Source organism: Salmo salar, chromosome 18 (genome assembly GCF_965601325.2).
Source record: "Salmo salar chromosome 18, fSalSal1, whole genome shotgun sequence".
In the NCBI taxonomy this organism is placed as follows: Eukaryota; Metazoa; Chordata; class Actinopteri; order Salmoniformes; family Salmonidae; genus Salmo; species Salmo salar.
In genome coordinates, this window is record NC_138308.1 from 64,323,009 (window position 1) to 64,467,187 (window position 144,179).

General features: G+C 38.3%; 2 protein-coding genes across 3 annotated transcripts; both read right to left on the reverse strand.

The window, feature by feature from the left end:
• Positions 1-8,553: 8,553 nt before the first annotated feature.
• Positions 8,554-43,886, reverse strand: LOC106577443 (uncharacterized). 2 transcript variants are annotated; one of them, XM_014155421.3, is made up of 3 exons: positions 43,145-43,886; positions 24,844-24,896; positions 8,554-14,894 (listed from the first exon to the last, which is right to left on the reverse strand). In XM_014155421.3, exons 2-3 carry the CDS (start codon positions 24,873-24,875, stop codon positions 14,105-14,107), a joined length of 822 nt encoding a protein of 273 aa, XP_014010896.1. In that variant the 5' UTR covers positions 24,876-24,896; positions 43,145-43,886; the 3' UTR covers positions 8,554-14,104. The 2 variants fall into 2 exon arrangements, with proteins under 2 accessions (XP_014010896.1, XP_014010890.1); XM_014155415.3 differs by having other exon boundaries at positions 8,554-14,900; positions 43,145-43,884.
• An 18,850-nt stretch (positions 43,887-62,736) lies between these two features.
• LOC106577465 (NACHT and WD repeat domain-containing protein 2-like) lies at positions 62,737-86,145 on the reverse strand. The gene is made up of 5 exons (XM_014155477.3): positions 86,125-86,145; positions 85,647-85,850; positions 83,092-83,242; positions 74,268-74,857; positions 62,737-66,886 (listed from the first exon to the last, which is right to left on the reverse strand). Exons 1-5 carry the CDS (start codon positions 86,143-86,145, stop codon positions 62,987-62,989), a joined length of 4,866 nt encoding a protein of 1,621 aa, XP_014010952.3. The 3' UTR covers positions 62,737-62,986.
• Positions 86,146-144,179: the final 58,034 nt, after the last annotated feature.

Consider the following 144,179-nt stretch of genomic DNA (forward strand, 5'->3'; position numbering starts at 1 on the left):
TACGGAAATTGCATTGTCAGTGGATCTGTTGCAGCGGTAGGTAAATTAAAGTGGGTCCAGTGTGCCTGGCATGCTGGCGTTGATGTGGGCCATGAGCAGCCTCCGTGAGCACTTCATGATGACCAAGGTGAGTGTGACGGGGTGATAGTCATTTTGGCATGTCACCTTGTTTTTCTTGGGCACTGGTACGATGGTGGTCTCTTTAAATCTTTGCCTAAAATGACATACCCAAATCTAACTGCCTGTAGCTCAGGACCTGAAGCAAGGATATGCATGTTCTTGATACCATTTGAAAGGTAACACTTTGAAATTTGTGGAAATATGAAAGTATTGTAGGAAATGATAACACATTAGATCTGGTGAAATATAATAAAAAGAAAAAAACATGTTTTTTATATTTTTTAGCATCTTTGAAATGCAAGAGATAGGCCACAATGTATTATTCCAGTTTAGGCGCAATTTAGATTTTGGAAACTACACAGCAGCAGTGTATGTGCAATGTTTTAGACTGATGCCTAATCAAATCAAATCAAAGTTTATTTGTCATGTGCGCCGAATACAACAGGTGTACACCTTACAGTGAATTGCTTACTTACAGGCTCTAACCAATAGTGCGAGAAAAAAAAGGTGTGTGTGTGTGTGTGTGTGTGTGTGTGTGTGTGTGTGTGTGTGTGTGTGTGTGTGTGTGTGTGTGTGTGTGTGTGTGTGTGTGTAGGTAAGTAAAGAAACAAAACAACAGTAAAAAGACATTTGAAAATAAGCAGACACCGGTTAGTCAGGCTTATTGAGGTAGTATGTACATGTGGGTATGGTTAAAGTGACTATGCATATATGATGAACAGAGAGTAGCAGTAGCGTAAAAAGAAGGGTTGGCGGGTGGTGGGACACAATGCAGATAGCCCGGTTAGCCAATGTGCGGGAGCACTGGTTGGTCGGGCCAATTAAGGTAGTATGTACATGAATGTATAGTTAAAGTGACTATGCATATAAGATAAACAGAGAGTAGCAGCAGCGTAAAAGAGGGGTTGGGGGGGCACACAATGCAAATAGTCTGGGGGGTAGAAACTGTTGAGAAGCCTTTTTGTCCTAGACTTGGCACTCCGGTACCGCTTGCCATGCGGTAATAGAGAGAACAGTCTATGACGGGGGTGGCTGGGGTCTTTGACAATTTTCAGGGCCTTCCTCTGACATCGCCTGGTGTAGAGGTCCTGAATGGCAGGCAGCATTGCTCCAGTGATGTACTGGGCCGTACGCACTACCCTCTGAAGTGCCTTGCGGTCGGAGGCCAAGCAATTGCCATACCAGGCAGTGATGCAACCGGTCAGGATGCTCTCGATGTTGCAGCTGTAGAACCTTTTGAGGATCTCAGGACCCATGCCAAATATTTTTAGTTTCCTGAGGGGGAATAGGCTTTGTCGTGCCCTCTTCACGACTGTCTTGGTGTGTTTGGAACATTCTAGTTTGTTGTTGATGTGGACACCAAGGAACTTGAAGCTCTCAACCTTCTCCACTACAGCCCCATCGATGAGAATGGGGGCGTGCTCGGTCCTTCTTTTCCTATAGTCCACAATCATCTCCTTAGTCTTGGTTACGTTGAGGGATAGGCTGTTATTCTGGCACCACCCAACCAGGTCTCTGACCACCTCCCTATAGGCTGTCTCATTGTTGTAGGTGATCTGGCACTGTTGTGTCATCAGCAAACTTAATGATGGTGTTGGAGTCGTGCCTGGCCATGCAGTCGTGGGTGAACAGGAGGGGACTGAGCACGCACCCCTGGGGAGCTCTAGTGTTGAGGATCAGCGTGGCAGTTGTGTTGCTACCTACCCTCACCACCTGGGGGCGGCCCATCAGGAAGTCCAGGATCCAGCTGCAGAGGGAGGTGTTTAGTCCCAGGTTCCTTAGCTTAGTGATGAGCTTTGAGGGTACTATGGTGTTGAACGCTGAGCTGTAGTCAATGAATAGCATTCTCACATAGGTGTTCCTTTTGTCCAGGTGGGAAAGGGCAGTGTGGAGTGCAATAGAGATTGCATCATCTGTGGATCTGTTTGGGCGGTATGCAAAATGGAGTGGGTCTAGGGTTTCTGGGATAATGGTGTTGATGTGAGTCATTACCAACCTTTCAAAGCACTTTATGGCTACGGACGTGAATGCTACGGGTCTGTAGTCATTTAGGCAGGTTGCCTTTGTGTTCTTGGGCACAGGGACTATGGTGGTCTGCTTGAAACATGTTGGTATTACAGACTCAATCAGGGACATGTTGAAAATGTCAGTGAAGACACCTGCCAGTTGGTCAGCACATGCCCGGAGCACACGTCCTGGTAATCCATCTGGCCCGCAGCCTTGTGAATGTTGACCTGTTTAAAGGTCTTACTCACGTCGGCTATGGAGAGCGTGATCACACAGTCGTCCAGAACAGCTGATGCTCTCATGCATGCCTCAGTGTTACTTGCCTCGAAGCGAGCATAGAAGTGATTTAGCTCGTCTGGTAGGCTCGTGTTACTGGGCAAATCGCGGCTGTGCTTCCCTTTGTAGTCTGTACTAGACGAGCGTCGGAGCCGGTGTAGTATGATTCAATCTTAGCCCTGTATTGACACTTTGCCTGTTTGATGGTTCGTCGCAGGGCATAGCGGGATTTCTTGTAAGCTTCCGGGTTAGATTCCCGCACCTTGAAAGCGGCAGCTCTACCCTTTAGCTCAGTGCAATGGTTGCCTGTAATCCATGGCTTCTGGTTGGGGACGACATCCTCAATGCACTTATTGATAAAGCCAGTGACTGATGTGATGTATTCCTCAATGTCATCGGAAGAATCCCGGAACATGTTCCAGTCTGTGATCGCAAAACAGTCCTGTAGTTTAGCATCTGCTTCATCTGACCACTTTTTTATAGACCGAGTCACTGGTGCTTCCTGCTTTAATTTTTGCTTGTAAGCAGGAATCAGGTGGGTAGAGTTGTGGTCGGATTTACCAAATGGAGGGCGAGGGAGAGCTTTGTGTGGAGTACCGTTGATCTATAATTTTTTTCCCTCTGGTTGCACATTTAACATGAACGAAATTTGGTATAACTGATTTAAGTTTCCCTGCATTAAAGTCTCCGGCCACTAGGAGTGCCGCCTCTGGGTGAGTGGTTTCCTGTTTGCTTATTTCCTTATACAGATGGCTGAGTGCGGTCTTAGTGCCGGCATCTGTCTGTGGTGGTAAATAAACAGCCACGAAAAGTATAGCTGAGAACTCTCTAGGCAAGTAGTGTGGCCTGCTATTTATCACAATATACTCTACTTCAGGCGAGCAAAATCTAGAGACTTCCTTAGATTTTGTGCACCAGCTGTTGTTTACAAATATGCACAGACCGCCCCCCCTCGTCTTACCGGAGTGTGCTGTTCTATCCTGCCGGTGCAGCGTGTATCCCGCTTGCTGAATATCCATGTCGTCATTCAGCCACCATTCCGTGAAACATAGGATATTACAGTTTTTGATGTCCCGTTGGTAGGATATTCGTGATTGTACCTCGTCTAGTTTATTGTTCAATAAATTGCACGTTGGCGAGTAATATTGACGGTAACGGCAGCTTTCCTAGTTGCCTTCTGCAGGTCCGGACGAGACATCCGGCTCTTCTTCCTCCGCGTCGCTTCCTTTTGCGAATAATTGGGATGTCTGCCCTGTGGGGTGTTCGGAGAATATCGTGTGAGTCCCGCTTGCTGCTGCTGTTGTTGTTGTTGTTGTTGAAAAAATCTTTGTCTAATCCGAGGTAAGTGATCGCTGTCCTGATATCTAGAAGCTCTTTTCTGCCGTAAGATACGGTTGCAGAAACATTATGTAAAAAATTATTTACAAATATTGCGAAAAAAACACATAATAGCACAATTGGTTAGGAGACCGTAAAACAGCGGCCCACTCCTCCTGCGCCATTTTTGATTGGTTTATTGATACATTTTCAAGTTCATAACTGTGCACTCTCCTCAAACAATAGCATGGTATTATTTCACTGTAATAGCTACTGTAAATTGGACAGTGCAGTTAGATTAACAAGAATTTAAGTTTTCTGCCCACATCAAATATGTCTATGTCCTGGGAAATGTTCTTGTTACTTACAACCACATTAACCACAATCACATTAGCTCACGTTAGCTCAACCGTCCTGCGGGGGGACACCGATCCTGTAGAGGTTAAAACCTCTTTGGGCTAGGGGGCGGTAAACACTCTAAAGTTCCTAAAACTGTTAAAATTATGTCTGTGAGTATAGCAGAACTGAAATGGCAGGCGAAACCCAGAGGACAAACCACCCAGGAAACCATCCTTTTTTTGAGGTGGTTTTCTATGTGAATCTAGATTTCTGAGGCATCTGGTTGCAGTACCTACGGATTCCACTAGATGTCAACAGTCTTTAGAAATTGGTTGATGTTTTTCTTTTGATTAATGAAGAAGTAACCCTTTCCTTTCTGGGTGTCAAGCCTAGTTTACTCTTTTGTCTGGGGCGCACGACCTGGGGCTCGCTCCACTTTCAGTTTATCCGCTATTGAACACAGTTTATTCCGTCTTAAATTTTATCGATTATTTACGTTTTAAAATACCTAAAGTTGGATTAGGAAAGTTGTTTGAAATGTTTGGACAAAGTTTACAGGTAACTTATTAGATCATTTCTAGTCATGTTGGGCGAGTTGGAACCGGTCTTTTTCTGAATGAAACGCGCCAAATAAATGGACATTTTGTAGATATAACGACGGAATTTATCGAACAAAAGGACCATTTGTGATGTTTATGGGACATTTTGGAGTGCCAACAGAAGAAGATCTTCAAAGGTAAGGCATGAATTATATGGTTATTTCTGAGTTTTGTGTCGCGCCTGGCAGGTTGAAATATAATTGTCATGTGTTTGTATGATGGGGTGCTGTCCTCAGATAATCGCATGGTTTGCTTTTGTCGTAAAGCCTTTTTGAAATCTGACACGGTTGCTGGATTAACGAGAAGTTAAGCTTTAATTTGGTGTATTGCACTTGTGACTGTATGAAAGTAAAATATTTCTAATCATTTTATTTGAATATCGCGCTCTGCAATTTCACCGGATGTTGTCGAAACGTTCTCCCTATTCTCTCTTCTCTCTCTTTTTCTTTCTGTTCAATGAACTAAGTTCACATGATATGTTATGGTACATAATTGCAATGGAAGTAGAAATAGGATACTATTAAAGGCCCAGTGCAGTCAAACGTGATTTCCTGTTTTTTATATTTCCACACTGAGGTTGGAATAATACTGTGAAAATGTGAAAATTATGATAATGTCCTTTCAGTGTAAAATCTGTTTGATCTAGAGTTCCAAACCTCTCTGCCAATACGTTTTCAGTTTTCCCCTCCCCACTCATATCTCTCCGAGGCAGTCCTAGCAAAATTCTTCCTGGAGAAATTGCTCTTTGCTGAGAAGCAATTTTTTGTTTGTTTTTGACCATTTTAATTGAAAATAATCCCATTAATTTACTTAACTGTTACCCGGAAATGATTTAATATTGACATAAATATGGCTGCATTAGACCTTTTAAATGAACAACATTGAAATAATGTTAGGAATAATGTCTTTCGTTCTCTCTCCAGTGCTGCCTGCTGTGTTACTACAGAACATGTGGTTCCTGTTGAGATGCCATGTTGTGTTACCCAAGGGGAAGAGGTTTTCATCCCCCGGGGGGGACTTTAAAGGTCCAATGCAGCAGTTTTTATCTTAATATCAAATCATTTCTGGGTAACCATTAAGTACCTTGTGCGTGGCCACCTAGTCGCACTCAACCGACCCCTGTGTTGAGGGTCAGCGTGGCAGATGTGTTGTTTCCTGTGCTCACCACCTGGAAGCATCCGGTCAGGAAGTCTAGGATCCAGTTGCAGAGGGAGGTGTTCAGTCCCAGGGTCCTTAGCCTAGTGATGAGCTTGAAGGGCACTATGGCGTTGAATGCTGAGCTGTAGTCAATGAACAGCATTGATGTTCCCTTCATCCATGTGAGAAAGGGCAGTGTGGAGTGCAATAAAGATAGCATCATCTGTGGATCTGTTTGGCGGTATGCAAATTGGAGTGATGTCACCAGGCAAGCCAACCCTCCATCCCACCAAAACTGGCTGAAATTTCTGGCAATCTTTTCAAACAGCTCTACACTAAATGGACATTATCATAATTGTCACAATTTCAAAGTATTATTCCAACAGTGTGGAAGTATATATAAAACACTGGGAAATCATGTTTTTGAATGCACTGGGCCTTTAAACTTTAGAAAAACTTGTCTTGTTTGATTAACACCTTGCTAAAAGTGTCACAACAGCAACCCTAATGACCTTGTAGTGCAACGGAGGTGGTTCAGTGAAGCACGCTCACTTGATGAAGGTAGTTTATCTGAGACCTGAATACTTGTGTTCCAGATACTGTACGTGCTTAACAAACTCCTATAGCCTACAACAAGGATAGGCAAAGAAGTTGGCACATGTGCAGATCTGGGACCAGGCTCACAACTCTACCATTTTGTTTGAATCCCAAACATAGACATTGTATGAAAAGTTAATCTCAAATCATACAGCCTCAGTGCATACATGGTTCATAGGACTGAAAGTTAATGACTCATAAGTTAAAATAACAAATGTATACTGTGTTTATTTCTCAGGCAGTATTAATAGTTCACTTCCTTAACTGATACCCTCCTCTAAGTGTTGTGTATTTAACTCTGGTGTGAAACATTAATCTGTAAATACAAAATAAATGCTTTTCCTGGTTCCTCGTGTGCTGTTCACACTATATCTCCCAGAGGGAAGTTTACCAGGGATGTCATGTAGGTCACATGACTAGGGAAGTGTAACTCATCCTTAGGCAGAGCTTCAATGGTTATAGTGGTTACTTTCTGTTGTTAAAAATTGATTTCAGATCAGCTCTCCTCTAAATAATATATTCTTAATATACAATGCCTTCGGAAAGTATTCAGACGCCTTTACTTTTTCAAAATGTTGTGAGGAGTTTCTCCCATTCTTCTCTGCAGATCCTCTCAAGCTCTCTCAGGTTGGATGGGGAGCGTTGCTGCACAGCTATTTTCAGGTTTCTCCAGATATGTTAGGTTGGGTCAAGTCCGGGCTCTGGCTGGGCCACTCAAGGACATTTAGAGATTTGTTCTGAAGCCACTCCTGCTTTGTCGTTGCTGTGTGCTTAGGGTTGTTGTCCTGTTGGAAGGTCAACCGTCGCACCAGTCTGAGGACCTGAGCGCTACGGAGCAGGTTTTCATCAAGGATCTCTCCGAACTTTGCTCCGTTCATCTTTGCCTAAATCCTGACTAGTCTCCCAGTCCCTGCCACTGAAAAACATCCCCACAACATGATGCTGCCACCACCATGCTTCATCGTAGGGGTAGTGCCAGGTTTCCTCCAGATGTGACGCTTGGCATTCAGGCCAAAGAATTCATCCTTGGTTTCATCAGACCAGAGAATCTTATTTCTCATGGTCTGAGGGTCTTTAGGTGCCTTTTAGCAAACTCCAAGCGGGCTCTCATATGCCTTTTACTGAGGAGTGGCTTCCATCTGACCACTCTACCTTAAATACCTGATTGGTGGAGTGCTGCAGAGATGGTTGTCCTTCTGGAGGGTTCTCATCTCCTTAGAGGAACTCTAGAGCTCTGTCAGAGTGACCATTGAGTTATTGGTCACCTCCCTGACCAAGGCCCTTCTCCCCCGATTGCTCAGTTTGGCCCGGAGGCCAGCTCTAAGAAGAGTCTTGGTGTTTCCAAACTTCTTCCATTTAATAATGATGGAGGCCACTGTGTTCTTGGGGACCTTCAATGCTGCAGACATTTTTTGGTACCCTTCCCCTGATCTGTGCCTCGACACAATGCTGTCTCGCAGCTCTACGGACAATTCCTTTGACCTCATGGCTTGATTTTTGCTCTGAAATGCACTGTCAACCTTATATAGACAGGTATGTGCCTTTCCAAATCATGTCCAATCATTTGAATTTACCACAGATGGACTCCAATGAAGTTGTAGAAACATCTCAAGGATGATCCATGGAAACAGAATGCCCCTGAGCTCAATTTCAAATCTCATAGCAAAGGGTCTGAATACTTATGTAAATAAGGTATTTCTTTTTTTTTTTTAATACATGTGCAAAAATTTCTAAAAACTTCTTTTCACTTTTTCATTATGGGATATTGTGTGTAGATTGCTGAGGATTTATTTATATTTAATCAATTTTATAAGTAGGCTGTAACGTAACAAAATGTGGAAAAAGTCAAAGGGTCTGAATACTTCCCGAAGGCAAATATCCCATTTGCAGACTCTTATTCAAAACAGTCATGCATGCATACATTTTAGGTATAGGTTGTGCAATGAATCAATCCTACTATCCTGGTGTAGACTACCAGGGTATTTAAGTTATGTGAGCTATCCCTTTAAGTAACCACACCATAATTATTGATGACACCACTCCAAACCCAACAGCCTTGAGAAAAACAAGCATTTTTAAATGTACACCCCACACCTCTCTAACCCAATGTACATAAGGAACTAAGAACTAATTAAAACACCATACATGGAAATCAACCATATACCACCAGTGCCAACAGTTATTTTCATGGCCATTTTATTTATGCAAATTTTACAGAGACCGTACAATGTACACACATTTGAAAGAAGAACCCTTTATTTATCCACTGAAATCTGTCTTTCTTCACAATGTGTGCTTCATCTCAAGGATACTGTTCTGTTTATAATGGGAAGTAGACAATCTGCTGTACAGGTTGGACAGAGAAAGCTCCATTCACTCTTCAACATACAGATTTCTGTCTGACCTTCAACCCCAGGTATCAGAGTTGAAACTGTACACCTCTGTCTACTGTTCATACACACACAAACATACACCTAAAGTAAGATCCCAAGATGGTTGAAGGGGTAGTAGCTAGTTTATTCCACTGTGTGTGACATTGCAGTCAATTATGAAGCCCATACTGTCTGTCATTCAGTAGTAAGATGAACTTTTTGGTTCTGTTGTGTGAGATGTGTAATAACAGCCTCCACATCATGTGATCTCTCTCTGGGAGGATTTAGTAGTTAAGTCACATTTCAGTTTTCCTTCTAATAAAACAAGCAACTTTACACTTCAATCACCAGATGAGATGATAACCTGTCTGTCTGAGCAGTCACTTTGAGCACTTTGAAAAAGGAGTTGATATTGTGAAGGAGTTGATATGAAGGCAATATTAAGGGCTTGATTCAATCCGTAGCACTGAAGATCTGCATTGTAGCGCGATTGAAATAAAATTGTAATTTCAATTGAGCCGACATATGCAACGTTTACCAGGAATGCAGTTGCCTTTAAATTACAATCACGCTATAGCGCAGATCTTCAGCGATACACATTGAATCAAGCCCTAAGAGGAAGGCCACTGGCAGAAGCAATCACTTTACACCTTAAAGACCTGGCAAAAAGCACATGACCCTGTAATGCCACAGAAACAAAGATAGGTTGGAGGGTAGATGCTCCATTTAAACTTACCTCCCCAACCCCCCAAAACAACGTCTAATGGTGAGAGAGATGGTGTGTGATTATACCAAGACAGAGACACAACTTGAGGAAGAAAATCAAAAAGGGATTGGCAAGATAAAGCAGCTAAAAAATAAACATTACAAGATCTACTAAAAAGCTCTCCTCGTCTACTGCAAGGGGACATTGGGAGAGACACACTAACAGCTATCATGTGGTCAGCCAAAGTTAGCATGTTATCCGCCTTAGCCGGGTGTTGTACTTAAGTGGGTGTTTGTGAGTCCCTGGCGTCTTCTTTTGGCCTGTTTAATGCTCTGTGGCCTTCGTTAAGCCTGGCCCTAAGGCTCTGCCTGCAAGGCACATCAGAGGATTGTCAGCGGAACATTTCAGCTACCATCACCTAAACACACACTCCACATTCAGACCTCAGAGAACAAATGAATGAGGGAAGGAATAAAAGAACACAGGCACACACGCACACATTTGCACATACTCACATACACTGTCTACACAGGTGTTACAAGCTGGGTTTTGTCTTTATTGGAAACTGGGATGGAAAGAGATGAAGAAAGAAAGCAAGCAAGCAAGAAAGACAGAATGGAAAAAAGAAAGAGTTTGAGAATAAGGAGAGGGGTGTGTACGAGCTGAATTTAGGGATTTTTGAGCAACAATATAAACATGACCAATTATTTTCCATTAAAATATTGTTCCCCTGAAAATGTCTGTGTTTTGATGAAAAATGAAAAAATTATTTAAGGCTACTTTGCAGTACATATCATCGAAAATTAAACATCTAAATATATTATGTATATATACACATTGGAATATAAATGATTTTGGCAAACAAACAATGACTTTAAAAGGATCGTCCTGATAAAAAAAAGAATGTTCCTTCATTGAAACAAAGACCCTTCACAAATGTATAATGTTTACAAACAATATGCACAGATGCTAAGTATATCAGTGATATAATTCCTTCTTTTCATAGGGTCTTATGTAATCATCTCCGCCCTCGGTCAACTCAGTATGCTTCACAATGGGAGGTTTTAAGCTGATCTAATGTCACTGGTCAGACAACAGACAGGAACAACAAACAACCCCTGTGGTTACCTCTCACTATGGTCTTTTTCTTCACATGTCTAATTATTTTCTCAACACTTTGGGCAATGCCTCTGAAAGGTCTGGGCCAACCAGTCAGGATATAAATAACATAGGAAAAACTGGTAAAAAAATAACAACAACATGGATACAATACAAAAATAGATAGCTGGAGATGACCAATCAATGTGTGTTCATAAAATGAAGCACAGCAAGCTCTCTGAAGACAAAGCCATGGCAATAACCTATCTAGAACCTAAAAGGGCTCTTTGGCTGTACCCATACGAGAACCCTTTGAAAAACATTTTTGGTTCCATGGAGAACCCTATCCACAGTGGGTTCAGCCAAAGAAACCTTTTTCTCTAAGAGTGTACTTAATGTACGTCCACTGAATAGAGCATGTAAAGAACAGAATATATAAATATAAATTATATAAGCACTGTAGAACTATGTTGGTGGAACATTGAAATGTAGAACCATACACTGAGTGTATAAAACATTAAGAACATCTGCCCTTTCCATTACATACTGAAAGGGCGATACCTAGTCAGTTGTACAACTGAATGCCTTCAACTGAAATGTGTCTTCCACATCTAACCCAATCCCTCTGAATCAGAGAGGTGCGGTGGCCTGCTTTAATCGACATCCACAGCGCCTGGGGAACATTGCTCAGGGGAAGAACAACAGATTTTTACCTTGTCAGCTCAGGGATTCGATCCAGCAACCTTTCAGTTACTGGCCCAACACTCTAACCAGTAGGCTACCTGCCGACTGCCCAGGTGTATCCAGGTGAAAGCTTCTGTAAGATCCCTTATTGATGTCACTTGTTAAATCCACTTCAATCAGTGTAGATGACGGGGATGAGACAGGTAAACAAATGCATTTTAAGCCTTGAGACACATGGATTGTGTATGTGTGCTATTCAGAGGGTGAATGGGCAAGACAAAGGATTTAAGTGCCTTTGAACGGTGTATAGTAGTAGGTGCCTGGTGCACCGGTTTGTGTCAAGAACTACAACCCTGCTGGGTTTTTCACACTCAGCAGTTTCCCGTGTGTTTCAAAAATGGTCCACAACCCAAAGAACATACAGCCAATTTGACACAACTGTGGGAAGCATTGGAGTCAACAAGGGCAGCATCCCTGTGGAACACTTTCGACACCTTGTAGAGTCCATGCCCTGACAAATTGAGGCTGTTCTAATGGGGGGGGGGGGGGGGTTACAACTCAATATTAGGAAGGTGTTCCTAATCTTATGTATACTCAGTGTAGACCAAAGAGTGTAAAACGTACTGTAGTTTAGGAATTAGGATTAAGACACTGGGAATATTCACATCGAGTGTCAAGAGTATTATTCTCTCTTGCTCCTGAGAGTACAACAAACATTGAGACAACAGACTACCATTATGTAACCCAATACTTGGCAAAATAGTCACACATACTGTACCAGTCAAAAGTTTGGACACACCTACTCATTCCAGGTTTTTCTTTATTTTTGCAATTTTCTACATTGTAGAATAATAGTGAAGACATCAAAACTATGAAATAACACATATGGAATCAGCTGGACACAGTCCATCTGTAAATAGCCCATCCAACTACGTACGTCATCCCCATATTTGTTTTTGTTTTTCTGCTCTTTTGCACACCTGTATTTCTACTTGCACATCCTCATCTGCACATCTATCACTCCAGTGTTAATTGCTAAATTGTAATTACTTCGCCACTATGGCCTATTTATTGCCTTACCTCCTTACTTCATTTGCACACACTGTATACAGATTTTTCTATTGTGTTATTGACTGTGCGTTTGTTTATCCCATGTGTAACTCTGTGTTGTTGTTTTTCTCGCATTGCTTTGCTTTATCTTGGCCAGGTCGCAGTTGTAAATGAGAACTTGTTCTCAACTGGCCTACCTGGTTAAATAAAGGTGAAATATATATATTTTTTAAAAGACAGCTTTGCACACTTTTGGCATTCTTTCAACGAGCATCATGAGGTGGTCACCTGGAATGCATTTCAATGAACAAGTTGTTAAAAGTACATTTGTGGAATTTCTTTCCTTAATGCGTTTGAGCCAAGCAGTTGTTTTGTGACAAGGTAGGGGTGATAAACAGAAGATCGCCCTATTTGGTAAAAGACCAAGTCTATATTATGGCAAGAACAGCTCAAATAAGCAAAGAGAAATGACAGTCCATCATTACTTTATGACATGAAGGTCAGTCAATCCAGAAAACGTCAGGAACTTTGAAAGTTTCTTAAACTGCAGTCTCAAAAACCAAGATGAAACTGGCTCTCATTAGGCCTGCCACAGGAAAGGAAGACCCAGAGTTACCTCTGCTGCAGAGGATAAGTTCATTAGAGCTCTCTGCACCTCAGATTGCAGCCCAAATAAATGCTTCACAGAGTTCAAGTAACAGACACATCTCAACATCAACTGTTCAGAGACTGCGTGAATCAGGCCTTCATGGTCAAATTGCTGCAAAGAAACCACAACTAAAGGACACCAATAAGAAGAAGAGACAAGCTTTGGCCAAGAAACACAATCAATGGACATTAGACAGATGGAAATCTGTCCTTTAGTCTGATGAGTCCAAATTTGAGATTTTTGGTTCCAACCGCCATGTCTTTGTGAGACGTGGAGTAGGTGAACGGATGATCTCCGCATGTATGGTTCCCACCGTGGAGGAGGAGGTGGGATGGTGTGGGTGTGCTTTGCTGGTGACACTGTCAGTGATTTATTTAGAATTCAAGGCACACTTAACCAGCATGGCTACCACTACATTCTGCAGCGATACGCCATCCCATCTGGCTTGCACTTAGTAGGACTATCATTTGTTTGGGACAATGACCCAAAACACACCTCCAGGCTGTGTAAGGGCTATTTGACCAAGGAGAGTGATGGAGTGCTGCATCAGATGACCTGAAATCCACAATCACCCAACCTCAACCCAATTGAGATAGTTTGGGATGAGTTGGACCATAGAGTGAAAGAAAAGTAGTCAACAAGTGCTCAGCATATGTGTGAATTCCTTCAAGAATGTTGGAAAAGCATTCTTAATTTTATCTTTTTAATTTAAACTTTATTTAACTAGGCAAGTCAATTAAGGACAAATTCTTATTTACAATGACGGCTGGTTGAGAGAATGCCAAGAGTGTGCAAAGCTGTCATCAAGGCAAAGAGGAATCTAAAATATATTTTGATTTGTTTAACACTTTTTTGGTTACTACATGATTCCATATGTGTTATTTCATAGTTTTGATGTCTACACTATTATTCTATAATTTAGAAAATAGTACAAATAAATACACTTTTGACTGGTACTGTATGCCCATGTGACTCACTAGACAAATATGCATGATCTACAGTATGTTAAAAAATAAATCCATATTGTAGTTAAAAAAAAAATCTCCTTCTTTTCACCCCAGCAGATATTGAAGCTGAATAGATATCGAAGTTAGATTGTGCTTTTTGGAAAAGCAAGAGGCCTTGTAGAAAATATTTAAGAGTTTTTAAAGAATTAGTCCTCATAATCCTCCCCGGCGGTTGCTGCATCTAGAGCCGCTAGAGCTTCCGCCACCATAGAGTCTGTGACGTGATGCATGTCATCTTCTTCCCGTCCCTCATCTTCGCTCTTCGTCACCGAGATCCCGATCCCACTCTCTATGGTAGTGGCGTCCGGCGCCTTCCTATCATCCTTCGTGTCTGCCGAGGACAGGCTAGTTGTACTAGTTGGAATATCCGCAGACAGGACGCTCTCCTCATCCCCTGTGTCGCACAGGTACTCAGGTGTGCCCCCCACCCCCTCATCCAGCTCATCCGTCAACGAGGTGTAGCACTGCACACTGGGCCAGGAGGGGTCCGAGCTATTTCGGAACATTCTAATCTTGTGGGAGTCATTGTCACCCAAATCTGTCAGATGGTGACTATGATCCAGGGAGAGTGTGTTAGGGTAGATTGGGACTTGGCTGGGGCCCTTAGATGGATCTCGCTTTGGAACCTGGCCCTCTGGATGGAGGATATACAGACCCTCACCACCACCACCACCACCCTCCCCTGCCCAAGGCTTGACTCCCTGCCCCCTCCCCTGCCCCCACTCTGGGTTGGCGGGCACGGCGTGAAGCCTGTTGATCTGGTTGTTGTCGATCTCCAGCTTGAGGCCTCGTCCTCCTCCATCTTCTCCATCATTGTACTTGTTGCTGTTGCTGAAGCCCAGGTTGTGGAAGTCCTGCTTCTGCTTGTTGTTGGACTGGTCCCCGTCGTCTGCTGGAAGGTGGTGGGGCTGGTAGAGAGAGCTCTCCGCTGGGTCCCTATTCCTGCCGTGGACGTCCACCGGAACAGTCGGATCATAGATGTAACACGGAGAAGGGAAGAAGAGAGGAAAACATTTTGAGCGATAGAGAAAGGGGAGAGAGAGACCATTAGATATAGACAAAGACAAACAAATAAATGGCATGTTTAGTTAATCCAGCAGTTCACATTTATTTACAAATGTGAATAAATGAAATAGCAATTAAATAACAATATTTATTATTCCCCATCTTGTCAGCGGTCCCTGTGTTCTATAGAAAAATGTAAACTTTCAATAACCAGTCACACATGACTTTCGTTGTTTCTCTAATACACAGAGAAGAAATACGACAGGCGGACTATTTAGGCGCATTGACACAGTAGTCTCAGGGTGTCAGCTTTGCCTGAGAATCGATTAAACACCCACACACACTCCCTTGCACACTGTCAAAACAAGGACAGCTCTCCTAGTAGCAGTCACAGAGTGAAATACACTACGAGGGAGACAGAGAATGACAAAGAGGGAGAGCGACAGAGAGAGTGACAGAAAGAGAGAGAGATCAACAGAGAGAGAGCAGAGAGTGAAAAAGGTAAACACTAACGCAGATAGTACAGGGGCAGAATAGATGGGGGCCTTTATTTGTGGACATTGTAACAGGCTGTCAGATACTTCCTGCTGTGAGCACCTTATGCTGATAACATACTTCCTCTTTCTTACACCATGCACTCCCTGAGCACTCCTCATACCCCACAAATCACACAACCCCCACACACCATCACACACCTCTAAAGGTGTCTCTTGCTTTACCTCTCCCCCTCGCTTCAACCTCACCCCTCTCTCCTCTCTGTGTTTGGGCACTCCTCCTCTCGCTGTATGATATTGACACCCACAACCTCTCCCTCTCTCCAGTCCTCTCCTCATTCCCTCACTAGAGTATCTTCCTTCAAGTTTTCCCCCACCTGCTCTCTCTCTCGCTTGCTCCCTCTTTCTTTTCCCTCCCTCCCTCCCTCCCTCCCTCCCTCCTCACATTTATGAGCTGAGAAAATAATGGTTAACCATTTTGTCTTTCCTCTAAGTTTAGTCTACAGCTGTGTCGTGTCTCTAGTATCCTTAATGTGATGACATGCTATTTTCAAATGAATTACCTAACGTTTCATTATTTGATTAAATTAATCAGGCAATAACTAACTCATTAGGAATCCGGGGCATCACGGAAGCATTAGTTTATATAGAGCGGCTATCTCCCGAATCCACTCTTAAAGATCTGAAGATCTTTTATATCAATAGCAGTCAATCATTAATTATTCTTTACCTTCTATCAGTCTCATCTGAACGTCGTAAAATTCTTGGTTATCTGCATGAACCCTAGCATAAATTATGAGTCTGCAATATACAAATTGGCTTAATTATTTATTTACTAACTAATCAAATCACAGAAATACATAACAAACAGTAGATATTATACATTGGGTTTCTACATGATACAAAGTAAAGTCCCTAGTGGATGAAACCAATATGGCGGCTTGGTAGACAAAAGAAAAGGGGTGTGCAGTTCAAGAGCGGGAAACTCATCGAGGATTACTACACTCATAGAAATTGCTAATACTTTACATGAACGACCGCTCATTCGAAAAGAAATTGCAATTTATATTTACGCTTATATGTCATTGTTGTCTTCTCTGTTGGAATTCGGTCCGTCTGCTGGAGAGAGTTGACAGAAAAGCCTCTGGTTGTGTTTCCCTGAAGATCAAAGTCTTTCGTGAATTGTTAGAATTGATACTTCAGAGTACCATTCGGAAATGTTCTCATAGAATAGATGTTTCGGCGGTTGTCTGTATTCTCGTCCTTGGTTTAAGTAATTTCTAACTGCAGACTAGTAATTCGTGTCGTCTAGAATTTCTCACTTATTCTGTAGTGAATCGACAGTCTCAAAGTTTAACCATTTCCAGCCATATAGCCAATGCTCCACGTGGTATAGTCTTGTTCTTTGGTAGAGTTGTAGTTTAAACCACTTCACACACCAGCGTCACCTGGCATGTTTTGGTCTCAGGAATTCAATCATTTGCAACCTTAGCTTACACCGGGGTTTGCGTGGTCTGGTGTGAATTTCATCAGGAGTGGGTTTTAAACGTTTCAGTAGAAAAGGGGGGTCCATGATGCCTAATGTGATGCCTGGGGTCACGGGGGTGTGGCCAGTGACTAGTTAATCTTTATGTGAAAATCCATACTCTCATTTAGAAGGTTAATATCACATTACATCTTTTCACAAATAGTTTCATGTTTAATCACATACCTTTCAAAATATTTAGATGTAAACCTGACAGCTGGGAAATGTACACTTTAAGAGATACTGTTATGTGTGTTTCCTGTCCTTCATGAAATCACCAACTTAAACACACTCGTCATAATTGTCCCTTAAGTGTCCACAGACCATTCCCACATTCTCAAAAGTAGAAATGGTTTAATTCTCCCATTTTGGGGATTTAGGAGTTTGGCCAAGTGAAGTCCTTTGTTCTCTCTCTGTGCTCTCTCCCTCTCTTTTTGCATGACCAGGGGGAGAGAGTCTCTGCCAGGAATTTATGACCTGAGATAACAAAACCTGGGTTTAGGAGAGAGAGTGAGGAGGGAGCCACGATCTACACCCAGAAAGGGCCACGTCATGACAGCAGTGTCTGCCAAGATGGAATTTCAGGCTTCTTTCAAAAAGTGAGACAGAAGCTGTTCACAAAAATTAACAATTATGGGGTGTTTGTTGGAAATACCAGGGGAAAAGAGCTTAGGTAGAAAGTAAGGTATGATCCCCCCCCAAAAAAACCACAACAACCCAAATACTATTTCTTCACAAAACAGACAAATTGCCAAGTGTATTGCATGAGTCTTCTGTGAGTAAATAGAAAAGGCAACCCCAGTGGTTCCTATTCCGATACATTGTGTATTTCCTTTCTAATAAGGGCTGGGGAATTGGGTCTCATGGTGATAGGGTAAGGGAAAGGGGGAAAGCTAGTCAGTTGTACAACTGAATGAATTCAACTGAAATGTGTCTTCCGCATTTAACCCAACCCCTCTGAATCAGATAGCCTAGGCAGGGGGGAGAGAGGATGTGGAATGTCTGTGATGTAAATTGGCTGATTGGGTTAACATGGTGGAGATAACTAAACTCAGCAAAAAAAGAAACCTCCCTTTTTCAGGACCCTGTCTTTCAAAGATAATTCGTAAAAATCCAAATACTTCACAGATCTTCATTGTAAAGGGTTTAAACACTGCTCCCCATGCTTGTTCAATGAACCATAAACAAATAATGAACATGCACCTCAGGAACGGTCGTTAAGACTCTAACAACAGTTTTGAAAACTTAGGACACTAAAGAGGCCTTTCTACTGACTCTGAAAAACACCAAAAGAAAGATGACCAGGGTCCCTGCTCATCTGCGTGAACATGCCTTAGGCATGCTGCAAGGAAGCATGAGGACTGCAGATGTGGCCAGGGCAAAAAATTGCAATGTCCGTACAGTGAGACGCCTAAGACAGCGCTACAGGGAGACAGGATGGACAGCTGATCGTCCTCGCAGCGGCAGACCACGTGTAACAACACCTGCACAGGATCGGTACATCCGAACATCACACCTGCGGTACAGGTACAGGATGGAAACAACAACTGCCCGAGTTACACCAGGAATGTACAATCCCTCCATCAGTGCTCAAACTGGCAAACTGACATCACTGGCAACAACGTCACCTATGGGCACAAACCAGACAGGACTGGCAAAAAGTGCTCTTCACAGCCGCGGTTTTGTCTCACCAGGGGTGATGGTTGGATTTGCATTTATCGTCGAAGGAATGAGCGTTACACCGAGGCCTGTACCCTAGAGCGGGATTGATTTGGAGGTGGAGCCTCCATTGTCTGGGGTGGTATGTCACAGCAGCATCGAACTGAGCTTGTGGTCATTGCAGGCAATCTCAACGCTGTGCGTTACATGGAAGACATCTTCCTCCCTCATGTGGTACCCTTCCTGCAGGCTCACCCTGACATGACCCTTCAGCATTATAATGCCACCAGCCACACTGCTTGTTATGTGCGTGATTTCCTGCAAGACAGGAATGTCCGTGTTCTGCCATGGCCAGCAAAGAGCCCGGATCTCAATCCCATTGAGCACGTCTGGGACCTGTTGGATCAGAGGGTAAGGGCTAGGAACTTGCATGTGTTAAGTTTACTGAAAATAAACGCAGTTGACAGTGAGAGGACGTTTATTTTAGGTTGGAGTCATTAAAACTAGTTTTTCAACCACTCCACAAATTTCTTGTTAACAAACTATAGTTTTGGCAAGTCGGTAAGGACATCTACTTTGTGCATGACACAAGTCATTTTTACAACAACATATTATTTCACTTATAATTCACTGCATCACAATTCCAGTGGGTCAAAAGTTTACATACACTAAGTTGACTGTGTATGTAAATTCCAGAAAATGATGTCATGGCTTTAGAAGCTTCTGATAGGCTAATTGACATCATTTGAGTCAATTGAAGCTGTACCTGTGGATGTATTTCAAGGCCTACCTTCAAACTTGACATCATGGGAATATCAAAAGAAATCATCCAAGACCTCAGAAAAAAATTGTAGACCTCCACAAGTCTGGTTCATCCTTGGGAGCAATTTCCAAATGCCTGAAGGTACCAAGTTCATCTGTACAAACAATAGTACGCAAGTATAAACACCATGGGACCACACAGCCGTCATACCGCTCAGGAAGGAGACGCGTTCTGTCTCCTAGAGATGAACATACTTTGGTGCGAAAAGTGCAAATCAATCCCAGAACAACAGCAAAGGACCTTGTGAAGATGCTGGAGGAAAGAAGTATAAAAGTATCTATATCCACAGTAAAAGGAGTCCTATATCGACATAACCTGAAAGGCCACTCAGCAAGGAAGAAGCCACTGCTCCAAAACCACCATAAAAAAGCCAGACTACGGTTTGCAATTGCACATGGGGACAAATATCGTACTTTTAGGAGAAATGTCCTCTGGTCTGATGAAACAAAAATAGAACTGTTTGGCCATAATGACCATTGTTATGTTTGGAGGAAAAAGGGGGAGGCTTGCAAGCTGAAGAACACCATCCCAACCGTGAAGTACGGTGGTGGCAGCATCATGTTGTGGGCGTGCTTTGCTGCAGGAGGGACTGGTGCACTTCACAAAATAGTCGGCACCATGAGGCAGGAAATGTATATGGATATATTGAAGCAACAGGGAATTTTTTATTGGATTAAATGTCAGGAATTGTGAAAAACTGAGTTTAAATGTATTTGGCTAAGGTGTATGTAAACTTCCGACTTCAACTGTAGATGAGATGCCACAACAATACACAAGACACCACTCCGGATGTGACTACAATACAAAGAAGTGCCAGTCTACTGCTAAATAGGAAAGGCAATCAAGTCCCTGAAAAAAGGAATGCAAAAAAAGGATAAGTCATACAGATGTCTACAAGTTTTTTTAAGCAAACCCAAAAGCTATCCATCTACTACTGCTAGCTACTATTCTAATCCATGTGGTTCTAGCCAAGTGTTATAGCAATAAAAGGTGGAGTAATTTATTTGGTCTTCTATAACAGCTTTGATAGATTTCACAGGAGTCCTGTGTGATTTGTGATCAGGCATGAGAAGGTCTGAGAGACTGGAGAGAGTTGGCATGCAGTCAAAGTGGGAACTGACCCAGTAACCTACAGGACAGTCCCACCCAGCCAATCTGTTTAATATGCTCAGGAAACAGCTAAGCCAAGAAATGTGACACAGAACAATTAAGGGGAGGTTTGTGTGTGTGTGTGTGTGTGCACATGCATTTTAAAGTGTGAGAAACAGAGAGGTTGTTTGTGTGTGTCTATCTACCTTCATGCACATGGGAAAGAGAGGTGTGTGTGTGTGTGGGAGGGATTACAGACTACGGTATGTGAATCGGTGTAAACCCTTTTATTTATATTCAATCAAAAAGTATTACTCCTTTCCCCTTTCCTCTTACATTCATACTTACAGCAAAGTAAGCTGAGAGGAGGGTGATGAGATAAGTATTGGCATATTGACTGGATGTTTATACGGAAAGCCAATGTTAGAGGTCACTGTGAGTGACACTACAAGGAATACTGTAGCTGTAGCTCGTGATAGTAAGAATAAGGACTGGATTTTGAAAACCATCTAACAAATTTTGTTTAGCAGTGTGACCTTCGCTTAGAGATGGAGAGCTGCTGTCAATATGTAAACCTTCTCCCTCCCCTCACACAAACATAAAAGCAATGGGTTCATACAAACAAACTTCAGAAGCCCTCATGCAAGCACACACACACCAGGGTTTCCGTTAGGAAAATGACCGGGAAGTTACCAGGAAGATTTTAATTTACCGGCCATTTGAGAATTATGGTAATTCTTCTAAACAGAACTCTAAACAGAACTCCTGTAATGAAACATTTGCCAAAATATAATTCTGAGAAAACGCCATTCTAAACAGCACACCTGATGTGAGTGGTTACATATGTGACAGATATGAACATTTCAGTTCGAAACTTAGAAAGAGGGGGAATCTAAAGATGCAACAACTAGCATTGTGCCTTTGGTTTCTGGACAAAAAACTAAATTGTATTCGAAAACCAATAGAACAGGAGAGAAATCCTGGTTTCAATGGCATATGAAGAAAGTCTTTATAAAATAATTGCCTCCAAGATTCTAATGGTTGGATTTTACCTAGGCTACATTGAAGCAAGGTAAGACATGCCTCATAACACGAAGTAAATCATTCAGGTTTCAAACAATTAAATAGATGTTTTGAAAATGCATTCTGCCTCCAGCTCACATTGCAAAGTGGTGGATGACGTGCTGAGTCTGCCTACCGTTGCCTATGCACTTGAATGGCGAATGACAGGAACGCTTCAATTACCAGTTGAGAAACAAAAATATTAGCTCTTTTTAATCGTGGCAATCAAAACTTTTTTTAACATGCGATTGCATTTACAATTGTTGGTTAAGTGAGCCTTGAATTCAAAATGAATCACAGACAGTGTCACCAGCAAAGCACCCCCACACCATCACACCACCTCCTCCATGCTTCACCGTGGGAACCACACATGTGATGATCATCCGTTCACCTACTCTGCGTCTCACAAAGACACGGCAGTTGGAACTAAAAATCTCAAATTTGGACTCAAAGGACAGATTTCCACCGGTCTAATGTCCATTGCTCGTATTTCTTGGCATCCTTTAGTAGTGGTTTCGTTGCAGCAATGTGACCATGAAGGCCTGATTCATGCAGTCTCTGAACAGTTGATGTTAAGATGTGTCTGTTACTTGAACTCTGTGAAGCATTTATTTGGGCTGCAATCTGAGATGCAGTTAAGTCTAATGAATGTATCATCTGCAGCAGAGGTAACTCTGGGTCTTCCTTTCCTGTAGTGGTCCTCATGAGAGCCAGTTTCATCATAGCGCTTGATGGGTTTTGTGACTGCACTTGAAGAAACGTTCTTGAAATTTTCCGCATTGACTGACCATGTCTTAAAGTAATGATGGACTGTCGTTTCTCTTTGCTTATTTGAGCTGTTCTTGCCATAATATGGACTTGGTATTTTACCAAATAAGGTTATCTTCTGTATACCACCCCTACCTTGTCACAACACAACTGATTGGCTGAAACGCATTAAGGAAAGAAATTCCACAAATGTACTTTTAACAAGGCACACCTGTTAATTGAAATGCATTCCAGGTGACTACTTCATGAAGCTGGTTGAGAGAATGCCAAGAGTGTGCAAAGCTGTCATCAAGGCAAAGGGTGACAACTTTGAAGAATCTCAAACATAAAAAATATTTTGATTTGTTTAACACTTTTTTGGTTACTATATGATTCCATATGTGTTATTTTATAGTTTTGACGTCTTCACTGCTATTCAACAATGTAGATAATAGTAAAGAATAAAGAAAAACCCTTGAATGAGTGGAACCACCACTTAGGGGTGGCAGGTAGCCTAGTGGTCAGAGCGTTGGGCCAGTAACCGAAAGGTTGCTGGATTGAGTCCCTGAGCTGACAATGTAAAAATCTGTCGTTCTACCACTGAACCCACTGTTCCCTGGTAGGCTGTCATTGTAAATAAGAATTTGTTCTTAACTGACTTGCCTAGTTAAATAAAGGTTAAGTAAAAAAAAAATAGTAGGTATGTCCAAACCTTTGACTGGTACTATACAGTACATGATGACTAATGAAAATACACATACCCCAATTTAATAAAAAAAAATGTTTTAATTAACCTATATACCAATAAGCATGCCGATCAAATGTATTTATGTCGACAGATATTTCTATCAATTAACCTGTTAGGGCTAGGGGGCAGTATTGACACGGCTGGATAAAAAACATACCCGATTTAATCTGGTTACCACTCCTACCCAGTAACTAGAATATGCATATACTTATTACATATGGATAGAAAACACCCTAAATTTTCTAAAACTGTTTGAATGGTGTCTGTGAGTATAACAGAACTCAAATGGCAGGTCAAAACCTGAGAGATTCCTTTACAGGAAGTGGCCTGTCTGACCATTTCTTGAACTTCTTTTCCATCTCTATCATTTACTAAGGATCTCTGCTCTAACGTGACACTTCCCACGTCGTCCATAGGCGCTCAGAGCCCGGGAAAAAACAGAATGTCGTCATTCCAGCCCCAGGCTGAAACACATTATCGCCTTTCTCAAGTGGCCGATCAAGGGACACTGGGCTTAGGCGCATGACCCGACCGCCCCCGCCTTTGGGATTTTTTCCTCTGTTTGCCGAAAAGGAGATTCCCTGTCGGAATATTATCGCTTTTCTACGAGAAAAATGTCGTAAAAATTGATTTTAAACAGCGGTTGACATGCTTCTAAGTACGGTAATGGAATATTTAGAATTTTATTGTCACGAATTGCGCCATGCGCGCGACACTTCTTTACTATTTCGGATAGTGTCTGGAACGCACGAACAAAACGCCGCTATTCGGATATAACGATGGATTATTTTGGACCAAACCAACATTTGTTATTGAAGTAGCAGTCCTGGGTGTGCATTCTGACGAAGACAACAAAAGGTAATCAAACTTTTATAATAGTAAATATGATTATGGTGAGTGCTAAACTTGCCGGGTGTCTAAATAGCGAGCCCGTGATGCCTGGGCTATGTACTTAGAATATTGCAAAATGTGCTTTCACCAAAAAGCTATTTTAAAATCGGACATATCGAGTGCATAGAGGAGGTTTGTATCTATAATTCTTAAAATAATTGTTATGCTTTTTGTGAACGTTTATCGTGAGTAATTTAGTAAAATGTTAGCGAATTCCCCGGAAGTTTGCGGGGGGGTATGCTAGTTCTGAACGTCACATGCTAATGTAAAAAGCTGGTTTTTGATATAAATATGAACTTGATTGAACAAAACATGCATGTATTGTATAACATAATGTCCTAGGGTTGTCATCTGATGAAGATCATCAAAGGTGAGTGCTGCATTTAGCTGTCTTCTGGGTTTTGGTGACATTATATGCTGGCTTGAAAAATGGGTGTCTGATTATTTCTGGCTTAGTACTCTGCTGACATAATCTAATGTTTTGCTTTCGTTGTAAAGCCTTTTTGAAATCGGACAGTGTGGTTAGATTAACGAGAGTCTTGTCTTTAAATAGCTGTAAAATAGTCATATGTTTGAGAAATTGAAGTAATAGGATTTTTAACGTTTTGAAAATCGCGCCACAGGCTGCCAGTGGCTGTTACGTAGGTGGGACGCAAGCGTCCCACCTAGCCCATAGAGGTTTTAATAAAAAGCATTATTTTGCGATGGGATTGTTTTTTTCTCCTGGTCAAATTGGCCAGCAACAATTTATCATCTTTCATCTTTTTTAATCTGCCAAAACCCGTCTACTGGAAACCCTGACCCACACAAACACACACACACACAAAAATGCTCCTACTCACATTTTAATCATCTTACAGCATTGGCATCCCATCTGGCCAGCTGGGCAGTGAAGCTGTGAAAGGACAAAAAGCATTTTGTTACTAAAATAGAAAACTTAAAATTATAAATAACCACTATAATGTAGAAAACACAGAGAAAGGTTACGGCTGCCACACATCAATAACTCTAATGACAAGCAAAGTCCCATCAAATTTGGTGACATTTTCAATCAGTGACATTTTCTTTAAGACCCAGATGATAGAAAGGTTGAGACTGACAGTCCAAGACTGTCTGAGCAACAAACGTTGTGACACACACTTTCAAGAAGTGTCAATTTATTTATCCAAGAGTTCTCTACTCACATGTCCTGTGACATAGAGGTAGCCTTGTTGAAGGCTTTTCTAAACTATCGGGAGGATTTGAACCTCTTAAGTCAGGGTTAGACTTGGCTTGCCCTCTGTGTCCATGGTGACGCCTGAGCGCTGTGTTCAGGGATGATGTAGTGTGTCTGTCTGAAGCGCTGATAAAGCTTTGGTATTCATCCATCCCAATTTATATGTGTGTGTGAAAGAAAGAGTCTAACAGCATGCTTACTGTAGGTATTATGTTTGTTTGTGTGTGTGTGTGTGTGTGTGTGTGTGTGTGTGTGTGTGTGTGTGTGTGTGTGTGTGTGTGTGTGTGTGTGTGTAGAGAATGGGGGTGATCTTTTCTCTCCTGGCTGTGTGTGTGTGTGTTTCCCTAAGCTTTGGCATTTCTTTGCCTGGATAAATAATTAACAAGAGATGCTCGAATGGGTCTGTCTGCTAGCAAGAGAGAGAGAGAAGCAAGGACACAGTATATTTCTCCCCCAGCTTTGGTCTTTACTGAGAAACAGAAAAAAGTGTAGCCGCAATGAAAAGCCAATGACCCCTTGCACATCTTAAAGGGACAAACGTTTTTTCTTTCACAGAGACAATGTGGTGCTTACGGACAGCATTATGACATAAATAAACATTACTGTGAAATAAGAAATGATTAAGATATAAAGACAGTGAATTTTCAGCATTCACTTTCAATGTAACAGTAAATGTCACATTGACATTCACTGCAACTCTGAAACAAGTAACAATATCTGTTACAGAGTTATGTTTACCTATCCAATAACACAGAAATCCATTTTTCCCCTGTTGCATCATGTTTTCCTACAATATTTCCTACTGAACATGACCCAGGACTGATAGGTCAGGGGCACAGCAGGTTTAAATTGGCTTTGGACCGTTTGATAGAGAGATCCGGTAAAATGCCAGGGATGGACGTGTCTATCACTTAGCTAATGGCTTCGATTGGGTCATTAGTGCACAGCTTCAGCCAATCCCCTCAATGCCACCTGTTGGGTTGACGGAAAGGAGAGTTCTCTTGATCGTCTACACAATTTTTTATGTAGCTTCCTTCTGCATGTCCTCTAGATATTTAGTGTTTTGAAAACATTTGGGAGATATGAGAATCCCTACTAGATTTTTTATTTACATCCAGATCTCTGAAGTCAGTGCAGGAAAAGAAACAAGCAACCTTGCTCTGGGCTTTGGGAGATAAGAAGTCAAAATTCCCATGTGATTTAGGTATGGCATAAACAGCCCATTCTGCGATTCGACCCTCCTTAAATAACCGCCAAGATCACACTAAATCAGTACTAAATCAGCACCGAAAACATATAGGGCTCTATTTTAGGCTGCCGTTAAGACAGCGCAATTGTCAAACGCACGCTCATTTGCCATTTCAACCTGTTAAAGCCGGCACTCTTCTATTTGTTAAACATAGCACCATAATTGGTAATTTACCTGTCTTAAATGAGTTTGCTTGCGCTGAGGTTGGAAGGGTGTCAATATCTGAGGTGTGTCCTTAAAAATGTGTGGCTGTGGTCATTTCAGTATGTGCTGGTGGGGATATTTAAGACCAACCAAAAGCTGATTTTAGCAGTAACGCAGTTGGTTATGGCATGGATTTTGACAATGGAAGTGCATCATATCCAGTCGTGATGCACAGTGCCCATATGTACATGGCACAAGAGAGATGTCATTTTTGTGTCCGTAAACCTCGTATTTAGAAATATAAAAAAGGTATGTTTTTTCCCATTTAATTTAATTTGATTTAAAAACCAAGCATAGCCTCCCCTCTTATTAATGAAGGCAGTTTGTTTTGTCATGCCCAATGCATTCACCAAGTAGTCAAGACTATCGATAAAGTGTTTGGCTTTAAAAAAAATATTAATCACCAAAGCTTTATTAAAAGATCAAGTTTGGCAACAGCAAAACAGTGAGCGGACATTTCCTTTTTATCTATGTAGGTTGTTACATTATTTTAGACAGCTCCTGTTATTATTTGGATGTGTGTAAAAACCCCTCCATGATGTCGGCTATATGCACATTGAACGAGAGATGAGATAATTCGGTGACACACACAACATTTATCCCGTACATACAACTAACAAAAACTTGAAACTACTTTCCTGTAATGATTTATTTGCTTCTGTTTCGTTTGATTAAATGCAATGCATCTGGTGTCTTTCTTATCCTGGCGATGCACAAGTAGCCTATTCATAAATGGTTTCTCAATGGTCTACTAGTGACACTTTTGGCACATGCTTTTGCATTATTCACAACTCACACACCGTAGGCCTACATGCAGTCAGGGCCGGCATTATTGGTGAGCCTTAGTGGGCCTGGCCCGCCTCCTACCATACCTCCTTGCCCTTCCAAATAAAATATTAAAATATTGATAATTTATTTGACCGAGATGCGCGCAGACAGAAAGACGCATCAATCTCAGATAAAGCAACAGAACGAGCGAAACAGCACCCCTCTGTCTCAGTATGTGTAGCCCAAGTATCTGATGCTGTCTGGACAAAAATAATATGGCATGTCATACTCTTTATGTCCAGAGGGAGAGGCACTGTTTCGCTTGCTCAGATGCTTTCTCCGGTGAGATAGTTTCGTCCACTTGCGAATTGAACTAGGATGTAGTGCTGCCGTAGCGCAGGGGAGCGGTGCAGAATGAAGCTGGTAAAAATATTTATAGAAAATGTATTTGGATAAATTCTAAATTCATTATTTAATTGCTACTAAAATTCCATGAAAATTATAGAATGACAAAGTAAATAAATATGTAGGCTATAGCAGCCTATATGTAGGTAAATGGTGGTTGCTTCCCTATCTTTTAACTCTCCGATAGACCTATACCTGGAAATGATTGTCAGGATATGTTCGAGACAATGCTTGTTGTTCCCATTGAAATGAGATAGGGATGGGTGATATTTTCAAAGCAAAACCTGTTTTAGGAACATTGAGGAATATACATCTTCAGTCACAGGCTTCATTAGGAAATGTGGTGATGTTGTACCCACAATAACAATTCGGACACACCCCAACCAAAAACCTTGGATGAACGGAGATATCAGTACCATTTATATTGAAATGTCAAATAATCAGTGAATTAACTTTTTCAAAGTATTTGGTATGATGTCAATGATAAAAAGGCACATAGCAGCTTTGTATCTTAGCAGCAATAAATGTTAGCAGAACGAACCCCAGTGACTCTGTGGCGCGCAATGTGTACAAGGCAAGCAGGTACAAGCTCTGCAAATCCGTTAGGGATGCAAAAAGATAATTCAGACTCAAACTTGAATTGATGTCTGGCAACTCAGACTATAATGGACTTTAAAGACATATCCAGCTGTGTGGTGCCCAACGAAGCCTCCCTCTCAGACGAGCTTAAAACATTTTATGCTCGCTTCCAGGCAAACAATACCGAGCCATCTAGGAAGACTCTCACTCTCTGAGGCTGATGTGAATACTCACAAAGCCCCTGGAACAGATTGCATACCTTGGCTAGTCCTCAGAGTGTGTGGTGACCAGCTGGCGGGTGTCTTCTCGAACATCTTCATTCTCTCTCTGTCCCAGGCTGTAGTCCTGACCTGCTTCAAGGAGACCACCATCGTCTCAGTGCCCAAGAAAAACAAGGTGACATGCCCAAATGACTATCGCCCCCGTCGCACTCACCCTGGTCATCATGAAGTGCTTCGAGAAGCTGGTCATGGCCCACATCAAGGCCAACATGCCAGGCACACTGGACCGAATCCTATTTTCCTACCACTCCAACAGATCCACGGAAGATACAATTTCCATTGTTATTCACATGGCCATAACACATCTGGACAAGAGGAACACCTATATGAGAATGCTGTTCATTGACTACAGTTCAGCATTCAACTCAACCTGGGTCTGGACACCACCCTCTGCAACTGGAGAGTAGTTTCTTACGGGCAGACCACAGGCTGTGTGGATTGGCAACCTCCTCCACACTGACTCTTAACACAGGTGCCCACAAGGGGTGTGTCCTCAGCCCTCTGCTGTACTCCCTGTTCACCCATGACTGCATGGCTTTTCAAAACAGCAACTCCATCATCAAGTTTGCTGACAAGACCACGGTTGTAGGTCTGATCAACAACAATGAGTAAGCCTATAGGGAGGAAGTAAGTGAACTGGCATTGTGGTGCCAAGACAACAACCTGTCCCTCAACATCAGCAAAACAAAGGAGTTGATTGTTGACTTCAGGAAGCAGAGGAGGGAACATTCCCCAATCCACATCAACAGGACTGCAGTAGAGAGAGTCAGCAGTTTTAAATTCCTCTGCGTCCACATTTTGACACAGACCAACAACACCACCACTCTTGTCAAGAGGGTGCCCTCCAAGTACTCCCACTGCACCATCGAGAGCGCCCTGACAAGTTGTATCACAGCCTGGTACGTGAATTGCTCTGTCCACGACCGCAAGACCCTCCAGCAGGTGGCGGAGATGGCCCAGTACATCACTGGGACCATACTCCCCACCCATAAAGGACATCTACTCGAAACGGTGCCTGAGGAAGGCCCACAGTATCATCAAGGACCCCACACATCCCAGCCACATTCCGTTCACTCCCTTACCATCGGGCAAACGCTATCGGGGCATGAGATCTGATACCAACTCACGCACAAAACCACACAGATATACACTCATCCATACACGCATGCATGCGCACACACACACACAAACACACATATACATTCATGCTATACACACACATCACAACGTATACAACTTATACACGTATACAACGGTGTATACCATGTGTATCCTGTACATTCGACAAATACAACTTGTAACTTCAACTGTGCTTGATTGAACTTGCCTGCCTAAATGGAACCAAAAGAAATGTTCCCAAAGAGCAAACTCAACCCACCTTGCACTCCAGGCGGGCTTAAAGCAAATGCTGAAAGTATCTGAATGTTTTCAAATAGTATTTGAAACCAGGTCTGCCTTGCTCCGCTTGCTCCGCTGAGCAAGAGAGAGACCCTAAAAATATCAGTAGCATATTAGCCTAAACAGTAGCCTATTAGCATTTAGAGTACCTGGACCACTCCAAAGCATGCACACTGTGGTAATTGTTGAAGGAAGCAAAACTAAAATACCTGCTTGTACTTCAGGCCTCTAGGTGTGAGAAGATATGAGTTACTTCTGTTACCTGAGGTTGACTATAAGTAGGCTACAGTTCACACCCAACTCCAGACCTTGGGGGCCAGAGAATGGCTGGTTTTGGATTGAATCTTTATAACTCAGAGATGGTTACTACTACACCTGGTTACTACTGTAACACAGTCTAATACTGAAAGGGAAGGATTAATATCAGCAAATACTGTAAGCCCTTAAGTACTACAGTTGTGCACCACTGACCTAAAAGATAAAGACTGACAGACTGACAGACAGTACAGCAAGTAGACCAGAAGAAGGAGAACTAGGGAGGGATGAGTGAGAGACAGTCACTACTGTCAATAAAGAGCATATTATTACATCACATCAATACTCCCTCTTCATAGGTCCCTTGGTAACCAATAACAGCAGCATTGGAGTTACATCAGAACATCAAAATGACCAATCATTGTTCTCTACTGGAGAACTTCCAACAGCATAATAAGCTTCAATCTGTGTGTCAGATACAGTTGGAAGTCGGAAGTTTACATACACCTTAGCCAAATACGTTTAAACTCAGTTTTTCACAATTCCAGACATTTAATCCTCGTAAAGATTCCCTGTCTTAGGTCAGTTAGGATCACCACTTTATTTTAAGTGTCAGAATAATAGTAGAGAGAATGATTTATTTCAGCTTTTATTTCTTTCATCACATTCTCAGTGGGTCAGAAGTTTACATACACTCAATTAGTATTCGGTAGCATTGCCTTTAAATTGTTTAACTTGGGTCAAATGTTTCGGGTAGCTTTCCACAAGCTTCCCACAATAAGTTGGGTGAATGTTGGCCCATTCCTCCTGACAGAGCTGGTGTAACTGAGTCAGGTTTGTAGGCCTCCTTGCTCGCACACGCTTTTTCAGATCTGCCCACAAATTGTCTATAGGATTGAGGTCAGGGCTTTGTGATGGCCACTCCAATACCTTGACTTTGTTGTCCTTAAGCCATTTTGCCACAATTTTGGAAGTATGCTTGGGGTGATTGTCCATTTGGAAGACCCATTTGCAACCAAGCTTTAACTTCCTGACTGATGTCTTGAGATGTTGCTTCAATATATCCACATAATTTTCCTGCCTCATGAAGCCATCTATTTTGTGAAGTGCACCAGTCCCTCATGCAGCAAAGCACGCCCACAACACGATGCTGCCACCCCCGTGCTTCACGGTTGGGATGGTGTTCTTCGGCTTGCAAGCCTCCCACTTTTTCCTTCAAACATAACGATGGTCATTATGGCCAAACAGTTCAATTTTTTTTTTCATCAGACCAGAGGACATTTCTCCAAAAAGTATGATATTTGTCCCCATGTGCAGTTGCAAACCGTAGTCTGGCTTTTTTATGGTGGTTTTGGAGCAGTGGCGTCTTCCGTGCTGAGCGGCCATTCAGGTTATGTCGATATAGGACTCCTTTTACTGTGGATATAGATACTTTTGTACTTGCTTCCTCCAGCATCTTCACAAGGTCCTTTGCTGTTGTTCTGGGATTGATTTGCACTTTTCGCACCAAAGTACGTTCATCTCTAGGAGACAGAACGTGTCTCCTTCCTGAGTGGTATGACGGCTGCATGGTCCCATGGTGTTTATACTTGCGTACTATTGTTTGTACAGATGAACGTGGTACCTTCAGGCGTTTGGAAATTGCTCCCAAGGATGAACCAGACTTGTGGAGGTCAACAATTTCTTTCTGAGGTCTTGGCTGACTTCTTTTGATTTTCCCATGATGTCAAGCAAAGAGACACTAAGTATGAAGGTAGGCCTTGAAATACATCCACAGGTACATCTCCAAATGCCTGAAATGATGTCATTGATGCCTATCAGAAGCTTCTAAAGCCATGACATAATTTTCTGGAATTGTCCAAGCTGTTTAAAGGCACAGTCAACTTAGTGTATGTAAACTCCTGACCCACTGGAATTGTGATACAGTGAATTATAAGTGAAATAATCTATCTGTAAACAATTGTTGGAAAGATTACTTGTGTCACGCACAAAGTAAATGTCCTAACTGACTTGCCAAAACTATAGTTTGTTAACAAGAAAGGAGTGGTTGAAAAACGAGTTTTAATGACTCAACCTAAGTGTATGTAAACTTACGACTTCAACTGTACCTATCATTGATTCCAATATTGGTCATTATTCTTTGGCGGTAATAACATTTTATGTGAATTTTATGATTGTGTTGCCTAGTACTGTTTCTTAGGATCTGAGATGATAGGAAGAAGATTACAAAAGAGGGTGATAAAAAACTCCAGGCCTATCACTTTGGCAGAGCCCATGCTCCGAGTCATTTTCCTTGGGAGGAAAGTGAAATGTTCCATCTTGGAAAAGAAGGCAATAAAAGTTGGATTGCTGCAGATTGTTCCCTAAATGTGAATCCGATTAGAATTGGGGGCAAGCCATCGCATTGCCAGTCAGATCCATTTGAGAAAAGCCATGGGGAAGGTTTTTTATTATGGCCTGAAGCTAGGTTTTAGCCCAAAGTATTGAGCTGAAAAGGCACTAGCCGGTTTAATCTTTAGATGAAACATGAGTATTACATCTCTCATATCTAGAGATGCCAACCTGCTGATGGTCTCTCTTGTTACAAAAATACTGCAGGCAAAGTGACGTAAGACATATACACTGTAGTTATGTCCTTTGTGGATAGTTTGATTACCTTTGATTGCATGTGTAGTTTAATAAACACCATGATAGTTGTTGACTTCAAGTTGATGTCGAGTTGTTGATTTAACATTTCCATAAGTGTGCCTCGTACAACCAAAACCATGACAATCCTCAGTCCCTTGGAGATAATTCAATGTTTTCCGTTTTGTAGTAACCTGGTATATTTATGTTTACCAATAGATGGCAGTATTGACTCAAGACGGGGGTTTGGTTTGCTTCCCGCTATCCGTAGCTATTTCCTATGTCTGCCTATATAACCAGGATTAAGAAAGCTTCAGGTAGCTTAAGCCAGGTGCATTAGAGAATGTAATTCTAAGTTACAATTAAATACTAAACCGTACTTACGTCTCATGAGTCATCAACCTTAGAAGTCTCTAAGGATACTACACGTTTTGTGAGTTCAAATCACATTTTATTTGTCACGTGCGCTGAATACAACAGGTGCAGACCTTACAGTGAAATGCTTACTTACAGGCTCTAACCAATAGTGCTAAAAAGGTATTAGGTGAACAATAGGTAGGTAAAGAAATAAAACAACAGTAAAAAGACAGGCTATATACAGTAGCGAGACAATACAAGTAGCGAGGCTACATACAGACACATGTTAGTCAGGCAGATTGAGGTAGTATGTACATGTAGTATTGTTAAAGTGACTATGCACTTATGATGAACAGAGAGTAGCAGTAGCGTAAAAGACGGGTTGGCGGGTGGTGGGTGGGACACAATGCAGAAAGCCCGGTTAGCCAATGTGCGGGAGCACTGGTTGGATAGCCCAATTGAGGTATATGAACATGAATGCATAGTTAAAGTGACTATGCATACATGATAAACAGAGAGTAGCAGCAGCGTAAAAAGAGGGGTTGGGGGGGCACACAATGCAAATAGGCCGGGTAGCCATTTGATTACCTGTTCAGGAGTCTTATGGCTTGGGAGTAAAAACTGTTGCGAAGCCTTTTTGTCCTAGACTTGGCACTCCGGTACTGCTTGCCGTGCGGTAGTAGAGAGAACAGTCTATGACTGGGGTGGCTGGGGTCTTTGACAATTTTTAGGTCCTTCCTCTGACACCGCCTGATGGCAGGCAGCTTAGCCCCAGTGATGTACTGGGCCGTACACACTACCCTCTGTAGTGCCTTGTGGTCAGAGGCCGAGCAATTGCCGTACCAGGCAGTGATGCAACCAGTCAGGATGCTCTCGATGTTGCAGCTGTAGAACCTTTTGAGGATCTCAGGACCCATGCCAAATATTTTTAGTTTCCTGAGGGGGAATAGGCTTTGTCGTGCCCTGTTCACGACTGTCTTGGTGTGTTTGGAACATTCTAGTTTGTTGTTGATGTGGACACCAAGGAACTTGAAGCTCTCAACCTGCTCCACTACAGCCCCGTCGATGAGAATGGGGGCGTGCTCAGTCCTCCTTTTTCTGTAGTCCACAATAATCTCCTTAGTCTTGGTTACGCTTGAGGGATAGGTTGTTATTCTGGCACCACCCGGCCACCCGGCCAGGTCTCTGACCTCCTCCCTATAGGCTGTCTCGTCATTGTCATTGTCAGCTGTTGTGTCGTCAGCAAACTTAATGATGGTGTTGGAGTCATGCTTGGCCATGCAGTCGTGGGTGAACAGGGAGTACAGGATGGGACTGAGCACGCACCCCTGGAGAGCTCCAGTGTTGAGCTGAAACTGGCGAGTGTAGAGAGTATAGGGATTTAACAATATCCACGTCGGCACGAACAATGTTAGGATGAAACAGTCAGAGGTCACCAAGCGCAACATAGCTTCAGCGTGTAAATCAGCTATAAAGATGTGTCGGCATCGAGTAATTGTCTCTGGCCCCCTCCCAGTTAGGGGGAGAGATGAGCTCTACAGCAGAGTCTCACAACTCAATCGCTGGTTGAAAACTGTTTTCTGCCCCTCCCAAAAGATGGAATTTGTAGATAATTGGCCCTCTTTCTGGGACTCACCCACAAACAGGACCAAGCCTGGTCTGTTGAGGAGTGACAGACTCCATCCTAGCTGGAGGAGTGCACTCATCTTATCTACAAACATAGACAGGGCTCTAACTCCCCTAGCTCCACAATGAAATAGGGTGCAGGCCATGCTGCAAGCTGTTAGCCAGCCTGCCAGCTTAGTGGAGTCTGCCACTAGCACAGTCAGTGTAGTCAGCTCAGCTATCCCCATTGAGACCGTGTCTGTACCTCGACCTAGGTTGGGCAGAACTAAACATAGCGGTGTTCGCCTTAGCAATCTAACTAGAATAAAGACCTCCTCCATTCCTGCCATTATTGAAAGAGATCGTGATACCTCACATCTCAAAATAGGGCTACTTAATGTAAGATCCCTCACTTCCAAGGCAGTTATAGTCAATGAACTAATCACTGATCATAATCTTGATGTGACTAGCCTGACTGAAACATGGCTTAAGCCTGATGAATTTACTGTGTTAAATGAGGCCTCACCTCCTGATTACACTAGTGACTATATCCCCCCCACATCCCACAAAGGTGGAGGTGTTGCTAACATTTCCGATAGCAAATTTCAATTTACAAAAACCCCCAACGTTTTCGTCTTTTGAGCTTCTAGTCATGAAATCTATGCAGCCTACTCAATCACTTTTTATAGCTACTGTTTACAGGCCTCCTGGGCCATATACAGCGTTCATCACTGAGTTCCCTGAATTCCTATCGGACCTTGAAGGCATAGCAGATAATATTCTAATTTTTTGGTGACTTTAATATTCACATGGAAAAGTCCACAGACCCACTCCAAAAGGCTTTCGGAGCCATCATCGACTCAGTGGGTTTTGTCCAACATGTCTCCGGACCTACTCACTGCCACAGTCATACTCTGGACCTAGTTTTGTCCCATGGAATAAATGTTGTGGATCTTAATGTTTTTCCTCATAATCCTGGACTATTGGACCACCATTTTATTATGTTTGCAATCGCAACAAATAATCTGCTCAGACCCCAACCAAGGAGCATCAAATGTCATGCTATAAATTCTCAGACAACCCAAAGATTCCTTGATGCCCTTCCAGACTCCCTCTGCCTACCCAAGGATGTCAGAGGTAAAAAATCAGTTAACCACCTAACTGAGGAACTCAATTTAACCTTGCGCAATACCCTAGATGCAGTCGCACCCCTAAAAACTAAAAATATTTGGCATAAGAAACTAGCTCCCTGGTATACAGAAAATACCCGAGCTCTGAAGCAAGCTTCCAGAAAATTGGAACGGAAATGGCGCCACACCAAACTGGAAGTCTTCTGACTAGCTTGGAAAGACAGTACCGAAGAGCCCTCACTGCTGCTCGATCATCCTATTTTTCCAACTTAATTGAGGAAAATAAGAACAATCCAAAATGTATTTTTGATACTGTCGCAAAGCTAACTAAAAAGCAGCATTCCCCAAGAGAGGATGGCTTTCACTTCAGCAGTAATACATTCATGAACTTCTTTGGAGGAAAAGATCATGATCATTAGAAAGCAAATTACGGACTCCTCTTTAAATCTGCGTATTCCTCCAAAGCTCAGTTGACCTGAGTCTGCACAACTCTGCCAGGACCTAGGATCAAGGGAGACAGTCAAGTGTTTTAGTACTATATCTCTTGACACAATGATGAAAATAATCATGGCCTCTAAACCTTCAAGCTGCATACTGGACCCTATTCAAACTAAACTACTGAAAGAGCTGCTTTCTGTGCTTGGCCCTCCTATGTTGAACATAATAAACGGCTCTCTATCCACCGGATGTGTACCAAACTCACTAAAAGTGGCAGTAATAAAGCCTCTCTTGAAAAAGCCAAACCTTGACCCAGAAAATATAAAAAAAACTATCGGCCTATATCGAATCTCCCATTCCTCTCAAAACATTTTGAAAAAGCTGTTAAGCAGCAACTCACTGCCTTCCTGAAGACAAACAATGTATACGAAATGCTTCAGTCTGGTTTTAGACCCCATCATAGCACTGAGACTGCACTTGTGAAGGTGGTAAATCACCTTTTAATGGCGTCAGACCGAGGCTCTGCATGTCCTTGTGCTCCTAGACCTTAGTGCTGCTTTAGATACCATCGATCACCAGTCTTTTGGAGAGATTGGAAACCCAAATTGGTCTACACGGACAAGTTCTGGCCTAGTTTAGATCTTATCTGTCGGAAAGATATCAGTTTGTCTCTGTGAATGGTTTGTCCTCTGACAAATCAACTGTACATTTCGGTGTTCCTCAAGGTTCCGTTTTAGGACCACTATTGTTTTCACTATATATTTTACCTCTTGGGGATGTCATTAGAAAACATAATGTTAACTTTCACTGCTATGCGGATGACACACAGCTAGCTGTACATTTCAATGAAACATGGTGAAGCCCCAAAATTGCCCTCGCTGGAAACCTGTGTTTCAGACATAAGGAAGTGGATGGCTGCAAACGTTCTACTTTTAAACTCGGACAAAACAGAGATGCTTGTTCTAGGTCCCAAGAAACAAAGAGATCTTCTGTTGAATCTGACAATTAATCTTGATGGTTGTACAGTCGTCTCAAATAAAACTGTGAAGGACCTCGGCGTTACTCTGGACCCTGATCTCTCTTTTGACGAATATATCAAGACTGTTTCAAGGACAGCTCCATTTACGTAACATTGCAAAAATCTGACTTTTTCTGTCCAAAAATGATGCAGAAAAATTCATCCATGCTTTGTTACTTCTAGGTTAGACTACTGCAATGCTCTACTTTCCGGCTGTCCCTAGAATTATTTCTAAGCAAACAGCTGGAGGCAGGGCTTTCTCCTATAGAGCTCCATTTTTATACAATGGTCTGCCTACCCATGTGAGAGACGCAGACTTGGTCTCAACCTTCATGTCTTTATTGAAGACTCATCTCTTCAGTAGGTCCTATGATTGAGTGTAGTCTGGCCCAGGAGTGTGAAGGTGAACGGAAAGGCACTGGAGCAACGAACCGCCCTTGCTGTCTCTGCCTGGCCGGTTCCCCTCTCTCCACTGGGATTCTCTGCCTCTAACCCTATTACAGGCGCTGAGTCACTGGCTTACTGGTGCTCTTCCATGCCGTCCCTAGGAGGGATGCGTCACTTGAGTGGGTTGAGTCACTGACATGGTCTTCCTGTCTGGGTTGGCGCCCCCCCTTAGGTTGTGCCGTGGCGGAGATCTTTGTGGGCTATACTCGGCCTTGTCTCAGGATGGTAAGTTGGTGATTGAAGATATCCCTCTAGTGGTGTGGGGGCTGTGCTTTGGCAAAGTGGGTGGGGTTATATCCTGCTTGTTTGGCCCTGTCCGGGGGTGTCATCGGATGGGGCCACAGTGTCTCCTGACCCCTCCTGTCTCAGCCTCCAGTATTTATGCTGCAGTAGTTTATGTGTCGGGGGGCTAGGGTCAGTCTGTTATATCTGGAGTATTTCTTCTGTCTTAATTAACCGGTGTCCTGTGTGAATTTAAATATGCTCTCTCTAACTCTCTCTTTCAATCTTTCTCTCTCTCGGAGGACCTGAGCCCTAGGACCATGCCTCAGGACTACCTGGCATGATGACTCCTTGTTGTCCCCAGTCCACCTGGCCGTGCTGCTGCTCCAGTTTCAATTGTTTTGCTTGCGGCTATGGAACCCTGACCTGTTCACTGTGATTACTATTATTTTACCATGCTGGTCATTTATGAACATTTGAAGATCTTGGCCATGTTCTGTTATAATCTCCACCCGGCACAGCCAGAAGAGGACTGGCCACCCCTCATAGCCTGGTTCCTCTCTAGGTTTCTTCCAAGGTTCCGGCCTTTCTAGGTAGTTTTTCCTAGCCGCCACCGTGCTTCTACACCTGCATTGCTTGCTGTTTGGGGTTTTAGGCTGGGTTTCTGTACAGCACTTTGATATATCAGCTGATGTAAGAAGGGCTATATAAATACATTTGATTTGATTTGATTTTGAGGATCAGCGTGGCAGATGTGTTGCTACCTACCCTCACCACCTGGGGGCGGTCTGTCAGGAAGTCCAGGATCCAGTTGCAGAGGGAGGTGTTTAGTCCCAGGATCCTTAGCTTAGTGATGAGCTTTGAGGGTACTATGGTGTTGAACGCTGAGCTGTAGGCAATGAATAGCATTCTCACATAAGTGTTCTTTTTGTCCAGGTGGGAAAGGGCAGTGTGGAGTGCAATAGAGATTGCATCATCTGTTGATCTGTTTGGGCGGTATGCAAATTGGAGTGGGTCTAGGGTTTCTGGGATAATGGTGTTGATGTGAGCCATTACCAACCTTTCAAAGCACTTCATGGCTATGGACGTGAGTGTGACGGGTCTGTAGTCATTTAGGCAGGTTGCCTTTGTGTTCTAGGGCACAAGGACTATGGTGGTCTGCTTGAAACATGTTGGTATTACAGACTCGATCAGAGACATGTTGAAAATGTCAGTGAAGACACCTGCCAGGTGGTCACCACATGCCCGGAGCACATGTCCTGGTAATCCGTCTGGCCCCGCAGCCTTTTGTATGTTGACCTGTTTAAAGGTCTTACTCACGTCGGCTACGGAGAGCGTGATCACACAGTCGTCCGGAACAGCTGACGCGCTCATGCATGCCTCAGTGTTGCTTGCCTCGAAGCGAGCATAGAAGTGATTTAGCTTGTCTGGTAGGCTCGTGTCACTGGGCAGCTCGCCGCTGTGCTTACCTTTGTAGTCTGTAATAGTTTGCAAGCCCTGCCACATAAGACGAGCGTCGAAGCCAGTGTAGTATGATTCAATCTTAGCCCTGTATTGACGCTTTGCCTGTTTGACAGTTCGTCGCAGGGCATAGCTGCGTTGATTGAAGTTTTTATCTTAAATAGCTGAACACCACCCACCATATCTGTTACACAGCAGGTTCGTGTTGATAGTCCAAACATTTCACCATACCAAATAAGACAAAATACAGGTAGCATAATGTACAAAACACAGGGCTATAACATTTACTTTCATGTTATAATTATTAATCAGAATATTTTCCCTGAGAGATCGACGTTGAATATCAGTCTCTGAAACTCTCCTCTGAGAGCTTGTTTAATTAGACGCTGGGGATCTGCTAGCATTTTGCCAATAATGGGAAATAATATAAGCTGTAAAAAGTTTCATGTGAAATATCTCTTCACTGTAAAAGGCCCCCAGCAAGCTACAGTATCAAACAAAAAATATGGGCCCTTTGACTATTCACACAAAGAGATAGAAGACAAGAACAGAATGCCACCACCTGGTGACTCCTGTAGACCTTTAGAAAGGTCAGCTTGTGGTAATACATTTAAAATATATACTGTAACTTAACAGTTTTTTTTCAACACAATGTAGTGTGTGTGTGTGTGCAAGCAGGAGTGCATGTGTGGATAGTGTGTTTTTATAGAACAGCCCATATTTTCTTCATAGGAGGGCCATTTTGGACCCCTCTTATCAACTTTGTGGCATTTAAGACCCTATGAAATGATTCAAAATCCATGCCACTCACCCGTTCATTCACTCTTATTCTTCTGTATATGGCATTTGGCAGTTAGAAGTGTGTGAGAGCTTATCAAGCCTATACTTCCTTGCCACAAGCTTTGGGTAGATTTATCTCGCTCTTGATAACCAAAGCACTTTCATAGAAAAGCTGATACTGTGACTGAATTAAATAAACACAATATAGTAGTTTGCGATGCCATCATAATACGTTTCACAGATATAATGCTTCAGTCTAAAAGTCGTCAGCCTACAGATTTTTTGCGAAGCGAAATGCAAGCCATGAACACACAATGACGCAGCATTAAAAGTGGGTTCATTTGAATAAGGCCAGATGGGTTACCCTGGTGCCCGTAGCCATGGTGATATGTCATGACGACTAAAGTACACACAATGTGGTCTCATGAGATTGCAATAGGACCTCATTAGATTATCAAATACACACAATACATAACGAACACACACATCAGTATTGACTTCCAGGATACTGGAATTGGTCTATAAAAAAAAAAAAAATCCTGTAAAAAGCTGTGTCAAGTACAATTGGTGACTTTTAACATGATGTAAGCTATTTGACACTGACACAGCCCATGTAAAACTCACTGTCACTGAAATGTTACCAATGGCCATAATCATGCAAAACACACTGGGTGATACCCATATGAAAAAAGTATACTATGCTATACTATGCTCTAAATGCTGTAGTATTACCATATTTATATACAATAGTATTCACTGTAATGTTTTTGCGGAACTATACTATAGTATTCACTGTAGTGTTTTTACGGACATTACTGTAGTATACTGTAGTAAAGTGTATTATAGTATAAATACTGTAGTATTACTATAGTACAAACTATAGTATATACTATAATAATTACTGGTGTGTTTTTGCAACAGTGTTTTTACAACAGTGTTTTTTCTTTTACTATCTTTGACATAGAAGTGGGGGGTTTCTCCTTGAGGAAACCTACTAGGCACATACTAAGAGGAAATTATCCATAACCTGTAGGAATGTATGACTGGAGTCTGACCAGATAGTTCAGCACTTCTGCTTTTTTCTATAACCTGTAGGAAACACAATATGTGGTCTATACTATACATGTAGGTTTTTCACTCATGGCTGCATATGGGGGATGGGAATAGGTGCAGCATATGCAAATTAGATAATGTAGTATTACTATAGTTTAAAAAACTACACAATCAAGGGATACTACAGAGTGTAGTATAGAATTCTACAGTGTACTACAGTTTACTACAGAATACTATAGAATTCTATAGTACGTACTATAGTATTAAATAGTAAACTGTTGTATTTTTTTAATGTGGGTAGGGGTGGGGAGGTCATATAGACACAATGTTTGTGTGTGTGTGTGTGTGTGTGTGTGTGTGTGTGTGTGTGTGTGTGTGTGTGTGTGTGTGTATTCCCCAAACACCCTTTTTAAATGGCCTTGGGCATTAGCTAAAAACAAACTCTCTTTCCTCTCTCTCGCTCTCTCTGTGAAACTCTTATCAGCATTTCTTATCACCCAACCCCACTACCCCCATAGTGCCAACAAACCGGCTGTTGGTCTCAATACTGAGCCACTTAATAGGAAGTTACTGATCTAATGTCACTTCCTGGTGGTCACTAGGTTACAAGAGGGGTAGGATGGGCACTAGGACACTTCTTCTTCTTATTATTATTATTCAACGTAAGGTGTTCTTAGGCAGGAGAGAGCCACACTGATCAACATTGCACTGATGCGTAGCCTTTACCAATAACATTATGTCGCAGAGTATTTTCAACAACACCCGCACCTATGAGGTCAGTTCTATGTGTGTACAGCAGCCTCACTACCTGTGAAACACACAATAGTGTTGTACTGAATGATCCACATATAGAAATAGCTAGGCCTACATTTGGCAAATTGATGAGATTTGTAACAGCTGATAGATATGAAGTTCACAAGGCATTAGACACACATCAGAAAGTGCAAACAGTGCCCAAGGCCAAGCAAACAGCTTTTAGCTGATTTCAATGGACCATTACTGTTAAATCATTAACTTAATTAACTGCTATAATTTTAACTGCTATTGCCAACATTAAATAAGACCTGCCCATTCATCACTGTTATGGGGGGTGAGCTCTGCATATTTTAATATCATATAAGACTACCATATGTCACACAACCATCTATCCCTCCCTGTCTCTTTTCAGTCTCCAACTGAATGGCATTCAACAGGTCAATACACATTTTTGGCATATAGTTAAAAGGCAAATCCATTTTAGACTCACACAGCACACCCACACACACAGTTTAAACCAATAGCCATAATTACATTCTTAATTCTTTGACATCCCTTATTCTCTTGTGTTAGTGGAGTACTTACTAAAACAAAACGCATTTTATTTTCAATAACTGCATTTCCAAAGTTGATCTTATAAATTATATACATGCAAATATTGTTCAATGATTTACATTTATCCATGGAAATGCGATGGGAAGCCTTTGAAACTCGCGCAACATGTGTGCAAACCTGCTTTGTGCGTCTTTGTAAATAGCCATATTCCTGTCATAACAACAACTACTGAACTCCTACAACTTTCTACTGTTGTTGTTGTCAATACGTGACTTATAAACGTGTAAAAACATTTTTCTATTCTTCTACTATTTGGCAGAGGAGATGGAGAGAGACTTTACCTGTCGCGCTAACTGAAGGTGTGGACACCCTTTCGCTGTAGTATCAACAATTCACAGATAAAAGCTCAAACCATCCGAAAAGTGAAGGTAGCATATTCTGTTCATATTTGACTATGATATTTCCTTTCTTTGTAGTGTTTGTTGCCGTCTGTCGTTGTGAAGGAAAAGTCCCCCGTGACTGCTATGTCCCATGTCTCTGGCAAAGCACGGATATTTGAATGTTTGATGTTAGTCTAAGCAGGGCCTGGACTTGGGCTGCCTAGAGTTTGCATGGCGTTAATGAGCGATCATGTGAGTTCGAAGTCGCTACTGCACATAAACATTTACATAAGGTCCTATTAGGCGCTAAAAGAGTGTGCATTTTTTTTTGTTCAATCTCATTTATGCACAGATAGACAATTGACACCTTTTACATGACAGTGACACAGCCATCCCCTGTCACCTGTGACTTAAAACCTGTTCCAGCACACATACATCTCACCGACGTCGGCCTGACAGCTGTATCTCGTCAGTTGATCGTGTTTCATTTAGAACGTCGGCGAGAGGGCGGCTGTGAGTGTAGTTGGTCGAAATGCATGCTTTCTGCACTGTCACATTGCCGCTCACAGAGTCCACCGTAGATCGTGTAGACGTCGAAATTGGGACGAGTGTCACAATCTTGTATAGCGCTTTCTCTCAATGCATAATCATTCTTCACCTGCGGGGGGCACGTTTAAAATATTTTAGGAATAGCCTACCGATGGACAGTAAAACATTTTCGTGTCATGGTTGGCAATCATTTTTATCAGAAGTTTGTGTCTGTGATTGGTCCGATCCGGACCAACCAAGATATGGTCTTATTTGGGGGCAGGGCTCAATAGAATAATAGCCAGTGTGTAGAATAATACTCAACCATGCAAAGGAGAATATTAAATGTTTCTACCTTTGTGAACCTATTCAGGACACATCACCATAAAGAGAATGTCATGCATAATTATGCATTTATGTGTAGTACAGATCAGGGACTCATGATGTCATTCTGTTGCAGTTATTCTGTAAATGTTTCAGTGATTATTCCATAATCTACTGTGTTTGTAAAATTAAACTACCTTGCGAAAGTATTCACCCCCTTGGCATTTTTCCTATTTTGTTTTCTTACAACCTGGAATTAAAATCGATTTTTGGTGGGTTTGTATCATATGATTTACACATGTCTACCACTTTGAAGATGCACAATATTTTTTGTGAAACAAGCAAGAACTAAGACAAAAGAACAGAAAACTTGAGTGTGCATAAATATTAACCCCCCCAAAGTCAATACTTTGTAGAGCCACATTTTGCAGCAATTACAGCTGCAAGTTTCTTGGGGTATGTCTCTATAAGCTTGGCACATCTAGCCACTGGGATTTTTGCCCATTCTTCAAGGCAAAACTGCTCCAAAACCATAGAAATACAAAACAAGAACATTACCCAAAAACACCGGAACACATAAATCAAACACCCCTCTTACATAAATACATATCCCATAAACCCCGAACCACATAAAACAAATACCCCCTGCCACGTCCTGACCAAACTATAATAACCAATAACCCCTTATACTGGTCAGGACGTGACAACAACTTTGTCCCTGATCTGTTTGGAGAGGTCCTTGGTCTACATGATGCCGCTTGCTTGGTGATGCCCCTTGCTTAGTGGTGTTACAGGCTCTGGGGCCTCTCAGAACAGGTGTATATATACTGAGATCATGTGACAGATCATGTGACACTTAAATAAAGTCCACCTGTGTGCAATCTAACTAATGATGTCACTTCTGAAGGTAGTAATTGGTTGTACCAGATCTTATTTAGGGGCTTCATAGCCAAGGGGTGAATTCATACACACCACTTTTCCATTTGTATTTTTTTATTTTTTTAAAGTTATTTATTTTATTTCACTTCACCAATTTGGACTATTTTCTGTATGTCCGTTACTTGAAATCCAAATAATAATCAATTTAAATTACTGTTTGTAATGCAACAAAATAGGAAAAGTGCCAAGTGGGATGAATACTTTGGCAAGGCACTGTAGCACTACCAAAATGGATTAATTTAAGACAATGTAAAAATGTCAATATTGATTATTTCATTGATGACTTGATATCTATAAACTGGCAAAGATTCCAACTAATCCCAACAGTCCAAAATACATGGGATTATTTTATTTTACTTTCTTCTTGTAATAACATTTGTAACTGAAGGTAGTAAACTTCCAGTGGATGTGCGAGTAAGTGAAAATGTTGTTACTCTTGTAGCTAGACTAGTACTTTTGTAGGTAGTTTTTTCAAGTCTATTTAGCTGACGTGGGCCAGTATTGTAGGTTATTTCTCAGCTCTTGATAAGCTTTGGTCCACCTCAAAATAGTGTATAAATACCATAAAATTATAGGCCTACTGATGCTGACATGGATCTCCATGCTTTCCTATGGCTCTGTAACATTCTATTTTAATGTTTGTCTCCAGATGCTGTTTACATTGTGACACAATTGACTTTACCTGCCTTGTAGTGTTGATCCTTAAGTTAACCAAGGGTAGAAGGCTAATTTAGCACAATCAACTGCCAGCTATATTGGATAACATGATTGTATATTTAATTATTATTGAATTAATTTGATGTTTTATTTTTGCAGTTTGGATGAAAAAAAGGAATCGATGTGGGCTCAACATATAGAAATGAGAGGCCAAAGAGTTTATGCACCATATTGCAGAGGTGGAGAGAAACAATATCAGAGAGAATCTGAAAAACACCAAATTTCTCTCCATCATGTCAGATGGCGCCACAGACAGTTCTGTGAAAGAGGAGGAGTTAGTTTATGTCAGATTCTGTCATAAGGGCAAGATCGAGTCGAAGTTTGTTGGCATCAAGTCAGTGGAAAAGGCAGACACGGCACACATAAGCAACGCCATCAGTGCCATCATGGAGTGAGTGTGTGATGAGTGGGGGAGCAAGTTGGTCGCTCTGGGAACAGATGGAGCTGCTGTGATGACCGGAGCCAAGAATGGTGTGGAAGGGGGATAGGGCCTACATCATCGGCATCCACTGTATGGCATACCGCCTTGAAATGACCTTTTCTGATGCCATCCAGTCCAACGTGATGTTTCAGAAAGTAGAAGACCTCAGTGGGCTCTACACCTTCTACCACACCAGTCCACTGAGCAGGGCAAACCTGGTAAACAGCTTCCAAGCTCTTGGGCACACACCACTGGTGCCCACCAGATTTGGCGGGCTCCGATGGGTAGGACACCTATTGCGTGCACTGGACCACTTCCTGCAAAGTTACCAGGGGCTTGTCCAGCACCTGGAACAGGTAGTGGCTCTAGATTGCTATGCTAAGTACTCTAAAAGTCATCATCACTATGTAATCTCCAGTAAATAACAACAAACACGGTTACAATTGGTAACTGATCAAATGTGTCATATCTAATTATTTTTTTTTGGACAGCAATTAATTGTCTATTTGTATGTCTTTGTTCTTTATGTATTTCAGATTCAATCTGCTGATGCCCACCATCACCATAGCAAAAGCCCACAGCTTCCTTGTGCTCATCACAGAAAGTACAAAACCGGGTATGTTTATTTAAGCTGCAATAAGAAATACTTACCTTAAGAGAATTAAGAGAAAGGATTACGCCAATAAAAGAGGGAGAGAGAGTGTGAGTGAGAGTGCGTTGTAAAGGAAAATTCTGAAAGGATGGTCAAGTTAGCCTTTTATTATCAGAGAAGGCCCCATGATGAAGGCCACAATGGCCAACAGATATGAGGGAATTTCGCTGACCAGAGGTGACAGTAAGACCCTCGTCACCTCACACCTCACAAAATGCTTGACAGGCTAGTCGAGAGTCCAGGACGCCAGTGTAGGGGTCCTGTGTGCCACCAAGCTGGTCAGCTTCACCAACTGGGGATGGGGATGCAGCAGCAGGTTACTTTATGTTTTGTATTACAGGGCAGTCAGGTTAGGTTCAGGTTCATGATCATATTTTTATAATTTCAGAATTAAAACAGCATGACGCTTGTTGTAATGTATACAATTATTCTAGATTTTGGTGATACTGAACTGGAAACCCTGGTGGACCACTTCAAGCATGTCTTGGAGACCTCTGGCATCCATGTTGAAAGGATCCCTGACCAGTGGACTGTCCTGAAGGTGCTGATGTACCAAGAGCCCCAGTCCCTGCAGAAGATGTTCTGGTTCCGTGTCAACAGGAGCCATCAGCATTCCTGCCCTGATTTGCTGGCATTGGTTGACCTGGTCTTGTCCTTCCCTGCCTCCACAGCTGAATGTGAAAGAGGTTTTAATACCATGAAACGGGTAAATACTGATTGTCGGTCTAACCTAAAGTCTGATACACTGTCAGATCTCCTTATGGTCCAGCTGTTCTCTCCAGAGATCAGGGAGTATGATCCGATAAAATCTGTAATGCTGTGGCAACAGGACTCTGTCAGGAGCAGGAGGCCAGACTTTATGGACCGTGCAAAGAGGGTGATTGTGGTAGAGAGTGAGGAGTCTGATGTGGAGGTTTAAGTTGATTAAAATGTACATTTAATAGCAAAAACGTCAGAAGTTTGAGTTCAATACTTCTTCAGTTGTATTCAGGCTGGGAAATTAATTCTAGCCACAGCCAGAATTAACCAGCATCTGATAAGTCTCTATTTTACTGTATTTTATATGGGTATTTCTTCTCAAAGTAAAGGATTTGTAGACTTGCTTCCCCTGTTCCCCTTTGTATCAGGAGAGCACCAGTTCTATGTCCACTGCACTTCTCATAATTGTATCTTACCATTGTTGTTGCCCTGTTTTGACTTCTATGTACTCTTACTCATTGTATTTGATATGTTTTGTATATTTCATTGTGTGCCCACTGTTTGGCATTTTTGCAATTTGTACAGCACTTTTGGTCAACTACGGTGGTTTTTAAATGTGCTCTACAAATACACTTGATTTGATTAATAAAATAATTTTGTTTCAAATTTTGCTATGACCTCTAATTTGCGTTTGTTTTCAACATAATACCTAATTATCTCAATGAAATGAATGTACAGTTGAAGTCAGAAGTTTACATACACTTAGGTTGGAGTCATTAAAACTCGTTTTTCAACCACCACAAATTTCTTGTTAACAAAATATAGTTTTGGCAAGTCAGTTTGGACATCTACTTGGTGTATGACAAGTAATTTTCCCAACAATTGTTTGCAGACAGATTATTTGACTTATAATTCACTGCATCACAATTCCAGTGGGTCAGAAGTTTACATACACTAAGTTGACTGTGCCTTTAAAAAGCTTGAAAAATTCCAGAAAATGATTTTATGGCTGTAGAAGCTTCTGATAGGCATCATTGACATAATTTGAGTCAATTGGAGGTGTACCTGTGGATGTATTTCAAGGCCTACCTTCAAACTCAGTGCCTCTTTGCTTGACATCATGGGAAAATCAAAAGAAATCAGCAAAGACCTCACAAAAACAATTGTAGACCTCCACAAGTCTGGTTCATCCTTGGGAGCAATTCCCAAACGCCTGAATGTACCACATTCATCTGTACAAATGATAGTACGCAAGTATAAACACCATGGAACACGCATCCATCATACCGCTCAGGAAGGAGACGTGTTCTGTCTCCTAAAGATGAACGTACTTTGGTGCAAAAAGTGCAAATCAATCCCAGAACAACAGCAAAGGACCTTGTGAAGATGCTGGAGGAAACAGGTAAAAAGGTATCTATATCCACAGTAAAACGAGTCCTATTTTGACATAACCTGAAAGGTCGCTCAGCAAGGAAGAAGCCACTGCTCCAAAACCACCGCAAAAAAGCCAGACTACGATTTGCAACTGCACATGGGGACAAAGATCCCATTTTGTGGAGAAATGTCCTCTGGTCTGATGAAACAAAAATAGAACTGTTTGGCTATAATGACCATTGTTATGTTTGGGGGAAAAAGGGGGAAGCTTGCAAGCCGAAGAGCACCATCCCAAAAGTGAAGCACGGGGGTGGCAGCATCATGTTGTGGGGGTGCTTTGCTGCAGGAGGGACTAGTGCACTTCACAAAATAGATGGCATCATGAGGCAGGAAAATTATGTGGATATATTGAAGCAACATCTCAAAACATCAGTCAGGAAGTTTAAGCTTGGTCGCAAATGTGTCTTCCAAATGGACAATGACCCCAAGCATACTTCCAAAGTTGTGGCAAAATGGCTTAAGGACAACAAAGTCAATGTATTGGAGTGGCCATCACAAAGCCCTGACCCCAATCCCATATAAAATGTGTGGGCAGAACTGAAAAAGCGTGTGGGAGCAAGGAGGTCTACAAACCTGACTCAGTTACACCAGCTCTGTCAGGAGGAATTGGCCAAAATTCACCCAACTTATTGTGGGAAGCTTGTGGAAGGCTACCCGACACATTTGACCCAAGTTAAACAATTTAACCTTTTGGGGCTAGGGGGCAGTATTTTCACGGCTGGATAAAAAAACGTACCCGATTTAATCTGGTTACTAATCCTACCCAGTAACTAGAATATGCATATACTTATTATATATGGATAGAAAACACCCTAAAGTTTCTTTAGCCTGTTAAACTGTCTTCTGTCGTTCTTCGTTTTTGTTGTTTTTGGTGTTCACTTTATTTAATAAATTAATCAAGATGAGCATCCACATTCCTGCTGCGTTTTGGTCGTCTCTACCCAACGACACCCGTGACAGCAGGTACTTTCCCGAAACGGATGACACAAACAGCTGGATTCGTTATCCCTTTCATGCCCTGCCTCCAGTCCACTTACCGATATCTGAATAAGAGTGCCTCATCAAAATTGCAACAAGCGGTTCTGTGAAAATGGAATTTAATCAGAAGCTGCTGCCAGATTTCTGGATTGGGCTGCGCTCAGAGTATCCTGCCTTGTCAAATCACCCTTTGCAACCACGTACCTATGTGAGAGTGGATTCTCGGCCCTCACTAGCATGAAAACTAAATGCAGGCACACTCTTTCCAATACAATCCAACATTGCAGAGTTATGTGCATCCTTTCAAGCACACCCTTCTCATTAACCTGTGGTGAGTTATTCACAATTTTCGATTAACAAACAATGTTTTATATGTAAGATGGCTAAATAAAGAGCAACATTTTTGATTATTATTACATTATTATTTGTGCCCTGGTCCTATAAGAGCTTTTTGTTACTTCCCACGAGCCTGGGTGTTACAAAAACTCACACTCATTCTTATGTTTAATAAATGTAGCTTATAGTGTGTGTGTGGCAGGCTTACAACGATGGCAAAAAAACTATATTTGAGAGTGCGCTGACCCGGGTGCTAGAGGAGGTACGCAGCTGGAGGTTGAATGTTTGGAGGGGTACGGGTAGTGTCCGAAATGAACTTTTTGGCTCACCTACCAAGGGGACTGGTAGATGACAAAAATCCAACAGCCAAGCATATTTTTTACCGCCCAACATAAGAAATTGCCTTTTTGTGTCACATATACAGCTGAAGTCGGAAGTTTACATACACCTTAGCCAAATACATTTAAACTCAGTTTTTCACAATTCCTGACATTGAATCTGAGTAAAAATGCCCTGTCTTATGTCAGTTAGGATGACCACTTTTTTTTTAAGAATGTGAAATGTCAGAATAAAAGTAGAGAGAATGATTTATTTCAGCTTTTATTTCTTTCATCACATTCCCAGTGGGTCAGAAGTTTACATACACTGAATTTGTATTTGGTAGCACTGCCTTTAAGCCATTTTGCCACAACTTTGGAAGTATGCTTGGAGTGATTGTCCATTTGGAAGACCCATTTGCGACTAAGCTTTAATTTTCCCAATTCATGATGCCATCTATTTTGTGAAATGCACCAGTCCCTCCTGCAGCAAAGCATCCCCACAGCATGATGATGACAGCCCTGTGCTTCACGGTTGGGATGGTGTTCTTTGGCTTCCAAGCCTCCCCTTTTTCCTCCAAATATAGCGATGTTCATTATGACCAAACAGTTATTTTTTTTCCATCAGACCAGAGGACATTTCCCCAAAAATACGGTCTTTGTCCCCATGTGCAGTTGCACACCGTAGTCTGGCTTTTTTTATGGTGGTTTTGGAGCAGTGGCTTCTTTCTTGCTGAGCGGCCTTTCAGGTTATGTCGAAATAGGACTAGTTTTACTGTGGATATAGATACTTTTTCACAAGGTCCTTTGCTGTTGTTCTGGGATTGATTTGCATTTTTCGCACCAAAGTACATTCATCTCTAGGATACAGAATGGGTCTCCTTCCTGAGCGGTATGATGGGTGCGTGGTCCAATGGTGTTTACATTTGCGTACTATTGCTTTTACAGATGGACGTGGTACCTTCAGGTGTTTGGAAATTGCTCCCAAGGATGAACCAGACTTGTGGAGGTCTACAATTGTTTTTGTGAGGTCTTTGCTGATTTCTTTTGATTTTCCCATGATGTCAAGCAAAGAGGCACTGAGATTGAAGGTAGGCCTCGAAATACATCCACAGGTACACCTCCAATTGACTCAAATGATGTCACTGATGGCTATCAGGAGCTTCTACAGCCATGACATCATTTTCTGGAATTTTCCAAGCTGTTTAACCTGTTGGGGCTACAGGTTAGCAATGAACCCCGAGCCGGGATTGCTAACAAGGCTGGAAATTCAAAACATCAAAAATCTAATAATTTCAATTTCTCAAACAATCAACTATTTTACACAATTTAAATGATAAACATCTTCTTAATCTAACCACATTGTTCGATTTTCAAAGAGGCTTTACGGCAAAAGCATAAAGTTAGATTATGTTAGGACAGTACATAACCACAAAAGTACAAACATCCATTTTCAATTCAAGGTCAGGCGTCACCAAAAGCAGAAACCAGCTTGAATTATGCACTAACTTTTGTCAATCTCCATCAGATGACACTCCTAGGACATTATGTTATACAATACATGCATTTTTTGTTCCATCAAGTTCATATTTATATCCAAAAACAGCATTTTACAGTAGCGTGAAATTCAGATTTTTTTCTTCTCTGAAATGCTTCCGGTGAACATAACAAAATTACTATTCGACAACATTGGTAAATTATAATATTGTCATTCAAAGAATAATATATTATCATCTCGTAATTGCTACCAAATGGCCAGATCTCAAAATAACTTTACTGGGAAATCACATTTTGCAATAAACGGGGTGCTATGCTAAGAACAACAGGCTATGCTATACAGTTAGCATCATCTAAAATCGATAATAACATTGTAAATATCCCCTTACCTTTGATTATCTCCATCAGAAGACAGGCATCCCAGGTCCGGAAGGCATCCCAGGTCCGGAACAAATGTGGTTTCTTTTGACAAAGTTCATAATTTATGTCCAAATAACACCAAGTACTTAGCGTTCATTATGCTCCCACAAAACGTGGTTGGGGGACTGTAAAATCACGCCGAAAAGCTAAAAAAACCTAGTAAATAATCTATTTATGTTCGTTCAAACATGTCAAATGTTGTTTAGCATTAATCTTTTGGTCCATTTTTAACGTTAAACATCAGTAATATTTTCACACAACCTATCCTATGTCGAGATAAACAATGAAGACAAAACTCACGTTTCTCAGATTTATGCGCAGGCGCAAAAAAATGAAGTGATGACTTGTCAACTTCCTTGGATTCTAATTTGCTCTCTGTTTATCATAGACGCTTCAAACAACTTTATAAAGATCGTTGACATCTAGTGGAAGCCGTAGGTGTTGCGAAATGAATCCTTTCTCACTATGGTATCTATAAAACAATGACACTAAATAGTACAGTCACAAAATTCACATTTTTTTGGATCTATTTTTCACAGGTTTTTGCCTGCAATATGAGTTTTGTTATACTTACAGACACCATTCAAACTGTTTTAGAAAATTCAGAGTGTTTTCTATCCGAATGTGTTAATAATATGCATATCCTAGCTTCTGAGTTGGTGTAGGAGGCAGTTAAAAATGGGCACATATTTTTTTCAAAATGTCTCAATACTGCCCCCGAGCCCCAACAGGTTTTTAAAGGCACAGTCAACTTAGTGTATGTAAACTTCTGATCCACTGGAAATGTGATACTGTGAATTATAAGTGAAATAATCTGTCTGTAAACAATTGTTGGAAAAATTACTTGTTTCATGCACAAAGTAGATGTCCTAACTGACTTGCCAAAACTATAGTTTGTTAACAAGAAATTTGTGGAGTGGTTGAAAAACAAGATTTAATGACTCCAACCTAAGTGTATGTAAACTTCTGACTTCAACTGTATATATAAACATGAATTCATATACACATACATATACATACATACAAATACTCATAATATAAAATATATTTCCTGCAAACCCTACCACCCCTCCCCTAGTTGGAGTAAACTAACAAACAATAACACTTAGGCTTATACTTCCAGCTTATACGTACTACAGTGGGGGGAAAAAGTATTTGATCCCCTGCTGATTTTGTACGTTTGCACACTTACAAAGAAATGATCAGTCTATAATTTCAATGGTAGGTTTATTTGAACAGTGAGACAGAATAACAACAAAAAAATCCAGAAAAACGCCTGTCAAAAATGTTACAAAATGATTAGCATTTTAATGAGGGAAATAAGTATTTGACCCCTCTGCAAAACATGACTTAGTACTTGGTGGCAAAACCCTTGTTGGCAATCACAGAGGTCAGACATTTCTTGTAGTTGGCCACCAGGTTTGCACACATCTCAGGAGGGATTTTGTCCCACTCCTCTTTGCAGATCTTCTCCAAGTCATTAAGGTTTCGAGGCTGACGTTTGGCAACTCCAACCTTCAGCTCCCGCCACAGATTTTCTATGGGATTAAGGTCTGGAGACTGGCTAGGCCACTCCAGGACCTTAATGTGCTTCTTCTTGAGCCACTCCTTTGTTGCCTTGGCCGTGTGTTTTGGGTCATTGTCATGCTGGAATACCCATCCACGACCCATTTTCAATGCCCTGGCTGAGGGAAGGAGGTTCTCATCCAAGATTTGACAGTACATGGCCCCGTCCATTGTCCCTTTGATGCGGTGAAGTTGTCCTGTCCCCTTAGCAGAAAAACACCCCCAAAGCATAATGTTTCCACCTCCATGTTTGACGGTGGAGATGGTGTTCTTGGGGTCATAGGCAGCATTCCTCCTCCTCCAAACACGGCGAGTTGAGTAGATGTCAAAGAGCTCCATTTTGCTCTCATCTGACCACAACTCTTTCACCAGTTGTCCTCTGAGTCATTCAGATGTTCATTGGCAAACTTCAGACGGGCATGTATATGTATTCTTGAGCAGGGGGACCTTGCGGGCGCTGCAGGATTTCAGTCCTTCATGGCGTAGTGTGTTACCAATTGTTTTCTTGGTGACTATGGTACCAGCTGCCTTGAGATCATTGACAAGATCCTCCTGTGTAGTTCTGGGCTGATTCCTCACCATTCTCATGATCATTGCGTCTCCACGAGGTGAGATCTTGCATGGAGCCCCAGGCCGAGGGATATTGACAGTTCTTTTGTGTTTCTTCCATTTGCGAATAATCGCACCAAATATTGTCACCTTCTCACCAAGCTGCTTGGCGATGGTCTTGTAGCCCATTCCAGCCTTGTGCAGGTTTACAATCTTGTCCCTGACATCCTTAGAGAGCTCTTTGGTTTGGCCATGGTGGAGAGTTTGGAATCTGATTGATTGATTGCTTCTGTGGACAGGTGTCTTTTTTACAGGTAACAAGCTGCGGTTAGGAGCACTCCCTTTAAGAGTGTGCTCCTAATCTCAGCTTGTTACCTGTATAAAAGACACCTGGGAGCCAGAAATCTTTCTCATTGAGAGGGGACAAATACTTATTTCCCTCATTAAAATGCAAATCAATTTATTACATTTTTGACATGCGTTTTTCTGGATTTTTTTGTTGTTATTCTGTCTCTCACTGTTCAAATAAACCTACCATTAAAATTATAGACTGGTCCTTTCTTTGTCATTGGGCAAACGTACAAAATCAGCAGGGGATCAAATACTTTTTTCCCCCACTGTATATACATTTTACGGACACAGTATATTTTACATTTGTTATCTTGATGTTATTAGTCCCACCCTTCAGCTCCATTCAACCCTCCCATCTATCTTGAAACACCTTCCATATTGGATTTCTATTTGCCATATATTTTTCAACTGTGCTGCTTCACAAAAGTTCTGAACCTTTCTATTCTCATAGTTTCTACAGGTTGTAAATTAAAGATAAACATTTTTGATGAAAGTATTATTATATTATTGATCGACTGACTAGGACTTTTCAAATCACCCATTATTGCTATCTGCAGCATTATCTCCAGGTAAATGTTGCAAATCTTCAGCCATTCCTGGACCTGTGACCAAAAACGAGCTATGTATGGACAGTACCCAAATAAATGATCTACTGACTCTGCCTCCCCACAGCAAAATCTGCAGAGCTGGGAAGGTTGTATCCCCATATACATAACATTCTATCGGTTGCAAGAATTTTGTACAATAATTTTAATTGAAAAAAATCTAAGTTTTGAATCCGGTGTTGTATTGCGTGTCAATTCATAAACCATGTGCCATGGAATCGGTACATTGAAAATCTCTTCCCAACTATTTTGCAGTCTATATGGCACAGCTGTACATTTTTGGTCCTTAATATGAAGCTGCTATATATTTTAATTATCACAATTTTCTTCAACCAATGTTGGACTTTAATGCAGGGCCGACAGACAAGTTCCTTACTTTTCCCCCTTCCACTTGCCTCTTCCATTTTTGCGGTAATGCTGCAATTAGTTGGTTGTAATTTTGGGTAGAGCAGACATTTCCATATATTTGAGATAGCTGCATGTGTGACATAACTCCACCAGTCCTATTTATGATATAATTTACAAAGATTTTATTTATTTCAAGATTAAGGGTTTACAGGGTAGCCTTCATTAGGTCTGAATGCCTTATATGGAATACAGTACAACAAAAGGAGTCTGTATTGAAAACATGCCCACGTCAGGGGAGACATCTGCTAGGCTGCTCAGTCCTGGCCCTGGGGGTCTGCCATCCTGTGGGTTGTTACCCTGGCTAACAAACCCCAAAACCAATAATGAATGTTTCACTAAGATTCTCAAGCTGAGTGGGGTGTGTTGGTTTGGAATGCTGCAGGGCGGTGGATCCCTAGGGACAGGATGGGGCTCTCCAGCTATATTGTGTGCAAGTAAAAAGAGCTCTACAGGACTATTAGGCCTAAGATATGAATTATACTGAACAAAATATAAATGCAACATGCAACAATTTCAAAGATTTTCCTGAGTCCAAGGGAAAGGTGGGATGAAAATTGTTTTGGGAGAGAGTTGAGTTATATACCAGACTGGTGGAGGTTGGGTGTTACGCCCTGGCCATAGAGAGGGTTTTATTCTCTATTTTGGTTAGGCCAGGGTGTGACTAGGGTGGGCATTCTATGTCCTTTTTTCTATGTTTTGTATTTCTTTGTTTTGGCCGGGTATGGTTCTCAATCAGGGACAGCTGTATATCATTGTCTCTGATTGGGAGCCATATTTAGGCAGCCTGTTTTCCTTTGGGTTTTGTGGGTGGTTACTTTCTGTTTAGTTCATGTTCCTGACAGAACTGTTTGGCTGTCGTTCTTGTTTTGTTGAAAGTGTTCTATTAAAAGTTAATGATGAGCACTCACCACGCTGCGCCTTGGTCTACTCCCTGCAGCAGCCGTTACATTGGGAATGCAGGTGGCTTGGGCTGGCTGGGCAGTCTGGCTGTAATTTGACATGGAGGATGTCTTAATAAAGACAATCAAAAGTCTTTGTATTTTGTTAAGAGTTGTTTATTTGATAGGCTATTGGTTAAATGTTCCACACAATATTGATTATTTAATTACATTTGATCTAGTTCAGTCTCATCAATCACTTAAACATTTTTAATAATGATCTCTTACTTAGCTTGATGACTGTGGGTTTGTTTGCTTCTAAATAGACACATTGAATTGTGTAGAAATGCAGGAAATGTGCTTTAGATGGCCAAAAAATTTCCCCCCCTATTCCAACTAAACTACTGAATGAGCTTCTTCCTGTGCTTGTTGAACATAATAAACAGCTCCCTAAACGGCTCTGGATGTGTACCAAACTCACTAAAAGTAGCAGTAAGTAGCAGTCTCCTGGAAAAGCACCCATTCCTCAATTTTGTTGGGGAAAAGCTGTTGCTCAGCAACTCACTGCCTTCCTGAAGACAAATAATGTATACGAAATGCTCCAGTCTGGTTTTAGACCCGATCATAGTAAGGAGACCGCACTCGTGAAGGTGATAAATTACCTTTTAATGGCGTCAGACCAAGGCTCTGCATCTATTTTCGTGTTCCTAGTCCTTAGTGCCGCTTTTGACACCATTGATCACCACATTCTTTTGGAGAGATTGGAAACTGTAATTGGTCTACGCGGACAAGTTCTTGCCTGGTTTAGATCTTATCTGTTGGAAAGATATCAGTTCGTATTTCTGGATGGTTTGTCCTCTGACAAATCAAAGGTAAGTTTTGGTGTTTCTCAAGGTTCCATTCTAGGACCACTATTCTTTTCACTATATATGCTACCTTTTGATGATGTCATTTGGAAAACACGATGGATGTACAGTCGTCTCAAATAAAACTGAATGACCTCTGCTACTCTGGACCCTGATCTTTATTTTGACGTATCATATCAAAAATATTTAAAGAGCAGTAAGGGCTTTATGAATACATTTGATTGATTGATATAGAATGTTGTAGTATACTGTAGAATACTATTGTAAATACATAGTATAATATAGTATTTTTTATATGGGTGGCTCTGATTTGCCATATCTATACAAGGATGTAGGGGATTGTTTTTCGGAACAGCGAAGCGGCTAGCTAGGGAGTGACGAGCTTTCATAAAAATTTCGGCCCACCTCATGATTAATATATTGTATGTAGTCTTGGGTGGTTTAATCTTATAGTACTCGACAGAGAGAGAGGTAAGAAGAGAGATAGAGAGAGATGAGGGTGGTGAGGGTGAGTCACAGTCAAACCCTTCTGATCACAGGTTGTATAATGAAAGATGGAAAAAGAGGGTGATGACAAAAGAAGGCCCCTATGCTCAAGTGTCAATACGACTACACAATAAGGCAGTTATTTTGGGCTGAGTAAATAAAGATAATGTCATACTGTACATAGCCTACTGTAAAGACACACACAGGTTAGATTTGTGGTCTAGCGAGCCCTCCCGGTTTGAAAAACTGTAATTATTGTGTGTTTGTGTGTGGAGATGTCTGCTGCTGTCTGTGGTGTATGAGTGATGTGCTTGCTGCATCCAGCTCATTCTGTTTTCAGAGGGATTTATCGTGGACGCCATAAGACATGAGCTCACCCTCTGTCATTACAATGGAAGGCATGGCCACTTGCTCACTTGGCACACAGCAGATCAGACACCGACCTCAGATAATTAAATTGGTAGCCCAAAGCAAAAGGCTTCAGCCGTCCAATCACTAGGCCTGAATGCGTTTACCTGTGTGTGTGTGTGTGTGTGTGTGTGTGTGTGTGTGTGTGTGTGTGTGTGTGTGTGTGTGTGTGTGTGTGTGTGTGTGTGTGTGTGTGTTGCAGGGCAGTGGCAGAGAGCTCCAGGTGCTCTGTACATAACCTAATGATAATGACGCTGTCCAACAGTGTTTGGAAAATTTTCAGCAAGCTTGTCTGGAGCTGAGCGCAGAATGGGCAGGGCAATTACTTTACCCATCAACTAATGTTACATCTCTGTTTGTGTGTGTGTGTAATGTTTATCCAAATGAGAGAGAGAGAGAGAGAGAGAGAGAGAGAGAGAGAGAGAGAGAGAGAGAGAGAGAGAGAGAGAGAGAGAGAGAGAGAGAGAGAGAGAGAGAGAGAGAGAGAGAGAGAGAGAGAGAGAGAGAGAGAGAGAGAGAGAGAGAGAGAGAGAGAGAGAGAGAGAGAGAGAGAGAGAGAGAGAGAGAGAGAGAGAGAGAGAGGGGTATCAGTTCAGGTTCAATGAGTACACATATGCACCTGTGTGTGGCTGTTTGAAGCCAAGAACAGCAAGAAAATATGTTCTTTACCAACCAGAGGGGGAAAAACCCTATTTCAGGTTGTCTAGACTGGAACTTTTTCACTCAGGCCCACCTTCCAGCATTGGGGAACATCAAGCGGCGTTGAGCTAGACGTTTCTAACAAGTTATAAATAGCTCTCTAAGGTATGCAATGACTGACATGACAAGATGAAAATTGATGATGTACTACCCAATTTCGAAATTGCACCTTGTGCATTCTACTATTACAACCTTCAAGAGTAAGTTGAAAGCCAGACTGAGTTCATTAAAAATACATTGTTTTTGATGGGGAGGGTGGGGCGCACAGTTTGGGGAACACTGGTCTAGACAATCAGTAATGACCTCAGACTGCTGTAATGAGAAGCATGACGAAGGTCTGGAGGCGAAAAGTTAACAATTTTATTACATTAAAATGTTCCATACAAACAATGCATACACACTATTTCATATTGCTTCAGATATAAGTTTATTTTTTCTGTTAGAATAATTCCAGTTAAACAACTCTGTAACAAAATGCAAGTACAACATTTATGAAAATATAAATATCTCTAAACAGGTAAGTCAGTCTTGACCATACAAAGAATACCGTAGAAACATTCATTACCAGTATGTCAACTGTGTCGCAAACATGCACGTTTTTAAAAGTAATTCAAGTTACATGACATACAATAATAGCATATACTGGCTTCCATATGGACACATTCAAATATACTCTTAAACTGGCATTCCAATATATTATAAGTGAACTTACTTAAACGTCTTCTTAAGGAAAGACAATACATTTTCTCTATAATTCTTCAACATAATCACAGTAAAACAATCAAACAATTCGGTCATGATGTAAGTTATACAAGCCTTATAACAAATTGACCATTGTCAACAGAACAAAACATCAAACTAGTATTGGAACTTTGGCAAATAGAATGTTTGCTTTGAGAGCAATGAAATATGTTAAAGCTTAATACTGCTTCTTAAGTTACCTTTGGGCCAGCGTCTCAACTGCTGAAAAGAAGTAAACATACAATTAGACAGAATAGCCCTTAAAATGTTTTATGGAAGAAAAAAAGCTAGGTCTCTCTCTCTCTCTCTCTCTCTCTCTCTCTCTCTCTCTCTCTCTCTCTCTCTCTCCTCTCTCTCTCTCTCTCTCTCTCTCTAAAAAATAAAGGGAACACTTAAACAACACAATGTAACTCCAAGTCAATCACACTTCTGTGAAATCAAACTGTCCACTTAGGAAGGAACACTGATTGACAATAAATTTCACATGCTGTTGTGCAAATGGAATAGACAACAGGTGGAAATTATAGGCAATTAGCAAGACACCCCCAATAAAGGAGTGGTTCTGCAGGTGGTAACCACAGACCACTTCTCAGTTCCCATGCTTCCTGGCTGATGTTTTGGTCACTTTTGAATGCTGGCGTTGCTTTCACTCTAGTGATCGCATGAGACGGAGTCTACAACCCACACAAGTGGCTCAGGTAGTGCAGCTCATCCAGGATGGCACATCAATGCGAGCTGTGGCAAGAAGGTTTGCTGTGTCTCTCAGCGTAGTGTCCAGAGCATGGAGGCGCTACCAGGAGACAGGCCAGGAGACGTGGAGGAGGCCGTAGGAGGGCAACAACCCAGCAGCAGGACCGCTACCTCCGCCTTTGTGCAAGGAGGAGCAGGAGGAGCACTGCCAGAGCCCTGCAAAATGACCTCCAGCAGGCCACAAATGTGCATGTGTCTGCTCAAACGGTCAGAAACAGACTCCATGAGGGTGGTATGAGGGCCCGACATCCACAGGTGGGGGTTGTGCTTACAGCCCAACACCGTGCAGGACGCTTGGCATTTGCCAGAGAACACCAAGATTGGCAAATTCGCTACTGGCGCCCTGTGCTCTTCACAGATGAAAGCAGGTTCACACTGAGCACATGTGACAGACGTGACAGTCTGGAGACGCCGTGGAGAACGTTCTGCTGCCTGCAACATCCTCCAGCATGACAGGTTTGGCGGTGGGTTAGTCATGGTGTGGGGTGACATTTCTTTGGGGGGCCGCACAGCCCTCCATGTGCTCGCCAGAGGTAGCCTGACTGCCATTAGGTACCGAGATGAGATCCTCAGACCCCTTGTGAGACCAAATGCTGGTGCGGTTGGCCCTGGGTTCCTCCTAATGCAAGACAATGCTAGACCTCATGTGGCTGGAGTGTGTCAGCAGTTCCTGCAAGAGGAAGGCATTGATGCTATGGACTGACCCGCCCGTTCCCCAGACCTGAATCCAATTGAGCACATCTGGGACATCATGTCTCGCTCCATCCACCAACACCACGTTGCACCACAGACTGTCCAGGAGTTGGCGGATGCTTTAGTCCAGGTCTGGGAGGAGATCCCTCAGGAGACCATCCGCCACCTCATCAGGAGCATGCCCAGGCATTGTAGGGAGGTCATACAGGCACGTGGAGGCCACACACACTACTGAGCCTCATTTTGACTTATTTTAAGGACATTACATCAAAGTTGGATCAGCCTGTAGTGTGGTTTTCCACTTTAATTTTGAGTGTGACTCCAAATCCAGACCTCCATGGGTTGATAAATTGGATTTCCATTTATTATTTTTGTGTGATTTTGTTGTTAGCACATTCAACTATGTAAAGAAAAAGTATTTAATAAGATTATTTCATTCATTCAGATCTAGGATGTGTTATTTTAGTGTTCCCTTTATTTTTTTGAGCAGTGTAGTAAGATGCTACATTATGCTCAATAGTGGTGTCCGCTTAAAAACAAAGAATTCATGAACCAGAAATTGCAGGTAAACTTAGACCAGCTGTTAATAGATGTTTATACCTGTTAATAAATCTCATCCTCAAATTCAACACTGCCACTAAAGTACCTTAACTCTCAATAATTGTTCTTTGATCATTTCAATCAATAAAATTGATGTTGTATGCTAGTATATGTATCTCTGCATATACTGTGTTTACAAATTCCCTGCATCTTCGTAATTCTCAGTAGTATGCATGAAAATGAAATACATTTCAAAATCCAGGCACTCACTTTGATTGCATTAAGCAAAACATATATATATTTTTAAGGAGTTGCACAAATTGCAGCAGCCAAAAGAGATTTATAGTTCTTATTTTTTTTGTACAGTACCAGTAGATGTAAATTTACATTTACATTTTAGTCATTTAGCAGACGCTCTTATCCAGAGCGACTTACAGTAGTGAATGCATACATTTCATACAATTTCATACATTTTTTTTTTTTTTTTCCTGTGCTGGCCCCCCGTGGGAATCGAACCCACAACCCTGGTGTTGCAAACACCATGCTCTACCAACTGAGCTACAGTTACATAAAAATACATATTTCTTAAGAAAAGCATGTATAAGGAAGAGTATTCAAGCTCACTGGAATGGCTTTGGATATGTAAATAGAGAAATGTAAATACCAACTTTGTTCTTCAAATGCAAAAGGACACAATGGCAAAACAATAGATTAAATATATTTTCTTTATATTTCTTCTAGTTTTCAAACCATAAAAACAACTTGAATTCTAAAAGTCATCATGCGAAGAAAAAAACTAAAATGATACCATAAAGGTTGTAATACATGACTTAAGTGCAGCGTTATAGTAGCAGTCAGTTCGTACCCAGAGGACTGACATCTGCAGCTGTTTCAGGTGGCTGTAAACAAGAGTAAACTGCAACCCCCCCGAGAAACATCATACATCCACCTCAATCCCACCTACCTAGCATCTTCGCCCATTGCTCCACTCTCCCACACTCTCACTGCAACAGTTCGCTATTTTTGGTGGGGGTGGTGGTCTTAGCCTCCCCAGAGTCAGACACGTTGATGGGGCTATCCCTGGAGAAGACCTCGGTGGACTCCCTCCACAAGCAGTCTGCAATGGTCTTGAAGGTGTGGTTGCCACACTTGGGCCTTATCTTTTGTGAGGCATTGTTGACGATCTGCCGACTGTTGGATGTGGCAATCTTGATCTTGAGCGCGGCATCCACCCTGTCCACCACCGTATAGGTGCCGATGCTGCCATCCTCAAAGCCAATGATGATGTTGAGCGCTCGCTGGGACAGGCAGAGGAAGGTGGGCGTCTTGTAGAGGGAGCATGTCCCGATGCTCTTTCCGTCTGCCAGACGCATCACGATCAGGTTGGACACCACGCCCGCCTCGTCATCCTCATCACTGTTCCGGAAGGAGACATAGACCAGGTAGCGCCCGTCCCTCGACAGCTTCTGCCGCCAGATGATACCGGCGGCGTGGACAAGCCTCAGCTTCCCGCTATGAAGATCCAACACGTTAATGTTCTCGTCACCTTTGGAGATGATGCCCAGTTTACCATTTGGTGAAATTTGGAACTCCTCCAGATTTTTTAGGAAGTTAGTAGGCAGCTGGACCCGTCTGCAGACAGACTCATCTGCCACACTCCATATAAACACAGTCTCTGTAGATGTGATGAATACAACAAAGTCTGGGCAGTCGGGAATGAGTTTGAAGTTGATAATGCTAATGCCATCGTCACAGACAAACTTCTTGGAAATACTGCCTGACCAGAGGCTAACAGCGAGCAGCTTGTTTTTGGTGATCCCCACTAGGAAGGTGTTTGCAGTGGTGATCAGTGCATTCTGTAGGGTCACCAGGATGTTGCACACCTTGTGTCCAGTGGCCAGCCTCCAGACTCGGGAGCAGTTCTGTTCGCAGAGAGAAACCACAAACTGGTCATTGTGTGTTATCAGGAGCTGAGATATCTTCTGTCCGTTGATGCGAAAGATGTTTTCGCCAGTGGCCGTCTGCCAGATGTACTGGCTGCACTTGTCATCCGATGTCACCATGAGATCCCCAGAGGATGTCAGGACACAGTTTTCCACCAAGCCCTCATGCTTGAAGACAGTCTCTATGAAGCCTGTGCTGAAGTTCCACTTGTGGATGGCTTCAGAGCCGTCCATGGTGAACACAAAGTCCTCCCTGCCAGAAAGCTGTAAACTCTGGATCCTCTTGCCTGTTTTGTCGATGTTGGACATGGCTGTAATGATGTCAATGTCCCAGACTGATAGCACTCCACTGCTGGCCACAGACAGGAGCAGGTTGTGGTGGATGGATTTGATGAGTTTGATGATGGCCCCAGAGATCTCAATCAGGCTGGCCATGCACTGCCCACTGTCCCTCCTCCACACAAATATGGATGACGTGTTCTCCATGGAGGCCACAATACTTTGGCCATTTTTTGAGAGGACTGCAGCCACGAATCGCTCAGCATGCTTGGCCTTGAACTTCTCTGCCATCTTCCACAACTTGGTGTCCAGGACCTCAATGCTCTTGTCTTTACAGATGAGGATGGAGCGCTGGTCTTCTGACAGCTCAATGCCTACAACCTCATTCTCATCACCCCGGCAGTCATAATCTTCCATCAGTCTGGGGTTGGTGATCTCTTTGGTGTTCCACACCGACAGGCTCCCCTCATTATCGATCATCACCATCTGGTGACTGGTGTCCAGGACCAAGATGGACTTGACAAATCCCCCGGAGAACTCCGACGTGACCGTAGCTAGCTTGTCCCCAGTCCCCAGATGGAAGATGGACATGGTGTTGAGGTACTGACCACAGAAGGCGTACATTCCATCCGGGGAGCATTGGACACAGGTGACCTCATACCAGCAGTGGAACTGGTAGAGGGGCCAGCCGTAGAGCAGATCGATGACATTGACATCTTTACTGGCCTCTAGCCAGGCCAAGGCATGATGGCTGGACAGGGTGAACCCATTGATGAAGGCCACCCCTCCTGTGATACCACAGTGCTTGGAGCTCTTGATGTCCACTTCGGACAGCAAGCAAGACTTATGGTTGTCATATATGAGTAGCGTGTTCTTGGTGGTTGCCACAACCAGGTACTTCTCATCGCTGGTTAACCTGATTCCCAGGACAACTGAATGGGCCGTGTCTATCTGCCGGAGGAGCTGCCTGCTCTCCACATCCCATGTGCTCACAGACCCATCCTCCAGGGCCACAAGTACGATGTTGGGGGCTAGGGTGGGCAGGATCTCCACGATCTGCATGTAGTTGGAGCACAGCGGCAGCCTTTCAGGGCTGTAGGTGACATCCATGGAGGAGTGGAGGGGCACAATGGAGCAGTATTTGGGGCCGTCCTTGTCGCATTCCAGGAGGAGGTGTTGGAGCTTGGGTAAAGAGGTGACCACAGGGAGGAGCCTCTGCTGCAGCTCTGCGGACAGGGACGCCGGGTTCTTCATCACTTTGATCTTGATGCTGCGCAGCATGGTGGCCAAAAACTTGAGTTCTTTCTCCTGGGAGTAGTTGTAGGCTACATCTATGTCGGTCAGTGCCTTCTCAAACTGCCCTATCTTGATCATTGTGTAGAGCCAGCTGAAGTTCATGATAACACCGTACATGAGGTCGTCCATGCGGCCGCTCTGAGTTAGATGGTAGAGGAGCTCCGTCATCTTCCTGTGGTTGACAAAGAAGATATCAGGCTCCAGGAGGTTGCACTGGAACACCCAGGGCTGCTCGGGGGTCTGCCTGTCATATGAGTACTTCTCGGCGGATGCTTCTTTGTGGGACGGCTGCTGGGAGTGTGGATTCTTGTGTTGGGAGATGTTAAGCGAGGCAAAGTGGTTGTTGTCACAGTGGAAGATCTTTTTCCTGCCTCCCGACCATGCCCCCAGGAAGTATTCGGCCAGGAGGCTGTGCATCTGGTGCACATCCTCCTCATTGCTAAGATACAGCTTCTGGGCGATGAGTTGCAGGTGTCTGTTGGCCCACACCATCAGGGTAACATTATGCACCTGCCTTTCCAGCAGGTAACCCTCCAGTTCCTCTTTCAGCCTCGCCACCAGGTCATAAGAGATCCTCAGCGGGTTTTTTAGATTTGAACTCACCATGATATCTCCCAACACACTGTTATCCAATGACAGAATATCTTCCAGCTCTACCTCCGTTAACCCCACATTGGCCATGGTGATGTATCCCAGCGCCCTGAACACGAACCGCTGCCCCAGCTTGTTCTCCACAGAGTAGAAGAGCTGCTCGATGCTCTCGTGCACTGTGGAGCACAGTGACCGGTCGTCCACATCCTTGTGCGAGCGCCAATGCACCACCTCCTGGTAAATGAGGTTGACAAACATTGGAAGCGTGCACTTGGCCAGAGCTTCATTGACGTAGATCTGCTGTCCCGAAGTCACCTTTCTCTTCAACCCCAGCAGCTGCTGCTTCAGTATCTGACTACAGGCCTTACGGTCTCGCTGCACCAGCTCTACGTAGCGCCCTTCATCATGAATCAAACAGCGGAGCTTCTGGAGGATTCCGTGTTTGTTGGGTAAAGTGGAGACCACGATGCGGACAGTGTGAGGCAGGTGGGTGGGGAGCCACCACAGCTTGCGGGCCTCGTCGGCCTCCGAGAGCTGCTCCAGGGCATCCAAGATGATGACCAGGGGCCGATGGAAAGAGGGCTCCCCCAGCAGGTTGACTAGCAGCTCCCTCATCTCCTGGATCTTGTTCGGCAAGAAGTGGATCAGGCAACGGTAGTTGATGGCTATCTGCTCACAGATGCTCTGGAGGAGGGTGCGCAGGTTTGTGGCGAACTCGGAGGAGCCCACAAAGCGGACAATGACAACCGGGTCTGTCTCAGGGCCCATCTCCGTCTGGAGCCACGTGTAGGCCTGGAAACAACAAAGAGAGAGAAAATAGATTTTGTAACTTTCCCAAGGTTGGGTGTCTTTCATGAAAGAGCTCTGTGACACACCACAGAGAAATAACAGAGACCAGACCATGTTTTCAATAATGGATTGCATTTATAAAAACAGTTTTCAATGTCTCAAAACATCTCAAAGTGCTCTCCATTTTGAGGAAATGGTTATCTAACTTGAGAAAGGACTTTTGTGAAAGGAGTAACTACACTGCTCAAAAAAATAAAGGGAACACAAACAACACAATGTAACTCCAAGTCAATCACACTTCTGTGAAATCAAACTGTCCACTTAGGAAGCAACACTGATTGACAATACATTTCACATGCTGTTGTGCAAATGGAATAGACAACAGGTGGAAATTATAGGCAATTAGCAAGACACCCCCAATAAAGGAGTGGTTCTGCAGGTGGTAACCACAGACCACTTCTCAGTTCCTATGCTTCCTGGCTGATGTTTTGGACACTTTTGAATGCTGGCGGTGCTTTCACTCTAGTGGTAGCATGAGACGGAGTCTACAACCCACAACCCAACCCAGTGGCTCAGGTAGTGTAGCTCATCCAGGATGGCACATCAATGTGAGCTGTGGCAAGAAGATTTGCTGTGTCTGTCAGCGTAGTGTCCAGAGCATGGAGGCGCTACCAGGAGACAGGCCAGTACATCAGGAGACGTGGAGGAGGCCGTAGGAGGGCAACAACCCAGCAGCAGCTACCTCCGCCTTTGTGCAAGGAGGAGCAGGAGGAGCACTGCCAGAGCCCTGCAAAATAACCTCCAGCAGGCCACAAATGTGCATGTGTCTGCTCAAACGGTCAGAAACAGACTCCATGAGGGTGGTATGAGGGCCCGACGTCCACAGGTGGGGGTTGTGCTTACAGCCCAACACCGTGCAGGACGTTTGGCATTTGCCAGAGAACACCAAGATTGGCAAATTTGCCACTGGCGCCCTGTGCTCTTCACAGATGAAAGCAGGTTCACACTGAGCACATGTGACAGAGTCTGGAGACGCCGTGGAGAACGTTCTGCTGCCTGCAACATCCTCCAGCATGACCGGTTTGGCGGTGGGTCAGTCATGGTGTGGGGTGGCATTTCTTTGGGGGGCCGCACAGCCCTCCATGTGCTCCCCAGAGGTAGCCTGACTGCCATTAGGTACCGAGATGAGATCCTCAGACCCCTTGTGAGACCATATGCTGGTGCGGTTGGCCCTGGGTTCCTCCTAATGCAAGACAATGCTAGACCTCATGTGGCTGGAGTGTGTCAGCAGTTCCTGCAAGAGGAAGGCATTGATGCTATGGACTGGCCCGCCCGTTCCCCAGACCTGAATCCAACTGAGCACATCTGGGACATCATGTCTCATTCCATCCACCAACGCCACGTTGCACCACAGACTGTCCAGGAGTTGGCGGATGCTTTAGTCCAGGTCTGGGAGGAGATCCCTCAGGAGACCATCCGCCACCTCATCAGGAGCATGCCCAGGCATTGTAGGGAGGTCATACAGGCACGTGGAGGCCACACACACTACTGAGCCTCATTTTGACTTATTTTAAGGACATTACATCAAAGTTGGATCAGCCTGTAGTGTGGTTTTCCACTTTAATTTTGAGTGTGACTCCAAATCCAGACCTCCATGGGTTGATAAATTGGATTTCCATTTATTATTTTTGTGTGATTTTGTTGTCAGCACATTCAACTATGTAAAGAAAAAAGTATTTAATAAGATTTTTTCTTTCATTCAGATCTAGGATGTGTTGTTTAAGTGTTCCCTTTATTTTTTTGAGCAGTATATTTATCATTGAAATAAAACTTAAAAGATCTGAAATATTTGGAGAAGAAAATATCCCAAAATTCTAAACAGTTTCAGATAATTCCCTATTATGGCAGAAAATGTTGGATCATGACAGGATAGTTTTTTACTAGGATCTCAACGTATGGTGGCATGGAGATAATCAGAACAGATGGATAATATTGAGGTGATGGCCTATGGAATGTTGTCCCACTCCTCTTCAATGGCTGTGAGAAATTTCTGGATATTGGCAGGAACTGGAAAAGCTGTCGTACACTTTGATCCACCGCATCCAAAACTTACTCAATAGGTGACATATCTGGTGAGTATGCAGGCCATGGAAGAATTGGGACATTTTCATCTTACAGGAATTGTATACAGATCCTTGCGGCATGCGGCTGTGCATTATCATGCTGAAATATGTGATGTGATGGTGACGAATGATAATGGGCCTCAGGATTTTGTCATGGTATCTCTGTGCATTCAAATTGCCATGCATTTGTGTTTGATGTCCGTAGCTTATGCCTTCCTATGCCATAACCCACCGCCACCATGGGGCATTCTGTTTACAACACTGACATCAGCAAATCGCTTGCCCACTCAACGCAATACTGCCTTCTTCTCAGTATAGTTGAAACCGCGATTCATCCATAAAGAGCACACTTCTCCAACATGCGAGTGGCCATCAAAGGTGAGCATTTTCCGACTGGAGTTGGTTACGACTCCAAATTGCAATCATGCCAAGACCCTGGTGAGGACGACAAGCACGCAGATGAGCTTCCCTGAGACGGTTTCTGACAGTTTGTGCAGAAATTATTTGATTGTGCAAGCCCACGTTGGAGGCACCTTATGGTAGAGAAATTAACATTTCATTATTTGGCAACAGGTAAGGTGGATATTCCTGCAGTCAGCATGCCAATTGCACGCTCCCCCAAAACTTGACACATCTGTGGCATTGTATTGTGTGACAAAACTGCACATTTTAGTGTGGCCTTTTATTGTCCCCAGCACAAGATGCACCTGTATAATGATTATTCCATTTAATCAGCTTCTTGGTATGCCAGAAATGTCAGGTGAATGGATTATCTTGGCAAAGGAGAAATGCTCACTAACAAGGATGTAAACAAATTTGTGCCAAACATTTTTGAGAAATGACCTTTTGGGGCCTTTGGAAAATGTCTGGGATCTTTTATTTCAGCTCATGATACATGGGACCAACACTTTACATGTTGTGAATAAATTAAGAATTTTTTGCAGAATTGCCAGAATATTACCAGCTTATTGAAACAATCTGAATTTCTCATGCTTTTTAACATTAAATAAGAATGACAGAAAGTGTGTGACTCGCAGCATGGATATAATAAAGTAAAACAAAAAGATAAAGAAAAAAATTGGTATATGTGAAGGAGCTTTGTGTTTTAAAACTCCAACCAATATCTGCGATGTAAAGTGACCCTCGCCGTAAAATGTTCTCGAGGAGACACATAGAAATCTATAAGAAATCAAGATAATGGCATTAATTTACCAAATAATTAATATCCGGTTATCTTGCAGACAGATTAGAGGGGTGGTGTTATGGGACCGTCAGATTACTTTCTGATCAAGTCATATGAAAAACAAACCGATTTTAGATATTCAAGTTTTGTCCGCCTTATGAATATTGAAGATTTTGTTCTACCTTTTTTTTCTTCAGTACAACTGATAATATCACAAAATGATGTCTGAGCCCCTGGTGGGAAAAGTAATGACATTATGAATATGTAAACCAACGTCAGAGAGACAGTGATAAATGTTGTGGTATTTCTACGACTTATGGCTCTGTCAACAAGAACAACTCTCTAAAGACAAAGAAATCATGGCTTGTGGATTAGTGCACAAAATATTAGCTCTGTTATCCTCTTGACGGTCGCCTAGGATAGGGGGCGCTACAGCGATTTTAGAAAAAAATTCGTGCCCATTTTAAACGGCCTCCTACTCAAACTCAGAATCTAGGATATGCATATAATTAATACTTGTGGATAGAAAACACCCTAAAGTTTCTAAAACTGTTTGAATGGTGTCTGTGAGTATAACAGAACTCATATGGCAGTCAACACCCCGAGACAGATCGTAACAGGAAGTGGAATTCTGAATTGCGGACTCAACTTCATCACTTTGCCTATAAATCACACCATGAGCAATGGTTCATTGAGCGTTTCCTATTACTTCCACTAGATGTCCCCAGTCTTTACAAAGTGGTTTGAGTCTCCTACTGTGAAAACTGACAGAATGAGAGGCTGTGGAAAGTGGTCACATGAGGAGGGCCATCACCATTATGACGCCGGCGCCCCTGGCTACCCTCCCCTTTCGAAACGTTTAGAAAGACAATGCAATCGTCCCCCTTGAATGTTATTGGAGCTCTGGTTGAAAAAGGCCCTAAAGATTTATGTTATACAACGTTTGACATGTTTGAACGAACCTAAATAAAATAAAAAATGCATTTTGTTGAAAGAGGAGTCCTGCGCACAACGGCACTTTTGGAGCAGCCTTCAGAACGCGCTAACAAGAACAAGCTATTGGAACATAAAGGATTAACTTTTTCGAACGAAAATACATTTGTTGTGGACCTGGAATTCCTGGAAGTGCCTTCTGATGAAGATAATCAAAGGTAAGGGATTATTGACAATAGTATGTAAAATGGGCTTGGTGGGACGTAATCGTCCCACCTACGTAACAGCCAGTGTAATCCAGTGGCGCGATTTTCAAATACCTTAAAAATCCTATTACTTCAATTTCTCAAACATATGACTATTTTACAGCTATTTAAAGACAAGACTCTCGTTAATCTAACCACACTGTCCGATTTCAAAAAGGCTTTACAACGAAAGCAAAACATTAGATTATGTCAGCAGAGTACCCAGCCAGAAATAATCAGACACCCATTTTTCAAGCTAGCATATAATGTCACAAAAACCCAGAAGACAGCTAAATGCAGCACTAACCTTTGATGATCTTCATCAGATGACAACCCTAGGACATTATGTTATACAATACATGCATGTTTTGTTCAATCAAGTTCATTTTTATATCAAAAAACAGCTTTTTACATTAGCATGTGACATTCAGAACTAGCATACCCCCCGCAAACTTCCGGGGAATTTATTAACAATTTACTAAATTACTCACGATAAACGTTCACAAAAAGCATAACAATTATTTTAAGAATTATAGATACAGAACTCCTCTATGCACTCGATATGTCCAATTTTAAAATAGCTTTTTGGTGAAAGCACATTTTGCAATATTCTAAGTACATAGCCCAGCCATCACGGGCTAGCTATTTAGACACCCGGCAAGTTTAGCCTTCAACAAAATCAGATTTACTATAACAAAAATGTTATTACCTTTGTTGTCTTCGTCAGAATGCACTCCCAGGACTTCTACTTCAATAACAAATGTTGGTTTGGTCCCAAATAATCCATCGTTATATCCAAATAGCGGCGTTTTGTTCGTGCGTTCCAGACACTATCCTAAAGGGTAAATCAGGGTTACGAGCATGGCGCAATTCTTGACAAAAAATGTCTAAATATTCCATTACCATACTTCGAAGCATGTCAACCGCTGTTTAAAATCAATTTTTATGCAATTTATCTCGTAAAAAAGCGATAATATTCCGACCGGGAATCTCCTTTTCGGTAAACAGAGGAAAAAACACAAAGACGGGGGCGGCCAGTGCACGCGCCTAAGCCCACAGTCCCTTGATCGGCCACTTGACAAAGGCGATAATGTGTTTCAGCCTGGGGCTGGAATGACGACATTCAGGTTTTTCCCGGGCTCTGAGAGCCTATTGGAGCCGTGGGAAGTGTCACGTTACCGCGGAGATCCTTTGTTTTGGAATGAGATGTCAAAGAAAGACAATAAATGGTCAGACAGGCCACTTCCTGTAAAGGAATCTCTCAGGTTTTGACCTGCCATTTGAGTTCTGTTATACTCACAGACACCATTCAAACCGTTTTAGAAACTTTGGAGTGTTTTCTATCCAAAGCCAATAATTATATGCATATTCTAGTTACTGGGCAGGAGTAGTAACCAGATTAAATCGGGTACGTTTTTTATCCAGCCGTGTCAATACTGCCCCCTAGCCCTAACAGGTTTTAATTCCAGAAATTAACGAAGGCCCCCTGCTGTGATTCCTAGAATCATTCAACATAATTTGACACTTTCGGAGCAGTTCTTGAGGCTCTGAGATAAGCTACAGAAGTGTGGGTGTGTGAGAGTGTGTGAGAGAGCCAATGTGTGTGTGTGTGCGTGTGTGTGCCTGTATGTGGGACAAATATGTATGTGCATATGTGAGTTGGTTTGTGTATCTCTGTGTGTGTGACGTGTGTGAGCAAATATGTGAGCACGTGTGTGTGTGGAGTGCATGGCAACTCCAAGGAGTGTACGGCAGGTCTCAGAGCGCATCATGGCAGAATTAGCGGTAGTGACTAAAATTTGTGAGTCTGCTCAGGGCGATATGCTGTGTCAACAGACCCATCATTCCATACCTGCCTCCATTCCCCCATCACTCCTCTTATCCAAAAACACAGACCACCTCCCCACTCATCCTGGCAATGTATAACTCCTGAAGGCCACAGAAGCAGCAAGACAAAGCAAATAAAGAAAAACAGGGGCATCCCACTTTAATATCTAGCACTGATCTCTATGACAACTGCTGGAGTTATGTATTTGAAGCAACGATCTGAACAATCTATTTCACCTATGATAAATTATTTGTCAACCGTGATATATTAGAGGTGAAATAATCTTACTGTGTGTGTACACAACTATGATAGTGTAGCCTACCACAGTCCTGTAACTCCTATCATCCCTCTCCTCTCCACCGTTGTTCTGTCTCAATCTATAAACAGCATGTTTCATCCCTGTCTCCGCAGCACTCATCTTGCCTGCCTTTCAGTGAATTTTGAGAGAAATATTTAACACAACGGAGCAGCAGAATGACACTGTGAGAGTTTGGCTTTGTGCCCAAATATGTGTGGCTTAGTCAAGCGTTGCTCCGTGCCTGTATTTCATAAAGTAAATCACTTTATCTTACAAGAAGGAAATTTCATGGCATCCATTATAAAGGTTGAAGAGAGAAGCAGGGTAGAGCCCCCCCCGGGTGACTGCACTGTGGGCTCCCTGCAACATGACCCTAATGGGCCCGACTGGCTGGGCAGCCAGATGGCCCAGCAACAGACAGGCCAGTGAGTGAACACTGACTTGACACACACACACACGTATGGGCACACAGGCATACAGGCACATATCCATGCATACACAAACATAGGACTCATATGTAGCAAACAAACACATACAGATGGATAATGCATGTGTAGTGAGCACACGCACACACTTGCATACTCTCGCACACAGAAGGAGGCACTCACACAGATGGACACACTCACATGGACAAACACAGAGAGAATGAATGACTGTTGTGCTAGCTAAAGCCATCGTTTTATTTCTTAATCAACATTTATCTAAACCAGGAAGTCCCATTAAGTCCCAAAGACCAAAAGTCACCTCCCCACAGTACATTGGCATGACTCTCACCTGTTTGGCCACCTCCGCTAGCAACAGTGTCTTCCCCGTGCATGGCCCGCCGTAAACAACCAGAGGGCTCATCCTACTCTCCTTAGATGGTAGCAGATACTCCTGCACCAGGTCCAGTGTCTCACTCTTATAATCGTAGAACGCAGAGAAGTTCTTACACAGGGACAGGTGCTGGAGGATCTCATCATACAGGGGGTCCGTCTCTGTGTCAAAGTTCTGCTGGACCGTGGCCTGGATGATGTCCACCATATCCTCGTAGAACTGTTTACACAAGCCTTCGACGTAGTGGCTCTCCACCTCCTGGGAGTAGCCTAGCTTCATGTCGCAGTGTGTCACAGAGGAGTAGACGCGGAGGTTTGACGAGGCCACCAATGTTGGGATAAACTCATCCCGCACTTTTAAGAGACGTTCGTAGGCTTCCTGGTTACGCATGACACGGTCCTCAGCGACGACGATGTCCATGTACTTGGCCATCTCCTGGAGCTTGGCATGTCGGTCGAAGTTGGAGATCTTGCGGATGTAGCAGACACACTTCTTGAGGAAAGCTGGCGTTTGTTTGCCCAAGGCGAAGTCCAGTTCATCCTCCAAGGCTGAAAAATGGGAGAAAAACAAACATACAATCAATCAATTCAAAGTTTGAAAGTTTTGTCCATAAAGAAATTTGCTATATAATGTTTCTGAGGAGTTAGGCTAACCTTGTGCTTCCAATGCCATTATATAAAACCCACGGATGATTTGGAGTCCTAATATTGGTCAAAGTTATTTGAAAATGTGTTCCTGAAGTAGCCAGGCTACTAACATGCCTACCCCTTTTCTAACCTCTATGGGCTAGGTGGTCCCACCTACTCAACAGCCAGTGTAATCCCGTGGCGCGATATTCAAATACCTTAGAAATGCTATTACTTCAATTTCTCAAACATATGACTATTTTACACCATTTTAAAGACAAGACTCTCGTTAATCTAACCACACTGTCCGATTTCAAAAAGGCTTTACAACGAAAGCAAAACATTAGATTATGTCAGCAGAGTACCCAGCCAGAAATAATCAGACACCCATTTTTCAAGCTAGCATATAATGTCACATAAACCCAACCCACAGCTAAATGCAGCACTAACCTTTGATGATCTTCATCAGATGACAATCCTAGGACATTATGTTATACAATACATGCATGTTTTGTTCAATCAAGTTCATATTTCTATCAAAAACCAGCTTTTTACATTAGCATGTGACTAGCATGTGACTAGCATTCCCACCGAACACTTCCGGTGAATTTACTAAATTACTCACGATAAACGTTCACAAAAAACATAACAATTATTTTAAGAATTATAGATACGGAACTCCAGAACTCCTATGTCCGATTTTAAAATAGCTTTTCGGTGAAAGCACATTTTGCAATATTCTGAGTAAAAATTATCAAAGACTCCAGCCACCCTAGTCATAGATTGCTCTCTCTGCTACCACATGGCAAGTGGTACCGGAGCGCCAAGTCTAGATCCAAAAGGCTTCTTAACCTGTTGGGTCTAGGGGGCAGCATTTGCACGTCTGGATAAAAAAAATGTACCCGATTTAATCTGGTTACTAATCCTACCCAGTAACTAGAATATGCATATACTTATTATATATGGATAGAAAACACTCTAAAGTTTCCAAAACTGTTTGAATGGTGTCTGTGAGTATAACAGAACTCATTTGGCAGGCAAAACCCTGAGACATTTTCTGACAGGAAGTGGATACCTGATGTGTTGTATTGACTTTAAAGCTATCCCATTGAAAGACACAGGGGTTTAGGAATATTTTGGCACTTCCTATTGCTTCCACTAGATGTCACCAGCCTTTACAAAGTGTTTTGAGTCTTCTGGAGGGAGATCTGACCGAACAAGAGCCATGGAACGGTGATGTCCCATTAGACACCTGGCGCGCTACTTCATGTTGGGTACCCTCGTTCCAATACGTTATAAAAGGCTATGCATTCGTCCACCTTGAATATTATTCATGTTCTGGTTAAAAAAGGCCCTAATGATTTATGCTATACAACGTTTGACATGTTTGAACGAACGGAAATATATTTTTTCCCCTCGTTCATGACGAGAAGTCCGGCTGGCTTACATCATGTGCTAACGAGACGGAGATTTTTGGACATAAATGATGAGCTTTTTTGAACAAAACTACATTCGTTATGGACCTGTGATACCTGGAAGTGACATCTGATGAAGAGAATCAAAGGTAATGGATTATTTACATAGTATTTTCGATTTTAGATCTCCCCAACATGACGTCTAGTCTGTATCGCAACGCGTATTTTTCTGGGCACAGTGCTCAGATTATTGCAAAGTGTGATTTCCCAGTAAGGTTATTTTTAAATCTGGCAAGTTGATTGCGTTCAAAAGATGTAAATCTATAATTCTTTAAATGACAATATAATATTTTAACAATGTTTTCTAATTTTAATTATTTAATTTCTGACGCTGACTTGACTGCCGGTTATTGGAGGGAAACGATTTCCTCAACATCAATGCCATAGTAAAACGCTGTTTTTGTATATAAATATGAACTTGATAGAACTAAAAATGCATGCATTGTCTAACATAATGTCCTAGGAGTGTCATCTGATGGAGATTGTAAAAGGTTAGTGTATCATTTTAGCTGGTTTTATGGTTTTGGTGACCCTGTCTTTGACTTGACAAAACATTACACACAACTCTTGTAAATGTACTGTCCTAACATACTCTAAATTTATGCTTTCGCCGTAAAACCTTTTTGAAATCGTAAAACGTGGTTAGATTAAGGAGATGTTTATCTTTCAAATGGTGTAACATAGTTGTATTTTTGAAAAATTTGAATTTTGACATTTATTTGGATTCAAATTTGCCGCTCTTGAAATGCACCTGCTGTTGATGGAGTGCACCACAGGTGGCACGCTAGCGTCCCACCTAGCCCCAAGAGGTTAACAGCTCCTACCCCCAATTCATAAGACTCCTGAACAGCTAATCAAAGGCTATCCAGACCCCTCTTTTATGCTGCTGCTACTCTCTGTTTATTATCTATGCATGGTCACTTTAACTCCTGGGCGAAAAATCCTATCGCCATTAGCATAACATTTTTTTTTTTTTTTCAAATATAGGACTATGTTATATCGTTTTATAGATACACCTCTCCTGAATCGAACCACGTTGTCCGATTTCAAAAAGGCTTTACAGCAAAAGCAAAACATTAGATTATGTTAGAGGAGTATATCATAAAAGTAGCCACATTGCCATTTTCCGACCAACCACATGCATCACAAATAACCAAAAAACAGCTAAATGCAGCTAAATGCAGCTAAATGCACCTTTGACAATCTTCATCAGATGACACTCCTAGGACATCATGTTACACAATACATGCATTCTTTTGTTCGATAAAGTTCATATTTATATATAAAAACAGCATTTTACATCGGCGCGTGACGTTGACTAACTATTTTCCCTCAAATGCATCCGGTGAAACAGCGCTACAATTTACTAAATTACTATTCGAAAACATTTTTAAAATGTAATATTGTCATTCAAAGATTTATAGATGAATATCTCTTGAAAGCACCTGTAATGCCAGATTTAAAAATAACTTTACTGGGTAATCACACTTTGCGATAAAAGGGGATGCGATACTCAGAAAAATAGGCTACCGTTACAGGTCAGCGCCATCTTGGAACAATCACATATCAAATCTACTCTTGTATACTATTGTCAATAATCCCTTACCTTTGATTATCTTCTTCAGAAGGCACTTCCAGGAATCCCAGGTCCACAACAAATGTATTTTCGTTCGAAAAAGTTAATCCTTTATGTTCCAATAGCTTGTTCTTGTTAGCGCGTTCTGAAGGCTGCTCCAAAAGTGCCGTCGTGCGCAGGACTCCTCTTTCAACAAAATGCATTTTTTTTTATTTAGGTTCGTTCAAACATGTCAAACGTTGTATAACATAAATCTTTAGGGCCTTTTTCAACCAGAGCTCCAATAAGATTCAAGGGGGACGATTGCATTGTCTTTCTAAACGTTTCGAAAGGGGAGGGTAGCCAGGGGCGCCGGCGTCATAATGGTGATGGCCCTCCTCATGTGACCACTTTCCACAGCCTCTCATTCTGTCAGTTTTCACAGTAGGAGACTCAAACCACTTTGTAAAGACTGGGGACATCTAGTGGAAGTAATAGGAAGTGCTCAATGAACCATTGCTCACGGTGTGATTTACAGGCAAAGTGATGAAGTTGAGTCCGCAATTCAGAATTCCACTTCCTGTTACGATCGGTCTCGGGGTTTTGACTGCCATATGAGTTCTGTTATACTCACAGACACCATTCAAACAGTTTTAGAAACTTTAGGGTGTTTTCTATCCACAAGTATTAATTATATGCATATCCTAGCTTCTGAGTTTGAGTAGGAGGCCGTTTAAAATGGGCACGAATTGTTTTCAAAAATCACTGTAGCGCCCCCTATCCTAGGCGACCGTCAAGAGGTTAAATCATTGTTGGATACTTAAGGATAGGGGGCAGTATTGACAATTTCGGAATAAATATGTGCCCATATTATACTGCCTCCTACTCAAACTCAGAAGCTAGGATATGCATGTTATTAGTAGATTTGCATAGAAACCACTCTGAAGTTTCTAAAACCGATTGAAAGGTGTAACAGAACTCATATGGCAAGCAAAAACCTGAGAGAAATCCTACCAGGAAGTGGAAATCTGGATGCATGGGCTCTCTTCACATTGTTTCCTATTGAATACACAGTGACGTAGTCAAAATTGTGCACTTCCTATGGCTTCCACTAGATGTCAACAGTCTTTACAAAGTTGTTTGAAGCGTCTACGATGAACAGAGACCGAATGAGAAGGAGGGGAACTTGTTGAGGCAGAGAATGACATCACTTCTTAGAGCGCGTTCATGAGGATGGATCCTCCCGTTCCAAAACCTTTTTCAAGACACAGGAACCGTCCGGTTGAAATATTACTGAATCTTCACGTTCTGAAGGCCCTAAAGATTGATGTTTTACAATGTTTGACATGTTTGAACGAACGTAAATATAACATTTTTTTACTTTTCGTCGCGATGTCGTCCGCGCGCTTTCTACATTTGGAGTAGCTTACTGAACGCGCTAACAACAAGGAGTTATTTGGACATAAATTATGGACTTTATCAAACAAAACAACATTTGTGTGGACCTGGGATTCCTGGAAGTGCCTTCTGTTGAAGATCATCAAAGGTAAGGGAATATTTCTAATGCAAATTATGATTTTAGATGACTCCAAGATGGCGGCTATCTGTACAGCCTAGTGTATTTTTCTGAGCTCAGTACTCAGATTATTGCAAAGAGTGCTTCTCGTGAAGCTTTTTTGAAATCTTTCATAGCGTTTGCATAAACGAGATGTTCATCTATAATTCTTTGAATGACAGTTTAATTTTGTATTAACGTTTATGACAAGTATTTTTGTAAATTGTGGCGCTGATTCACCGGCAGTATTTGAGGGAAAATATTTTCTGAACGTCACGCGCCGATGTAAAATGCTGTTTTTATATATAAATATGAACTTTATCGAACAAAAAATTCATGTATTGTGTAACATGATGTCCTAGGAGTGTTATCTGATGAAGATCGTCAAAGGTTAGTTCTGCATTTAGCTGTGTTTTGGGTATTTGTGATGCATGCTAGTTGCTTGGAAAATGGCTTTGTGGTTATTTTTGTCGATGTACTCTCCTAACATAATCTAATGTTTTGCTTTCGCTGTAAAGCCTTTTTGAAATCGGACAACGTGGTTTGATTCAGGAGAAGTGTATCTATAAAATGGTGTAAAATAGTCCTATGTTTCAGAAATAGAAATGATTAGATTTGGTTTTGAATATGGCCCTCTGATTTTTTCACTGGCTGTTGATCCCGCTAACGGGATCCGTGCGGCAAGAGGTTTTAAGGGCTTGTAAAGTAAGCATTTCACTGTAAGATCTACACCTGTTGTATTCATGTGACAAATAAGATTTGATTTGGTAATTAGGTCAAATGACTTTGTGTGAATTTGTAATGTCCACAGCGTATATGGCTCAGCAGGGGAAAATAGTTAGAAACAACTTCGAAACTCCACATATATTAATTAAAAATTAGGCTGCCACGAGCAGTGTTGCTGCTTTCTCTCTAGGTACAAATACCTGGCCTACAAAGAAACCCAGCGGGAACCCATGATGCCAAGTTCCCACAAAACTCAAGAAACCTTGCACAGTACATCAGTCAAAAAAGCTACAGAGAGATACCAGAGAAACACCTTGCAGATACCTGGAATATACTTATTTTTATCTCATCCTCAAAATGGATGATATTTTTAAAAGTTATATTTGTAAGTTTTATTTTACTAGGCAAGTCAGTTAAGAACAATATCTTATTTACAATGACGACCTACCCCCCCAGAAGATGCTGGACCAATTGTGCACTGCCTGTCACGATCGTTATATAAATAATCGGACCAAGGCCCAGCGTGAGTAGAGTTCCACATTTAATTGATCGTGAAACTTCAAAAAGAAATAACGAACGTCAAAATTGGTAGCGCACATAGGCACTAACACAAAACAATATCCCACATTGCAGGTGGGAAAAGGAACACACTAAGTATGATCCCCAATTAGAGGCAACGATTATCAGCTGCCTCCAATTGGGAACCATACACCAACATAGAAACACAATCCCTAGAACCCCCCTAGTCATGCCCGGACCTAAAACACCATAGAGAACCCCGAGGGCTCTCTATGGTCAGGGCGTGACAGTACCCACCCACAAAGGTGCGGACTCCGACCGCAAAACCTGAAAATAGATGGGGAGGGTTAGGGTTGGCAACTAGCGTCGGTGGCGGTTCCGGTGCGGGACGTAGCACCCGCTCAGACCACGGATCCGGCCATGAAGCCGGGCTGAACGCCGTGCGTGGACTGGGCACTGGCACAGAGGAAGGCTCCGGCCATGGAGCGGGACTGGACGCCGTGCCTGGACTGGGCACCGGTGCAAAGGAAGGCTCCGGCCATGGAGCAGGACTGGACGCCGTGCCTGGACTGGGCACAGGCGCAGGGGAAGGCTCCCGCCATGGAGCGGGACTGGACGCCATGCCTGGACTGGGCACCGGCGCAGAGGAAGGCTCCGGCCATGGCACTGGCGCAGGAAGGTCCGGGCCGTGGACCGTCACTGGAAGCTCCGGGCTGTGGACCATCACTGGAAGCTCTGAACTGTGAACCGTCGCTGGAAGCTCTGGACTGTGAACCGTCGGTGGAGGTTCCAGGGCTGTAGACCGTCGCTGGAGACTCCGGACTGTACACACGCACTGGTGGATGAGTGCGGGGAGCCGGCACAGGACGTACCGGGCTGGGGAGGCGCACTGGATACCTGGTGCGTGGAGCCGGCACAGGTTGCACCGGGCTGATGACACACTCTTCAGGGTGAATGCGGGGAGCCGGCACAGGATGAACCGGCTGGGGAGGCGCACTGGAGGCCTGGTGCGTGGAGCCGGCACAGGTTTCACAGGACTGATGACAGGCTCTTCAGGGCGTGTGCGGGGAGCTGGCACAGGACGTACCGGGCTGGGAAGGCGCACTGGAAGCCTGGTGCGTGGAGCCGGCACAGGTTTCACAGGACTGATGACACGCTCCTCAGGGTGAGTGCGGGAAGCCGGCACAGGACGTACCGGGCTGGGAAGGCGCACTGGAAGCCTGGTGCGTGGAGCCGGCACAGGTTTCACCGGACTGATGACACGCTCCTCAGGGTGAGTGCGGTAAGCCGGCACAGGACGTACCGGGCTGGGAAGGCGCACTGGAGGCCTGGTGCGTGGAGCCGGCACAGGTTTCAACCAAGTTCCACATATTATTGATTGTGAAACTTCAAAAAAACAACAAAGAAGAAATAAAATACATAGCGCACATAGGTACTAAAACAATATCCCACATCGCAGGTGGGAAAAGGAACACACTAAGTATGATCCCCAATTAGAGGCAACAATTATCAGCTGCCTCCAATTGGGAACCATACACATACACCAACAAAGAAACACAATACCTAGAACCCTCCATAGTCATGCCTTGACCTAAAACACCATAGAGAACTGGACGCCGTCAGGGCGTGACACCGCCCTATGGTACTCCCAATCACGGCCGGTTGTGATACAGCCTGGAATCAAACCAGGGTCTGTAGTGACGCATCAAGCACTGAGATGCAGTGCCTTAAACTGCTGCGCCACTCGGGAGCCCCCCAAAATGATAGTGCCCAATTAGATCAGTGCTTATTAGACTAGCCCAAATAGAGTGACTTTTAGTCCAATTAGACCCAATTTGGAAGACTTTTGGAGCACTCTAGGGCATACATGCTTTAAATTGTAAACACAGAGGGTGACAATGAATATTCAGATACGTCTGTTTAGGGTTATATCTGGGCTGTATAAGAAGGCTTATCTGTATTTTTCTTTAAACCGAAGACGCTCTGATAGTACATTCGCATTGGCTCATGAAGAAAACTGATTGCTAGCATGAAATAATCATAATAATTAATTACTTAACTGATTTAACTAAAGCCTGAGAACTACTCTCCCAGTTAAATGTTCTCGGCACAATTAATGGACCCACAAACATATATTGGTTATACAGTATACCTCAATTAACATTATTATGTAAGCAAGAGAACACCACAGAACTGAATAACACAAGATACAACACCCAGTAGAAGAAGAAGAAGAAGGAAAAAGCTAAGAAGAAAACAGACGAAGAAGAACATTGAATAAACACAGAAGAAGGAGAAGAAGAGAAGACAGGAGTAGCCTACATACCAGAGCAGAGGAATTTCTTGGCTTGAGGGGGCTTCATGGTGCCCTTCTCCTGGAGCTGCAGGACAGACCTACGGAAGATCCTCTTGATCTCGTCAGACACGTTCCTCCACGCCTTGTCGTTCTTCATCTTGGCTGTACTACTCGACTCCATCTGTAGAAGAGAGGGAGAGAAAGGGAGTTTTTAATATTGAAATTGGCACACCGTTCCGCTTTTTTGAACATACACTATACAGAAGTATATGGACACATCTTCAAATTGGTGGATTCGGCTATTTCAGCCACACTCGTTACTGACAGGTGTATAAAATCGAGCACACAGCCATGCAATCTCCATAGACAAACATTGACAGTAGAATGGCTTTACTGAAGAGCTCAGTGACTTTCAACGTGGCACTATAATAAGAGTCCACCTTTCCAACAAGACAGTTTGTCAAATTTCGGCCCTGTTAGAGCTGCCCCGGTCAACTGTAAGTGCTGTTATTGTGAATTGGAAACGTTGCCACATTCACAGCCACACACTCGGTTGCCACATTCACTACCGAGTTCCAAACTGCCTCTTGAAGCAACGTCATCACAAGAACTGTTCGTCAAGATCTTCATGAAAAGGGTTTCCATGGCCTAGCAGCCGCACACAAGCCTAATATCACCATGTGCAATGGCAAGTGTCGGCTGGAGTGGTGTAAAGCTAGCTGACTCTGAAGCAGTGGAAACGCGTTGTCTGGAGTGATGAATCACGCTTCACCATCTGGCAGTTCGACGGACGAATCTGGGTTTGTCAGATGCCAGGAGGACGGCTACTTGCCTGAATGTATAGTTCCAACTGAAATTTGGTGGAGGAGGAATCATGGTTTGGGGCTGTTTTTTGTGGTTCGGCTAGGCCCCTTAGTTCCAGTGAAGGGAAATCTTAACAGTACAGCATACAATGACATTTTAGACGATTCTGTGCTTCCAACTTTGTGGCAAAAGTTTAGGGAAAGACCTGTCCTGTTTCAGCATGACAATGCCCCCGTGCACAAAGTGAAGTCCATACAGAAATGGTTTGTTGAGATCGGTGTGGAAGAACTTGACTGGCCTGCACAGAGCCCTGACCTCAACTCCATAGAACACCTTTGGGATGAATTGGAAAGAGAACCAGGCCTAATCGCCCAACATAAGTGCCTGACCTCACTAATGCTCTTGTGGCTGAATAGAAGCAAGTCCCCGCAGCAATGTTCCAACATCTAGTGGAATGCCTTCCCAGAAGAGTCAACGCTGTTATAGCAGCAAAGGGGGGACCAACTCCATATTAATTCCCATACATTTGGAATGAGATGTTCGATGTGCAGTTGTCCACATACTCCTTGTTATGTAGTGTATATAGTAGATTAAAGAATACATAGCTATCTCAATTGGTAAGCTATTGATGTTGGTTTTGGATGATAGTTTTAACAAAGCCAGAGACCTATAGAAGTTAGCAAAAGGAAGAAAGTTGAGTTGGTAAATAGTAGAAACTGTTGGAGTTGTTTTGGTCCACGGCAAACCGATGCAAAGTAGTGCATTATCTCCACAAGCTGAACTGGACCACAGAGACACACTATAGTGGAAATGCAATCTATACCTGCTGATCCTATTGTGTTTGTTTTTGTGTGGAGAGAGGAAGTCAATGATATTCATGAGAGAAGATTCCAGGACGCCAACCCTGCTGTTTTTCTCATTTCCCTCCAACCTCCATCCAAGAGGAAGAGCTGCATTGAGTGACAAAAGCCATATGTTTAGCTAGCTTTCACAGCATGCTAACCTAGCACACAGTGACACAGGCACTAACATTTAGTTAGACAAAGCAGCTGTAGTTACATGGTGACTGTTACACAGGTATACACAAACGTTTAGCTAGCCACTACAGCATATGTAATATGCTTACCTTAAAACTAACTTGCCTAGCACTGTAGTTAAATGGATAGGTGGATATCTGCAGATATGTTTACTGGTAGTCCCAACTCACAGTAAGATTACCAAGCTTTTGAGTCTTTTAAGAAAATAAAGGGGGCATCTTTATTGCTCTCATAAACTTTCCACGAGGCCAACAAATTCTAATGGGGGCAGAAAGTTGAAGTTTAAAATTTTGTATAAAAAAAGGGTTGATAGTTGTTGACAAATGACTTTTACTAGCTAATTTTACTGCTGCTTTAAAAAGCTTTTTGTGACTGTGAACCCAAGGACATGTGTTCAAGCATAACAGTTGGCTTAGACAAAAACACAACAGAAAAGTTCTCTATTCCAATGTGAATATGATACTGAAGAAAGTTTTGGCTGTCCGTAAGGATGTTTCAGTATCTTGGGTAAGTCTAAACTGAGACCTACTCAGTTAGTCTTTGCCATGATCAAAGTGAAACTGGCCACGGCCCACTCAACTACCGTTCCAGAACAACTGGGTTAGGATCTTGGCATAACGTTCTATTGGTTTATGGTCGAAGGGTTCAGGGTTCATCTTACTGAGTTTTTGTAGTTCAGGCTTTGGGTTTAAAGTAGTAGGGTTTGGTGTGGCAGGGTTTGAGGTAGAATGGTTCAAATGTTACTGAGTTCTGGTAGTTCTTCAACATCTGGGCTTTGGGTTTGAGGTAGTAGGCTGGTGGCACGGCATTCTCGTCTCGGCAGTACCACTCCTCCAGGATGTGTGTGTCTAGCCCTGCCTCCACCGCCGCATCCAGGATCATCTCAAACTCTGGAGCTTCCACTTCCCCTGGAACGCGGATACTGCCATACTTCTCCCCCACCAGCCCCTATGAGTAAGGAAAGAACAAGGAATGAGGGTAGGAGGAAAGAAAGATGGAGAGAGGTAGAACGGTCATCATCATCACCACTTGACTGTCTATTATCATTGGGTTCAAGGTTCATAGTTAGTCTCAAAGATACTCCGAGATTGAGTGTATGATTATGACTTTCTGCACAGCCTTTTGCCTTGAAGTGCTTATTGTGTGAAGGCATCCAGGCAAACAGGGAGACAATGACGGTATTTCATTAGTGTGTCTTGTGTGTACCGGTCTGCTCTGTCACCCGAGGCTTGGAGTTCATCATTTTTTCTGTTTTCTTTTCTTCCTTTTAGAATGTGAATTCACAGTACACGGCTAGACTGAAAGGCAAACAACTGGGCAAAGTAAATGGTCATGGCGAAGTGCTGAGTGTATCAGCAATTGCTTTTGCTATTAATTTGTCTGTGGTCTTTGTCAGTGTGTGGGTAGCTGCTTTGAATGTAAATTAATTGTATGGAATGGAATAATGGAGTATGGATATGCCTGTTGGTACAGAGTGGAAGACAGCTTGGTGATTAAGAGCATTGGGCCAGTAACCGAAGATTAAAGGTGTACTGTTGTCATGTATAGCATAATCTTCATCATTATCATCTTCAACAGCAACACCGCCATTATCACGATCATCACCATGGTCTCCCTATAATAGTATGGCCAGGGATACAAAAGTATTTAAAGCCACAATGCTCACACATGCTTGATAGAATAAAAATGTTTTATTTAATCTTACTTTCTTTGCCTATCACACTGAAAGAATCTGCACTAGCTCATTCTCTTTCTTATCACACAGAACCACACTTCTCAATATGCTTTTGAGCGACGACTAATTCATTACCATTACCATTATTAGGAACAATTACCAGTCGAGGCTTGATGTGCAGAATCACACGCATGCGAGGAGAATGGGAGCAAAAGCAGAACATCACTGGAAAGCATAGCAAATATCCAGCTGATCCCTACTACAGTACTACGACATGAGTAGGAACCACACACTGATACCCGCGGGGCAGAGAGAAGGGATGGAGATGACTGTGAACTCTCTCAAGCAAACTCTCTCAAGCCGTCGGCAAAGGCACATCAATGCCAGAATGCGACTTTGCAATCCTGGCATAGTGTAAGATCAGCTCTATCTCTGACAAATGCCTTTTTGAGGGAAAAAACGAATCGATATCAAATTAGTGGCTTTTCTATGTGTTGTCCATATATGTGACTTATCGTACAATCAAGTCTTTTTGATGAAAAAGACTGACCAAGATCAAATTAGTGGCTTGTATTTGGGTTTGTGTCCTGTCTTTTCTTGGGGAAACAAGTTGGAGGTACAGCAAAAGACAAATGAATAGGGTTTGCTAGCTATTTTTTCTACCCAAACCAATTTTGATTTGGGGCCTGCTGAACAAAATGGAGGCAGTTCCCCTGAAATTGCTTGGCAGGAGATCTGAGGGAGAGAGTTGAGGTATGTCAGCTGTTTCAAGACATGAAAAAAAGTGACAGTCGTACATAGACGCTGACCGAGATCACAACAAACTCCCTGACATAAAGGGAATGGAAAGTTTCAAAAAACAGGTTGAGATGAGATACATTCTCCTTATTAGGAACTAATGACAGTTCCAATCAAAACCCTCCATCAGCTGTTTTCTTTAACAGAGCCAGAGTACGGCAGAGCTTTTTGTGGGAACTGCAGATCAGTTTGTCATTGGGGGATGGAGACATCTGGAAAAGAGCTGAACTAAGCCTAGACAGAGTGAGAGAGATGGAAAGAGAGAGCATGAGATAGAAGGAGAGAGAGAGGGAGAGTCATTCTCTGAGCTGCTGACAAAGTCTCTGTCAGCTTGCCTTGCAGGGACAGCAGGAAAGGACAGGATGGGTGAGTGACTGCAATTGTGTGTCTGTGTCATTGGTGGGTGGGTGGATTGATGTGTGAGAGAGATTAGAGAAAGTTTACACATACAATGTCAGCAAAAACACTACAGCAAATATTACAATATATTACAGTCCACAATATATTACAGCACACTACAGTATATACAGCAAATATTACAATATATTACAGTCCACAATATATTACAGCACACTACAGTATATACTATAGTATTTGCTGTAGTGTTTTTGCAGACTTTAGTCCTCAAAAACAATACAGTGAATACTACAGTTAAGTCTGCAAAAACACTACAGTGAATACTACAGTAAAGTCCACACAACCACTACAGTGAATACCATAGTATTTTTTCATGTGGGTTGGCCCTTTATGTACTGTACTGTCCTGTCACACACACTTGCACAGATGCCAGATGCAATCCCCTCTCCCTTTCTCCGTCCCCCTCTCTCTTCCCTCGCTGTCGCTCACTTGTACCTATCTCTATGTACATTGGCTTCAGAAAGTATTCACATCCATGATTCTTTCCACATTTTGTTGTGCTACAGCCTGAATTTAAAATTAATTCAATTAAAGAAGAAAACATGTCACCGGCCTTCACAAAATACTCCATAATGTCAAAATTAGTATAATTTAAAAAAAAATGAGTCAATAAGTATACAACCCCTTTGTTGTGGCAAGCCTAAATAACTTAAGGAGTAAAAATATGCTTTACAAGTCACACAATAAGTTGCATGGACTCACTCTGAGTACAATACTAGAGTTTAACATGATTTTTCAATGACTAAAACCAAAGGTGTTTTTCCAATGCCTCGCAAAGGGCAACTATTGGTAAAAAAACAGACATTGAATATCCGTTTGAGCATGGAGAAGTTATTTATTACACTTTGGATGGTGTATCAATACTCCCAGTCACTACAAAGATAAAGGTGTCCTTCCTAACTCAGTTGCCAGAGAGGAAGGAAACCAGTCAGGGATTTCTCCATGAGGCCAATGGTGACTTTAAATAGTTAGAGTTTAACCTATTGGGGCTAGGGGGCAGTATTTGCACGGCCGGATAAAAAACGTACCCGATTTAAACTGGTTTCTACTCTTGCCCAGAAACGAGAATATGCATATAATTAGTAGATTTGGATAGAAAACACTCTAAAGTTTCTAAAACTGTTTGAATGGTGTCTGTGAGTATAACAGAACTCATATGGCAGGCCAAAACCTGAGAAGATTCCATACATGAAGTGCCCTGTCTGACAATTTGTTGTCCTTCTGTTGCATCTCTATCGAAAATACAGCATCTCTGCTGTAACGTGACATTTTCTAAGGCTTCCATTGGCTCTCAGAAGGCGCCAGAAAGTGTAATGGGGTGTCTGCTGTCTCTGGGCGAAGAACAGCAGGAGAATTTGTGAGTGGTCAGCCTGGGGACAGTGACACTGGAGATGCGCGTTCATGAGAATTCGCCATTTTTTTCTTTCAGCCTTTGAATAAATACAACGTCGCCCAGTTGGAATATTATCGCTATTTTACGAGAAAAATAGCATAAAAATTGATTTTAAACAGCGTTTGACATGCTTCGAAGTACGGTAATGGAATATTTTGAAATGTTTTGTCACGAAATGCGCTCGTGCGTCACCCTTCAGATAATGACCTGAACGCACAAACAAAACAGAGCTATTTGAATATAACTATGGATTATTTGGAACCAAAACAACATTTGTTGTTGAAGTAGAAGTCCTGGGAGTGCATTCTGATGAAGAACGGCAAAGGTAATCCAATTTTTCTAATAGTAATTCTGAGTTTAGGTTGTCCCAAACTTGGTGGGTGTCAAAATAGCTAGCCGTGATGGCCGGGCTATGTACTCAGAATATTGTAAAATGTGCTTTCGCCGAAAAGCTATTTTAAAATCTGTCACCGCGATTGCATAAAGGAGTTCTGTATCAATAATTCTTAAAATAAACATGTATTTTGTGAACGTTTATCGTGAGTAATTTAGTAAATTCACCGGAAGTTTGCAGTGGGTATGCTAGTTCTGAACATCACATGCTAATGTCAAAAGCTGTTTTTTGATATAAATATGAACTTGATTGAACAAAACATGCATGTATTGTATAACATAATGTCCTAGGAGTGTCATCTGATGAAGATCATCAAAGGTTAGTGCTGCATTTAGCTGTGGTTTTGGTTTTTGTGACATATATGTTTGCTTTGAAAATGGCTGAGTGATTATTTTTGGCAGGGTACTCTCCTGACATAATCTAATGTTTTGCTTTCGCTGTAAAGCCTTTTTGAAATCGGACAGTGTTTAGATTAACGAGAGTCTTGTCTTTAAAATGGTGTAAAATAGTCATATGTTTGAGAAATTGAAGTTATAGAATTTTTGAGGTATTTGAATTTCACGCCACGTGATTCCACTGGCTGTTGACTAGGGTGGGACGCAAGCAGGGAAGTTAATGGCTGTGATAGGATAAAACTGAAGATGGATCAACAACGTTGTAGTTACTCCACAATACTAACCTAATTGACAGAGTGAAAAGAAGGAAGCCTGTACAGAATAAAAAATATTCTAAAACATGAATCTTGTTTGCAACAAAGCACTAATCTAATACTGCATAAAATGTGGCAAAGAAATTCACTTTTTGTCCTGAATACTAAGTGTTATGTTTGGGAAAAATCCAAAACAACACTTTATTTAGTACCACTCTCCAGATTTTCAAGCATAGTGGTGGTTGCATCATGTAAGGGAAAACCCCCCTAATTTGGCCAAAATAACATGGGAACATATTGGCATAGCACGAATCATACACACGATTGTAAATACCACCGAAAGCGGTCCATCTCCGGGCCAATCATATGGCAATTTTCCGATGGCAATTGCCAATTGTAACACCCCAAATTTACTTTAGATGGCGAGCGCGCTCCACCGTGGTTTTTCATACAGCAAATGATACCCAAGTCTACACCCAAAGGTCAGATTTTGATAATATGATATTTTTTTTAAAAACTTATCAACCCTTAAAAAAGTTGTTTCTGGACCGTTTTTCAATTTTTTTTTCGATTGTTATGTCAATTACACATGTATAAGAGCTGTATGAACATGCTTATGACGTTTTTTATTGACGTCGTTTTTTTGGGTTGCTTTTGTTTGTGCACAAGGCATATGTTTTGTGCATTTTGAATATGATTTCATAGGAAAAAAGTGACATTTAAAAAAAAAATATTTGCAAAATGACATGTCCAATGCTTTTTTTGTCAATTATGAAAGTATTGAATGTGCCAAATCACAGCAAATATCCAATAGATGGCTAGAGCTCTCCGCAGTGAATTTTCATATTGCAAATGTAACACAATTCCAGACCCAAGAGTCAAATTTTGAAAAAATGACATATTTTTTGAAACTTTTCAACCCCTTAAAAAGTGGTTTCTGGCCCGTTTTTCAATTTTTTTTCGATTGTTATGTCAATTACACATGTATAAGAGCTGTATGAACATGCTAATGACGTTTTTTTATTGACGTCGTTTTTTGGGTTGCTTTTGCTTGTGCACAAGGCATATGTTTTGTGCATTTTGAATATGATTTCATAGGAAAAAAGTGACATTTAAAAAAAAAAAATTTGCAAAATGACATGTCCAATGCTTTTTTTTGTCAATTATGAAAGTATTGAATGTGCCAAATCACAGCAAATATCCAATAGATGGCTAGAGCTCTCCGCTGTGAATTTTCATATTGCAAATGTAACACAATTCAAGACCCAAGAGTCAAATTTTGAAAAAATGACATATTTTTTGAAAACTTTTCAACCCCTTAAAGAGTGGTTTCTGGACCGTTTTTCAATTTTTTTTCGATTGTTATGTCAATTACACATGTATAAGAGCTGTATGAACATGCTAATGACGTTTTTTATTGACGTCGTTTTTTGGGTTGCTTTTGCTTGTGCACAAGGCATATGTTTTGTGCATTTTGAATATGATTTCATAGGAAAAAAGTGACATTTGTTTTTTCATTTTTTTTGCAAAATGACATGTCCAATGCTTTTTTTTGTCAATTATGAAAGTATTGAATGTGCCAAATCACAGCAAATATCCAATAGATGGCTAGAGCTCTCCGCTGTGAATTTTCATATTGCAAATGTAACACAATTCAAGAAACAAGAGTCAAATTTTGAAAAAATGACATATTTTTTGAAAACTTTTCAACCCCTTAAAGAGTGGTTTCTGGACCGTTTTTCAATTTTTTTTCGATTGTTATGTCAATTACACATGTATAAGAGCTGTATGAACATGCTAATGACGTTTTTTATTGACGTCGTTTTTTGGGTTGCTTTTGCTTGTGCACAAGGCATATGTTTTGTGCATTTTGAATATGATTTCATAGGAAAAAAGTGACTTTTTTTTCTCTTTTTTTTTGCAAAATGACATGTCCAATGCTTTTTTTTGTCAATTATGAAAGTATTGAATGTGCCAAATCACAGCAAATATCCAATAGATGGCTAGAGCTCTCCGCAGTGAATTTTCATATTGCAAATGTAACACAATTCAAGACCCAAGAGTCAAATTTTGAAAAAATGACATATTTTTTTGAAAACTTTTCAACCCCTTAAAAAGTGGTTTCTGGCCCGTTTTTCGATTTTTTTTCGATTGTTATGTCAATTACACATGTATAAGAGCTGTATGAACATGCTAATGACGTTTTTTATTGACGTCGTTTTTTGCTTGCTTTTGCTTGTGGCATGTGGCATATGTTTTGTGCATTTTGAATATGATTTCATAGGAAAAAAGTGACATTTTTTTTAAAAAAATTTGCAAAATGACATGTCCAATGCTTTTTTTTGTCAATTATGAAAGTATTGAATGTGCCAAATCACAGCAAATATCCAATAGATGGCTAGAGCTCTCCGCTGTGAATTTTCATATTGCAAATGTAACACAATTCAAGAAACAAGAGTCAAATTTTGAAAAAATGACATATTTTTTGAAAACTTTTCAACCCCTTAAAGAGTGGTTTCTGGACCGTTTTTCAATTTTTTTTCGATTGTTATGTCAATTACACATGTATAAGAGCTGTATGAACATGCTAATGACGTTTTTTATTGACGTCGTTTTTTGGGTTGCTTTTGCTTGTGCACAAGGCATATGTTTTGTGCATTTTGAATATGATTTCATAGGAAAAAAGTGACTTTTTTTTCTCTTTTTTTTTGCAAAATGACATGTCCAATGCTTTTTTTTGTCAATTATGAAAGTATTGAATGTGCCAAATCACAGCAAATATCCAATAGATGGCTAGAGCTCTCCGCAGTGAATTTTCATATTGCAAATGTAACACAATTCAAGACCCAAGAGTCAAATTTTGAAAAAATGACATATTTTTTTGAAAACTTTTCAACCCCTTAAAAAGTGGTTTCTGGACCGTTTTTCGATTTTTTTTCGATTGTTATGTCAATTACACATGTATAAGAGCTGTATGAACATGCTAATGACGTTTTTTATTGACGTCGTTTTTTGGGTTGCTTTTGCTTGTGCACAAGGCATATGTTTTGTGCATTTTGAATATGATTTCATAGGAAAAAAGTGACATTTTTTGTAAAAATTTTTTGCAAAATGACATGTCCAATGCTTTTTTTTGTCAATTATGAAAGTATTGAATGTGCCAAATCACAGCAAATATCCAATAGATGGCTAGAGCTCTCCGCTGTGAATTTTCATATTGCAAATGTAACACAATTCAAGACCCAAGAGTCAAATTTTGAAAAAATGACATATTTTTTGAAAACTTTTCAACCCCTTAAAGAGTGGTTTCTGGACCGTTTTTCAATTTTTTTTCGATTGTTATGTCAATTACACATGTATAAGAGCTGTATGAACATGCTAATGACGTTTTTTATTGACGTCGTTTTTTGGGTTGCTTTTGCTTGTGCACAAGGCATATGTTTTGTGCATTTTGAATATGATTTCATAGGAAAAAAGTGACATTTGTTTTTTCATTTTTTTTGCAAAATGACATGTCCAATGCTTTTTTTTGTCAATTATGAAAGTATTGAATGTGCCAAATCACAGCAAATATCCAATAGATGGCTAGAGCTCTCCGCAGTGAATTTTCATATTGCAAATGTAACACAATTCAAGACCCAAGAGTCAAATTTTGAAAAAATGACATATTTTTTTGAAAACTTTTCAACCCCTTAAAAAGTGGTTTCTGGCCCGTTTTTCGATTTTTTTTCGATTGTTATGTCAATTACACATGTATAAGAGCTGTATGAACATGCTAATGACGTTTTTTATTGACGTCGTTTTTTGGGTTGCTTTTGCTTGTGCACAAGGCATATGTTTTGTGCATTTTGAATATGATTTCATAGGAAAAAAGTGACTTTTTTTTGTCATTTTTTTTGCAAAATGACATGTCCAATGCTTTTTTTTGTCAATTATGAAAGTATTGAATGTGCCAAATCACAGCAAATATCCAATAGATGGCTAGAGCTCTCCGCTGTGAATTTTCATATTGCAAATGTAACACAATTCAAGACCCAAGAGTCAAATTTTGAAAAAATGACATATTTTTTGAAAACTTTTCAACCCCTTAAAGAGTGGTTTCTGGACCGTTTTTCAATTTTTTTTCGATTGTTATGTCAATTACACATGTATAAGAGCTGTATGAACATGCTAATGACGTTTTTTATTGACGTCGTTTTTTGCGTTGCTTTTGCTTGTGGCACGTGGCATATGTTTTGTGCATTTTGAATATGATTTCATAGGAAAAAAGTGACATTTTTTTTTAAAAAATTTGCAAAATGACATGTCCAATGCTTTTTTTTGTCAATTATGAAAGTATTGAATGTGCCAAATCACAGCAAATATCCAATAGATGGCTAGAGCTCTCCGCAGTGAATTTTCATATTGCAAATGTAACACAATTCAAGACCCAAGAGTCAAATTTTGAAAAAATGACATATTTTTTTGAAAACTTTTCAACCCCTTAAAAAGTGGTTTCTGGCCCGTTTTTCGATTTTTTTTCGATTGTTATGTCAATTACACATGTATAAGAGCTGTATGAACATGCTAATGACGTTTTTTATTGACGTCGTTTTTTGGGTTGCTTTTGCTTGTGCATAAGGCATATGTTTTGTGCATTTTGAATATGATTTCATAGGAAAAAAGTGACATTTTTTGTAAAATTTTTTTGCAAAATGACATGTCCAATGCTTTTTTTGTCAATTATGAAAGTATTGAATGTGCCAAATCACAGCAAATATCCAATAGATGGCTAGAGCTCTCCGCAGTGAATTTTCATATTGCAAATGTAACACAATTCAAGACCCAAGAGTCAAATTTTGAAAAAATGACATATTTTTTTGAAAACTTTTCAACCCCTTAAAAAGTGGTTTCTGGACCGTTTTTCGAATTTTTTTCGATTGTTATGTCAATTACACATGTATAAGAGCTGTATGAACATGCTAATGACGTTTTTTATTGACGTCGTTTTTTGGGTTGCTTTTGCTTGTGCACAAGGCATATGTTTTGTGCATTTTGAATATGATTTCATAGGAAAAAAGTTACTTTTTTTTTTTTTACATTTGCAAAATGACATGTCCAATGCTTTTTTTTGTCAATTATGAAAGTATTGAATGTGCCAAATCACAGCAAATATCCAATAGATGGCTAGAGCTCTCTTCAGTGAATTTTCATATTGCAAATGTAACACAATTCAAGACCCAAGAGTCAAATTTTGAAAAAATGACATATTTTTTTGAAAACTTTTCAACCCCTTAAAAAGTGGTTTCTGGCCCTTTTTTCAATTTTTTTTCGATTGTTATGTCAATTACACATGTATAAGAGCTGTATGAACATGCTAATGACGTTTTTTATTGACGTCGTTTTTTGGGTTGCTTTTGCTTGTGGCATGTGGCATATGTTTTGTGCATTTTGAATATGATTTCATAGGAAAAAAGTGACATTTTTTTTTTAAATTTTTGCAAAATGACATGTCCAATGCTTTTTTTTGTCAATTATGAAAGTATTGAATGTGCCAAATCACAGCAAATATCCAATAGATGGCTAGAGCTCTCCGCAGTGAATTTTCATATTGCAAATGTAACACAATTCAAGACCCAAGAGTCAAATTTTGAAAAAATGACATATTTTTTTGAAAACTTTTCAACCCCTTAAAAAGTGGTTTCTGGCCCGTTTTTCGAATTTTTTTCGATTGTTATGTCAATTACACATGTATAAGAGCTGTATGAACATGCTAATGACGTTTTTTATTGACGTCGTTTTTTGCTTGCTTTTGCTTGTGGCATGTGGCATATGTTTTGTGCATTTTGAATATGATTTCATAGGAAAAAAGTGACATTTTTTTAAAAAAAATTTGCAAAATGACATGTCCAATGCTTTATTTTGGTCAATTATGAAAGTATTGAATGTGCCAAATCACAGCAAATATCCAATAGATGGCTAGAGCTCTCCGCAGTGAATTTTCATATTGCAAATGTAACACAATTCAAGACCCAAGAGTCAAATTTTGAAAAAATGACATATTTTTTTGAAAACTTTTCAACCCCTTAAAAAGTGGTTTCTGCACCGTTTTTCGAATTTTTTTCGATTGTTATGTCAATTACACATGTATAAGAGCTGTATGAACATGCTAATGACGTTTTTTTATTGACGTCGTTTTTTGGGTTGCTTTTGCTTGTGCACAAGGCATATGTTTTGTGCATTTTGAATATGATTTCATAGGAAAAAAGTTACTTTAAAAAAAAAAAAATTTGCAAAATGACATGTCCAATGCTTTTTTTTGTCAATTATGAAAGTATTGAATGTGCCAAATCACAGCAAATATCCAATAGATGGCTAGAGCTCTCCGCAGTGAATTTTCATATTGCAAATGTAACACAATTCAAGACCCAAGAGTCAAATTTTGAAAAAATGACATATTTTTTTGAAAACTTTTCAACCCCTTAAAAAGTGGTTTCTGGCCCGTTTTTCAATTTTTTTTCGATTGTTATGTCAATTACACATGTATAAGAGCTGTATGAACATGCTAATGACGTTTTTTATTGAAGTCGTTTTTTGGGTTGCTTTTGCTTGTGCAAAAGGCATATGTTTTGTGCATTTTGAATATGATTTCATAGGAAAAAAGTGACTTTTTTTTGTCTTTTTTTTTGCAAAATAACATGTCCAATGCTTTTTTTTGTCAATTATGAAAGTATTGAATGTGCCAAATCACAGCAAATATCCAATAGATGGCTAGAGCTCTCCGCAGTGAATTTTCATATTGCAAATGTAACACAATTCAAGACCCAAGAGTCAAATTTTGAAAAAATGACATATTTTTTTGAAAACTTTTCAACCCCTTAAAAAGTGGTTTCTGGCCCGTTTTTCAATTTTTTTTCGATTGTTATGTCAATTACACATGTATAAGAGCTGTATGAACATGCTAATGACGTTTTTTATTGAAGTCGTTTTTTGGGTTGCTTTTGCTTGTGCAAAAGGCATATGTTTTGTGCATTTTGAATATGATTTCATAGGAAAAAAGTGACTTTTTTTTGTCTTTTTTTTTGCAAAATGACATGTCCAATGCTTTTTTTGTCAATTATGAAAGTATTGAATGTGCCAAATCACAGCAAATATCCAATAGATGGCTAGAGCTCTCCGCAGTGAATTTTCATATTGCAAATGTAACACAATTCAAGACCCAAGAGTCAAATTTTGAAAAAATGACATATTTTTTTGAAAACTTTTCAACCCCTTAAAAAGTGGTTTCTGGACCGTTTTTCGAATTTTTTTCGATTGTTATGTCAATTACACATGTATAAGAGCTGTATGAACATGCTAATGACGTTTTTTATTGACGTCGTTTTTTGGGTTGCTTTTGCTTGTGCACAAGGCATATGTTTTGTGCATTTTGAATATGATTTCATAGGAAAAAAGTGACTTTTTTTTTTTTTACATTTGCAAAATGACATGTCCAATGCTTTTTTTTGTCAATTATGAAAGTATTGAATGTGCCAAATCACAGCAAATATCCAATAGATGGCTAGAGCTCTCTTCAGTGAATTTTCATATTGCAAATGTAACACAATTCAAGACCCAAGAGTCAAATTTTGAAAAAATGACATATTTTTTTGAAAACTTTTCAACCCCTTAAAAAGTGGTTTCTGGCCCTTTTTTCATTTTTTTTTCGATTGTTATGTCAATTACACATGTATAAGAGCTGTATGAACATGCTAATGACGTTTTTTATTGACGTCGTTTTTTGGGTTGCTTTTGCTTGTGCACAAGGCATATGTTTTGTGCATTTTGAATATGATTTCATAGGAAAAAAGTGACATTTTTTTTAAAAAATTTTGCAAAATGACATGTCCAATGCTTTTTTTTGTCAATTATGAAAGTATTGAATGTGCCAAATCACAGCAAATATCCAATAGATGGCTAGAGCTCTCCGCAGTGAATTTTCATATTGCAAATGTAACACAATTCAAGACCCAAGAGTCAAATTTTGAAAAAATGACATATTTTTTGGAAAACTTTTCAACCCCTTAAAAAGTGGTTTCTGGCCCGTTTTTCAATTTTTTTCCGATTGTTATGTCAATTACACATGTATAAGAGCTGTATGAACATGCTAATGACGTTTTTTATTGACGTCGTTTTTTGGGTTGCTTTTGCTTGTGCACAAGGCATATGTTTTGTGCATTTTGAATATGATTTCATAGGAAAAAAGTTACTTTAAAAAAAAAAAAATTTGCAAAATGACATGTCCAATGCTTTTTTTTGTCAATTATGAAAGTATTGAATGTGCCAAATCACAGCAAATATCCAATAGATGGCTAGAGCTCTCCGCAGTGAATTTTCATATTGCAAATGTAACACAATTCAAGACCCAAGAGTCAAATTTTGAAAAAATGACATATTTTTTTGAAAACTTTTCAACCCCTTAAAAAGTGGTTTCTGGCCCTTTTTTCAATTTTTTTTCGATTGTTATGTCAATTACACATGTATAAGAGCTGTATGAACATGCTAATGACGTTTTTTATTGAAGTCGTTTTTTGGGTTGCTTTTGCTTGTGCAAAAGGCATATGTTTTGTGCATTTTGAATATGATTTCATAGGAAAAAAGTTACTTTTTTTGTCTTTTTTTTTGCAAAATGACATGTCCAATGCTTTTTTTGTCAATTATGAAAGTATTGAATGTGCCAAATCACAGCAAATATCCAATAGATGGCTAGAGCTCTCCGCAGTGAATTTTCATATTGCAAATGTAACACAATTCAAGACCCAAGAGTCAAATTTTGAAAAAATGACATATTTTTTTGAAAACTTTTCAACCCCTTAAAAAGTGGTTTCTGGACCGTTTTTCGAATTTTTTTCGATTGTTATGTCAATTACACATGTATAAGAGCTGTATGAACATGCTAATGACGTTTTTTATTGACGTCGTTTTTTGGGTTGCTTTTGCTTGTGCACAAGGCATATGTTTTGTGCATTTTGAATATGATTTCATAGGAAAAAAGTTACTTTTTTTTAAAAAAAATTTGCAAAATGACATGTCCAATGCTTTTTTTTGTCAATTATGAAAGTATTGAATGTGCCAAATCACAGCAAATATCCAATAGATGGCTAGAGCTCTCCGCAGTGAATTTTCATATTGCAAATGTAACACAATTCAAGACCCAAGAGTCAAATTTTGAAAAAATGACATATTTTTTGGAAAACATTTCAACCCCTTAAAAAGTGGTTTCTGGCCCGTTTTTCAATTTTTTTTCGATTGTTATGTCAATTACACATGTATAAGAGCTGTATGAACATGCTAATGACGTTTTTTATTGACGTCGTTTTTTGGGTTGCTTTTGCTTGTGCACAAGGCATATGTTTTGTGCATTTTGAATATGATTTCATAGGAAAAAAGTGACTTTTTTTTGTCTTTTTTTTTGCAAAATGACATGTCCAATGCTTTTTTTTGTCAATTATGAAAGTATTGAATGTGCCAAATCACAGCAAATATCCAATAGATGGCTAGAGCTCTCCGCAGTGAATTTTCATATTGCAAATGTAACACAATTCAAGACCCAAGAGTCAAATTTTGAAAAAATGACATATTTTTTTGAAAACTTTTCAACCCCTTAAAAAGTGGTTTCTGGACCGTTTTTCGAATTTTTTTCGATTGTTATGTCAATTACACATGTATAAGAGCTGTATGAACATGCTAATGACGTTTTTTATTGACGTCGTTTTTTGGGTTGCTTTTGCTTGTGCACAAGGCATATGTTTTGTGCATTTTGAATATGATTTCATAGGAAAAAAGTTACTTTTTTTTTTTTTTAATTTGCAAAATGACATGTCCAATGCTTTTTTTTGTCAATTATGAAAGTATTGAATGTGCCAAATCACAGCAAATATCCAATAGATGGCTAGAGCTCTCCGCAGTGAATTTTCATATTGCAAATGTAACACAATTCAAGACCCAAGAGTCAAATTTTGAAAAAATGACATATTTTTTTGAAAACTTTTCAACCCCTTAAAAAGTGGTTTCTGGCCCGTTTTTCAATTTTTTTTCGATTGTTATGTCAATTACACATGTATAAGAGCTGTATGAACATGCTAATGACGTTTTTTATTGACGTCGTTTTTTGGGTTGCTTTTGCTTGTGCACAAGGCATATGTTTTGTGCATTTTGAATATGATTTCATAGGAAAAAAGTGACTTTTTTGTCTTTTTTTTGCAAAATGACATGTCCAATGCTTTTTTTTGTCAATAATGAAAGTATTGAATGTGCCAAATCACAGCAAATATCCAATAGATGGCTAGAGCTCTCCGCAGTGAATTTTCATATTGCAAATGTAACACAATTCAAGACCCAAGAGTCAAATTTTGAAAAAATGACATATTTTTTTGAAAACTTTTCAACCCCTTAAAAAGTGGTTTCTGGACCGTTTTTCGAATTTTTTTCGATTGTTATGTCAATTACACATGTATAAGAGCTGTATGAACATGCTAATGACGTTTTTTATTGACGTCGTTTTTTGGGTTGCTTTTGCTTGTGCACAAGGCATATGTTTTGTGCATTTTGAATATGATTTCATAGGAAAAAAGTTACTTTTTTTTTTTTTACATTTGCAAAATGACATGTCCAATGCTTTTTTTTGTCAATTATGAAAGTATTGAATGTGCCAAATCACAGCAAATATCCAATAGATGGCTAGAGCTCTCTTCAGTGAATTTTCATATTGCAAATGTAACACAATTCAAGACCCAAGAGTCAAATTTTGAAAAAATGACATATTTTTTTGAAAACTTTTCAACCCCTTAAAAAGTGGTTTCTGGCCCTTTTTTCAATTTTTTTTCGATTGTTATGTCAATTACACATGTATAAGAGCTGTATGAACATGCTAATGACGTTTTTATTGACGTCGTTTTTTGGGTTGCTTTTGCTTGTGGCATGTGGCATATGTTTTGTGCATTTTGAATATGATTTCATAGGAAAAAAGTGACATTTTTTTAAAAAAAATTTGCAAAATGACATGTCCAATGCTTTTTTTTGTCAATTATGAAAGTATTGAATGTGCCAAATCACAGCAAATATCCAATAGATGGCTAGAGCTCTCCGCAGTGAATTTTCATATTGCAAATGTAACACAATTCAAGACCCAAGAGTCAAATTTTGAAAAAATGACATATTTTTTTGAAAACTTTTCAACCCCTTAAAAAGTGGTTTCTGGACCGTTTTTCGAATTTTTTTCGATTGTTATGTCAATTACACATGTATAAGAGCTGTATGAACATGCTAATGACGTTTTTTATTGACGTCGTTTTTTGGGTTGCTTTTGCTTGTGCACAAGGCATATGTTTTGTGCATTTTGAATATGATTTCATAGGAAAAAAGTTACTTTTAAAAAAAAAAAAATTGCAAAATGACATGTCCAATGCTTTTTTTTGTCAATTATGAAAGTATTGAATGTGCCAAATCACAGCAAATATCCAATAGATGGCTAGAGCTCTCCGCAGTGAATTTTCATATTGCAAATGTAACACAATTCAAGACCCAAGAGTCAAATTTTGAAAAAATGACATATTTTTTGGAAAACTTTTCAACCCCTTAAAAAGTGGTTTCTGGCCCGTTTTTCAATTTTTTTCCGATTGTTATGTCAATTACACATGTATAAGAGCTGTATGAACATGCTAATGACGTTTTTTATTGACGTCGTTTTTTGGGTTGCTTTTGCTTGTGCACAAGGCATATGTTTTGTGCATTTTGAATATGATTTCATAGGAAAAAAGTGACTTTTTTGTCTTTTTTTTGCAAAATGACATGTCCAATGCTTTTTTTTGTCAATAATGAAAGTATTGAATGTGCCAAATCACAGCAAATATCCAATAGATGGCTAGAGCTCTCCGCAGTGAATTTTCATATTGCAAATGTAACACAATTCAAGACCCAAGAGTCAAATTTTGAAAAAATGACATATTTTTTTGAAAACTTTTCAACCCCTTAAAAAGTGGTTTCTGGACCGTTTTTCGAATTTTTTTCGATTGTTATGTCAATTACACATGTATAAGAGCTGTATGAACATGCTAATGACGTTTTTTATTGACGTCGTTTTTTGGGTTGCTTTTGCTTGTGCACAAGGCATATGTTTTGTGCATTTTGAATATGATTTCATAGGAAAAAAGTGACATTTTTTTTAAAAAATTTTGCAAAATGACATGTCCAATGCTTTTTTTTGTCAATTATGAAAGTATTGAATGTGCCAAATCACAGCAAATATCCAATAGATGGCTAGAGCTCTCCGCAGTGAATTTTCATATTGCAAATGTAACACAATTCAAGACCCAAGAGTCAAATTTGGAAAAAATGACATATTTTTTTGAAAACTTTTCAACCCCTTAAAAAGTGGTTGCTGGCCCGTTTTTCAATTTTTTTTCGATTGTTATGTCAATTACACATGTATAAGAGCTGTATGAACATGCTAATGACGTTTTTTATTGACGTCGTTTTTTGGGTTGCTTTTGCTTGTGCAAAAGGCAAATGTTTTGTGCATTTTGAATATGATTTCATAGGAAAAAAGTGACTTTTTTTTGTCTTTTTTTTTGCAAAATGACATGTCCAATGCTTTTTTTGTCAATTATGAAAGTATTGAATGTGCCAAATCACAGCAAATATCCAATAGATGGCTAGAGCTCTCCGCAGTGAATTTTCATATTGCAAATGTAACACAATTCAAGACCCAAGAGTCAAATTTTGAAAAAATGACATATTTTTTTGAAAACTTTTCAACCCCTTAAAAAGTGGTTTCTGGCCCTTTTTTCAATTTTTTTTTCGATTGTTATGTCAATTACACATGTATAAGAGCTGTATGAACATGCTAATGACGTTTTTTATTGACGTCGTTTTTTGGGTTGCTTTTGCTTGTGGCATGTGGCATATGTTTTGTGCATTTTGAATATGATTTCATAGGAAAAAAGTGACATTTTTTTAAAAAATTTTTGCAAAATGACATGTCCAATGCTTTTTTTTGTCAATTATGAAAGTATTGAATGTGCCAAATCACAGCAAATATCCAATAGATGGCTAGAGCTCTCCGCAGTGAATTTTCATATTGCAAATGTAACACAATTCAAGACCCAAGAGTCAAATTTGGAAAAAATGACATATTTTTTTGAAAACTTTTCAACCCCTTAAAAAGTGGTTTCTGGCCCGTTTTTCAATTTTTTTTCGATTGTTATGTCAATTACACATGTATAAGAGCTGTATGAACATGCTAATGACGTTTTTTATTGACGTCGTTTTTTGGGTTGCTTTTGCTTGTGCACAAGGCATATGTTTTGTGCATTTTGAATATGATTTCATAGGAAAAAAGTTACTTTTTTTTTTTTTTAATTTGCAAAATGACATGTCCAATGCTTTTTTTTGTCAATTATGAAACTATTGAATGTGCCAAATCACAGCAAATATCCAATAGATGGCTAGAGCTCTCCGCAGTGAATTTTCATATTGCAAATGTAACACAATTCAAGACCCAAGAGTCAAATTTTGAAAAAATGACATATTTTTTTGAAAACTTTTCAACCCCTTAAAAAGTGGTTTCTGGCCCTTTTTTCAATTTTTTTTTCGATTGTTATGTCAATTACACATGTATAAGAGCTGTATGAACATGCTAATGACGTTTTTTATTGACGTCGTTTTTTGGGTTGCTTTTGCTTGTGGCATGTGGCATATGTTTTGTGCATTTTGAATATGATTTCATAGGAAAAAAGTGACATTTTTTTTTAAAAAATTTGCAAAATGACATGTCCAATGCTTTTTTTTGTCAATTATGAAAGTATTGAATGTGCCAAATCACAGCAAATATCCAATAGATGGCTAGAGCTCTCCGCAGTGAATTTTCATATTGCAAATGTAACACAATTCAAGACCCAAGAGTCAAATTTTGAAAAAATGACATATTTTTTTGAAAACTTTTCAACCCCTTAAAAAGTGGTTTCTGGCCCGTTTTTCAATTTTTTTTTCGATTGTTATGTCAATTACACATGTATAAGAGCTGTATGAACATGCTAATGACGTTTTTTATTGACGTCGTTTTTTGGGTTGCTTTTGCTTGTGCACAAGGCATATGTTTTGTGCATTTTGAATATGATTTCATAGGAAAAAAGTTACTTTTTTTTAAAAAAAATTTGCAAAATGACATGTCCAATGCTTTTTTTTGTCAATTATGAAAGTATTGAATGTGCCAAATCACAGCAAATATCCAATAGATGGCTAGAGCTCTCCGCAGTGAATTTTCATATTGCAAATGTAACACAATTCAAGACCCAAGAGTCAAATTTTGAAAAAATGACATATTTTTTGGAAAACTTTTCAACCCCTTAAAAAGTGGTTTCTGGCCCGTTTTTCAATTTTTTTTCGATTGTTATGTCAATTACACATGTATAAGAGCTGTATGAACATGCTAATGACGTTTTTTATTGACGTCGTTTTTTGGGTTGCTTTTGCTTGTGCACAAGGCATATGTTTTGTGCATTTTGAATATGATTTCATAGGAAAAAAGTGACTTTTTTTTGTCTTTTTTTTTGCAAAATGACATGTCCAATGCTTTTTTTGTCAATTATGAAAGTATTGAATGTGCCAAATCACAGCAAATATCCAATAGATGGCTAGAGCTCTCCGCAGTGAATTTTCATATTGCAAATGTAACACAATTCAAGACCCAAGAGTCAAATTTTGAAAAAATGACATATTTTTTTGAAAACTTTTCAACCCCTTAAAAAGTGGTTTCTGGACCGTTTTTTTCGAATTTTTTTCGATTGTTATGTCAATTACACATGTATAAGAGCTGTATGAACATGCTAATGACGTTTTTTATTGACGTCGTTTTTTGGGTTGCTTTTGCTTGTGCACAAGGCATATGTTTTGTGCATTTTGAATATGATTTCATAGGAAAAAAGTTACTTTTTTTTTTTTTTAATTTGCAAAATGACATGTCCAATGCTTTTTTTTGTCAATTATGAAAGTATTGAATGTGCCAAATCACAGCAAATATCCAATAGATGGCTAGAGCTCTCCGCAGTGAATTTTCATATTGCAAATGTAACACAATTCAAGACCCAAGAGTCAAATTTTGAAAAAATGACATATTTTTTGAAAACTTTTCAACCCCTTAAAAAGTGGTTTCTGGCCCTTTTTTCAATTTTTTTTCGATTGTTATGTCAATTACACATGTATAAGAGCTGTATGAACATGCTAATGACGTTTTTTATTGACGTCGTTTTTTGGGTTGCTTTTGCTTGTGCAAAAGGCAAATGTTTTGTGCATTTTGAATATGATTTCATAGGAAAAAAGTGACTTTTTTTGTCTTTTTTTTTGCAAAATGACATGTCCAATGCTTTTTTTGTCAATTATGAAAGTATTGAATGTGCCAAATCACAGCAAATATCCAATAGATGGCTAGAGCTCTCCGCAGTGAATTTTCATATTGCAAATGTAACACAATTCAAGACCCAAGAGTCAAATTTTGAAAAAATGACATATTTTTTTGAAAACTTTTCAACCCCTTAAAAAGTGGTTTCTGGCCCGTTTTTCAATTTTTTTTCGATTGTTATGTCAATTACACATGTATAAGAGCTGTATGAACATGCTAATGACGTTTTTTATTGACGTCGTTTTTTGGGTTGCTTTTGCTTGTGCACAAGGCATATGTTTTGTGCATTTTGAATATGATTTCATAGGAAAAAAGTGACTTTTTTTGTCTTTTTTTTGCAAAATGACATGTCCAATGCTTTTTTTGTCAATTATGAAAGTATTGAATGTGCCAAATCACAGCAAATATCCAATAGATGGCTAGAGCTCTCCGCAGTGAATTTTCATATTGCAAATGTAACACAATTCAAGACCCAAGAGTCAAATTTTGAAAAAATGACATATTTTTTTGAAAACTTTTCAACCCCTTAAAAAGTGGTTTCTGGCCCGTTTTTCAATTTTTTTTCGATTGTTATGTCAATTACACATGTATAAGAGCTGTATGAACATGCTAATGACGTTTTTTATTGACGTCGTTTTTTGGGTTGCTTTTGCTTGTGCACAAGGCATATGTTTTGTGCATTTTGAATATGATTTCATAGGAAAAAAGTGACTTTTTTTGTCTTTTTTTTGCAAAATGACATGTCCAATGCTTTTTTTGTCAATAATGAAAGTATTGAATGTGCCAAATCACAGCAAATATCGAATAGATGGCTAGAGCTCTCCGCAGTGAATTTTCATATTGCAAATGTAACACAATTCAAGACCCAAGAGTCAAATTTTGAAAAAATGACATATTTTTTTGAAAACTTTTCAACCCCTTAAAAAGTGGTTTCTGGACCGTTTTTCGAATTTTTTTCGATTGTTATGTCAATTACACATGTATAAGAGCTGTATGAACATGCTAATGACGTTTTTTATTGACGTCGTTTTTTGGGTTGCTTTTGCTTGTGCACAAGGCATATGTTTTGTGCATTTTGAATATGATTTCATAGGAAAAAAGTGACATTTTTTTAAAAAAAATTTGCAAAATGACATGTCCAATGCTTTTTTTTGTCAATTATGAAAGTATTGAATGTGCCAAATCACAGCAAATATCCAATAGATGGCTAGAGCTCTCCGCAGTGAATTTTCATATTGCAAATGTAACACAATTCAAGACCCAAGAGTCGAATTTGGAAAAAATGACATATTTTTTTGAAAACTTTTCAACCCCTTAAAAAGTGGTTGCTGGCCCGTTTTTCAATTTTTTTTCGATTGTTATGTCAATTACACATGTATAAGAGCTGTATGAACATGCTAATGACGTTTTTTATTGACGTCGTTTTTTGGGTTGCTTTTGCTTGTGCAAAAGGCAAATGTTTTGTGCATTTTGAATATGATTTCATAGGAAAAAAGTGACTTTTTTTTGTCTTTTTTTTTGCAAAATGACATGTCCAATGCTTTTTTTGTCAATTATGAAAGTATTGAATTTGCCAAATCACAGCAAATATCCAATAGATGGCTAGAGCTCTCCGCAGTGAATTTTCATATTGCAAATGTAACACAATTCAAGACCCAAGAGTCAAATTTTGAAAAAATGACATATTTTTTTGAAAACTTTTCAACCCCTTAAAAAGTGGTTTCTGGCCCTTTTTTCAATTTTTTTTTGATTGTTATGTCAATTACACATGTATAAGAGCTGTATGAACATGCTAATGACGTTTTTTATTGACGTCGTTTTTTGGGTTGCTTTTGCTTGTGGCATGTGGCATATGTTTTGTGCATTTTGAATATGATTTCATAGGAAAAAAGTGACATTTTTTTAAAAAAATTTTGCAAAATGACATGTCCAATGCTTTTTTTTGTCAATTATGAAAGTATTGAATGTGCCAAATCACAGCAAATATCCAATAGATGGCTAGAGCTCTCCGCAGTGAATTTTCATATTGCAAATGTAACACAATTCAAGACCCAAGAGTCAAATTTGGAAAAAATGACATATTTTTTTGAAAACTTTTCAACCCCTTAAAAAGTGGTTTCTGGCCCGTTTTTCAATTTTTTTTCGATTGTTATGTCAATTACACATGTATAAGAGCTGTATGAACATGCTAATGACGTTTTTTATTGACGTCGTTTTTTGGGTTGCTTTTGCTTGTGCACAAGGCATATGTTTTGTGCATTTTGAATATGATTTCATAGGAAAAAAGTTACTTTTTTTTTTTTTTTTTTGCAAAATGACATGTCCAATGCTTTTTTTTGTCAATTATGAAAGTATTGAATGTGCCAAATCACAGCAAATATCCAATAGATGGCTAGAGCTCTCCGCAGTGAATTTTCATATTGCAAATGTAACACAATTCAAGACCCAAGAGTCAAATTTTGAAAAAATGACATATTTTTTTGAAAACTTTTCAACCCCTTAAAAAGTGGTTTCTGGCCCTTTTTTCAATTTTTTTTCGATTGTTATGTCAATTACACATGTATAAGAGCTGTATGAACATGCTAATGACGTTTTTTATTGACGTCGTTTTTTGGGTTGCTTTTGCTTGTGGCATGTGGCATATGTTTTGTGCATTTTGAATATGATTTCATAGGAAAAAAGTGACATTTTTTTAAAAAAAAATTGCAAAATGACATGTCCAATGCTTTTTTTGTCAATTATGAAAGTATTGAATGTGCCAAATCACAGCAAATATCCAATAGATGGCTAGAGCTCTCCGCAGTGAATTTTCATATTGCAAATGTAACACAATTCAAGACCCAAGAGTCAAATTTGGAAAAAATGACATATTTTTTTGAAAACTTTTCAACCCCTTAAAAAGTGGTTTCTGGCCCGTTTTTCGAATTTTTTTTCGATTGTTATGTCAATTACACATGTATAAGAGCTGTATGAACATGCTAATGACGTTTTTTATTGACGTCGTTTTTTGGGTTGCTTTTGCTTGTGCACAAGGCATATGTTTTGTGCATTTTGAATATGATTTCATAGGAAAAAAGTGACATTTTTTTGTCTTTTTTTTGCAAAATGACATGTCCAATGCTTTTTTTTGTCAATTATGAAAGTATTGAATGTGCCAAATCACAGCAAATATCCAATAGATGGCTAGAGCTCTCCGCAGTGAATTTTCATATTGCAAATGTAACACAATTCAAGACCCAAGAGTCAAATTTTGAAAAAATGACATATTTTTTTGAAAACTTTTCAACCCCTTAAAAAGTGGTTTCTGGCCCGTTTTTCGAATTTTTTTCGATTGTTATGTCAATTACACATGTATAAGAGCTGTATGAACATGCTAATGACGTTTTTTATTGACGTCGTTTTTTGGGTTGCTTTTGCTTGTGCACAAGGCATATGTTTTGTGCATTTTGAATATGATTTCATAGGAAAAAAGTGACATTTTTAAAAAAAAATTTTGCAAAATGACATGTCCAATGCTTTTTTTTGTCAATTATGAAAGTATTGAATGTGCCAAATCACAGCAAATATCCAATAGATGGCTAGAGCTCTCCGCAGTGAATTTTCATATTGCAAATGTAACACAATTCAAGACCCAAGAGTCAAATTTGGAAAAAATGACATATTTTTTTGAAAACTTTTCAACCCCTTAAAAAGTGGTTGCTGGCCCGTTTTTCAATTTTTTTTCGATTGTTATGTCAATTACACATGTATAAGAGCTGTATGAACATGCTAATGACGTTTTTTATTGACGTCGTTTTTTGGGTTGCTTTTGCTTGTGCAAAAGGCAAATGTTTTGTGCATTTTGAATATGATTTCATAGGAAAAAAGTGACTTTTTTTTGTCTTTTTTTTTGCAAAATGACATGTCCAATGCTTTTTTTGTCAATTATGAAAGTATTGAATGTGCCAAATCACAGCAAATATCCAATAGATGGCTAGAGCTCTCCGCAGTGAATTTTCATATTGCAAATGTAACACAATTCAAGACCCAAGAGTCAAATTTGGAAAAAATGACATATTTTTTTGAAAACTTTTCAACCCCTTAAAAAGTGGTTTCTGGACCGTTTTTCGAATTTTTTTCGATTGTTATGTCAATTACACATGTATAAGAGCTGTATGAACATGCTAATGACGTTTTTTATTGACGTCGTTTTTTGGGTTGCTTTTGCTTGTGCACAAGGCATATGTTTTGTGCATTTTGAATATGATTTCATAGGAAAAAAGTTACTTTTTTTTTTTTTTTTTTGCAAAATGACATGTCCAATGCTTTTTTTTGTCAATTATGAAAGTATTGAATGTGCCAAATCACAGCAAATATCCAATAGATGGCTAGAGCTCTCCGCAGTGAATTTTCATATTGCAAATGTAACACAATTCAAGACCCAAGAGTCAAATTTGGAAAAAATGACATATTTTTTTGAAAACTTTTCAACCCCTTAAAAAGTGGTTGCTGGCCCGTTTTTCGAATTTTTTTCGATTGTTATGTCAATTACACATGTATAAGAGCTGTATGAACATGCTAATGACGTTTTTTATTGACGTCGTTTTTTGGGTTGCTTTTGCTTGTGCAAAAGGCAAATGTTTTGTGCATTTTGAATATGATTTCATAGGAAAAAAGTGACTTTTTTTTGTCTTTTTTTTTGCAAAATGACATGTCCAATGCTTTTTTTTGTCAATTATGAAAGTATTGAATGTGCCAAATCACAGCAAATATCCAATAGATGGCTAGAGCTCTCCGCAGTGAATTTTCATATTGCAAATGTAACACAATTCAAGACCCAAGAGTCAAATTTGGAAAAAATGACATATTTTTTTGAAAACTTTTCAACCCCTTAAAAAGTGGTTTCTGGCCCGTTTTTCGAATTTTTTTCGATTGTTATGTCAATTACACATGTATAAGAGCTGTATGAACATGCTAATGACGTTTTTTATTGACGTCGTTTTTTGGGTTGCTTTTGCTTGTGCACAAGGCATATGTTTTGTGCATTTTGAATATGATTTCATAGGAAAAAAGTGACTTTTTTTTATAAAAAATTTTGCAAAATGACATGTCCAATGCTTTTTTTTGTCAATTATGAAAGTATTGAATGTGCCAAATCACAGCAAATATCCAATAGATGGCTAGAGCTCTCCGCAGTGAATTTTCATATTGCAAATGTAACACAATTCAAGACCCAAGAGTCAAATTTGGAAAAAATGACATATTTTTTTGAAAACTTTTCAACCCCTTAAAAAGTGGTTGCTGGCCCGTTTTTCAATTTTTTTTCGATTGTTATGTCAATTACACATGTATAAGAGCTGTATGAACATGCTAATGACGTTTTTTATTGACGTCGTTTTTTGGGTTGCTTTTGCTTGTGCAAAAGGCAAATGTTTTGTGCATTTTTAATATGATTTCATAGGAAAAAAGTGACTTTTTTTTGTCTTTTTTTTTGCAAAATGACATGTCCAATGCTTTTTTTGTCAATTATGAAAGTATTGAATGTGCCAAATCACAGCAAATATCCAATAGATGGCTAGAGCTCTCCGCAGTGAATTTTCATATTGCAAATGTAACACAATTCAAGACCCAAGAGTCAAATTTGGAAAAAATGACATATTTTTTTGAAAACTTTTCAACCCCTTAAAAAGTGGTTTCTGGACCGTTTTTCGAATTTTTTTCGATTGTTATGTCAATTACACATGTATAAGAGCTGTATGAACATGCTAATGACGTTTTTTATTGACGTCGTTTTTTGGGTTGCTTTTGCTTGTGCACAAGGCATATGTTTTGTGCATTTTGAATATGATTTCATAGGAAAAAAGTTACTTTTTTTTTTTTTTTTTTGCAAAATGACATGTCCAATGCTTTTTTTTGTCAATTATGAAAGTATTGAATGTGCCAAATCACAGCAAATATCCAATAGATGGCTAGAGCTCTCCGCAGTGAATTTTCATATTGCAAATGTAACACAATTCAAGACCCAAGAGTCAAATTTTGAAAAAATGACATATTTTTTTGAAAACTTTTCAACCCCTTAAAAAGTGGTTTCTGGCCCTTTTTTCAATTTTTTTTTCGATTGTTATGTCAATTACACATGTATAAGAGCTGTATGAACATGCTAATGACGTTTTTTATTGACGTCGTTTTTTGGGTTGCTTTTGCTTGTGGCATGTGGCATATGTTTTGTGCATTTTGAATATGATTTCATAGGAAAAAAGTGACATTTTTTTAAAAAAAATTTGCAAAATGACATGTCCAATGCTTTTTTTGTCAATTATGAAAGTATTGAATGTGCCAAATCACAGCAAATATCCAATAGATGGCTAGAGCTCTCCGCAGTGAATTTTCATATTGCAAATGTAACACAATTCAAGACCCAAGAGTCAAATTTGGAAAAAATGACATATTTTTTTGAAAACTTTTCAACCCCTTAAAAAGTGGTTGCTGGCCCGTTTTTCAATTTTTTTTCGATTGTTATGTCAATTACACATGTATAAGAGCTGTATGAACATGCTAATGACGTTTTTTATTGACGTCGTTTTTTGGGTTGCTTTTGCTTGTGCAAAAGGCAAATGTTTTGTGCATTTTGAATATGATTTCATAGGAAAAAAGTGACTTTTTTTTGTATTTTTTTTTGCAAAATGACATGTCCAATGCTTTTTTTGTCAATTATGAAAGTATTGAATGTGCCAAATCACAGCAAATATCCAATAGATGGCTAGAGCTCTCCGCAGTGAATTTTCATATTGCAAATGTAACACAATTCAAGACCCAAGAGTCAAATTTGGAAAAAATGACATATTTTTTTGAAAACTTTTCAACCCCTTAAAAAGTGGTTTCTGGACCGTTTTTCGAATTTTTTTCGATTGTTATGTCAATTACACATGTATAAGAGCTGTATGAACATGCTAATGACGTTTTTTATTGACGTCGTTTTTTGGGTTGCTTTTGCTTGTGCACAAGGCATATGTTTTGTGCATTTTGAATATGATTTCATAGGAAAAAAGTTACTTTTTTTTTTTTTTATTTGCAAAATGACATGTCCAATGCTTTTTTTTGTCAATTATGAAAGTATTGAATGTGCCAAATCACAGCAAATATCCAATAGATGGCTAGAGCTCTCCGCAGTGAATTTTCATATTGCAAATGTAACACAATTCAAGACCCAAGAGTCAAATTTTGAAAAAATGACATATTTTTTTGAAAACTTTTCAACCCCTTAAAAAGTGGTTTCTGGCCCTTTTTTCAATTTTTTTTTCGATTGTTATGTCAATTACACATGTATAAGAGCTGTATGAACATGCTAATGACGTTTTTTATTGACGTCGTTTTTTGGGTTGCTTTTGCTTGTGGCATGTGGCATATGTTTTGTGCATTTTGAATATGATTTCATAGGAAAAAAGTGACATTTTTTAAAAAATTTTTTGCAAAATGACATGTCCAATGCTTTTTTTTGTCAATTATGAAAGTATTGAATGTGCCAAATCACAGCAAATATCCAATAGATGGCTAGAGCTCTCCGCAGTGAATTTTCATATTGCAAATGTAACACAATTCAAGACCCAAGAGTCAAATTTTGAAAAAATGACATATTTTTTTGAAAACTTTTCAACCCCTTAAAAAGTGGTTTCTGGCCCTTTTTTCAATTTTTTTTCGATTGTTATGTCAATTACACATGTATAAGAGCTGTATGAACATGCTAATGACGTTTTTTATTGACGTCGTTTTTTGGGTTGCTTTTGCTTGTGGCATGTGGCATATGTTTTGTGCATTTTGAATATGATTTCATAGGAAAAAAGTGACATTTTTTAAAAAAAATATTGCAAAATGACATGTCCAATGCTTTTTTTTGTCAATTATGAAAGTATTGAATGTGCCAAATCACAGCAAATATCCAATAGATGGCTAGAGCTCTCCGCAGTGAATTTTCATATTGCAAATGTAACACAATTCAAGACCCAAGAGTCAAATTTGGAAAAAATGACAGATTTTTTTGAAAACTTTTCAACCCCTTAAAAAGTGGTTGCTGGCCCGTTTTTCAATTTTTTTTCGATTGTTATGTCAATTACACATGTATAAGAGCTGTATGAACATGCTAATGACGTTTTTTATTGACGTCGTTTTTTGGGTTGCTTTTGCTTGTGCAAAAGGCAAATGTTTTGTGCATTTTGAATATGATTTCATAGGAAAAAAGTGACATTTTTTAAAAAACATTTTGCAAAATGACATGTCCAATGCTTTTTTTTGTCAATTATGAAAGTATTGAATGTGCCAAATCACAGCAAATATCCAATAGATGGCTAGAGCTCTCCGCAGTGAATTTTCATATTGCAAATGTAACACAATTCAAGACCCAAGAGTCAAATTTGGAAAAAATGACATATTTTTTTGAAAACTTTTCAACCCCTTAAAAAGTGGTTTCTGGCCCGTTTTTCAATTTTTTTTCGATTGTTATGTCAATTACACATGTATAAGAGCTGTATGAACATGCTAATGACGTTTTTTATTGACGTCGTTTTTTGGGTTGCTTTTGCTTGTGGCATGTGGCATATGTTTTGTGCATTTTGAATATGATTTCATAGGAAAAAAGTGACATTTTTTAAAAAAAATATTGCAAAATGACATGTCCAATGCTTTTTTTTGTCAATTATGAAAGTATTGAATGTGCCAAATCACAGCAAATATCCAATAGATGGCTAGAGCTCTCCGCAGTGAATTTTCATATTGCAAATGTAACACAATTCAAGACCCAAGAGTCAAATTTGGAAAAAATGACATATTTTTTTGAAAACTTTTCAACCCCTTAAAAAGTGGTTGCTGGCCCGTTTTTCAATTTTTTTTCGATTGTTATGTCAATTACACATGTATAAGAGCTGTATGAACATGCTAATGACGTTTTTTATTGACGTCGTTTTTTGGGTTGCTTTTGCTTGTGCAAAAGGCAAATGTTTTGTGCATTTTGAATATGATTTCATAGGAAAAAAGTGACATTTTTTAAAAAACATTTTGCAAAATGACATGTCCAATGCTTTTTTTTGTCAATTATGAAAGTATTGAATGTGCCAAATCACAGCAAATATCCAATAGATGGCTAGAGCTCTCCGCAGTGAATTTTCATATTGCAAATGTAACACAATTCAAGACCCAAGAGTCAAATTTGGAAAAAATGACATATTTTTTTGAAAACTTTTCAACCCCTTAAAAAGTGGTTTCTGGCCCGTTTTTCAATTTTTTTTCGATTGTTATGTCAATTACACATGTATAAGAGCTGTATGAACATGCTAATGACGTTTTTTATTGACGTCGTTTTTTGGGTTGCTTTTGCTTGTGCACAAGGCATATGTTTTGTGCATTTTGAATATGATTTCATAGGAAAAAAGTGACTTTTTTTCTTTTTTTTGCAAAATGACATGTCCAATGCTTTTTTTTGTCAATAATGAAAGTATTGAATGTGCCAAATCACAGCAAATATCCAATAGATGGCTAGAGCTCTCCGCAGTGAATTTTCATATTGCAAATGTAACACAATTCAAGACCCAAGAGTCAAATTTTGAAAAAATGACATATTTTTTTGAAAACTTTTCAACCCCTTAAAAAGTGGTTTCTGGCCCGTTTTTCGAATTTTTTTCGATAGTTATGTCAATTACACATGTATAAGAGCTGTATGAACATGCTAATGACGTTTTTTATTCACGTCGTTTTTTAGGTTGCTTTTTCTTGTGCACAAGGCATATGTTTTGTGCATTTTGAATATGATTTCATAGGAAAATAGTTACATTTTTTTTTTTTTTTTTGCAAAATGACATGTCCAATGCTTTTTTTTGTCAATTATGAAAGTATTGAATGTGCCAAATCACAGCAAATATCCAATAGATGGCTAGAGCTCTCCGCAGTGAATTTTCATATTGCAAATGTAACACAATTCAAGACCCAAGAGTCAAATTTGGAAAAAATGACATATATTTTTTAAAACTTTTCAACCCCTTAAAAAGTGGTTTCTGGCCCGTTTTTCGAATTTTTTTCGATTGTTATGTCAATTACACATGTATAAGAGCTGTATGAACATGCTAATGACGTTTTTTATTGACGTCGTTTTTTGGGTTGCTTTTGCTTGTGGCATGTGGCATATGTTTTGTGCATTTTGAATATGATTTCATAGGAAAAAAGTGACATTTAAAAAAAAAAAAAATGCAAAATGACATGTCCAATGCTTTTTTTTGTCAATTATGAAAGTATTGAATGTGCCAAATCACAGCAAATATCCAATAGATGGCTAGAGCTCTCCGCAGTGAATTTTCATATTGCAAATGTAACACAATTCAAGACCCAAGAGTCAATTTTTGAAAAAAGGACATATTTTTTTGAAAACTTTTCAACCCCTTAAAAAGTGGTTTCTGGCCCGTTTTTCGAATTTTTTTCAATTGTTATGTCAATTACACATGTATAAGAGCTGTATGAACATGCTAATGACGTTTTTTATTGACGTCGTTTTTTGGGTTGCTTTTGCTTGTGGCATGTGGCATATGTTTTGTGCATTTTGAATATGATTTCATAGGAAAAAAGTCACATTTTTTTGAAAAAATTTTGCAAAATGACATGTCCAATGCTTTTTTTTGTCAATTATGAAAGTATTGAATGTGCCAAATCACAGCAAATATCCAATAGATGGCTAGAGCTCTCCGCAGTGAATTTTCATATTGCAAATGTAACACAATTCAAGACCCAAGAGTCAAATTTGGAAAAAATGACATATTTTTTTGAAAACTTTTCAACCCCTTAAAAAGTGGTTTCTGGCCCGTTTTTCAAATTTTTTTCTATTGTTATGTCAATTACACATGTATAAGAGCTGTATGAACATGCTAATGACGTTTTTTATTGACGTCGTTTTTTGGGTTGCTTTTGCTTGTGCACAAGGCATATGTTTTGTGCATTTTGAATATGATTTCATAGGAAAAAAGTGACTTTTTTGTCTTTTTTTTGCAAAATGACATGTCCAATGCTTTTTTTTGTCAATAATGAAAGTATTGAATGTGCCAAATCACAGCAAATATCCAATATATGGCTAGAGCTCTCCGCAGTGAATTTTCATATTGCAAATGTAACACAATTCAAGACCCAAGAGTCAAATTTTGAAAAAATGACATATTTTTTTGAAAACTTTTCAACCCCTTAAAAAGTGGTTTCTGGCCCGTTTTTCGAATTTTTTTCGATTGTTATGTCAATTACACATGTATAAGAGCTGTATGAACATGCTAATGACGTTTTTTATTGACGTCGTTTTTTAGGTTGCTTTTTCTTGTACACAAGGCATATGTTTTGTGCATTTTGAATATGATTTCATAGGAAAATAGTTACATTTTTTTTTTTTTTTTTGCAAAATGACATGTCCAATGCTTTTTTTTGTCAATTATGAAAGTATTGAATGTGCCAAATCACAGCAAATATCCAATAGATGGCTAGAGCTCTCCGCAGTGAATTTTCATATTGCAAATGTAACACAATTCAAGACCCAAGAGTCAAATTTTGAAAAAATGACATATTTTTTTGAAAACTTTTCAACCCCTTAAAAAGTGGTTTCTGGCCCGTTTTTCGAATTTTTTTCGATTGTTATGTCAATTACACATGTATAAGAGCTGTATGAACATGCTAATGACGTTTTTTATTGACGTCGTTTTTTGGGTTGCTTTTGCTTGTGGCATGTGGCATATGTTTTGTGCATTTTGAATATGATTTCATAGGAAAAAAGTGACATTTAAAAAAAAAAAAATTGCAAAATGACATGTCCAATGCTTTTTTTTGTCAATTATGAAAGTATTGAATGTGCCAAATCACAGCAAATATCCAATAGATGGCTAGAGCTCTCCGCAGTGAATTTTCATATTGCAAATGTAACACAATTCAAGACCCAAGAGTCAAATTTTGAAAAAATGACATATTTTTTTGAACATTTTTCAACCCCTTAAAAAGTGGTTTCTGGCCCGTTTTTCGAATTTTTTTCGATTGTTATGTCAATTACACATGTATAAGAGCTGTATGAACATGCTAATGACGTTTTTTATTGACGTCGTTTTTTGGGTTGCTTTTGCTTGTGCACAAGGCAAATGTTTTGTGCATTTTGAATATGATTTCATAGGAAAAAAGTGACATTTTTTAAAAAACATTTTGCAAAATGACATGTCCAATGCTTTTTTTTGTCAATTATGAAAGTATTGAATGTGCCAAATCACAGCAAATATCCAATAGATGGCTAGAGCTCTCCGCAGTGAATTTTCATATTGCAAATGTAACACAATTCAAGACCCAAGAGTCAAATTTGGAAAAAATGACATATTTTTTTGAAAACTTTTCAACCCCTTAAAAAGTGGTTTCTGGCCCGTTTTTCAATTTTTTTTCGATTGTTATGTCAATTACACATGTATAAGAGCTGTATGAACATGCTAATGACGTTTTTTATTGACGTCGTTTTTTGGGTTGCTTTTGCTTGTGCACAAGGCATATGTTTTGTGCATTTTGAATATGATTTCATAGGAAAAAAGTGACTTTTTTTCTTTTTTTTGCAAAATGACATGTCCAATGCTTTTTTTTGTCAATAATGAAAGTATTGAATGTGCCAAATCACAGCAAATATCCAATAGATGGCTAGAGCTCTCCGCAGTGAATTTTCATATTGCAAATGTAACACAATTCAAGACCCAAGAGTCAAATTTTGAAAAAATGACATATTTTTTTGAAAACTTTTCAACCCCTTAAAAAGTGGTTTCTGGCCCGTTTTTCGAATTTTTTTCGATAGTTATGTCAATTACACATGTATAAGAGCTGTATGAACATGCTAATGACGTTTTTTATTCACGTCGTTTTTTAGGTTGCTTTTTCTTGTGCACAAGGCATATGTTTTGTGCATTTTGAATATGATTTCATAGGAAAATAGTGACATTTTTTAAAAAACATTTTGCAAAATGACATGTCCAATGCTTTTTTTTGTCAATTATGAAAGTATTGAATGTGCCAAATCACAGCAAATATCCAATAGATGGCTAGAGCTCTCCGCAGTGAATTTTCATATTGCAAATGTAACACAATTCAAGACCCAAGAGTCAAATTTGGAAAAAATGACATATTTTTTTGAAAACTTTTCAACCCCTTAAAAAGTGGTTTCTGGCCCGTTTTTCAATTTTTTTTCGATTGTTATGTCAATTACACATGTATAAGAGCTGTATGAACATGCTAATGACGTTTTTTATTGACGTCGTTTTTTGGGTTGCTTTTGCTTGTGCACAAGGCATATGTTTTGTGCATTTTGAATATGATTTCATAGGAAAAAAGTGACTTTTTTTCTTTTTTTTGCAAAATGACATGTCCAATGCTTTTTTTTGTCAATAATGAAAGTATTGAATGTGCCAAATCACAGCAAATATCCAATAGATGGCTAGAGCTCTCCGCAGTGAATTTTCATATTGCAAATGTAACACAATTCAAGACCCAAGAGTCAAATTTTGAAAAAATGACATATTTTTTTGAAAACTTTTCAACCCCTTAAAAAGTGGTTTCTGGCCCGTTTTTCGAATTTTTTTCGATAGTTATGTCAATTACACATGTATAAGAGCTGTATGAACATGCTAATGACGTTTTTTATTCACGTCGTTTTTTAGGTTGCTTTTTCTTGTGCACAAGGCATATGTTTTGTGCATTTTGAATATGATTTCATAGGAAAATAGTAACATTTTTTTTTTTTTTTTTGCAAAATGACATGTCCAATGCTTTTTTTTGTCAATTATGAAAGTATTGAATGTGCCAAATCACAGCAAATATCCAATAGATGGCTAGAGCTCTCCGCAGTGAATTTTCATATTGCAAATGTAACACAATTCAAGACCCAAGAGTCAAATTTGGAAAAAATGACATATATTTTTTAAAACTTTTCAACCCCTTAAAAAGTGGTTTCTGGCCCGTTTTTCGAATTTTTTTCGATTGTTATGTCAATTACACATGTATAAGAGCTGTATGAACATGCTAATGACGTTTTTTATTGACGTCGTTTTTTGGGTTGCTTTTGCTTGTGGCATGTGGCATATGTTTTGTGCATTTTGAATATGATTTCATAGGAAAAAAGTGACATTTAAAAAAAAAAAAATTGCAAAATGACATGTCCAATGCTTTTTTTTGTCAATTATGAAAGTATTGAATGTGCCAAATCACAGCAAATATCCAATAGATGGCTAGAGCTCTCCGCAGTGAATTTTCATATTGCAAATGTAACACAATTCAAGACCCAAGAGTCAATTTTTGAAAAAAGGACATATTTTTTTGAAAACTTTTCAACCCCTTAAAAAGTGGTTTCTGGCCCGTTTTTCGAATTTTTTTCAATTGTTATGTCAATTACACATGTATAAGAGCTGTATGAACATGCTAATGACGTTTTTTATTGACGTCGTTTTTTGGGTTGCTTTTGCTTGTGGCATGTGGCATATGTTTTGTGCATTTTGAATATGATTTCATAGGAAAAAAGTCACATTTTTTTGAAAAAATTTTGCAAAATGACATGTCCAATGCTTTTTTTTGTCAATTATGAAAGTATTGAATGTGCCAAATCACAGCAAATATCCAATAGATGGCTAGAGCTCTCCGCAGTGAATTTTCATATTGCAAATGTAACACAATTCAAGACCCAAGAGTCAAATTTGGAAAAAATGACATATTTTTTTGAAAACTTTTCAACCCCTTAAAAAGTGGTTTCTGGCCCGTTTTTCAAATTTTTTTCTATTGTTATGTCAATTACACATGTATAAGAGCTGTATGAACATGCTAATGACGTTTTTTATTGACGTCGTTTTTTGGGTTGCTTTTGCTTGTGCACAAGGCATATGTTTTGTGCATTTTGAATATGATTTCATAGGAAAAAAGTGACTTTTTTTGTCTTTTTTTTGCAAAATGACATGTCCAATGCTTTTTTTTGTCAATAATGAAAGTATTGAATGTGCCAAATCACAGCAAATATCCAATATATGGCTAGAGCTCTCCGCAGTGAATTTTCATATTGCAAATGTAACACAATTCAAGACCCAAGAGTCAAATTTTGAAAAAATGACATATTTTTTTGAAAACTTTTCAACCCCTTAAAAAGTGGTTTCTGGCCCGTTTTTCGAATTTTTTTCGATTGTTATGTCAATTACACATGTATAAGAGCTGTATGAACATGCTAATGACGTTTTTTATTGACGTCGTTTTTTAGGTTGCTTTTTCTTGTGCACAAGGCATATGTTTTGTGCATTTTGAATATGATTTCATAGGAAAATAGTTACATTTTTTTTTTTTTTTTGCAAAATGACATGTCCAATGCTTTTTTTTGTCAATTATGAAAGTATTGAATGTGCCAAATCACAGCAAATATCCAATAGATGGCTAGAGCTCTCCGCAGTGAATTTTCATATTGCAAATGTAACACAATTCAAGACCCAAGAGTCAAATTTTGAAAAAATGACATATTTTTTTGAAAACTTTTCAACCCCTTAAAAAGTGGTTTCTGGCCCGTTTTTCGAATTTTTTTCGATTGTTATGTCAATTACACATGTATAAGAGCTGTATGAACATGCTAATGACGTTTTTTATTGACGTCGTTTTTTGGGTTGCTTTTGCTTGTGGCATGTGGCATATGTTTTGTGCATTTTGAATATGATTTCATAGGAAAAAAGTGACATTTAAAAAAAAAAAAATTGCAAAATGACATGTCCAATGCTTTTTTTTGTCAATTATGAAAGTATTGAATGTGCCAAATCACAGCAAATATCCAATAGATGGCTAGAGCTCTCCGCAGTGAATTTTCATATTGCAAATGTAACACAATTCAAGACCCAAGAGTCAAATTTTGAAAAAATGACATATTTTTTTGAACATTTTTCAACCCCTTAAAAAGTGGTTTCTGGCCCGTTTTTCGAATTTTTTTCGATTGTTATGTCAATTACACATGTATAAGAGCTGTATGAACATGCTAATGACGTTTTTTATTGACGTCGTTTTTTGGGTTGCTTTTGCTTGTGCACATGGCATATGTTTTGTGCATTTTGAATATGATTTCATAGGAAAAAAGTGACTTTTTAAAAAAAAAAATTTGCAAAATGACATGTCCAATGCTTTTTTTGTCAATTATGAAAGTATTGAATGTGCCAAATCACAGCAAATATCCAATAGATGGCTAGAGCTCTCTGCAGTGAATTTTCATATTGCAAATGTAACACAATTCAAGACCCAAGAGTCAAATTTTGAAAAAATGACATATTTTTTTGAAAACTTTTCAACCCCTTAAAAAGTGGTTTCTGGCCCGTTTTTCGAATTTTTTTCGATTGTTATGTCAATTACACATGTATAAGAGCTGTATGAACATGCTAATGACGTTTTTTATTGACGTAGTTTTTTGGGTTGCTTTTGCTTGTGCACAAGGCATATGTTTTGTGCATTTTGAATATGATTTCATAGGAAAAAAGTGACTTTTTTTGTGTTTTTTTTTGCAAAATGACATGTCCAATGCTTTTTTTTGTCAATTATGAAAGTATTGAATGTGCCAAATCACAGCAAATATCCAATAGATGGCTAGAGCTCTCCGCAGTGAATTTTCATATTGCAAATGTAACACAATTCAAGACCCAAGAGTCAAATTTTGAAAAAATGACATATTTTTTTGAAAACTTTTCAACCCCTTAAAAAGTGGTTTCTGGCCCGTTTTTCGAATTTTTGTCGATTGTTATGTCAATTACACATGTATAAGAGCTGTATGAACATGCTAATGACGTTTTTTATTGACGTCGTTTTTTGGGTTGCTTTTGCTTGTGGCATGTGGCATATGTTTTGTGCATTTTGAATATGATTTCATAGGAAAAAAGTGACATTTAAAAAAAAAAAAATTGCAAAATGACATGTCCAATGCTTTTTTTTGTCAATTATGAAAGTATTGAATGTGCCAAATCACAGCAAATATCCAATAGATGGCTAGAGCTCTCCGCAGTGAATTTTCATATTGCAAATGTAACACAATTCAAGACCCAAGAGTCAAATTTTGAAAAAATGACATATTTTTTTGAACATTTTTCAACCCCTTAAAAAGTGGTTTCTGGCCCGTTTTTCGAATTTTTTTCGATTGTTATGTCAATTACACATGTATAAGAGCTGTATGAACATGCTAATGACGTTTTTTATTGACGTCGTTTTTTGGGTTGCTTTTGCTTGTGCACATGGCATATGTTTTGTGCATTTTGAATATGATTTCATAGGAAAAAAGTGACTTTTAAAAAAAATAAATTTGCAAAATGACATGTCCAATGCTTTTTTTGTCAATTATGAAAGTATTGAATGTGCCAAATCACAGCAAATATCCAATAGATGGCTAGAGCTCTCTGCAGTGAATTTTCATATTGCAAATGTAACACAATTCAAGACCCAAGAGTCAAATTTTGAAAAAATGACATATTTTTTTGAAAACTTTTCAACCCCTTAAAAAGTGGTTTCTGGCCCGTTTTTCGAATTTTTTTCGATTGTTATGTCAATTACACATGTATAAGAGCTGTATGAACATGCTAATGACGTTTTTTATTGACGTCGTTTTTTGGGTTGCTTTTGCTTGTGCACAAGGCATATGTTTTGTGCATTTTGAATATGATTTCATAGGAAAAAAGTGACTTTTTTTTGTGTTTTTTTTTGCAAAATGACATGTCCAATGCTTTTTTTTGTCAATTATGAAAGTATTGAATGTGCCAAATCACAGCAAATATCCAATAGATGGCTAGAGCTCTCCGCAGTGAATTTTCATATTGCAAATGTAACACAATTCAAGACCCAAGAGTCAAATTTTGAAAAAATGACATATTTTTTTGAAAACTTTTCAACCCCTTAAAAAGTGGTTTCTGGCCCGTTTTTCGAATTTTTGTCGATTGTTATGTCAATTACACATGTATAAGAGCTGTATGAACATGCTAATGACGTTTTTTATTGACGTCGTTTTTTGGGTTGCTTTTGCTTGTGGCATGTGGCATATGTTTTGTGCATTTTGAATATGATTTCATAGGAAAAAAGTGACTTTTTTTTGTCTTTTTTTTTGCAAAATGACATGTCCAATGCTTTTTTTTGTCAATTATGAAAGTATTGAATGTGCCAAATCACAGCAAATATCCAATAGATGGCTAGAGCTCTCCGCAGTGAATTTTCATATTGCAAATGTAACACAATTCAAGACCCAAGAGTCAAATTTTGAAAAAATGACATATTTTTTTGAAAACTTTTCAACCCCTTAAAAAGTGGTTTCTGGCCCGTTTTTCGATTTTTTTTCGATTGTTATGTCAATTACACATGTATAAGAGCTGTATGAACATGCTAATGACGTTTTTTATTGACGTCGTTTTTTGGGTTGCTTTTGCTTGTGCACAAGGCATATGTTTTGTGTATTTTGAATATGATTTCATAGGAAAAAAGTGACTTTTTTTTGTCTTTTTTTTTGCAAAATGACATGTCCAATGCTTTTTTTTTGACAATTATGAAAGTATTGAATGTGCCAAATCACAGCAAATATCCAATAGATGGCTAGAGCTCTCCGCAGTGAATTTTCATATTGCAAATGTAACACAATTCAAGACCCAAGAGTCAAATTTTGAAAAAATGACATTTTTTTGAAAACTTTTCAACCCCTTAAAAAGTGGTTTCTGGCCCGTTTTTCGATTTTTTTTCGATTGTTATGTCAATTACACATGTATAAGAGCTGTATGAACATGCTAATGACGTTTTTTATTGACGTCGTTTTTTGGGTTGCTTTTGCTTGTGCACAAGGCATATGTTTTGTGTATTTTGAATATGATTTCATAGGAAAAAAGTGACTTTTTTTTGTCTTTTTTTTTGCAAAATGACATGTCCAATGCTTTTTTTTGTCAATTATGAAAGTATTGAATGTGCCAAATCACAGCAAATATCCAATAGATGGCTAGAGCTCTCCGCAGTGAATTTTCATATTGCAAATGTTACACAATTCAAGACCCAAGAGTCAAATTTTGAAAAAATGACATATTTTTTTGAAAACTTTTCAACCCCTTAAAAAGTGGTTTCTGGCCCGTTTTTCGATTTTTTTTCGATTGTTATGTCAATTACACATGTATAAGAGCTGTATGAACATGCTAATGACGTTTTTTATTGACGTCGTTTTTTGGGTTGCTTTTGCTTGTGCACAAGGCATATGTTTTGTGCATTTTGAATATGATTTCATAGGAAAAAAGTGACTTTTTTTGTCATTTTTTTTGCAAAATGACATGTCCAATGCTTTTTTTTTGACAATTATGAAAGTATTGAATGTGCCAAATCACAGCAAATATCCAATAGATGGCTAGAGCTCTCCGCAGTGAATTTTCATATTGCAAATGTAACACAATTCAAGACCCAAGAGTCAAATTTTGAAAAAATGACATATTTTTTTGAAAACTTTTCAACCCCTTAAAAAGTGGTTTCTGGCCCGTTTTTCAATTTTTTTTCGATTGTTATGTCAATTACACATGTATAAGAGCTGTATGAACATGCTAATGACGTTTTTTATTGACGTCGTTTTTTGGGTTGCTTTTGCTTGTGCACAAGGCATATGTTTTGTGTATTTTGAATATGATTTCATAGGAAAAAAGTGACTTTTTTTTGTCTTTTTTTTTGCAAAATGACATGTCCAATGCTTTTTTTTGTCAATTATGAAAGTATTGAATGTGCCAAATCACAGCAAATATCCAATAGATGGCTAGAGCTCTCCGCAGTGAATTTTCATATTGCAAATGTTACACAATTCAAGACCCAAGAGTCAAATTTTGAAAAAATGACATATTTTTTTGAAAACTTTTCAACCCCTTAAAAAGTGGTTTCTGGCCCGTTTTTCGATTTTTTTTCGATTGTTATGTCAATTACACATGTATAAGAGCTGTATGAACATGCTAATGACGTTTTTTATTGACGTCGTTTTTTGGGTTGCTTTTGCTTGTGCACAAGGCATATGTTTTGTGCATTTTGAATATGATTTCATAGGAAAAAAGTGACTTTTTTTTGTCATTTTTTTTGCAAAATGACATGTCCAATGCTTTTTTTTTGACAATTATGAAAGTATTGAATGTGCCAAATCACAGCAAATATCCAATAGATGGCTAGAGCTCTCCGCAGTGAATTTTCATATTGCAAATGTAACACAATTCAAGACCCAAGAGTCAAATTTTGAAAAAATGACATATTTTTTTGAAAACTTTTCAACCCCTTAAAAAGTGGTTTCTGGCCCGTTTTTCAATTTTTTTTCGATTGTTATGTCAATTACACATGTATAAGAGCTGTATGAACATGCTAATGACGTTTTTTATTGACGTCGTTTTTTGGGTTGCTTTTGCTTGTGCACAAGGCATATGTTTTGTGCATTTTGAATATGATTTCATAGGAAAAAAGTGACTTTTTTTTGTCTTTTTTTTTGCAAAATGACATGTCCAATGCTTTTTTTTGTCAATTATGAAAGTATTGAATGTGCCAAATCACAGCAAATATCCAATAGATGGCTAGAGCTCTCCGCAGTGAATTTTCATATTGCAAATGTAACACAATTCAAGACCCAAGAGTCAAATTTTGAAAAAATGACATATTTTTTTGAAAACTTTTCAACCCCTTAAAAAGTGGTTTCTGGCCCGTTTTTCGATTTTTTTTCGATTGTTATGTCAATTACACATGTATAAGAGCTGTATGAACATGCTAATGACGTTTTTTATTGACGTCGTTTTTTGGGTTGCTTTTGCTTGTGCACAAGGCATATGTTTTGTGCATTTTGAATATGATTTCATAGGAAAAAAGTGACTTTTTTTTGTCATTTTTTTTGCAAAATGACATGTCCAATGCTTTTTTTTTGACAATTATGAAAGTATTGAATGTGCCAAATCACAGCAAATATCCAATAGATGGCTAGAGCTCTCCGCAGTGAATTTTCATATTGCAAATGTAACACAATTCAAGACCCAAGAGTCAAATTTAGAAAAAATGACATATTTTTTTGAAAACTTTTCAACCCCTTAAAAAGTGGTTTCTGGCCCGTTTTTCGATTTTTTTTCGATTGTTATGTCAATTACACATGTATAAGAGCTGTATGAACATGCTAATGACGTTTTTTATTGACGTCGTTTTTTGGGTTGCTTTTGCTTGTGCACAAGGCATATGTTTTGTGTATTTTGAATATGATTTCATAGGAAAAAAGTGACTTTTTTTTGTCTTTTTTTTTGCAAAATGACATGTCCAATGCTTTTTTTTTGACAATTATGAAAGTATTGAATGTGCCAAATCACAGCAAATATCCAATAGATGGCTAGAGCTCTCCGCAGTGAATTTTCATATTGCAAATGTAACACAATTGAAGACCCAAGAGTCAAATTTTGAAAAAATGACATATTTTTTTGAAAACTTTTCAACCCCTTAAAAAGTGGTTTCTGGCCCGTTTTTCAATTTTTTTTCGATTGTTATGTCAATTACACATGTATAAGAGCTGTATGAACATGCTAATGACGTTTTTTATTGACGTCGTTTTTTGGGTTGCTTTTGCTTGTGCACAAGGCATATGTTTTGTGCATTTTGAATATGATTTCATAGGAAAAAAGTGACTTTTTTTGTCTTTTTTTTTGCAAAATGACATGTCCAATGCTTTTTTTTGTCAATTATGAAAGTATTGAATGTGCCAAATCACAGCAAATATCCAATAGATGGCTAGAGCTCTCCGCAGTGAATTTTCATATTGCAAATGTAACACAATTCAAGACCCAAGAGTCAAATTTTGAAAAAAGGACATATTTTTTTGAAAACTTTTCAACCCCTTAAAAAGTGGTTTCTGGCCCGTTTTTCAATTTTTTTTCGATTGTTATGTCAATTACACATGTATAAGAGCTGTATGAACATGCTAATGACGTTTTTTATTGACGTCGTTTTTTGGGTTGCTTTTGCTTGTGCACAAGGCATATGTTTTGTGTATTTTGAATATGATTTCATAGGAAAAAAGTGACTTTTTTTTTGTCTTTTTTTTGCAAAATGACATGTCCAATGCTTTTTTTTTGACAATTATGAAAGTATTGAATGTGCCAAATCACAGCAAATATTCAATAGATGGCTAGAGCTCTCCGCAGTGAATTTTCATATTGCAAATGTAACACAATTGAAGACCCAAGAGTCAAATTTTGAAAAAATGACATATTTTTTTGAAAACTTTTCAACCCCTTAAAAAGTGGTTTCTGGCCCGTTTTTCAATTTTTTTTCGATTGTTATGTCAATTACACATGTATAAGAGCTGTATGAACATGCTAATGACGTTTTTTATTGACGTCGTTTTTTGGGTTGCTTTTGCTTGTGCACAAGGCATATGTTTTGTGCATTTTGAATATGATTTCATAGGAAAAAAGTGACTTTTTTTTGTCATTTTTTTTGCAAAATGACATGTCCAATGCTTTTTTTTTGACAATTATGAAAGTATTGAATGTGCCAAATCACAGCAAATATCCAATAGATGGCTAGAGCTCTCCGCAGTGAATTTTCATATTGCAAATGTAACACAATTCAAGACCCAAGAGTCAAATTTTGAAAAAATGACATATTTTTTTGAAAACTTTTCAACCCCTTAAAAAGTGGTTTCTGGCCCGTTTTTCGATTTTTTTTCGATTGTTATGTCAATTACACATGTATAAGAGCTGTATGAACATGCTAATGACGTTTTTTATTGACGTCGTTTTTTGGGTTGCTTTTGCTTGTGCACAAGGCATATGTTTTGTGTATTTTGAATATGATTTCATAGGAAAAAAGTGACTTTTTTTTGTCTTTTTTTTTGCAAAATGACATGTCCAATGCTTTTTTTTTGACAATTATGAAAGTATTGAATGTGCCAAATCACAGCAAATATCCAATAGATGGCTAGAGCTCTCCGCAGTGAATTTTCATATTGCAAATGTAACACAATTGAAGACCCAAGAGTCAAATTTTGAAAAAATGACATATTTTTTTGAAAACTTTTCAACCCCTTAAAAAGTGGTTTCTGGCCCGTTTTTCAATTTTTTTTCGATTGTTATGTCAATTACACATGTATAAGAGCTGTATGAACATGCTAATGACGTTTTTTATTGACGTCGTTTTTTGGGTTGCTTTTGCTTGTGCACAAGGCATATGTTTTGTGCATTTTGAATATGATTTCATAGGAAAAAAGTGACTTTTTTTTGTCATTTTTTTTGCAAAATGACATGTCCAATGCTTTTTTTTTGACAATTATGAAAGTATTGAATGTGCCAAATCACAGCAAATATCCAATAGATGGCTAGAGCTCTCCGCAGTGAATTTTCATATTGCAAATGTAACACAATTCAAGACCCAAGAGTCAAATTTAGAAAAAATGACATATTTTTTTGAAAACTTTTCAACCCCTTAAAAAGTGGTTTCTGGCCCGTTTTTCGATTTTTTTTCGATTGTTATGTCAATTACACATGTATAAGAGCTGTATGAACATGCTAATGACGTTTTTTATTGACGTCGTTTTTTGGGTTGCTTTTGCTTGTGCACAAGGCATATGTTTTGTGTATTTTGAATATGATTTCATAGGAAAAAAGTGACTTTTTTTTGTCTTTTTTTTTGCAAAATGACATGTCCAATGCTTTTTTTTTGACAATTATGAAAGTATTGAATGTGCCAAATCACAGCAAATATCCAATAGATGGCTAGAGCTCTCCGCAGTGAATTTTCATATTGCAAATGTAACACAATTGAAGACCCAAGAGTCAAATTTTGAAAAAATGACATATTTTTTTGAAAACTTTTCAACCCCTTAAAAAGTGGTTTCTGGCCCGTTTTTCAATTTTTTTTCGATTGTTATGTCAATTACACATGTATAAGAGCTGTATGAACATGCTAATGACGTTTTTTATTGACGTCGTTTTTTGGGTTGCTTTTGCTTGTGCACAAGGCATATGTTTTGTGCATTTTGAATATGATTTCATAGGAAAAAAGTGACTTTTTTTGTCTTTTTTTTTGCAAAATGACATGTCCAATGCTTTTTTTTGTCAATTATGAAAGTATTGAATGTGCCAAATCACAGCAAATATCCAATAGATGGCTAGAGCTCTCCGCAGTGAATTTTCATATTGCAAATGTAACACAATTCAAGACCCAAGAGTCAAATTTTGAAAAAAGGACATATTTTTTTGAAAACTTTTCAACCCCTTAAAAAGTGGTTTCTGGCCCGTTTTTCAATTTTTTTTCGATTGTTATGTCAATTACACATGTATAAGAGCTGTATGAACATGCTAATGACGTTTTTTATTGACGTCGTTTTTTGGGTTGCTTTTGCTTGTGCACAAGGCATATGTTTTGTGTATTTTGAATATGATTTCATAGGAAAAAAGTGACTTTTTTTTGTCTTTTTTTTGCAAAATGACATGTCCAATGCTTTTTTTTTGACAATTATGAAAGTATTGAATGTGCCAAATCACAGCAAATATTCAATAGATGGCTAGAGCTCTCCGCAGTGAATTTTCATATTGCAAATGTAACACAATTGAAGACCCAAGAGTCAAATTTTGAAAAAATGACATATTTTTTTGAAAACTTTTCAACCCCTTAAAAAGTGGTTTCTGGCCCGTTTTTCAATTTTTTTTCGATTGTTATGTCAATTACACATGTATAAGAGCTGTATGAACATGCTAATGACGTTTTTTATTGACGTCGTTTTTTGGGTTGCTTTTGCTTGTGCACAAGGCATATGTTTTGTGCATTTTGAATATGATTTCATAGGAAAAAAGTGACTTTTTTTTGTCATTTTTTTTGCAAAATGACATGTCCAATGCTTTTTTTTTGACAATTATGAAAGTATTGAATGTGCCAAATCACAGCAAATATCCAATAGATGGCTAGAGCTCTCCGCAGTGAATTTTCATATTGCAAATGTAACACAATTCAAGACCCAAGAGTCAAATTTTGAAAAAATGAAATATTTTTTTGAAAACTTTTCAACCCCTTAAAAAGTGGTTTCTGGCCCGTTTTTCGATTTTTTTTCGATTGTTATGTCAATTACACATGTATAAGAGCTGTATGAACATGCTAATGACGTTTTTTATTGACGTCGTTTTTTGGGTTGCTTTTGCTTGTGCACAAGGCATATGTTTTGTGTATTTTGAATATGATTTCATAGGAAAAAAGTGACTTTTTTTTGTCTTTTTTTTTGCAAAATGACATGTCCAATGCTTTTTTTTTGACAATTATGAAAGTATTGAATGTGCCAAATCACAGCAAATATCCAATAGATGGCTAGAGCTCTCTGCAGTGAATTTTCATATTGCAAATGTAACACAATTGAAGACCCAAGAGTCAAATTTTGAAAAAATGACATATTTTTTTGAAAACTTTTCAACCCCTTAAAAAGTGGTTTCTGGCCCGTTTTTCAATTTTTTTTCGATTGTTATGTCAATTACACATGTATAAGAGCTGTATGAACATGCTAATGACGTTTTTTATTGACGTCGTTTTTTGGGTTGCTTTTGCTTGTGCACAAGGCATATGTTTTGTGCATTTTGAATATGATTTCATAGGAAAAAAGTGACTTTTTTTGTCTTTTTTTTTGCAAAATGACATGTCCAATGCTTTTTTTTGTCAATTATGAAAGTATTGAATGTGCCAAATCACAGCAAATATCCAATAGATGGCTAGAGCTCTCCGCAGTGAATTTTCATATTGCAAATGTAACACAATTCAAGACCCAAGAGTCAAATTTTGAAAAAAGGACATATTTTTTTGAAAACTTTTCAACCCCTTAAAAAGTGGTTTCTGGCCCGTTTTTCATTTTTTTTTCGATTGTTATGTCAATTACACATGTATAAGAGCTGTATGAACATGCTAATGACGTTTTTTATTGACGTCGTTTTTTGGGTTGCTTTTGCTTGTGCACAAGGCATATGTTTTGTGCATTTTGAATATGATTTCATAGGAAAAAAGTGACTTTTTTGTCTTTTTTTTTGCAAAATGACATGTCCAATGCTTTTTTTTGTCAATTATGAAAGTATTGAATGTGCCAAATCACAGCAAATATCCAATAGATGGCTAGAGCTCTCCGCAGTGAATTTTCATATTGCAAATGTAACACAATTCAAGACCCAAGAGTCAAATTTTGAAAAAAGGACATATTTTTTTGAAAACTTTTCAACCCCTTAAAAAGTGGTTTCTGGCCCGTTTTTCAATTTTTTTTCGATTGTTATGTCAATTACACATGTATAAGAGCTGTATGAACATGCTAATGACGTTTTTTATTGACGTCGTTTTTTGGGTTGCTTTTGCTTGTGCACAAGGCATATGTTTTGTGTATTTTGAATATGATTTCATAGGAAAAAAGTGACTTTTTTTTTGTCTTTTTTTTTGCAAAATGACATGTCCAATGCTTTTTTTTTGACAATTATGAAAGTATTGAATGTGCCAAATCACAGCAAATATTCAATAGATGGCTAGAGCTCTCCGCAGTGAATTTTCATATTGCAAATGTAACACAATTGAAGACCCAAGAGTCAAATTTTGAAAAAATGACATATTTTTTTGAAAACTTTTCAACCCCTTAAAAAGTGGTTTCTGGCCCGTTTTTCAATTTTTTTTCGATTGTTATGTCAATTACACATGTATAAGAGCTGTATGAACATGCTAATGACGTTTTTTATTGACGTCGTTTTTTGGGTTGCTTTTGCTTGTGCACAAGGCATATGTTTTGTGCATTTTGAATATGATTTCATAGGAAAAAAGTGACTTTTTTGTCTTTTTTTTTGCAAAATGACATGTCCAATGCTTTTTTTTGTCAATTATGAAAGTATTGAATGTGCCAAATCACAGCAAATATCCAATAGATGGCTAGAGCTCTCCGCAGTGAATTTTCATATTGCAAATGTAACACAATTCAAGACCCAAGAGTCAAATTTTGAAAAAAGGACATATTTTTTTGAAAACTTTTCAACCCCTTAAAAAGTGGTTTCTGGCCCGTTTTTCAATTTTTTTTCGATTGTTATGTCAATTACACATGTATAAGAGCTGTATGAACATGCTAATGACGTTTTTTATTGACGTCGTTTTTTGGGTTGCTTTTGCTTGTGCACAAGGCATATGTTTTGTGTATTTTGAATATGATTTCATAGGAAAAAAGTGACTTTTTTTTTGTCTTTTTTTTTGCAAAATGACATGTCCAATGCTTTTTTTTTGACAATTATGAAAGTATTGAATGTGCCAAATCACAGCAAATATTCAATAGATGGCTAGAGCTCTCCGCAGTGAATTTTCATATTGCAAATGTAACACAATTGAAGACCCAAGAGTCAAATTTTGAAAAAATGACATATTTTTTTGAAAACTTTTCAACCCCTTAAAAAGTGGTTTCTGGCCCGTTTTTCAATTTTTTTTCGATTGTTATGTCAATTACACATGTATAAGAGCTGTATGAACATGCTAATGACGTTTTTTATTGACGTCGTTTTTTGGGTTGCTTTTGCTTGTGCACAAGGCATATGTTTTGTGTATTTTGAATATGATTTCATAGGAAAAAAGTGACTTTTTTTGTCTTTTTTTTGCAAAATGACATGTCCAATGCTTTTTTTTTGACAATTATGAAAGTATTGAATGTGCCAAATCACAGCAAATATCCAATAGATGGCTAGAGCTCTCCGCAGTGAATTTTCATATTGCAAATGTAACACAATTCAAGACCCAAGAGTCAAATTTTGAAAAAATGACATATTTTTTTGAAAACTTTTCAACCCCTTAAAAAGTGGTTTCTGGCCCGTTTTTCGAAATTTTTTCGATTGTTATGTCAATTACACATGTATAAGAGCTGTATGAACATGCTAATGACGTTTTTTATTGAAGTCGTTTTTTGGGTTGCTTTTGCTTGTGCACAAGGCATATGTTTTGTGCATTTTGAATATGATTTCATAGGAAAAAAGTGACTTTTTTTTGTCTTTTTTTTTGCAAAATGACATGTCCAATGCTTTTTTTTGTCAATTATGAAAGTATTGAATGTGCCAAATCACAGCAAATATCCAATAGATGGCTAGAGCTCTCCGCAGTGAATTTTCATATTGCAAATGTAACACAATTGAAGACCCAAGAGTCAAATTTTGAAAAAATGACATATTTTTTTGAAAACTTTTCAACCCCTTAAAAAGTGGTTTCTGGCCCGTTTTTCAATTTTTTTTCGATTGTTATGTCAATTACACATGTATAAGAGCTGTATGAACATGCTAATGACGTTCTTTATTGACGTCGTTTTTTGGGTTGCTTTTGCTTGTGCACAAGGCATATGTTTTGTGTATTTTGAATATGATTTCATAGGAAAAAAGTGACTTTTTTTTGTCTTTTTTTTTGCAAAATGACATGTCCAATGCTTTTTTTTTGACAATTATGAAAGTATTGAATGTGCCAAATCACAGCAAATATCCAATAGATGGCTAGAGCTCTCCGCAGTGAATTTTCATATTGCAAATGTAACACAATTCAAGACCCAAGAGACAAATTTTGAAAAAATTACATATTTTTTTGAAAACTTTTCAACCCCTTAAAAAGTGGTTTCTGGCCCGTTTTTCAATTTTTTTTCGATTGTTATGTCAATTACACATGTATAAGAGCTGTATGAACATGCTAATGACGTTTTTTATTGACGTCGTTTTTTGGGTTGCTTTTGCTTGTGCACAAGGCATATGTTTTGTGCATTTTGAATATGATTTCATAGGAAAAAAGTGACTTTTTTTTGTCATTTTTTTTGCAAAATGACATGTCCAATGCTTTTTTTTTGACAATTATGAAAGTATTGAATGTGCCAAATCACAGCAAATATCCAATAGATGGCTAGAGCTCTCCGCAGTGAATTTTCATATTGCAAATGTAACACAATTCAAGACCCAAGAGTCAAATTTTGAAAAAATGACATATTTTTTTGAAAACTTTTCAACCCCTTAAAAAGTGGTTTCTGGCCCGTTTTTCAATTTTTTTTCGATTGTTATGTCAATTACACATGTATAAGAGCTGTATGAACATGCTAATGACGTTTTTTATTGACGTCGTTTTTTGGGTTGCTTTTGCTTGTGCACAAGGCATATGTTTTGTGTATTTTGAATATGATTTCATAGGAAAAAAGTGACTTTTTTTTGTCTTTTTTTTTGCAAAATGACATGTCCAATGCTTTTTTTTGTCAATTATGAAAGTATTGAATGTGCCAAATCACAGCAAATATCCAATAGATGGCTAGAGCTCTCCGCAGTGAATTTTCATATTGCAAATGTTACACAATTCAAGACCCAAGAGTCAAATTTTGAAAAAATGACATATTTTTTTGAAAACTTTTCAACCCCTTAAAAAGTGGTTTCTGGCCCGTTTTTCGTTTTTTTTTCGATTGTTATGTCAATTACACATGTATAAGAGCTGTATGAACATGCTAATGACGTTTTTTATTGACGTCGTTTTTTGGGTTGCTTTTGCTTGTGCACAAGGCATATGTTTTGTGCATTTTGAATATGATTTCATAGGAAAAAAGTGACTTTTTTTTGTCATTTTTTTTGCAAAATGACATGTCCAATGCTTTTTTTTTGACAATTATGAAAGTATTGAATGTGCCAAATCACAGCAAATATCCAATAGATGGCTAGAGCTCTCCGCAGTGAATTTTCATATTGCAAATGTTACACAATTCAAGACCCAAGAGTCAAATTTTGAAAAAATGACATATTTTTTTGAAAACTTTTCAACCCCTTAAAAAGTGGTTTCTGGCCCGTTTTTCGATTTTTTTTCGATTGTTATGTCAATTACACATGTATAAGAGCTGTATGAACATGCTAATGACGTTTTTTATTGACGTCGTTTTTTGGGTTGCTTTTGCTTGTGCACAAGGCATATGTTTTGTGCATTTTGAATATGATTTCATAGGAAAAAAGTGACTTTTTTTTGTCATTTTTTTTGCAAAATGACATGTCCAATGCTTTTTTTTTGACAATTATGAAAGTATTGAATGTGCCAAATCACAGCAAATATCCAATAGATGGCTAGAGCTCTCCGCAGTGAATTTTCATATTGCAAATGTAACACAATTCAAGACCCAAGAGTCAAATTTTGAAAAAATGACATATTTTTTTGAAAACTTTTCAACCCCTTAAAAAGTGGTTTCTGGCCCGTTTTTCAATTTTTTTTCGATTGTTATGTCAATTACACATGTATAAGAGCTGTATGAACATGCTAATGACGTTTTTTATTGACGTCGTTTTTTGGGTTGCTTTTGCTTGTGCACAAGGCATATGTTTTGTGCATTTTGAATATGATTTCATAGGAAAAAAGTGACTTTTTTTGTCTTTTTTTTTGCAAAATGACATGTCCAATGCTTTTTTTTGTCAATTATGAAAGTATTGAATGTGCCAAATCACAGCAAATATCCAATAGATGGCTAGAGCTCTCCGCAGTGAATTTTCATATTGCAAATGTAACACAATTCAAGACCCAAGAGTCAAATTTTGAAAAAATGACATATTTTTTTGAAAACTTTTCAACCCCTTAAAAAGTGGTTTCTGGCCCGTTTTTCGATTTTTTTCGATTGTTATGTCAATTACACATGTATAAGAGCTGTATGAACATGCTAATGACGTTTTTTATTGACGTCGTTTTTTGGGTTGCTTTTGCTTGTGCACAAGGCATATGTTTTGTGCATTTTGAATATGATTTCATAGGAAAAAAGTGACTTTTTTGTCTTTTTTTTTGCAAAATGACATGTCCAATGCTTTTTTTTGTCAATTATGAAAGTATTGAATGTGCCAAATCACAGCAAATATCCAATAGATGGCTAGAGCTCTCCGCAGTGAATTTTCATATTGCAAATGTAACACAATTCAAGACCCAAGAGTCAAATTTTGAAAAAAGGACATATTTTTTTGAAAACTTTTCAACCCCTTAAAAAGTGGTTTCTGGCCCGTTTTTCAATTTTTTTTCGATTGTTATGTCAATTACACATGTATAAGAGCTGTATGAACATGCTAATGACGTTTTTTATTGACGTCGTTTTTTGGGTTGCTTTTGCTTGTGCACAAGGCATATGTTTTGTGTATTTTGAATATGATTTCATAGGAAAAAAGTGACTTTTTTTTTGTCTTTTTTTTTGCAAAATGACATGTCCAATGCTTTTTTTTTGACAATTATGAAAGTATTGAATGTGCCAAATCACAGCAAATATTCAATAGATGGCTAGAGCTCTCCGCAGTGAATTTTCATATTGCAAATGTAACACAATTGAAGACCCAAGAGTCAAATTTTGAAAAAATGACATATTTTTTTGAAAACTTTTCAACCCCTTAAAAAGTGGTTTCTGGCCCGTTTTTCAATTTTTTTTCGATTGTTATGTCAATTACACATGTATAAGAGCTGTATGAACATGCTAATGACGTTTTTTATTGACGTCGTTTTTTGGGTTGCTTTTGCTTGTGCACAAGGCATATGTTTTGTGTATTTTGAATATGATTTCATAGGAAAAAAGTGACTTTTTTTGTCTTTTTTTTGCAAAATGACATGTCCAATGCTTTTTTTTTGACAATTATGAAAGTATTGAATGTGCCAAATCACAGCAAATATCCAATAGATGGCTAGAGCTCTCCGCAGTGAATTTTCATATTGCAAATGTAACACAATTCAAGACCCAAGAGTCAAATTTTGAAAAAATGACATATTTTTTTGAAAACTTTTCAACCCCTTAAAAAGTGGTTTCTGGCCCGTTTTTCGAAATTTTTTCGATTGTTATGTCAATTACACATGTATAAGAGCTGTATGAACATGCTAATGACGTTTTTTATTGAAGTCGTTTTTTGGGTTGCTTTTGCTTGTGCACAAGGCATATGTTTTGTGCATTTTGAATATGATTTCATAGGAAAAAAGTGACTTTTTTTTGTCTTTTTTTTTGCAAAATGACATGTCCAATGCTTTTTTTTGTCAATTATGAAAGTATTGAATGTGCCAAATCACAGCAAATATCCAATAGATGGCTAGAGCTCTCCGCAGTGAATTTTCATATTGCAAATGTAACACAATTGAAGACCCAAGAGTCAAATTTTGAAAAAATGACATATTTTTTTGAAAACTTTTCAACCCCTTAAAAAGTGGTTTCTGGCCCGTTTTTCAATTTTTTTTCGATTGTTATGTCAATTACACATGTATAAGAGCTGTATGAACATGCTAATGACGTTTTTTATTGACGTCGTTTTTTGGGTTGCTTTTGCTTGTGCACAAGGCATATGTTTTGTGTATTTTGAATATGATTTCATAGGAAAAAAGTGACTTTTTTTTGTCTTTTTTTTTGCAAAATGACATGTCCAATGCTTTTTTTTTGACAATTATGAAAGTATTGAATGTGCCAAATCACAGCAAATATCCAATAGATGGCTAGAGCTCTCCGCAGTGAATTTTCATATTGCAAATGTAACACAATTCAAGACCCAAGAGACAAATTTTGAAAAAATTACATATTTTTTTGAAAACTTTTCAACCCCTTAAAAAGTGGTTTCTGGCCCGTTTTTCAATTTTTTTTCGATTGTTATGTCAATTACACATGTATAAGAGCTGTATGAACATGCTAATGACGTTTTTTATTGACGTCGTTTTTTGGGTTGCTTTTGCTTGTGCACAAGGCATATGTTTTGTGCATTTTGAATATGATTTCATAGGAAAAAAGTGACTTTTTTGTCTTTTTTTTTGCAAAATGACATGTCCAATGCTTTTTTTTGTCAATTATGAAAGTATTGAATGTGCCAAATCACAGCAAATATCCAATAGATGGCTAGAGCTCTCCGCAGTGAATTTTCATATTGCAAATGTAACACAATTCAAGACCCAAGAGTCAAATTTTGAAAAAAGGACATATTTTTTTGAAAACTTTTCAACCCCTTAAAAAGTGGTTTCTGGCCCGTTTTTCAATTTTTTTTCGATTGTTATGTCAATTACACATGTATAAGAGCTGTATGAACATGCTAATGACGTTTTTTATTGACGTCGTTTTTTGGGTTGCTTTTGCTTGTGCACAAGGCATATGTTTTGTGTATTTTGAATATGATTTCATAGGAAAAAAGTGACTTTTTTTTTGTCTTTTTTTTTGCAAAATGACATGTCCAATGCTTTTTTTTTGACAATTATGAAAGTATTGAATGTGCCAAATCACAGCAAATATTCAATAGATGGCTAGAGCTCTCCGCAGTGAATTTTCATATTGCAAATGTAACACAATTGAAGACCCAAGAGTCAAATTTTGAAAAAATGACATATTTTTTTGAAAACTTTTCAACCCCTTAAAAAGTGGTTTCTGGCCCGTTTTTCAATTTTTTTTCGATTGTTATGTCAATTACACATGTATAAGAGCTGTATGAACATGCTAATGACGTTTTTTATTGACGTCGTTTTTTGGGTTGCTTTTGCTTGTGCACAAGGCATATGTTTTGTGTATTTTGAATATGATTTCATAGGAAAAAAGTGACTTTTTTTGTCTTTTTTTTGCAAAATGACATGTCCAATGCTTTTTTTTTGACAATTATGAAAGTATTGAATGTGCCAAATCACAGCAAATATCCAATAGATGGCTAGAGCTCTCCGCAGTGAATTTTCATATTGCAAATGTAACACAATTCAAGACCCAAGAGTGAAATTTTGAAAAAATGACATATTTTTTTGAAAACTTTTCAACCCCTTAAAAAGTGGTTTCTGGCCCGTTTTTCGAAATTTTTTCGATTGTTATGTCAATTACACATGTATAAGAGCTGTATGAACATGCTAATGACGTTTTTTATTGAAGTCGTTTTTTGGGTTGCTTTTGCTTGTGCACAAGGCATATGTTTTGTGCATTTTGAATATGATTTCATAGGAAAAAAGTGACTTTTTTTTGTCTTTTTTTTTGCAAAATGACATGTCCAATGCTTTTTTTTGTCAATTATGAAAGTATTGAATGTGCCAAATCACAGCAAATATTCAATAGATGGCTAGAGCTCTCCGCAGTGAATTTTCATATTGCAAATGTAACACAATTGAAGACCCAAGAGTCAAATTTTGAAAAAATGACATATTTTTTTGAAAACTTTTCAACCCCTTAAAAAGTGGTTTCTGGCCCGTTTTTCGAAATTTTTTCGATTGTTATGTCAATTACACATGTATAAGAGCTGTATGAACATGCTAATGACGTTTTTTATTGAAGTCGTTTTTTGGGTTGCTTTTGCTTGTGCACAAGGCATATGTTTTGTGCATTTTGAATATGATTTCATAGGAAAAAAGTGACTTTTTTTTGTCTTTTTTTTTGCAAAATGACATGTCCAATGCTTTTTTTTGTCAATTATGAAAGTATTGAATGTGCCAAATCACAGCAAATATCCAATAGATGGCTAGAGCTCTCCGCAGTGAATTTTCATATTGCAAATGTAACACAATTGAAGACCCAAGAGTCAAATTTTGAAAAAATGACATATTTTTTTGAAAACTTTTCAACCCCTTAAAAAGTGGTTTCTGGCCCGTTTTTCAATTTTTTTTCGATTGTTATGTCAATTACACATGTATAAGAGCTGTATGAACATGCTAATGACGTTTTTTATTGACGTCGTTTTTTGGGTTGCTTTTGCTTGTGCACAAGGCATATGTTTTGTGTATTTTGAATATGATTTCATAGGAAAAAAGTGACTTTTTTTTTGCAAAATGACATGTCCAATGCTTTTTTTTTGACAATTATGAAAGTATTGAATGTGCCAAATCACAGCAAATATTCAATAGATGGCTAGAGCTCTCCGCAGTGAATTTTCATATTGCAAATGTAACACAATTGAAGACCCAAGAGTCAAATTTTGAAAAAATGACATATTTTTTTGAAAACTTTTCAACCCCTTAAAAAGTGGTTTCTGGCCCGTTTTTCAATTTTTTTTCGATTGTTATGTCAATTACACATGTATAAGAGCTGTATGAACATGCTAATGACGTTTTTTATTGACGTCGTTTTTTGGGTTGCTTTTGCTTGTGCACAAGGCATATGTTTTGTGTATTTTGAATATGATTTCATAGGAAAAAAGTGACTTTTTTTGTCTTTTTTTTGCAAAATGACATGTCCAATGCTTTTTTTTTGACAATTATGAAAGTATTGAATGTGCCAAATCACAGCAAATATCCAATAGATGGCTAGAGCTCTCCGCAGTGAATTTTCATATTGCAAATGTAACACAATTCAAGACCCAAGAGTCAAATTTTGAAAAAATGACATATTTTTTTGAAAACTTTTCAACCCCTTAAAAAGTGGTTTCTGGCCCGTTTTTCGAAATTTTTTCGATTGTTATGTCAATTACACATGTATAAGAGCTGTATGAACATGCTAATGACGTTTTTTATTGAAGTCGTTTTTTGGGTTGCTTTTGCTTGTGCACAAGGCATATGTTTTGTGCATTTTGAATATGATTTCATAGGAAAAAAGTGACTTTTTTTTGTCTTTTTTTTTGCAAAATGACATGTCCAATGCTTTTTTTTGTCAATTATGAAAGTATTGAATGTGCCAAATCACAGCAAATATCCAATAGATGGCTAGAGCTCTCCGCAGTGAATTTTCATATTGCAAATGTAACACAATTGAAGACCCAAGAGTCAAATTTTGAAAAAATGACATATTTTTTTGAAAACTTTTCAACCCCTTAAAAAGTGGTTTCTGGCCCGTTTTTCAATTTTTTTTCGATTGTTATGTCAATTACACATGTATAAGAGCTGTATGAACATGCTAATGACGTTTTTTATTGACGTCGTTTTTTGGGTTGCTTTTGCTTGTGCACAAGGCATATGTTTTGTGTATTTTGAATATGATTTCATAGGAAAAAAGTGACTTTTTTTTGTCTTTTTTTTTGCAAAATGACATGTCCAATGCTTTTTTTTGGACAATTATGAAAGTATTGAATGTGCCAAATCACAGCAAATATCCAATAGATGGCTAGAGCTCTCCGCAGTGAATTTTCATATTGCAAATGTAACACAATTCAAGACCCAAGAGACAAATTTTGAAAAAATTACATATTTTTTTGAAAACTTTTCAACCCCTTAAAAAGTGGTTTCTGGCCCGTTTTTCAATTTTTTTTCGATTGTTATGTCAATTACACATGTATAAGAGCTGTATGAACATGCTAATGACGTTTTTTATTGACGTCGTTTTTTGGGTTGCTTTTGCTTGTGCACAAGGCATATGTTTTGTGCATTTTGAATATGATTTCATAGGAAAAAAGTGACTTTTTTTTGTCATTTTTTTTGCAAAATGACATGTCCAATGCTTTTTTTTTGACAATTATGAAAGTATTGAATGTGCCAAATCACAGCAAATATCCAATAGATGGCTAGAGCTCTCCGCAGTGAATTTTCATATTGCAAATGTAACACAATTCAAGACCCAAGAGTCAAATTTTGAAAAAATGACATATTTTTTTGAAAACTTTTCAACCCCTTAAAAAGTGGTTTCTGGCCCGTTTTTCAATTTTTTTTCGATTGTTATGTCAATTACACATGTATAAGAGCTGTATGAACATGCTAATGACGTTTTTTATTGACGTCGTTTTTTGGGTTGCTTTTGCTTGTGCACAAGGCATATGTTTTGTGTATTTTGAATATGATTTCATAGGAAAAAAGTGACTTTTTTTTGTCTTTTTTTTTGCAAAATGACATGTCCAATGCTTTTTTTTGTCAATTATGAAAGTATTGAATGTGCCAAATCACAGCAAATATCCAATAGATGGCTAGAGCTCTCCGCAGTGAATTTTCATATTGCAAATGTAACACAATTCAAGACCCAAGAGTCAAATTTTGAAAAAATGACATATTTTTTTGAAAACTTTTCAACCCCTTAAAAAGTGGTTTCTGGCCCGTTTTTCAATTTTTTTTCGATTGTTATGTCAATTACACATGTATAAGAGCTGTATGAACATGCTAATGACGTTTTTTATTGACGTCGTTTTTTGGGTTGCTTTTGCTTGTGCACAAGGCATATGTTTTGTGCATTTTGAATATGATTTCATAGGAAAAAAGTGACTTTTTTTTGTCTTTTTTTTTGCAAAATGACATGTCCAATGCTTTTTTTTGTCAATTATGAAAGTATTGAATGTGCCAAATCACAGCAAATATCCAATAGATGGCTAGAGCTCTCCGCAGTGAATTTTCATATTGCAAATGTAACACAATTCAAGACCCAAGAGTCAAATTTTGAAAAAATGACATATTTTTTTGAAAACTTTTCAACCCCTTAAAAAGTGGTTTCTGGCCCGTTTTTCGATTTTTTTTCGATTGTTATGTCAATTACACATGTATAAGAGCTGTATGAACATGCTAATGACGTTTTTTATTGACGTCGTTTTTTGGGTTGCTTTTGCTTGTGCACAAGGCATATGTTTTGTGCATTTTGAATATGATTTCATAGGAAAAAAGTGACTTTTTTTTGTCATTTTTTTTGCAAAATGACATGTCCAATGCTTTTTTTTTGACAATTATGAAAGTATTGAATGTGCCAAATCACAGCAAATATCCAATAGATGGCTAGAGCTCTCCGCAGTGAATTTTCATATTGCAAATGTAACACAATTCAAGACCCAAGAGTCAAATTTTGAAAAAATGACATATTTTTTTGAAAACTTTTCAACCCCTTAAAAAGTGGTTTCTGGCCCGTTTTTCGATTTTTTTTCGATTGTTATGTCAATTACACATGTATAAGAGCTGTATGAACATGCTAATGACGTTTTTTATTGACGTCGTTTTTTGGGTTGCTTTTGCTTGTGCACAAGGCATATGTTTTGTGTATTTTGAATATGATTTCATAGGAAAAAAGTGACTTTTTTTTGTCTTTTTTTTTGCAAAATGACATGTCCAATGCTTTTTTTTTTGACAATTATGAAAGTATTGAATGTGCCAAATCACAGCAAATATCCAATAGATGGCTAGAGCTCTCCGCAGTGAATTTTCATATTGCAAATGTAACACAATTGAAGACCCAAGAGTCAAATTTTGAAAAAATGACATATTTTTTTGAAAACTTTTCAACCCCTTAAAAAGTGGTTTCTGGCCCGTTTTTCAATTTTTTTTCGATTGTTATGTCAATTACACATGTATAAGAGCTGTATGAACATGCTAATGACGTTTTTTATTGACGTCGTTTTTTGGGTTGCTTTTGCTTGTGCACAAGGCATATGTTTTGTGCATTTTGAATATGATTTCATAGGAAAAAAGTGACTTTTTTTTTGTCTTTTTTTTTGCAAAATGACATGTCCAATGCTTTTTTTTTGACAATTATGAAAGTATTGAATGTGCCAAATCACAGCAAATATTCAATAGATGGCTAGAGCTCTCCGCAGTGAATTTTCATATTGCAAATGTAACACAATTGAAGACCCAAGAGTCAAATTTTGAAAAAAGGACATATTTTTTTGAAAACTTTTCAACCCCTTAAAAAGTGGTTTCTGGCCCGTTTTTCAATTTTTTTTCGATT

Excerpts from the sequence above, each read along its gene's own strand:
- LOC106577443 (XM_014155415.3), bottom strand. The coding sequence starts at position 24,875 with ATGGGATGCCAATGCTGTAAGATGATTAAAAT. Across the intron at positions 14,901-24,843 it reads TGCTGTAAGATGATTAAAAT|GAATAGGGACCCAGCGGAGA; the intron begins GTGAGTAGGAGC and ends CGTCCACGGCAG.
- LOC106577465 (XM_014155477.3), bottom strand. The coding sequence starts at position 86,145 with ATGATGAACTCCAAGCCTCGG. Across the intron at positions 85,851-86,124 it reads TGATGAACTCCAAGCCTCGG|GGGCTGGTGGGGGAGAAGTA; the intron begins GTGACAGAGCAG and ends CCTTACTCATAG. Across the intron at positions 66,887-74,267 it reads TAGCGGAGGTGGCCAAACAG|GCCTACACGTGGCTCCAGAC; the intron begins GTGAGAGTCATG and ends TGTTGTTTCCAG.